Here is a 121,787-nt window from a genome sequence, read left to right as displayed (position 1 = left end):
ATCAGCCACGGTATCAAGCTACAGTCCAATGTAAAGTCCAGGTCCAGGAGTTACTCATGTGTGTCATCACCAAATGAATTGTGAAAGACCGACAGAAAGACAGAAAGGCTTCTGATAAGATTGATAAGACTGATAAGTTATTTATTCTAACAGATGTTGCAGCAGGGTCAATTTGCATTTAGTGGGTCGTAGCTGCGTCACTGCTGCTATGGCAGATTACCAGTCAGGGCACATACTGCTACATAGTCTTTAGTAAGCCCAGACACTTTGCATGCATTCACTATGCTGCTGTTTAGTCTGTCAGAGCCCTCCGGCAGGCTGGCTGAGGTCGAGGGGGAGTTATCCGAGGGCAGATGTAAATCAGTCTTAGTCTTTAACCATGACACCACTCATGAGACTTCAGAATATATGCGTTACCACAATCATCACCTGATCACAAGACACTGCTTTTTTTTTTTACACACACATGCTACATGGCACGCAAGCTTGTCCACACTTCCTAAAACCAACCCAGTGTTATAATCAACCCTTTAAATCTGTGTGTCTGTGTGTGTGTGTAGTGTGGATATAGCCTAGAGACACTAACTCCAATTGCTCTATTGAAGATCAGGAAAGAGCTTCAGCCACATGATGTTTGTCTGGTCACAAGGCAGACCCACTATAGTTTTCATGGATAACGCTGGCATCACTTTATCTTGTCATGACTATCAACAAATCCCATAATAAAATAAAAGAGCAGAATCAACAAGGAAGCAAGAAGCAAGCATGTCATAGACCTGTTAGATATCTGCTACATATCCCTCCATTAAACCACACACGCCCAGTCAAACTCAACTTTGCTTGCTTACTTGGCTTTTATGTGTCCTAAAGGTTTCAGACTGATGAAGTTTGTTGATCTTCAGCTCCCAGACCATTAGCGACCTTGCATCACGGTCTCCGCAATAAGCAAGTCAGTGGATCTTGAGCAGTGGCCTTTTTGTCTAATTATTCCTCTCTGCTCTTTTTTGTATTTTATCTGAATAATCCTATGGTACAGCTGCGTAGGCTCTGTAACTTTCCCAATGAAGTCCAAAGTATGAAATGAGAAGTGGCAAAACAAAATCGGAAAGTAGGGTCAACACAGACTGAGCATGCTCAGATCAAAGGGCCATTTGGAGATTAGATTAGGTGTATGATGCTTGAGTGGGGGGGCTCATGTAAACGGTGAGCTGCTGGGCTTCTTATAACCTGCTCCTCTGCAGAAAAATACAGGGCTTAAGGTTTGGGAATATTGGATACTAAAGCAAAACATCAGCTGAATAGTTGCACAATTTGCATTATAGCGATGAGTTAGATGAGAAGGTTGATTCCACACAAATGCTGTACTGCAGCTGGGGCCATCTAATGTTTATCTTAGCTTCGGATAAAGCCTGGAAACCGGGAGCAGTCAGCTTGGCTCTGTCCAAAGGTAAAAAAAAAGGACCTCTAACGTTCACTAATTAACAAATGTGTAACAGTGATGCTTCAGTGTTGTACAGGGCTTAATGAGATGAACTATTTCTTGGCTGCAACCAGTGACTTCCTGGAATCTCCACTCAACAGGTCGCCCAGTAAAATGGTAAATCTCTACTGTTACACTTTGATGAAGATATGCTGTGTTAATTATTGATCTTTACTTTTGCTTCGATGCAGATTTTCTTAGTTTCCATTTTTTGTGCTAAGCTAAGATGACCAGCTATTGACCATGATGCATTATGTCAATGGAGTGTGCCCACAGCATGGGGGTGGTAATACAAACATGTGTGCATGTGTTTCGTAACCAGCAGGCAAACACACTCTGCAATCGTACCAGCCGGAAAAATGCCCACATCAGCGATTTGTAGGACAGCTAATGGTCAGATGTCATCATCGCTCATCTCATTTCTTTAGAAAATGATGCCAGAATAGAGGCAAACCACGGGACTCTCTTTCTCCATCTCACTCACTACTTCTTCTTTCTAAAAATGTTGAGTTGGAGGAGAAAGGTAAAAACGAAATGACCGCACATGACTTCTTAAACATTTTCTCTTATGACTGTGGTTTTGTTTTTTATAGCGCTTGGATAGGGTTGTTTGTAACGTAGTATATCGCACTGTGTGCTAATGCTGTATAGCTTTGGTCAGCATAGTGTGTTTGTGATGTTTGTTCCTCCTTCACAGACAAATTATACTTTTAATTGAAATAAACAGATTTTTATAAATCTTGATATCAAATGTATATTGAACCAAAGTGAACTGAATGAGTCTGAACTTTGATTGGATTTGGATAAAGATAATTTATTGTCATTCCAGAACATCTTACATATGAATGGGAACACAATGATGTACTCAGGTCCCAGTGATTGAATTTACCTGTTGAAGGAATCGATGTCCATCTGGCCAGAGAGAAAGTTAAACACACACTCAGTTAATGTTTAAGAGCAACACTTTTCAACCCCAGAAAAATACTAACTCTCTGTCAATGAGTCAGTTCATCTTTTGGGTTTCACCTAAACAACAACTGTAAACTCAAACTGGAGTGATATGTATAAAAATGGCTATGAGGCATTCAAAGGTCAGCTGATATGGATGCAAACACGCTCAAATTAAACAACTACAACCAGTTTACTGCAGTTTATCAGCGATCTAGACTTTGAAATGATTTGCCTGAGGAGATCTGTGCAGCACTAAATTCGTTTTTAGGTCAATTTTTCGGACCCAAGCAATTGAAGTCAAGTTGTTTAGCAAATAAGAACTATGTGTTTTATTTTCAAGAGTACAAAGGGAAGTCTATATGAAATACATGGAATTTAGGCAATATTTCACATTTCAACTAGCAGTCTTTGCACATTTCTGCAGCCATACCTGCTGATCAAGTGAACCTGTACAAGATCCAAACACAGCAGAATGTGAAGCTTTACTTTGAAAACTGAGCACAGCGTTTGCTGTGCTTTCACAAGTCGGTTCCTCATGTCACATACTCAGATTAGCAGAATTTTGTTCAACACTGTCACTAAAACAGCTCTCTTTCTGTGAAACTAAACTAAAATAAATTCTGTTGCACAACCTCATGTTTGTTTTTCAGACTTTTCTCCAATTGATTACTTTTTTGGTGACATACTTTACATTTTTACCTCCTCTGGCCTCTAAATAGCTGCTCATGAGCAGGTATTGTTTTAAATGAAGAAGAGCTGGTGCTCTGCCACAGCACACATACCCTTCCTCATGAAATCACTTAAGACTACACCAATGGTGGAATGTAGCTCAGTCCATTTATTTGAGTGCTGTACTTAAATGAACAATTTGAGTTACTGCAATTGAAGCTTTTCTTTTCATGACAATTTATACTCCTACTCCATTACATCTCAGAGGGAAATATTACACTTTTTACTCCACTAAATTCTTCTGACAGTTTTATTTTGTACTTTCCAGATTAACATTCCGATTGAGTACTTTTACTTTTAACAATTTAAGTACATTTTCCCAATTATACTTTTACTTTAGTAACATTTTCAACACAGTACTTTCACTGGTAACTGAGTATTTTTACAACGTGGTATTTTTACGTAACTAAAAGATCTGAATACTTCCTCCATTACTCAACTACACACACATCAGCTGCACTTCCTTTCAAGGCTGGCCCAGCTCTTAATGCATATTGTATAATGGTGACACTTTGCATGATTAAGTGTGATTTAAAGTGTTTGAATAGGACTTGGTTGGATAAAAATCACACAACAGCTCACAGCTATTACTCCTTCTTGCTGTGTCCACTGCAGCAGATGTTAATGCTTTATGAAGCAGTGTCTGCACATCCCTCTGTGGTCATGCTGTGGGCTGCTGAGTGACAGGTACCCACGTTAACGCTCCTGCAATAGGCTGTGAGTAAGAGTCGTGCATGCGATAACACACAAGGGAGCATCTGATCCATTTTCAGTCTGTAGCTGTCTGACGTCTTCACATGGCAGGATGTGCACACTTACTTGGTATAATTCCCTCTTATGGTGATCCCACTGTCCACACCATCCATATACTGCTCGGCCCATTAGATATAAGGACCGTCATGCTGCGGACGCTGCCAGCACGATGGGCGGGGTGCGCTTCTGCTCATCTATGGTCCCTCAAAGCTTCCTCCAGGTCCAAATGCCCCTGATTCACCACTGCTGCTGGAAACTTTCATCACAACTGACCTATCTGTGTATCTGTTTCGGTGATCTGATGAGAGATAAACGCCTGTGAGTCTGTTTTGATTGATTATTGTCGTAAAGAGTGGCTCACAGTATTTGGTCTTTTAAGATAAAAATAAAATCCACTCCATTTAGTGATAAACACATAACACCTCATCATTTTCCAGTTTGATAATCAGTATGGTCGCACAGTTGAAGAGCCATAAATGCAACTAATTTATGGACTGTTCAGTCTGTTGGCGCCACCGTGTGACCAATTAATAAAATTAAAACATGCTTGATAATGAAATGCATCGATCAATAGATCCTAGCAGTGGTGGAAAGGAACATTTACTACAGTTACATTTACTCAAGAATTGTACTTTTTATTGATATTGTACTTTTTATTCCACTGCATTTATTTGACAGAAATAATATCAGCAATATACGGAATATCATGCACCGTATGATTAAATATGATTCATACTGATGCTAATGTCACAGAATATAAAATTGTTCATATAATATAAATGCTGTTTACTTCCATTACTTCACTATTTAGAGTTGATTCGATCTTCTCTATATGGTTATTTAAGATTTCAATTATTTTAGAACTTTTGGCAGACGAAATAATTACGTTGTAATGTGAGGAGGCATTAAAATGAGCACAGTAGAATAATCATTTTGATCAGTTTCACCAGTTTTATTCTTTAAGCCAGTAAAAACAGGCAAATACTCACAAGTGGGTCCATCAGCCATGCCTCCACATGAAGACTTTAAATATTCATGTGGATGAATGATTTTTTGGGGGTGTTGAATGTATTTATTGATTTTCACATTTTACATAATAAATGATAGGGGAAAAAAGTAGAAAAACAGATACACACACACACAAAATCCTGTCATGCATTAACAACATTTCTTCATCAGAAAGTAGAGGGTTGGTTTGAAAACTTGGTTTCAAAGTGATGTATAAAGAATCTGCATATTTCTGAAGGTGGTCTGTAGAACACACATTTTTGAATGGAGTTTGGTAGTTTGAGAGAGTTTTGCCCGAGAGTTTAACCTCACATCATCAGACCATGGACAGCAATATTAAAGAAACAATTTCAGATAAGCTCAGCATTATTTTTACCCAGAACATTTGCATCTCATTGCGGGTCCACATGCAGTCCTCTGAATCACATTTTACAGTCCAGATTGTTTCCTGGATTAAATCCTTGTTAAACAAAAAGTGGGGTTGAAATAGTACAGGCCAAAAGTTTGGACACACCTTATCATTCAATACGTTTTCTTTATTTTCATGACTATTTACATTGTAGATTCTCACTGAAGGCATCAAAACTATGAATGAACACATGTGGAGTCATGTACTGAGGTGAAATAACTGAAAACATGTTTTATATTCTAGTTTCTTCAAAATAGCCACTGTTTGCTCTGATTACTGCTTTGCACACTCTTGGCATTCTCTCGATGAGCTTCAAGAGGTAGTCACCTGAAATGATTTTCCAACAGTCTTGAAGGAGTTCCCAGAGGTGTTTAGCACTTGTTGGCCCCTTTGCCTTCACTCTGCGGTCAAGCTCACCCCAAACCATCTCGATTGAGTTCAGGTCCGGTGACTGTGGAGGCCAGGTCATCTGCAGCAGCACTTCCTCACTTTCGCCAGTTTTGTTGTAGCGCTTGATGGTTTTTGCGACTTCACTTGGGGACACATTTAAAGTTTTTGCACTTTTCCGGACTGACTGACCTTCATTTCTTAAAGTAATGATGGCCACTCGTTTTTCTTTAGTTAGCTGATTGGTTCTTGCCATAATATGAATTTTAACAGTTGTCCAATAGGGCTGTTGGCTGTGTAATAACCTGACTTCTGCACAACACAACTGATGGTCCCAACCCCATTGATAAGGCAAGAAATTCCACTAATTAACCCTGATAAGGCACACCTGTGAAGAGAAAACTATTTCAGGTGACTACCTCTTGAAGCTCATCGAGAAAATGCCAGGAGTGTGCAAAGCAGTAATCAGAGCAAACGGTGGCTATTTTGAAGAAACTAGAATATAAAACAACAACATTCATAGTTCATTCATAGTTTTGATGCCTTCAGTGAGAATCTACAATGTAAATAGTCATGAAAATAAAGAAAACACATTGAATGAGAAGGTGTGTCCAAACTTTTGGCCTCTACTGTATATGTACATGATCCTTGGATAACATATTAAAAGTCTATTATTTTGGAAACACAACATGTAAGCCCTCAACCTGTCTCTGAGACAACATCAACATGAGTGCATCATTCAAATTTGACAGCCAGCAAACACAAATTCGGTAGTGCGGTAATGCAAAGTGTCTTGGTGCAATTTAGCTGTCTGTGTGAAAACATGAAGCTTACATCTACATTTCCCATGATAGAGCATGATTTGTGCTAAATGTTTTTCTCATAATGTTACATAAATTGCCTAACAATAGAAATATGAGAAAAATCAGCGCTGTGGCCCAGCAATCACACTGTTCAGAAGTTCATAAGTGAATCATTTGATTTGTACAAAGTAACAAAAATGTGTCGGAACAACAAGGAACAACACAAATAGACCATGATTCACTCCTCCATTCAGGATCCGCACAAACTTTGGACAGTCAACAACTTGCACCTGTTGTGCGTTGGACTAATTGCTGAGGTTTGATTGGCTCAGAGAGCCGTTCACCTGGTCTCTGGCAACCTTTAAAACCCTTCACACCTGACTGCTTCGTTAGTGTTGGGCTTCATCATGATGACTGCAGGAGTCTTCTCAGGGTGAGAAACTGGCTTGTTTAAATTTGCCTCTTGAGTGTTTGCTGTGGAATGCTTGTTGATAATGTCTCTTTAACTTGTTCCAGGGTGTTCCTCTTTGCTCTGCTGATTGCAGACATATGCTGTGCCTCCATTAAGAAAGGTAAAGCATTTTCCTCTTCAGTAAAACAATGCATGTTTCAGTTGAACTCATCTCTGGCTAATTTATTTTCTAGCTGGGGAATCTAATGGCGGCAGCTATGCCAATACTGCTAACTTTGGCTCAAACCAGGGAGCACCTTCTGCCTTGTTTTCACCTGGAGTTGGTGTGCCTGACAGAGCTCCTACAGGTGTCTCCACACCATCTTATCAACTTGTGCCCCAGGGGCCCAGTTTCTCTCAACCAGCAGCACCTGTTCGCCCTAGTTTTCCTTCTGCAGGCTACAGGGACAGTTCAGCGAGGCAAAACCCTGCTGGCTCTCTACAGCCAGGAACTGCTCCTCAACCTGGCCCCTCAGGTAAGACTCGTATTTAATGTAATTCTACAGTCTTGTTTAATAAGTGGCCTATGGTCATCTCATGGTGCTTGGTGTAATGCCCAATTAGATGAGTTAAAATTTCTTCTGCATTCCTGTTCAGACATGAGCTGGACTGTTTCACCTCTCAGTCTCTTCCCTGGAGGTGAGGAAATGTCGACTGACAGTCATGGTGTTGGCTTCGGTGCACCCGAGAATGTAAGTCCACCCATCCCACCACCTGGACCAGTGTACCAGGCAGGATCTCTCTCCCATTATGAGGCCACCTCTGAGGATGGTGACTACATGACGCAGACAGAGGAGCAAGGCTTCCTGCCTCCTCCCCCACCACTTCCTATGAGCGTGTCTGCTGGACAAGACTTTGCCCCCCACCGGTCTGAGCCTGAACGCTGGGGCCCATATCCTTACTACGACTACATGTTCCTGACCGGCCAGTATCCTCCAGGCACAGTTACTTACGCCAGCCAAAGCAATGAGCAGGGGCATGACAGCTGGCAAGACGTTCACTATGTGAGAGACTATATTTCCTACAACCCTGGTCCTATGGACCAGGTTGAGACCTCCACTGGTGCCTTTGCGGCTCCCATACAACCTGTGCAGGGTCCTGCAGTGGCTGGTTACGGACCAGGTGGTGCACAGCCAGCGCTTCAACCTGCTTCTGGAAACTTCATGCAGCCAGGCCGGTTTGCTGCGCCAACTCGTAGCCAAGCAGGTGGCTATTACCTGGGCAAGGTATGTTAAACTATACACACAGACTGCATAAGTCTTGCAACTTGTACTAATGTTGTGCTTTTCCTGTCTTTCAGGTTTGAGTCTACAACTTTCCAGCATGAACAAAGCTTTCTGAATTCAATAAAGATCAAATACTCTAGATTCAAGGTTTATTTGACTCTTTAATGTAAAGGGCACAAGGTGGCAAACCTAAATTTGTCAGTTGCAGTGGAATTGTGGCATGACCAACCTGTTTCAGTGTTGGACTAACTCCTTAATAGGACTTGCATGAATGCATACAGCTGTCTTACACCAGATCAAGCTTGACTCACCCAGCCTTGTGCATTGAGCTTTTCAGCTGTATAACTTTACCAATGGGTATCTAATTGTTTACTGAACTCTTGTGCATTGCAATTAGTGGCAGAATCCAGCCTACTTGCTGAGTTTCACTTGCCTTGGCATGGCTCAAATGCCTTAAGTCATTACTGCAATTAACAAAATGACAGACTTTGAACTAAAACTTTAGCTTGGCAACTCAATCCAACTGCCAGTCACATTTACACCTAGCTGAAGACCCATATTGATTGGAGAGCTGTAAAGCATTACACTTAAATTGTACCCACTGACCCCAAATCAGTGCCAGAACAAGCATTTGAGGCACAGTGAGAATTAAGGTGCCATTCTCCATTGCAGTGGATCATGTGAAGTGTATTAAAGTTGCATGTTTAAAGCACTACATGCAACTTCTGAAAGTGCTTGGGCCAAGCTTTGCAGCTGGAACCAGTTACCTGCAGTGGACTAAACACCTAGGTCAGGTTTTGGACTGCCATGTCAGATGGTGCTCTCCACTTTAAAATCAAAGGACAGAATATCTTCTGGCAAAAACAAGGTCCAAGACTTTCAGTGCATTAATGATCAGATACCAAATCACACAGGTGGCAGCAGTAAAATGAAGTTCCAAATTGAAGCGTGTATTTAATCAACTACCTTTGAGAGACTAGAGTATCATGAGTTTATAGTCAGTATATTTAACAGCTAATTTCTGTCTTTTTGTTTGAATAGGCTAGAAAAGTTGCCACACAGATGCTTTGGTAATTTACTGTGAAGTAAACTGAGTCCACCCTGTTTTGTGGATTTCAGATGAAAATGCCACCCACATTTGAGCCATTATAGCTGATGAGTATATAGACTCTGTGGCGCAACGGTAGCGTGTCTGACTCCAGATCAGAAGGTAGCATGTTCAAATCACATCAGGGTCAAACAGCTACAACTCTGTGGCTAGCACCTTTATGCTATGCTACCCTCTTCTAGGCCCCAACCTCGTGTTGAGTAAATATTTAAGTAATGTGACTCATACACCAAATGAGGCAATATCTTCTGGATGAACAACATGATTTCAGTTATCAGATGGATGTTTTGGGCCAAGGTCTTTGGTGTGTCAATGCACACAGGTAACAGCATTAAAATAGCCAAATGTTCCAAGGGTAAAATGGGAACAGAAGTTGAACATCAGAGGCAGTAAAAGGTAAATGTGGACTGAGAACAAAAACAAAAAAAATTAAATTAAATCCCATAAATCCAGCACGCTGTTTGCTGGACACCATATGGGACTGCCTCAGTCATGATGGCTTTTTTACTTTTATTTTTTTACTTTCTAAAGTGCCATCATAGTAACTGACATGGGTAAAAAGTTTTTGGGAAGCCCAGTTGATCTTGATCTTGATAATCTAAACCTTGTGGCTCAGTGGTGATGCATCTGACTCCATATCAGACAGTTTGGTTTTCAGTTCATGTCTGAAAAGGGGCAAACACCTGGAGATCTCTATGACCTCATCTTAGTTACCAGGTGGTTGGACTAGATAGATAGATAGATATACTTTATTTATCCCAAAGCAAACAGTAGTGGTTAGAAGTATTGTATTATTATTATTAGATTTTTTTTTTTTAGCTGTTATTGTACAGTGTTATTGTACAGACTAAGTGTACTTAGTGTTTTTTAATGGTGACTTGGGGACCTTGACAACAATTTGCGCAGGTGTTTTGCCTGTGTCATCTTCTTTAAACTGGACAGACACTGAGTTCAGCAGGCCCAGTTGACTTTTTGGACCCAGCTCACTTTTTGGTTCTCTCGCGACTCTCTGCCAGCTGTCTCTTCCAGGCTGTTCATGCCCTGGTACATCATATATTTTGGCCTTTGCAGTCACCAGAACTCAACTGAATTTTGGGGTGACGTATTAGGCAGCGTTCTCCATCATTGTCACATTTTCTGCACAAAGAACACACTGGCTCAGTCCTGCTGCAGTGATAGCCTTTGCACATTGTCATGCATCTACCACAGAGCTTGTGAGTACAGATCTTGTGGTGCAGCAGTAGTGTGTCTGACTCCAGATCAGAAAGTTGGGTGTTCAAATCATGTCAGGTGGGATTAGGGTTAAAGGTCAAACAGCTTCCTTTAGTTTATCAGGTGATTAAACTGGTAACATTGACTAAATTTGAACAGATGTTTTGAAGTTTACTTGCTGTGTGTTTGTGTGTCAGACTTAGTCTTTGGACTAAGGCAGTGATGATCTCCTTCACCACAGCAGAAAAACTCAGCTGCTCTTAGATGCATCTGTAGAAATCCAATAGAAATCACATTTCAAATGTGGCATGGATCTGAAGATGTTGGATCTTCCTGTGCTTTTGTGATCAGCAAATTAGTTAAAGTGAGTTAAATTGAATTAATGGCTCATAAAGTACATTGAAAGCAAATTGAGCTGATGCTTTTTATTTTTATCTTCCTCTTTGTTTGACTTTTTTTCCAACGGTGTGCTTTGCTGTGTGAGACAGTGAAAACAGTTACCTCATGCCAGGATGCTGCTACTTTTACGCATCTAGTCCAAGAAGAAGAAGACAACAGGAAGAGTGGTTAACCAGAACACATTACTGTAAAGCAAAGCATCCAAGGCAGCCTCTGTTGTGGATACACACACACAACAACACACACACACTCAGATAAGTGAGGAGAATAGGACTGGCATGCAGCACTTGACTCAAAGTAAAGACAATAATTTGAGAGGATCCCTGAATGGTGGCAAAACAAAGACAATGATGATCACACGGAAGATTGTTGATGTTGTCATTTGACTCCACCAGGACACACACACACACACACACACACACACACACACACAAACATACAGTAACACAAAAACACACTCACTGTTCTCTCATCCATCACAGTTTTCTTAACAGGAGCAGACATGTAAATCTGTCAACTTGTCCTTTGTTTTTGGCATTTAATGCTATCAAGTCCTGTAGTTTTACAATCACATACAATGCAACAGATGCACAGTTGTGCTTTAGTGATTGCGCCATATGTGCGAGGGAGTGGGACAGATACACAAGAAGGTGTTGACATATTTATAGACCCCAAGACTCAGACAGAAGGGAGGAGGAGGAGAAGGATGTGGGGGGTCGGAGGAGATAATGACAGACAGAGTGGGAATAAACATAGACATTTATTTTTAAAACCATCTGTTTTGTGTTGAATGAGCAGATACATTGTTCATCCAGGATGCCAAGCTGAAGAGCTGGACTCTTGTTTAACCATGTATCTACTGTACATGTACATATATGTACTTTGTATTGTTTGCGAGGCTGTAAAGTGGGACGACAAATCCAGACACAGAAGAAAACCATTGTTTTAGAAGCTAAATGATGGTGGACAGGAAGAGTCAAATGAAAGAACAGGCAAAGGAGAAACTGACAGTGAAAACATGCATGAAGCTATATAAAACTTTTTTTTTCTTTTTAATTGAAGAGAAGCACAAAATAGAACAAAGGAAAAAAAAAAGATTTACAGTTTAGGTGACTGGGTTATATTTCTGTAAAGCGTAGCGATGGTACAAATTTGAGGTACTTGTTGTTGCTGTTCCTTCAGGGGGTTGAGGAAATCCTTTTCGAACTAAATAAAATAAATTTTTTAAAAAGCTCTTGGATTAGCTGGAAACAAACCTGAAAACAGGCTGTTTTTCTGAGTTCATGAAAAGTAGACAACTGTCATATGATGATCTTATAGAATATGATGCATCGCTGCAGATTAAACTACCCAACAGGATGTAAAGTAGTTAGAATTTGCTCAACCTCAAACAGCTACAGCAGTAAAATGCAACTTGGGCATTAATGCAGCAGTTATATCAATTCAAAAGTATCATATATAATAGTAAAACGCTGACAGGGAGCATTACACTGCACAATGAGTACTTTTGATACTTCAAGTACATTTTGATGATAATGCTTAAAGACTTTTATTTAGTCGAATTTTGAATGCAGGACATTTACTTGTAGTGGATAAACTTGAAAGGATGGTATCATTTCTTTTACTTAAAGAAAGGACCTTTGCACTTCTTCCATCACTGGTAATAATAATAATAATAATAATAATAATAATTTAGTGGATGTGCTGCAGACGTTTTTTGTTTGCTGGGGAATAACTTAAAATAGCCTGGTACATTCTGTACATGTAACATCACTGGGAGTTTGGGAGTGGGTGAAGTTACTGTAGATACACTGACTCACTTGATGTTGATTTACAGTATTAACGCTGCGCTGAAAGTAAAGCAGACAGAGGGAGAAAAACACTGACTGGAAATCAGACTTAAGATGGAACAGGAGTGGTTGTCAGGTGATCAATGAGGACTTAAATGTGTTCAGGGCTCAGGGCAGAATTGAAGGTGAGGTCAGTTTTCTTCCCTTTGTGATAGCTGTGTGATGAGTAGCTGACAAGTCATTTGTATGTTCGCCACTCTGATTCACATTTAAAGAAAAAGTTCCTTTACTTCTTGTTTTCTTGCTGAGAGAAAGATGAGAGAAGTGTGAGCACATAGTGTACAATTACATACAAAGCTACAGCTGGGAGACAGTTAGCTTAGCTTAGCATAAATACTGGAAACAGAGAGAAACAGCTAGCCTGGCTCTGCTCAAAGGCAACAAAAATTTGCACCTCTGAATCTCATTAATTAACGCCTTAAATGCGTAGGGAGAGGGAAAAGATAGGGAGTCATGTGCTGGGCCGTAACCTGGCTGAACAAAGAAATAGTTTGGCCCATTTTTGTAATGCGACCTTGTTTTTAGTCTTCATGCTAAGCTAAGCTAATGGAAAGACAAGAGAGTGGTATCAATTTTCTCATCTAACTCTCAGCAATAAAGCAACCTGGACAAAATTTAATGGTCCACATTTTATAGTAAGAGTGAAAAAGAAGAGAGAGCACAACCACATTTAGAGGACTGAATGCATGCACCCAGGTGTGTATTATATGTGTGTGTACGGCCGTGGTTTCCACAGCAGACGCAGTTGTCTGGCCCGTTGGACTGCGCCTATGTCACTGCTGCTCTATTTCAGGACCCCGTGTTGTCCAAAAGGTCAGATAAAGAAGCGCAGGAATCCTCACAAAGCGGAGGGCGGGGGTGTCGGGTGAAAGGGGCTGAAGGCGGATATCCACAAACCAACACACACACATCACAAACACGGGCCAGTGCTGACAGAGAGGGAGACAGGGAAGCAGAGCAGAGCAGTGAGAAGCAGAGAGAGAGACACTAAGAAGGGCTCCCGTGGAGAGGATTCACCTTCGACTGAATGGAAACTTTCTAAGACAGAAGGGATCAGTCCTGGGGCATTAGTTTAACAAAAAGAGAGTCTGATTTGACCTTCGATCCAGTGGATAAACAGACATTTCTGGACATCATGGATGGAGAATCACCCAGTCAGGAGTCCACAGAGACGAGCAGTCAGACCGACACCACCACCAACAACCAGGTTTGTGTTTTCTACCTGTTAAATTAAAAAGTTCTCACATTTGTTAAGCACGTATTGAGTGGCGTTACGACCCCTACCAGGAATAGGCAGCAGGAGTATTGACGGCCGTGGCAGGTGTTGTGTTTGGACAGCATGACAGGAAAGGCTGTGCAACACCTGTTCGCACTCCTGCCTGGAGAAGCATACACACAGACAGACAGAACTTATGCAAAGTAATGCTCATGTGCACACACACACACACACACATACACACACAGCGAGGAGTTTCCTATTCACTCTGATGAGTCACCACTCAAGGCCTGACCTAGCGTAGGTCATAATACTGATATTTTAGTAGCACAGCTTTTCAAATGTGATTCATTTCTAAAATGTGAATGGTGTATGACACATTTTGTCTAGGCGAGATCTGAACTCACTTAAGATTTAAGTAAAGATTATGAAAGTTTGTATATATTGTACCTTTTTCCCCATCAGATGAATCAATAGCACTCACGGCATAAGAAACCGTTTTATGATGATATTTAAATGTAGAGAGTCAAGGGATTTTGTTGTTTGTTAGTTGGGGAGTTAAAGTTTCACTGAGATGGAGTAGACCTATATTTTAGGATCAGGTGTGATTTAAAAAGTACAAAAGGCATATTTTCCAACTGAGGTCGTATTCAGATAAGTGAGATACTCAACAAATCCCAAAGCAGAGCTTCAGGTCTCACATTACATTACGCTCCTCAGTTCGAGGACCATGATATCCCTCGAGTAAAGCGTGGACACTAATTTTAGTGTGCATCTCATGTAAAGTTATAACAGAAGTCATGTCCTTAATAAGTCAAATAAGACCGTTGCCAGATTAATTTCATGTGCTTCTTAAAAAACAGTTAACTTAAATTTAAATTAATCACAGTGAAAATTGAGCAGGACCGAAGCAGGATAACAACAGAATGAACAAAACAACAGCAAACATGTCCGTTATAGATGAAGAGAGGCAGAGGCAGAGGTCTGAGCAAACAGTATTTTACATGTATGCTCCCCCTTTGGGTCAGGCTTATTTTAAATAATTTGATGCCTTGATGATTGAACAGGTGGCGTAGATATTAAAATATTTGAGGGCAAATGTGAGATGCCACACAACACAAAAAAGTTGGGATGCTGTGGAAAACGTAACTAAAACCAGAATGCAGTCATTTGCAAATTAACTGTGTTTACCAACAACAGTTTTACAAAGTGTTCCTGAGTCCATGTAGTAACATCCTTTATCCAATCATGTGTTCACAAAGTGGTGAACCACGCTCCATCCTTGCTTGTGAACGACTGAGCCTTTCCAGGATGCTCCTTTCAAACCCCATCATGATACTATCACCTGTTATCAATGAACCTGTTTACCTGTGGAATGTTCCAAACAGATGTTTTTGGCACATTCCACAACTTTCCCAGTCTTTTGTTGCTCCTGTCCCAACTTGTTTGAAACATGTTGCTGCATCAAATTCAGAATAAGCAGATATTTACAAAAATAATTTTTGGCCAAGGGAGAACGATCATATTGGAAATAAAATTACTGTAGATGAAGTGTAGCGAACACCAAAGTAAAAATGTGGGTCTGGATATATTCGCCCAACATTAAAAAGAATTGAGTATTGAAGAGAAGTATTTACAAGTAGCTTGAAAGAACAGATGAAGTCACTCAGTTATCACTCTGATGGTTTAGCTGTTATCATGTTACCTAAGAACGGAATGTCAGTCACATGATTCAAGGTGAATCTGATTATATTTGAATATGATTTACAAGTAAAAGTCTGAATCAAATTTAGAACTAATAAAATATGCATAAAGCCAAGGCAACAGAGGTACAGGTAAAGATGTGCAAGTGTGAATTTAACATAGCTGCAGATATGACTAGATGCACCAACATGCTTAGTAATGTGTTTATCAGATAGTCTTTGCAGATGGATTTGATACATCACCAAACTCTATGCTGCTTGTCCTCCAGACAGATGAGCCAGAGCTGGAGAAGAGTGAAGACACAGGGAGAGAGCCTCCAGCAGGAGAGACGGCTGGGGGTCAGGGGATAATGGAGGTAGGGGAAAAGGGGGAGGAGGATTCAGTACCAGGCCAGGGAGGGGAAGAGGAGGCGAGCGCTGGAGACACAGATAATCCCCAGACTACTGAAGATGACAATGAAGAGGCTGGACGTGATGAAGATACAGCCTCCATTGACACTGACGTAAAGCCTCCTGAGGCCACGAGTGGAGAAAAAGATGGGGAGGAAGAGAGGGAGGAAAACAAGAAAGGTGGGCAAGTGGAAGAGGTCGAAAGTGGTGAGACTGGGAGAGATGGAGAAAAGATGAAGGACAAAAATAAAGAGAAAGAGGAGAGGAAAACAGAGGAAAAGACAAAAGAAGCAGAAAAAGATGTGAATGAAAACACAGCAAAAGGGCCACAGAAGACAAAACAAGTCAAGGAAGTGGATGTAGAGACTAAAGACAAAGGAAATATTAAGGAGGTAGAAAAGCAAGGGAAGCCCAAAAGAAAGAGTGGCCCTGCCTCCTCTTCCCTCTCTCGACCGAGGCCCTCCGCACGCTCTATTCGAGCAGCCGCTAAAAACGACATCATTGCCAAGTTCCAGCAAGGTGCACCAGAGTAAGGCCCTGTATGATACCCATTATGTCAGATAGATTCAGAAGAGTGAGCAAAATGTGAGTCCGATAAAGGAAACTGTGCTATATTGTGACATTTTAGGACACCTTTGCCCCGCAACTTCAAGATTCAGAGGTCATCTGCGGCTTCGGCTACAGGAGCGTCAATCAAACAGAAGATGCTTCAGTGGTGTCGTAACAAGACTCGCAACTATGAGGTCAGTTCAAGGCAGAATCTTCATCAGGTGCACTAAACTTCCAGATTTGTCATCTAGATTTGGGACAAAAGGGTTACAACATAATACAGATAAGCCTTGATGTGCTTTGCTCTGTCTGTCATCTTCCTGTCCTTTGACCTTTTAGGGGGTCAACATAGAAAACTTCTCATCCTCCTGGTGTGATGGGATGGCGTTCTGTGCTCTGATCCATCGTTTCTTTCCTGACGCTTTTGACTACAGCTCCCTGAATGCAAGTGAGCGGAGGAAAAACTTCACGCTGGCCTTCCAAACTGCAGAGTATGGAGGTTTCAGTTATTTCTCCTTCAGTTCCTCCGTCAGTTCACACCAGACCTTTATCGTCCCACAAAAAAGAAGTTGTTTTGCAGCAAGACAGCATAAAAACACAGAACATTAACAAAACAACAATGAGGCAGTTGAAGACATTCAAGGTTTAGGTACTATATATACAAAACATAATACAATATTTAAAGTGGCAATAATTAATACTTTCATAGGATTATTATCACCTGTATCTGCAGCTCATCTCTGCTTTTCAGAGCTTTATAGTGACTTTCATCTCATTGTATTCGCTGCCTGGCACACATCTTTACTGTTTTGGTTCACTCCCACTGCTCTCATAGTGTCTTTTTCAGTGTAAAAGCCGCTGCACGCTATCTGTCCAGCACCAAACAGCAGACAAACACAGCTAGCGACTAGTTTTTGAACACAGTGGAGCATTTAGAATCTAGAGAGCCAGCGATTTCCCTCAGGAGTTGGTGGAGACCAAAAGCAGAGCTAAAAGGAGAGTGACCATTGGACTAACATTTATCAAGTGGCCAAAAACACAACTAAAAACTAATGATAATATTTCTCCTGTTTGCTAGCATGTTTGACATTTCAACTTAAAATGTGTTGATATGTCAATAATGTGTTTGCAACTTCTTTCTGTTGCCTCCATGTGGCTTAAAAAAAGCTGTTTTGCAGGTTTAAGAGTACTTATTGGGAATGAGATGAACGCAAGCTTTAGCACCTAATTTTTTCAAACCAGCATATTACTAGAGGGATTTAGATTCCCATGTAATTTTGCTGGTTAGACTATATGTCACTACTTTTTCTCACTTCAGTTCTCCCCCTTCCTTTCTCTCCATCACTCTATCCCTGGCAGGTCCCTGGCCGACTGCTGCCCTCTACTGGAAGTGGATGACATGATCATGATGGGTAAAAACCCAGACCCCATGTGTGTCTTCACATATGTCCAGTCCCTCTGCCACAGCCTCTCCAAAATAGAGAAAGAGAGGAAAGACAAAGAGAAGGAGGAGAAAGACAAGGCTGGTGATGAGGGAGAAGAGAAAGAGAAAGGGGAAGATGCAGCAGGGGAGGTGTCACCAGAGAAGGACGAGGGAGAGTCTGCTGAGAACGGGACGATGGGGATCCGAGAGGAGAAACAGGAAGGTGTTACAGAGACAGAGAGAACTGGAGAAGAAGAAAGTGCACCCAACAGCTGTGAGGCGGAGGGAGGTGGAGGAGTGTTAGTGGAGGCTGAGTCCTAGAAAAGTACTGACAACAAACAGAAAGACTGAAAAGACCAAAAAGATCGTCGATGGTTGCAGTATTACAATAAGTAAGTCTTAGTTTGGTGCTGGACTGACTTCTGGAGCAGAAAAGAGGTGCATCACCTGAAATCAAAGGTTGGCAATGTGATGTTGCAGTTACCTGTGTGTTTGAAAACGTACTGTGCTGTGTTTTCTTTTTCATTCACTGCTGTGTTGTTGTTTATGTTTGTTTTGAGCACAAAGAGCAGAAATGTCCAGATCCTCCATTTGCTCTGTGTATACAGAAATAAACGAATTAAATGACGGACTTGTGAAAGTCAATTGTGCAACAGGAAAATATGTGTGTTGAAGGAATATGTGACGCTCAGCCAAGCTGAATGGAATGAACGTTGACAGTATGATGGATGGTACACAATATGACGCTTCATAGGCAAGTACATTACAATGGAAGCATGTGAAAAATCTGACTTTAAAGGTTATGTAAATGTATGTATCTGTAGGAATATTTCCTGAAAATCTTTCTCATATTTATTAAATGATTCAAAATGGATAAACTCTATCAATAAGAAAGCTATTGCTGTCTATGCAGTCTATAAAGAACAGGGTTAAAATTATAGGTTATGGATAAGCAGCTGCACGCTCTATTGACAGGTCCATAAAGACAGACAGGAAGCAACAATTAAAAAAGAACAGAACATTAAACTATATAAAAACCCTTTTAAATTGCTTTGATAAAAAAGTTAGTTACATTTATAAAAACATGATTAAAACAATCCTTTTTTATGTACCCTAGTTTACGCGTTAGATAGGCTCTATAGTTACCTCAACTGATCAAAATATACTTGATTGTGTAACTGATTATTAATAGATAATAGCTGATACCTGAGCAAAATTAGAAGTCGTGCGCCATCAATCATATCAAGCAAAACTGCACCCGCTTTCTAGGAGTTACGGTAATGAGCGTCATGTTACCGGAAAAGCCATTGTGTTGTCCCCGTTGTAAGCTAACCCTCCGGTTGTGTTGCGCGTTTTTCCAACATTTTTCGACTGCAGCTGAGTGAAACATGTCCGCAGACATGCCGCCGAGCAGTCTGAACCTGGAGTCCCAGCTTTTGTCCATAATGGACGTGCTGGTGAAGGCGGCGGTGACGGAAATCAGTCAGCTGTTCTCGGAGAGCTCGGCGTCTCTCCGGCTGCAGTTGTGCCAGAGCCTGAAGGAAAGCGAAACCCTGAGGCTGAGGATGAAGGTAATGAGGAGCGAGCTCTTCTCCCTCAGGCTGCAGACCAGGACGAACCGGCCGGCCAGCCGCTTTTCCCACATCCCCATCCGAGGAAACACCCCCAAACCACGGGCTAAGTCACAAGGTAACGAGTACTTTCACTTTAAAAATACTTACTCGAGTAACAAGTCACGCTCTTCCTGCTGCAGGTGAGTTAACAGTTAAAGACACACCTGTTCAGTTGAAATTCCAAGCAATTGCTGATAACAGTTGCTTAAATGTTGTTGTTGTTTTGTTGATTTTTTTTTTAACAAAATAGCATATTAGTTGATTAGTCAATAAACTGCTAATAAATCGCGGTTGCTCCTTATCAGGTGACACATACGTCACGACTTCCACGGTTTGCCCTCGTGTCCATAAGTTGATGAAAAACGAGTTTAATCTGATTCACTTTGCTTGACGTGTTTGTGATTACTTTAATAAAGTGAATTAAGTAAATTATTAAGCCTAATTCCACACACTGTTGAAGTGAGACGTTTACATGCACTTCAAGGCATTAAAACTCATTTAACCACCCAACTGATTTGATGCTGACAATCTGTAGTTTCGGAAAGTCAGGTAAGAGCCAGAATTATGATGAAGAAGGCGGAAGTGTCAAAAACTGCAGTTCCTCGAACGACCACTTGGGTCTGGCTCCAAAAAGTCCATCTCTATAGATACCCATATTAAAATGGCCAACTTTACAGTAGAAATAAACCCGTTTACAGCTGGAGCCACTGTCACTGATCTTCACAATGCTGCTCAGAAACCTATGGTCCATGTTTTGTGCAGTCTGTGGATAGAACATCAACTTGTGCATAACACAAGTAATTTTCCCAACAATTGTTTACAGTTTACAATTACTGCTTACATGATTTCACTTATAATCCACTATGTCGAAATTCCAGTGGGTCAGAGGTTACCCACACTAATCTGACTGTGCCTTTAAACATCTTGGAAAATTTCAGAAAATGATATGGCTTGAGAAGCTCTAACTGATACCATTTTTGTTAACTGGAGGAGCACCTGTGGACGTTATTTAAGGCCCACCTTCTAACTCAGCGGTCAGAAACAGACACATTCTGTCTCCTAGAGATGAGCATGAGGAGATGCTGGAGGAAACGGGCACAAAAGCATCTACATTCACAGTAAAACAAGTCAAGGCCACTCAGAAAGGAAGAAGACACTGTTCCAAAACATGTTGTGGAGGTGCTTTGCTGCAGGAGGAACCGGCACAAATTAATTCATGTATCTAACTCTAAATTTATATATTACAAGTCACAATGCCAGATAAATGACTAGTCCAAACCTAAGCAGCAAAGTTTAGAATTTAAGTTATCACTGGTCAAAGCTCAGATGCATCTAGTTATAGGTTATTGGTATTTGTGGGGCAGGCTTGTCTTGTTTTGCAGGTATTGTAATTGTCATTATGACTAGTTTGAATCTACTATTTCACTTCATTTCATTGTTTGATCTGTTTTTTGGACAAAGCAGGGGACGCTTTGGGGTGGTGCTACCTTGTGATTGTCAAGTCGCTACCACGGTTTGCCCTCTGGTTCTCAGTCAGATCCAATCAGGATAGAGGCGTTGCAAAGTGTATCCTCCCCAGCTAAACCTTCACATCCAAATATGGTCACTTCTGGCTGCAAAAAACAAGATTGTGACGCACGTAATGCCAAACTCAAGGCTTCATAATGATAGTCAACAAAACAAGGCGTTACATCACAGTGGCTCTGTCCTCTATTTATTATACAGTCTATGGGCTCAGCATATTGAAAAATATCATTAATTGCACCACCATGTGATCAGTTATTGAGAAGTTTAGGTTTTGGCAAGTGGCTGAGAAGTCATGAATCATGGGGTACAGAGGAAAATTCTTTTTTTCTCTTAAGTCCTTTGATCCTGCTGCATTTGCTTGTATGTTCGAATGAAAATGTGAATTCCAGTTATATTGCTTTTGACTGACAACAAGTTATTCTGGACGTTGTTTGGTCTTGTTCACCATAAATTCTTTGATTAACTTTTCTCCAATTTGTTGCATGATCACTGCCATTGCTTCCAACTAAAGCGATCAAGTATGCAATACAGTATCCATGCAGTCCATGTCAGTGCCTCAGATCTGCCTTGTCAAAATTCAGACTGCAAATGGGCCATTAGACAAAATGTAACTTTCCCTATTTGGTTGTTTATGTGCATTTAATTCACAGTTCTGTTGTTGTATATAGTGGTAGTAGACACCTCCTCACCCATCCACCCCTCCCACTCCTCTGTCACCATCAGTGGTCCTGAAGTTATGTCTTTTTCTTGCCTCTAGTTGTCATCAAGCCACCAGCGCCTCTAAAGACTGTTGGAGAAGCTGCTTCTCTGCAATCAGAGAACAATACTTCCTCCTCTGCTACTCAAGTAGAGGTAAACACAGTGCGGGCAGTACATTCATTAACTAAGAGGATTGTTTGAAGTTTTGTTTGCTCATGTATATGTATTCTTACTTGTTAGTGTGCAGATGTGGAAAGCCCAGATGTCATCCTCATCAAAGATGAAGACGACATTGGAGGATGTGGGCCAGTTGCAGGTGAGTAGGGTGTTTTTAGTAATGTAATACCTGATTGTCAGTTGTAAGCCCTCGTGAGCTGATTCTGTGTCTTGCTGAGGAGCAAGCTAACAAAATACATATCAACAAAGTCTGGATCAAAAGCTGCTGACTTCATGCGACTACATCTGGGCTTGTATGACGAGCCATGTTGTTTGTAATGAGGTAATATGTCAACAGATGCAAAAAAATGACTCTTTTATGTGTTTGCACAAAGCCATGTATGATATAAGCAGTGGCCAAACAGACAGTACAGATTCATTGAGGGTTTGGTCTTTTCAGGAGATTTGTTGAATAATGAACAGGCAAACACATTAGCAGAAAATGGACTTGAAAAGACGTTTATCCTGCCTCAGACAGGTCATTGTCATCTGATTTGTAACATCATTTTGTGGTTTGTCTTTATAGGTCAGGGTGACTTTGGGAACCAAAGTACACATAGTGTTGACACAGTGGCTCAGAATTTAGAGCCCTCCTGCCTGACAGGTAATCACGAGGAGCTGAGAATCGTGAGCGTTCATGGTCGAGGGGAAGGGCCACTGCAGGAAGTGGGCGACACCCTCTTCACCGCCTCCGAAGTCCAGGCTTTTAGCTCTCTGTCTCCTGACCACAACGTCACCCATGACGGTCTCCTGAATTTCACCTCTGGTGCCAATGACAGACCCCCAATGAGAGGGATGCAGGATAACAGTGTTGGACCCACAAGAAACAGCCAGCTGGAAAGAAATCATTCCACCCAAATGGCTTTAACAGCAATGAATCCTGCAATACAAACAACAGTAGTAGGAGCTGATGGTCATGTGGCGCACTCCAGTCATGTCAGCCAGTTCTCCCAGCAACAGAACGTCTTCCTTCACACCGTCAACAAACCCCTGGACTGCAGCTTCTGTGGCAAGGGCTTCATCAGCCGTGAGGACCTGATCGTCCACCGGGCAACTCACACCGGGGAGATGCCCATTCCCTGCTCCTTTTGCGGCAAGTCATTCGTCAACAAGACCACACTGACCATCCACAAGCGCATTCACACCGGGGAGAAGCCGTACGCTTGTGCGCAGTGTGGGAAACGCTTTACGCAGAACGGCAGCCTGAAGATCCACTTGAGGACTCACTCTGGAGAGAAGCCGTACACCTGCAATCAGTGCACCGCCAGCTTCAACAACCCCAGCAACCTGCGCAGGCACATGATCACACACAACGCTAACGGAGTGCTTTGACCAGGAAAGATGCAACGGCTTTTCAGCATGTTACGTTTACTGACCTGTGCTGCAGTGTGCATTTGAGGGAAAAGTGTTTCTTATTGAAGTATCTCATGGTCTTGTCCTTCTGTGTTTCTACTTTTGCCACTACACAAGGAACTTCATGGGTCAAATGTACTTAATAACCTACAAGTACAGCAATGTATATTGTATGTATCTTGACAACTTCCTAGTTAAATGAATGGACTGGTTCAAAATAAGGACACAAACAAGCATGATCTCTGTTCAGTGTGATGACAGCAGCAATAGAAAAAGAACCTCCAAAACTAAAATGCCTTTTTTATTTTCTTCCATAGCTCAAGGGACTGCTCGAGTGAGCAATGAGACTGCCTGAGACAGAGCAGACACAGAGCAGGCTCATTGCTCACTGATTTACCCACATTGGCCTAATGCAGATATTAAAAGGATAGAATGTTGCAATTGGTGCGGCAAACTCCAGTTATGGTAAGGTTCTCAAATTTCTATTGTGTCATGGTATATAATGCCATAGTGCGCAATACAAGTCGTTGTAAGAGTGCAGAAGTTAAGTGTTTTAAACTGTTTTAAAGGTTTGCGGAGCTGCGAGCGATTTACAGTTTTCCACGTCATACATATGACAAAAAATCCCAGATACTCTGACTAAACCTCAGATTTGGATCAACCAGAGCATCAGAACTTTTTAGGAATTAAAAATGGTTTGGTTTACTGAATAGTGAGCTGCATACCTGGCATAAGGAGCGGGTCATTAACCTTAAATCTTTCATTTGAGTATGTGTGTTTGTTACATTTAAAAAGCTAACTACCTCTACTGTTGTCTGTGTTGCAGCTCTTATTTCTTCTTTTTGTACTTCCTGGATACTTTGAAACGGGGCAATAATAAATTTAGCGTGGCTTCTGTCTGTGGTTTTGTAATCTGGATATAAAATTGTGAATAAATATGGAGTTTTTATAAACAGCTATCACTGTCTGACAGTCTCTTATCATTTTGCACCTCTAGGGTGCAGCATTGCTTTTGTTCCCAGTGATTACTGTGACTCAGGTTTACTCATACTGTAGCACTGTGGGGGACTCTTGAGGAAACTGGGGGAAATTCCTTGCATTGTTCCTCTTTCCACCCTGCCCACACTTAAGTATTGTTTATCAGGCTTCTATATATTTGCCTTTGATTTTACCCAAAGCTCTTCAAAATCAGAAACATTAAACACCAATAGATAGGAATGTGAATATAAATACAATAATTACTGCAAGAGCTGTGGAATTCAGACACGCAGTTTAACATTGGTGGTGCTTTAGAGTCACAGTCATGCAGTGATCCCTCATAAAAGGTCAGCGGTCAAACATGAGTCATATAACTCAAGTGATTGCAGAAGCTGTTCACCATCAAGCTATTTACTGATCAGGCACATGCGGAGGATGTGATGGTCACTGTTAATGTTTTTATGTGCCAACAGTCCTGTCGTGTTGGTGTGGATTGCAGTTGTTGTACTTCCCCAAGAAATGCTGCTTCCTCTCAGGCTATTGTTCTTGGGCAATCAATGACATCAGTGTGTATGGGAGGGAGAGGGAGCGATAGACGGAAATAAATGGGAGGAGAGAGGAGGCGGTGGGAGGTAGCCTGTTTATTCTACGCCTGTAGCAGAATTTAAATCCCCCTACTCCCCTGTAATGGTCACGGGCTTGCTCATATCAGTCCGTGTTTGTATTATCTTGGCAGTAATACAAGGGCTTTATTCCCTGTAAGGCTACGGGCTTCTGAGCGTCTGGGTCTGTCCAGAAACTTGTGACAAACACCTGTATGAGAAGAGGAAGTCCGTGTGCGCCGTCTTTACGGTAAAGCCGCTGGTTGATCCCGCCCTCTCTTTGATAGAAAACTCGGTGATGTCGCTTCGTCTTTAACGAGCTTGACCCAGAACCCAGGGAAGGAGGGGGAAAGAGAAAACACTAAAAACGGAATAGTCTGGAAGGGGTCGGGGCAGGCTTTCCACGAGCAGGTGAGTCAGTTTATAAATGTTACCAGATGGTTGATATAGCAGGGGGCGCATTTTTCCCCCCGAGATAGTGGGCGCACTGCAGCGTTGGCAAGGAGTGGTCACATCATCGACAGATCAAGCAACACTACTCTCATAGGCTAATGTTAGCCAACTGTGCTAACGTTAAAAGTTCATACCGTGACCCGCTGTCCCGTAGCCTACCGTGCACACCGTTATAACCGATTTAAAAGAGTAATTGATGCCAATTGCGAAAAGAGGGAACACCGTCTAAATTAGCTTAAAATGCCGCTTAGCGGAACACACGCTAACTCCAGCGTCTTGCGGCTAATCTGTTTGCTATGCTAACGCTAGCCTGGTTGTTGGCACCACTCTCCGACGGTTATGTGGGTTATTGTGATGCTAACGTAGCAAGACAGCCAAACCAGGTCATAGGGGTGCTGAGCGAGCATTCTAGCCAACTGGGCTGATTTGATCTCCAACATTGTCATTTATCTGGGCAGTGGCGTTAGCAAAACCACCGAGTAACTCGCTGCTCAAATACGCGAGTCTTTGTTCGTGTGAGTACATTTTATACGTCGTATTGTTACTGCCTCTGTGTTTAGCTAATGTAGCCAGCGCTGCTGGTCGCTCGTGCCCTAGATTGCTGTATAAACGTTAGCAAATCAATTCCTGACAGTCTGTGGGATTTTGCTGGATCAGGGAAATACTAACTGCTAATGGCTCCAGATGGTTGGCGACAAGGTCTGGTAGGAAGGTGAGGTTTTAGTGTTCAACAGGGGATACAAACTGACATGATAACGTGACGGTCAGGCGGGTTTACACTGGAGTGGACTGGGTTTGGTTCCCTAACGTTAGTATTTACTGTGGTTAGACTCAGCTACCGCTGATGTAGTCTTGTCTCGTTTTTAAGCGTCTTTCTGTCGGAAGCACTTTTATCAGTTTAAGCAGATAAGTAGATTTCATCACCTCGACGCTTATTATTGGGAAGAAGCGCAAGAAGCGCAGGAGAGAAGAGTGTAGTTTAAGGAAATTGGAAACATCGCCACTTGTTTGACTATAGGTGTAGCTGTGCGTTGAGCCTGTTTTGTGTATTTGAATCTGTTTTAAGGGTGGTGGTCTTCCAATTGCAGTCTCTCACACGGGCCTGGGATTTTGAAGTTTGTTGGCTGGTGAACCTGTTAGGTGGGTCCTGTGTAAACTTGTTTTGGTAGGAAAACGCCTGGGTGGGGATAACTGTCAGTTTGAGCGTGAACAATTGAACTGGCTTTTTTTCTCATCAACTTTGGTTTTATGCAGGCACACATTGCAGTGTTGGTTAAGTGGCTTTCCTGTGGGCTTTCGGACTGTCCTGCTTCATGTTTATACAATATGTGTGCAGGTGTCACTGGGACAGGGCTCTAGCTGAATTAATATGCTGCAGGTGCCACCACTAATAACACCATGTGTGAACATGAACAGCCATGTAATTGTTTGACTGTTGATGCATGCTCCCAGTGCCGACTGCAATTGTGTCTGCTCTCTTGAGGTGTGCAGGTTAATCCACAGAGGGTCTAACCTGTGTTTGTCTGTGCGTGCACGTTAACATCATGTGTGTATGTGTTAGGAGGTAAGTGGATTAGTGGGCTAAAGCTTCAATCCCATTACAAGCCACGCTCATCTTAAACCAGTGCTGGTGGCATCACACTGACTTATCAGCAAACTGCAGTGTGTGTTACTTCGAGATGCGTGAACAGATGTGCATTTTGCAGTGGATGTGTTGTTTCAGTGGGAGTTTTTGCTGCTGGTGGCAGGTGTAGGCGCTTATTGCATTAACCCAAGTTTCATTAAGTCGACAAAGGCCTTATTGTTGGTTACATGTGTGTATGATAACAGATGTCTTCTGACAGGGTTGAGTGAGTCATGCTGACTGATGGCTGCAGAATCAGATGGACATGTGTGACTCGTGGTGTGTCAGGGCTCGGTCAGATGTTTGAGTAGTGTGTGTATGTTGTTGACCCTAAGGTACTGTGTTTGACATTTTGACCATTGTTGCCGTCAGAACAGAACTCATAACGTTCTCTGTGCACTCTTGTTCCCTCACTCTTTATAGATGCACACTTCTTATTGGGCATACAAAGTCCATGTATTGTAGTGAGTGAAGGCTCAGGATCAGCATGCATGTAAAAATGGTTGTGTCCATTCATAGTTTCCTTACAATTTCTGTTCTTTTGCTCATTCCTTGGAGTGGAGTTACATTCTTGATTAAATGTCATAAAATAGTGACAAATTTCCCAGAGCACAAGGTAACATTGATCTTGTTTCAATAAATACACCCAAACCCAAAGATAATCAATTAACTATCATAGAGGAGTAAGACCAATTGTGTCAGCGCTTTAAAAAGCACAGGTATGTGGGTATCTGTTAGAACAAACCAGAATTGAGTAATTTATTTAAAAAAAAATCTGTGTGTGTGATGCCTCAGCTATGCAGGGTCACAGAGATAGCTTCTGAAAGTTAATGAAAGCAGAACTGAAAACATCATATAGAGAACAATATAATGGGAAGTGGTTTGTGGTCCTATGATCAGCATATTGACCACCGGGGATTTTCACCACTCAAATACCTACTATGGTTGATGTCAACCAACCGTCAGTAGGTGGTTTATTTAAGTGGTGCATCATATAGGCTCTCATGGTTTTGTGCACGAGGCATTCTGTTGAGGAAATTTTTTTAGTGAGCTTAAGTAGCCGCTGCGTCCCTTTACACATCTCTGATGTCGATTCCAAAACATCCTGTTTCTCAGGAAGTGGGTGAGAGGGGAAAGGGGAGGGGATTGCCAATTGGACTGCACTGATTGTTTTCATTGTTCAACAAAACTCACTGCTGACTTTCAGGACCAAAACTAACAGCTGTGAAAGGGGGAAATGAGTGGAGGACAGAAGTGCAAAGAGTGAACAACCCACAGCCACAAAAAAATAGCCATTTTGAATATGTCCAATAATGTCCTCCTTGCTCTCCAGCTCTTTTCACACTTGCGTTCATGCTCCCAGTTGCACAAACTTCTTTTTGTTCCACCAACCTCCCGGACTGACAGCTGCAAATTCCCTCCTGGTTCCTGTTAAAACACACACACACTTACAATCACATTCTCAAGTACACTTGCCAAGATTTATCAACCGCAGTTTATAAATCATCCTGTATGAATGACAGTTGTGCTCATTAGTGAAACATGATAGCCCCAGCATGTACCATATTAATGATGATTATTCCCTCCATCAGGGATGGGATTAGGAGCATGACAGTGTTTACATGTGACATAAGGTTATGGAAAGATGGCAGATGAGAATAGATTTGGTTAGTTGCATTTGGATAATTGGAAATACTACAACAGTACAGTAAACTCAGATCTCTAAAAGATTATTAGCCAGTGTCCTGCTAAGGTTTTACAGTGGATGAGTGGGTGGGCTGCTGTGCTCATTTGGCAGTGAGACAATCTTAGGAATGCAAGATTAGCTTTTATCTTGTATTCAGCACTCCTTTCTGAATCTCTACCCCACTTTTTTTTGCTCCAGTTTACCCTCTCGCTCCCCTATCTGGCTTTCACTTTGTTTTATTTGTTTGTACCCGTCTGTCTGTCTCTCTGTAGCGGATAATATCAGCCCTTGTCCTGGCTATGACCATATATAGGCATGTGTGGTACAGCACAGCAGTGTGTGATTTGCCCAGGTGGGAGGTTATGGCTCTGGGGCGCCACAGCCACTAAGCAAAAGATGGTGTGTGCGAATGTGTGTATGTGACATCATGTCTTCCTGTCAGTCTGCCTTATCCTGAATGCAAATCCTGGTTTTGGTTTTCACAAATTCCTCTCTCTTGTGAAATATACTTCAGCCACTCCTCATTTTCTCATCAGGCCATCCCACTTTCCTCCCTTTTTCCCACACTGGGCACACCCCAAACTGGGATTTTTTAAAATAATCAGTGTCATATATGCGTTTGTGTGTGTTAGTCATTTATTTGACTGACGTGCAGAAGCAGATGGTGCCATTGCATTGGCTTCATTTTATCAGCGAAATGGTGTCGTAATAGTCTGTCCATGAAACGGTGATATCATGTCTCTCCTCCTTTTCTTTTTTCTGTTTGCACAATCTAATGCAGGTGAAACTGTGAGTCATTCATCACGATCTCTCCACTTGAACTCATTATACATATGCTTTTGATTTGTTAACCCCCTAGCTGTCCTGCACACAAACACCTGCTGCCTGAAATGTAAATGCAGGTCCCTGTTTGTTCCCGAAATTACTGTGAACTGAACTTACACTCTCAAGAGTGTGTCTGTGCATGTTGGCTAGACAGAGAGAGACATTGAGAAACTGAAATTTGGTAGCCCCTCCTCTACCTTGTCTGACCGGTCATGCAGGTGTCTGTGTGTGTGTGTGGCAATGCCTGGGTTTATTCACCTTTGAAGCCAGGCCTGATGGGGAGCCGGGCTGCTGCAGCAGAAGCTGTATCAACAGATAAGAGGATCTGAGTCTCCACTTGTTTAGCTCTGATATAACAATGTCCTTCTCTTAGAGTACAGCCAAGATAACAAAGAGACGTTGGGGGAGGGATGAAAGGCAGTTAAGTTGAAAGAACAAGAGTAGCGGACTGACAGAGTTGGGCCAGAGGTAGATGCAGACTGATTAGAGAGAAGAAAGGCTGCATGGAAAAAAAGAAAAAGGCATGGTTAAACTGGTGAATAAAGGGATGAGTTGATAAGAGAACATATGGTTCTCAGAAGATGTTACTATCTTTAAACCCCAGTTTCTTTTTATGCTGACAGTCGATGTTCTCTGGCCCAGAAAGAGCTGCAGGTTGGTCAACTTCCCGCAGCAAGCTGCCATGCACAGGCCAAATGTTGAGTAAATACAGGGTGTGTCTAAAGGCTGGAGCTACTGTATGCCTCTTGCTGTGTTTTTCCGCACACAGAGCAAACACAACCCCGTTGACACTCTTGTACGGTATTCTCACTATGTTGCTGTTTTGGAAAAACGGAGGTGCCTTCATTCTTCACTTACATATCTCTGTCTCCTTCTCCTTGTTATTCTCTTCCCTCCACCTCTTTGACTTTCTCTCTCTCTGCAGTCCATTCCTCCCTGTTTCTGGGCTTGGTGGTTCAGTGACCTTCTACCCATGAGCAACTAGAGCTCAGCCTCTGACCTTGGCGTGATCTCTCACCTCTACTACCAAACCACGCCCACAGGTGAAGGTGTGTATTTCTAATTTTCTGTGCAATGAGCTTTGAGACTTAGTGTGTCTGCTCTGTTGTGTGTTCTTAGTGCTTCAACCATAAAGACAAGTATGCAAATCTCCTTGGATTGAGTGTTGTGTGTTGAGCGTCCTCTAAAAACTATAAGGGTGCTAAAATATTTTGTTTGTGTTTGTTTCTTCTGGTGTGGCATGTGAGACGGTCTCGCAGATGACTCCTCCATGCTTGCGTTAAGTGGTAATAATTATTGATCTGCATGTAGGGGTGATGATGTTGACAAATGTAATACTGCAATAACTTCCTTCACATTATCGTGATCAATATTTTGCAATATTTACGATTGATGCAGTAACCAGGGTTTAAAGGATCTGACTCTCCTCCGTCATCACTACCTACTCCTGCTGTCTTATATTGTGTCTTCTGTCAGACCTGAATTATGCTTCTGGCACTAATTGGATTTATAATTATTCTGCTGTATTTTCTTTTCACACTAGCACCACCCTGGAGTGAATTCACTGTATTTACAGTTGGCATTTAACGTGCTTCTTGTGATATAGGTTTTATTAGGACTGATGTGGTCAGGTATTGCAAAAGGCAGTATGAAATTTGAGCAAGTCAGCTAGCTTTCAAAGTCTCTGCGGGGAAAAACTTCAGTGAATGAGTCAGTACCCCGTGACGGGCTTTCAATGGCATTGATACACACGAGAGTTCAGAGTAAGTCTTGAGTTGTCTTGAGTTTCAACCAGAAACCTGTCTTTACAGGTGACTGCTGTGTATTCATTATTGTGATCTGCTGTTGCGCCATCCGTACAGTGCCAGCAGATTTCCAAGAAGGCATCTCAACCTATGTCACCAAACAGAATCTGTTAGCAGATAAATCAGATAAAATTCTTCTAAGTATCAGCCCAGAAAAATCTGCATCCACCACATCTTGCTGTAGAGGTGTGTCTGTTTTTGTTAGGCAAGTCTCCCTGTGCTGTAGTGGGTTCAAGGCTGTATGGATGTGTGTAACGCCGCCCCCCCTCTTTCCCCTTGGGGCCATGTAGTGTGTATGGAGCAGTGTGAGAGCGCAGCGGCTCTGCTGGAGTCGGTCAGGGAGCAGGAGGTGCAGTTTGAACAGCTGACCCGGGCGCTGGAGGAGGAGAGGAGGAGAGTGGGCCTCCCTGCCACCAGCCCCTCGGCCCTGGGTCGCCCCCTCCCTCACACACAGGTAACAATCCCCAACAAACCCCAACATCTCCATCCAGAGTCTCTCGAAGGCCATTTCTTTCACTTGTCATCCAATCCGTGGATCATCATTTCCTCCATCCAAGTTTTCTCCCTATGACATCCATTCATCCATCATTCGTCCCTTCTCTGCCTCTGCCTCTTCTCCACCAGCGCTCAGCCAGTTTGTGTCTGTGATGTTTTGCGTGCATCATCATTAAATACCTTTCTTAATTTCACCTAAGTCTCAGTTTCAGCCCACATCTGCAAATATATCAGTCCCTTTTTGCACATAGTTCCACTCATTTTAACATGCCTGAGATGCTCGTCATGACACACTTTCAGCATGCCATCACTGTCACTCACCAGATACACACTGACACGCACGGCTACACCTTTCGTTGGCCCCTGATGTGGAATCTCAGTCATTTTCCTCTCTGTTCCAGCATGTCATGTTATGGAATGCGGTCATTTGTCATGCATGTGTTGCATAGTCCTGCATCCGGTGTGGTTTCCTCTTCATCGTGAATAATTGTCGTTTTATTTTCATTCAAGTCACTCACTGTAATTTATTACCCCTGTTTTTTATGCTGTATACTATGTATTCTTTTGCATGCAGTTATCTTTTGTATATTGAACGTCCATGATATTGCAAGCACCTTGATGAAATTAAGTAATGAAATCGCTAGTATTTGTCTCTGCTGCATTATATGTGTTAGGATAGGGCGACATCCACCATCAGTTTATGCAAATGTGTCTACCATCTGATGTTTTGAAAGAGTTGCAGCTAATTCATTTTTGCTCTTGATTAATGTGCTGATTATTTTCTTGATAATTTGCTACACTTTTTAGGTCTATAAAATATCAGAAAATCCTGTTAAAATTTCCCAGAGCGAAAGTTGACATCTTCAGATAGCTTGTTTTGTCTGACAAATAGTCCAAAACCCAAGATATTCAAATCTGTACCACAGAGAACTAAGAAAACCAGAATATATTTACTTTTGAGCAGTCAAACAGGGAATTTTGGGGACTGTGTAGCAAAATGATTAATCGATTATCAAAATAGTTGCTGTTTCTTTTTCTGTTTGATAAATTGACAGATATTTTCAGCTCTAACACCTGTTAATACCACAGTAACTGTCACTTTGCTATCTCTTTGTTGTTTTTGACCAGTGTGGGCAACGTTGCAAGTAATTGATTCGGATTGCTGGTTATTATATCTGGAAATGGTTTCAATTGATTTTCAGGATATTTAATCATGATTGTCATCTACGTCTATTTTTAAGGTGAAGATTAGCTAAGCTGAGAGTTTTAAGACTTTGACTCTGTTGTTTTGTCTACAGTTAATCCGGTTGGACAAGGTCTTAACTGATGCCTTCTTGTCCCATTTTGTTGTATCTACTGAAAGACTTGGCTACAGCATAGTAAACTTTGCCTAGCTTCCTGCAGGCTTGGAAGAACAATCAAAGTAGAGCATCATTTTGCTCTCCGGTAACACCAAAGGTCAGGCGACGCCATACTCAGGTTGCCATTTTAATACATTTGTACACTGACTGATTAGACTTGTTTAAAATGTGTTCTAAATATTTTCCTTTCAAGGGCTTGCTGACATAGATTAGATGTTACGTTCTGTCTCTTTGAATCCTTGGAAGTGACTTGTTATTTGATGTGTGTGGCAGCTGGAGGATGAAGGCTAAGGAATTTGTGTTTTTGGCCTTGCTGGCCCTAACTATATGTTTTATCTCTAAAGCTATTAATGATGATGATACTCATGCTTTGCCAGCCTCGCAGTCTGTATATTTCTACAAAACCATGACAGAGTTGTTGGTAAGGACCAGCTGGAGAGGAAGTGTGCCCTTCTCCATGTACAAGCCGCGTCTGCACGTCTCATTGCTTTTTGATAACAGCCCTGCCTCCTTGTGGACATAATAGAAAGTGCAAAATGACATGTCACTGCAAATTATGTGTTTGATGAGGTTTATAAGATTGTTTTCTCTTGCACCAGTCAGTGGTGTCACAGGATTGCTACAGCCGATAGTAACTGTTGGTGTTGGAGCGGTTGCTGGGAAAGATTTCCAAAGTAGCCTAATTATGCAGTGACTCAGCTCGAGGCCATTGCTTTTAAGTGTGACAGTAAATTGCATAAAAGTGAGTGTTACACAGGATTAGGTTGAAATGTGTAAGTCATACAGTGTGACAGTCATTGATTATGTAATAGAGTAAAGCAGGAGGAAGTAGGGTGTGAGGGTGAGTGGCTGCATTCCAAAATGTCCTCCCTCATGTCTGGCAGTGACTCACAAACCAAAGACACACTGGGACACTTTGGTCAGCACTGAATGTGCTTCAGCGGCAGTAATATCATCTGGGTGGCTGTGAGACAGACGACTGCAGAAAGACGACAGAGAATCATGCCTTGATCCTCATTTTATGTGTTATTGCAGCAAAAGTGTATGATATTTAAAATTTTTACATTACATATTTCACAGTTAGCTTTCTGTTTTATCCCAGAACGGGCGTTTAGGGGATGCAGACATAGAACGACTGAAACTGACCGACTCATACATAAACGGCACACAGGTATGTGCTTTTGTGCAAAGTTTGACATGTAAATATGGTTATTTTTCATGCATTTATACATTTAAGTGCCAGTGATTTAAAAATGTAAATGTGTGCTGTGTCTCTGCTACAGTACAGAATGGTGGACCCTGCACACGGCGCTCTCGATGAGAGCTACACACCAGAGGACGACTCCCAGGAAGTACACTCAGTCTTTTCTGATGAGGGAACCACACGACGGTCAGACAATGGGGTAAGAGATGTGACACATGCACAATATCATCAGGCTTCCTCCAAAATGTAAAAATCAACTGGGTGGTTAAATTTAATGCTACAGCTCCAAGGATCTTGTGCCATTCGTTTGTTATTCCTTTACCATGAACATATTTGAATAAATCACTCCCATCTCGCTCTCCCATAGATGAAGAAACCAATCTCACGCACAGTTCTGCCATCTGACTCGATGTCTATTGACGGAGGTTTGTCGGTGTCCGGTATGGGTGGCTACAGCGCCACACTGGACCGCCCTTACAGGCAGCCTGGAGCAACAGACTACCCCACGGCCACAGTGCCAAGAAACTACCACTACGGTCCCGTTGGGGGTTACGATGACTACCGGGGTGGCCCACCGTCAGAGGCATACACCAGCCTTAGCAGGGGCTCACACATGGACGACCGCTACAGGTAGAACACACCTGCATAGGAGTGCTGTGATGTTTTCTAGAGTGTGATTGTTGTTCAGACATTCTGAGATATGTCTTTACGGACAGTTCATCATTAAAAGCCAAACTGTAGTTTTTGGTTTTTATGAGTGGAGACAGAAGCTAAATCCCTGTTCTGCTCTATCAGCACGTGACACATTTGTACATCTTGCTCACAAACTGTTTTACAAGGTTAATGAATACATGCTCTATCCATGGTTGAACCATTTGAACGAGAAGTTGAGTCCCTGATTATTGCTGTAAAAACAAGACCTGGACTGCAACTGATTTTAACAACGCCGTCTGTCATTCCCTTCTTTCCCCAGGCCAGTCGATGGCTACAGGACCCTGGACTCAGGGTACCGGGCCCCAAGCCGTCAGCAGCTTGACCCGTATGCAGCCCAGCCCCAGGTGAGCCGGGGAATGAGGGCCCTGGGCTCGGCATTGGAGATGCGGTATGGCCAAGGCCACTATGGTCTCGAGGATGACCAGTGTAGTGTGGGATATGATGACTATGGCATGGGGCCTCCACCCATGCACCCTGGAGGCTACGGTACCATGCCACGCCTGGGACCCGGTGCTGGGGGTATGGACAGACGAAGACTCAGGTAAAACACATGCCGTGTTTTGCATCTTTCAGTCTGACCATGTAGGTGTGCAACATAGCTGACTGATGTTCTCCTCCTGCAACGTGCAGAAGCTGTGAGGATACTTTGGATGGTGACATGGTAGGAGTTGACCCTTATGCCTGGGGCGTTCCCATGACGATGGAGAGGGGGAGCATGGCTTCACTGGACAGCACGCTAAGGAAGGGTCCTCCCACTTCATGGAGACAGCCGGAGCTGCCGGAGGTCATTGCCATGTTGAACTATCGCCTGGATCCTGTCAAGACCAACGCTGCCGCCTTCCTCCAGCATCTCACATTCAAAAATGACAAGGTGAAGCAATGGTCATTTTCAAATGCAGAATAACAGTGCTTACCAAATATTTATCTTTTGGTTTTGTTGCGTTTTGGCGAATCATTGATGTGCGTGTGTGTGTGTTTAGGTTAAATCAGAGGTGCGTCGCCTGAAGGGCATCCCAGCATTGGTGTCACTGCTGGACCACCCTAGCAAGGATGTGCACCACTCAGCCTGTGGAGCACTAAAAAACATTTCATATGGGAGAGACCAAGACAACAAGATTGCCATCAAGAACTGCGATGGAGTGCCTGCTCTGGTCAGGTTACTGAGAAAAACCCGCGACCAGGACCTCACTGACACTATCACAGGTATCAACATCATATGATGTTTGTATAGATCTTTTTTTTTTTTTTTTTTTTTAATCTAAGACAGTTCAGGGACAAAACAAATCTGACTTTTGTGGGCTGCTGTATGATTCATTCATTACTTATATCCCATTATTTTAATAATTTCTCTTTTAGATAGTAACAGTATTTATTCTATCGTCCCAGGCACCTTGTGGAACCTCTCATCCCACGACTCCGTAAAGATGGAGATCGTGGACCACGCCCTGCACGCCCTAGCCGACGAGGTGATTGTTCCGCACTCCGGCTGGGAGCGAGGGAGCAACGGAGAGGAGAGCTGCAAACCACGCCATCTGGAGTGGGAGACCGCCTTGACCAACACAGCTGGCTGCCTTAGGTACGCATGGAATCGATGGATGGAAAGCAGAGGAAGTCCAAGGAGGAGAAAAAGAGACTTATTTTGAGAAGAAAACATGCAATTATGTGTTTAACGTCCCTCTCTCACCGACAGGAATGTGAGTTCAGAGCGCAGCGAAGCCAGGCGAAAGCTCAGAGAATGCACGGGAATGGTGGATTCACTCATGTACATTGTCCAATCACAGATCAACCGCAAAGATGTGGATAATAAGGTGATTAAGTCTTTATCTTTATCTTTGTTTCTGTTTAAAATTGCATGAAACCAAAGAACCTTTATTCCTCTGTACTTATCTTTGATCCTGTTGTCTCCTTTTCTTCCCTTCCTGCAGTTGGTGGAGAACTGTGTCTGCCTCCTGAGGAATCTGTCCTATCAGGTTCACCGTGAAGTCCCCGGCAGCGAGCGCTATGCAGAGACCACGCCCCTCAACCAGGGGCCGACTCCTGCTAACAAAGGCGGCTGCTTTGGCTCTCGAAAGGGCAAAGGTCAGTGACAGACAGCTATCGCAGCCAAGAGTCGCACTGTGTCTGAGATTTGCTGTTGAATGATGGACAGCTGCTGGTGGGTTTGAGCTTGTTGGTGGCGGACGCACCTGTCGCTGTTTTTCACACTCTTACCACTGTCTCCACCCTTTTCCTCTTCTCTCTCCCTCCTCCTACCTTTCCCCCATCTTTCTTCCCACCCTCCTTCACTTTCTCCTTTCTCTCTGCTGTGTTTAGATGAGTGGTTTTCCAAAGGTAAGATTCTCCTCTTGGCGTTCAAAGTGAACCTTTGAAACTATTGACCACTCTCGCATCGGTCATTTTACTAACGCAGAATAATACTTCACTGCAGAAAGAGCAGCGTGTTGAGTTCACATCCAGTTCATGAGCATGAGCATGATCACCTGATGTCACGCCCACGGCATTGCATGTCTACAGTGCTTGTTCCACTGGTTGCATGGTCTCATTTCACATGACAGCGTAGAGGCCTGAGGATAACCGATTGCTCATCTCAGCCAACTTCACATAATCCACATTACTTCTTCAGCTCAGTCTTTCATGTTTGCTCTGTTTTTATTTGATTTTTTCGCTGCAGCAAAGAAGGATGGAGATGATGGCAGTGGAGATCAGGTTGACATTCCAAAGAGGACAACACCTGCCAAAGGTATGCACATCTCTTTTCTCTTCAAATCATTTCTCAGTGATTATGCTTGGAGTAGCACGTTTGTATTTATAAGTACAAATCACTCAAAATGTAAACAACATGTGTACTGATAAATTACATTCAGTCACACAGATAAACGGTCAGAATACCAGGTCTAACTGTTACAAGTAATTTTTCGTATTGTTTTTACAGTAACTTTATCCAGCACAATTGTTGAAGTTTGTCAAACTAACGCCTCCTCTCTTTGTGTCGACTTAAGGTTACGAGCTGTTGTTCCAGCCGGAGGTGGTTCGTGTTTACACGTCGCTGCTCAGAGAGAGCAAGAACCCCTCGGTGCTGGAGGCTGCTGCCGGCGCCATCCAGAACCTGTGTGCTGGCCGATGGACTGTTAGTACCATTTCTTCACAAACTGAAACTCTGCTGTTGAAAAAAGAGGAGATGAAATCTTAGTGTTTTCAGTCTCAGTTTTAAGCCAAATCTGTGTATTTTTAAAAGTAGATTTAACCTGATTAATCAGTCTTTGCAAAGTTTGTGTTGTGTTATGAAGTTACAGGAATGAAAGTGCTGTCTATATAATAATCATGAGTCCTCTCTATCTGCTTGTTCTTCAGTATGGTCGGTATATCCGGGCCACGGTGCGCCTGGAGAAGGGCCTCCCTATGATGGCAGAGCTGCTAGCTCATGGCAATGACCGTGTGGTTCGGGCAATGTCCGGAGCCTTGAGGAACCTCGCCATCGACAACCGTAACTGCGAACTGCTCGGTAAGGATGTTGGATTGTATACCCAAATGAGCTAAAAATACTCTATATATTAAATGATATACTTACACTTCTCTTTTGCTGGATATTGTTCGGATGTCCCAAACGCAATATTCAGTGCACTTTGGGTAGCGTGCGTGATACTGGATGTTTGCATTTGTGTCTCCAGAGATTTTCTTACCTCACCGTCCTTGTCCTGCAGGTTTGCATGCAGTGCCTCACCTTGTGGCCAACTTGCCTGGAGGCCAGAGTCAGTCTGGGCGCGCCCTGTCAGAGGAGACAGTGGTGTCTGTACTGAGCACGCTCGCTGAGGTGCTAGGCAACAGTCTGGAGGCAGCAAAGACCCTCCGAGCCTCGCAGGGCATTGAGAGACTGGTGCTTATTAACAAGGACGGGTAAGTGTGTTCTGTAAAGTAGGCTAAGGATATGCAAGTGCAGAAATAGTGCTTTCAGTTGTTTCTAGCTATGAATGCAGCTTGTTGCAAACCATCATAAGCATTACATGTAGAACAGTGTTTTTATGATCCTAAGACAGATAAAATACATGCTCTTGCAGCTTTTGTTATGGCACCACCCTTGCAAACAAGTGCACGAAGAACCCTGAATATAATGATATAACCCTGACTATGTAATATCCAAACACGTTTGTGGTAAATGTGTGTACATGTCTTTGCGTGTCCTACAGCAAGCGCTCTGATCGTGAGGTGCGGGGGGCCGGCCAGGTGCTGCAGCTCATCTGGGCCCACAAAGAGCTGCGCCGGCCGTTGGAGAAAGATGGCTGGAAGAAGACGGACTTCATGGTCAACCTCAACCCCAACAGCACCACCACCAATGGCCCGAGCACCAGAGCCAACGGCACCTACGAGGACAGCACCACGCCACTGCTGGACAGAGGTCAGTGTGCAAGAAATCATTTCCCAATTCTGCATTTCCAAAAAGTTCTGGTGACTCAAGGTGATAGAGGCAAGACTAATTTTACTATATCAAGAAACGTCATGACGCTCAGTGTGTTTTACATCAGCAGCTGATAGTTGTGTTTTTAGCCTTGTGTATATGTGAAGCTTGATGTGTCGATTTTGTTTAACTTGTGACTCTGTTTTGCTTCATCTTAGGAGAAAAGAGGGACATGATTCCACTAAATGACCTCGGCCCTGGTTAGTACATTTATCATCACTGCTTTTTATCGAGACAGTTTTATAGAAAATGTTTATTCTTGTCGTATATTGTTTCTCATTCCTGTCATCTTCTTTCCCTCAGAGGCCTACTCTACACTGGACCAGAGGGAGAGGAGACACACTCTGGATGAAACCACAGACACTTTACCGGTACTTTAAATCATCCTCACATATTCTCACATGCTGGATTGCTCACATAACTAACACTAACCCATAATCTCCTGCACCACTAGGAATATTTCCTGACTTTAACCTTTTGCCTTTGGCAGCCTTTATAACTTCACAATTACTGACATTTTTCTTTTCTCACACTCACTTCCTCTCCCTCTCTTCTCTCTCTCTTTCTCTGGTTGTCTCAGCGAGGGGTGTATGGGGGCAGAAAGGGTTCCTTGCCCCTGCTGGACTCCTACGATGGTTAGCCCCCCCCCCCCTCCCCTCTACCCTCCCTCTGCATGTAACAGCATGGTATGTCCAACTCACCTCTCGTCCTGCATGGACTCTATGAGCTCCTGTGTCTCTTATAACTTCAAACCCGCAGTGAAACCTGGTCTCTGTCTCTGATGGTGTACTGAAACACTGGTTGAGGTCTACTGTGTTGATATTTAACGATATGATACCCTGATGTGATGTGTACATGCTGGTATAGTATGCTGCAAGGTGCTCCTTGTGCGTTGTGGTCCACACAGTCCATCACTGTAGACATGAACCCAAGGTTTATAATTAAGGTTCAGATCCTCAGAATAATAGCTGTAGTTTGTGCAGTAGTGTTGTCACTATACCAGAACTTTGACTTTGATACCAGTGCTTATTTTAGTATAAAAATATTATAACTACTACAACACGATTAAACATACTGCAGCCTAAATACTTGTGTAAACAAACTTTCCTTGAACAGCTTTGTAAGTTTTGTGAAAGGGCTTTTGTGTGTCTTTCAGTCTTAGTGGACTTTCAGATACTTTTGAGAGATTTAATCCAGGATCCAGGCGTAGCTCTCCTGTTGTTGCCTGTTGCCAGTGTTGTAGGCATTTCAGTGCACTCTTGTGGCTTTGCAGGGCATTACAACATGTGTGCCAGAATAGATGCAGGTTTGATGCGTTTGATTGGATTTCTTTGTCGTGTTTGAGAACTGTCATCTTAATCCCTGCTATGGTGTAACTTTATCGGTTTGAGAATCAGGATTAAATAAGAAAATCATCTTAGAAGAATGATTAACTGAGATTTTGGAGAAAGTAATCAGTTCAAGTACTTGTATTTATAAGCAGTGCTGCAGAAGGTATAATAACAATCCATTCTGGGTTTCTGTTATCTGGTAATTACCGTGTTTTTACCAGGAAAATCTGTTGAAGTTGAACATATTAAAATCTCTGCAGTCATAATATCCGGTGCAAAGTAATTACCAGGTTAGCTGTGAAAATATTCTTGCCTTTACATGTTGGTTTCCCCTCCTGCGGCTCTCATATTTTCACATCTGACTTGGTGAATTCAGGGTTTATTTTGATCAAACCAGAGTTGGTGTGAGAGTTGGAACAGTGGAAAGACAAACCAAGAAGATTCTTGGTGTTTTGTTTTGTTTCTGTCGAATTTGAATAAAGTGTGTTTTACGATGATAAAATTACTGTTTCTTTAAATGGAGTCTGGTGGCATTGGTGAGAGCGATTGAGCAGCTGTTTCTAGTAAAACAGAAGGAATTTATTCTTTGACAAAAAGGTCTATCTATAGGAATCCTTCCCATAATGCCTTTCAGCGGCAAAAACAAACACTTTTAGTGGACATAACCCAGAGGGATTACATTGCAGCCTGTTTCACAGTTGAACACAACACTAACACAAAACATTTATCCCATCAGCATCTATAAGCTGATGTCTGGGATATGGATAGATTCATAGATTTAAACTACGTTAATTTTAATTTTATATTGGTATGTAAGTCTTATTGAACAACTGGTTATTGTGACAGCACTACTGTGCAGCGTGCCATACTTACCACAGAATGAGTCCTCGTGTTGCCTCCATGTTTAATGTGAAAACTACCCACATTGACTTTGCACATGTTTTTATGCTTGCATCTTTACTTGTTTTAATCGCTGTGTTTTGATCCGTTCCTCCAGAAAAACTGATAGTGTGCATCACCCAGACTGGGCCATCCCTGCCCTACCACTGCTACTGAGGAGAGAAGATCCAGATGCACAGACTCTCTCCCTCTCTCACCCCCCTCTTCCCCTCCCCTCCCCTCCCCTCCTCTCTTTCTCTCTATCACCACACAGATGGGATTAGAAGATGAGGGTTGGCATCCAAAGAAAGTGGCTGTGTTGCAGGCGAAACGTCTCATGCAACACGCACACGTACAGACATACACACCTACTTTTTACGAAGTCATTCAATTGTAGCAACAGAAATATATATTCCTTTTTTTTTTTATTATAATTCTTCTGTAAAGGCAATCACCTTTGTTGACAATCATTTAATTCTGGTGTTGTCATCCTGCTTGTTTTTGTTTTTTCTTTCTTTTTTTTTCTCGCTATTGTCAACATTTTGGTAAATTTTGTCAGGGTCGACACGTTGCTGCCAACACCCGCATCCTAACAATGAATTTGTACTTCTATGTAGGGTATATACTGTATATAAAAAGAAGAATGGGATGACTGCATTAGTTTTGGCTCATTAATTTAAATCGTCCCTTTACTGGGATCGTTGGGAGGTTGGGACGAGCCGGCGGACCGACGGCCGCCCTGTAGTTTGAGAATGTTGTTTATATCGGAGTTATTTTCCTGTCTAGAGTTATTTTCTCTCTGTTGGGACGAGCACAAGCGTAGACAAGAAAGGGCAGGTGTGTGTATATTTGTCATACAGTTAACCTGTGGCCGTGTGTGTGTGTGGGAAAAAAAGAATATGGACCTTGGAGTGAGTGTGTTTTTGTGTGTGCGTTTGTGTGTGTGTGTGTGTGTGTGCACAGACCAGACCCATGAGACCACATGTTGATTATTTAATCTGCTCATGTTGTTTTTATCTTGTGCTCCTCCACCTGTGACTAAACATCCTTTTCATGTACCAACTGCCTCTTTTTGTTTTTTATACCGTTTTTTTTTTTTTTTTTCTTTCTTCCCATGACAATTTGAGCTGCTGCGTTTTGACTTTTCTGTCTGGATTTAGTCGACCAGACCAGTACAGCACATCAAACTTGGTACTCAAATATGAAGCTGGGAACATAACACTAATAAACAACTAAAACATGACATCCTGCTTCAGAAAACTTTCCCCTACCTACTGTTACAGATTTACACTATACACACAAGCTTATTCTAAGCTAAGCTTCAGCTTATTCTTCTTTTAGAAAGCAACTATCACTTCAGGAGGATCTTCGGAGGAATTATCTCTACTTTAAAAAAAAAAAATCACTACTTGCTGTTTTTTTGTTCATATTAGCATTTTTGATGTGCTTAACTATGGGAGGCTTCTTCCCTCAGAGGAGACTCGAGTTTTAACAGACAGTTTGAGGACAGAAACTGACGCTTTCATTTAAGTTGGGAGTTGGACGAAAAGCACATTTTGTTCTATGATCCATTTGTTTTGACCTTTTTTTCCACTTTTTGTCTGGTTTGTTTGTGTTTTATTTCGGGTTTTGTATGTGTGGGAGCAGTGGGTGAGAGCATTATGCAAGTTGTTCAACTTTTTAGTCCCAGTTTTACCGCCGAGTTGTTTTTAAGGCAAAAGAGACCAATCATCTTTGTTTTTTTACTCTCCACACACAGTATATTTGTCATGTTGCCTATCCATGTAAAATTATGATGTACCATTCATACCTGCCTTGGCTCTGAGAAGTTGCTTTTTTCAGTAAAGTATGTAACTGGTAATACTGTTGTTTTTATAAATAAAGATCTTTTCTTAGACAAGATTTGGCGGCGTGTGATTTATTTGTGGTGAGGTGAGGAAGGACTGCTGTGTCATGTAGATAAACACGTCCAATTTAAGAGAGGCGGTCTGTCCGTCTGGGTAATTTCATCCCCTCGCTCTTATGAAGGCAAATGGCAAAGGCACAAACCTGACACTATGTCAGATATTCACTTTCTAACATCACTGTGCTCCATTGGGCTTGTTTTGTTGATGCTCTGATTATCAAAGCCCTCAAACTGCACTCCGGCCTTATCTCCATGCCTGCATAAAGCCGATCAGCCTTCAGACGTGATGCACCGTTAAAGACTTTTAAGCGATGACATTTTCAGCTTCGCTGTTGTCTCCGGTTTCACATGCTGACAGGGAAGAGCCGTCGTGTGTGCGTATGTTTTTTCAGCTTCCAGACATGTCGAAGGAACACACAAGGGTTGTATGAGGACGTGAAAGTGTCTTGGCATTTCCAGTATGCAGCGCATCTGAAATACATCTCACACAGATTGAGAAGCAGCTGCAGGATCACGAGTGCGTGTCAGTGTGAAAGTTTGATATTAGTCAGGTTATGATGTGTATGTGTCAGCCTGTGACCCGTTCAAAGTCACACAGCTTCACTCAGTATCTATTCAATGTTTCTTCAAATGTAAATGTTGCTAAAGACATTTTCACACTCACACCAATACTTTAATGAGTTTTTGAGCTAATAAAGTGGACCCTGAGGGTTTTAGCAACGTGGAGGGAGTTTATATTCTTACATCATTAGTTATTCTCCTGAGTTTCACTTTCAAAGTGACAAATGATGAGTCCTGTTTTCAGGAAGTCTTACTGATTATGTAAGGCAAGGCATTCAATAAAGAATCAGGGAAGTGAATTGATATTGTTGCCTTTCAAATGCTTTACTTTGAAGGGTATAAACATGGTTTGACCCTGTTTTTTTTAATTTTTGTAAACATTTCAATGGATTTCTGATTTACATCCTGAAATATCTGACCAAATAACACAAATCTGGCTAAACATACAAAACTTGCATAACACATTTTGATCATCGATGTCATGGACACATTTCGTTTCATGTTCAGAATGTATAAATGAAAGTTGCAGTCTTTTTTTTTTTTTAAATCATGTTTAAAATGTTTCCTTGCCGAGCTGCAGTACAGGGATCACAAAACAAAGATTTTAATACTAAACTGTAGTAAGACTGTAAACTTGCGAGGGCTGTGGAGTCTTTCCTCGATCACTTATATTAGAATCACAGTAGGAAGCAATTTCTTCACGTCGAGTTTGGAGAGGAGGAACAACGACACCAGCAGATAGCTCCTGAAATGTGCATGTTAGAGTTGTTTTCAGACAGACTTGAACAAAAGTGAACTGAACCTTTAATGTTTCTCTGCCAGGATTTTATTCCTTGCAGTGTTGAGACGGGTTGGAAGCAGCAAATACTGTATGCCTCAAATTTGACAAATCCTAATAGTAATAACATAATTGAGATGTGGGGGTACGTTGGGGGACCCATGACCTCAGTACATGTAAAACCTTTGCTGCAGCCCTGCAACAAGTGTAAAGTTTATGTCGGTTAATAAACATCCCACAGCTGCACCTGTCAGTTTAAATAAACTGCAGTGAAACACACACGTTTTCCTCCTCTAGCTGGCACAAGCTTGTATCTGACTGACAAGTGTGTGTGCATGTCTGTGTTAGTTGCCGAGTGTGTGTCATGTTTGCAGCTGGTACACACACACCCTTCCTTAAACTTGAGACCACCAAGCGCAGCAGATTCTCCCTCCCTCCCTGTGTCCTCTCACTCGGTGTCATATCTATTTAGGGCTCCCCCGCTGTTCTTCGTTTCCTCTCTGTAACGCTCCCCAGCTCAAATAGAAGCAGCAGCATTTCACTCCGGCACACGAGATCTGGGGGAAAACTGCTGGGAGGATAAGACCGGAGGAATATAATACATGTTCTGAGAGGAATGAGGGACTTAAGAGCGGATTCATCACAGCAAGTCCACACACGGGACGCCACCGGTTGTGTTCAGCATGCACAATAAGGAGGGGAAACCACACCGCTGGGAGATTATGTGTGGCCCCGCTTCCTTATGATCCCTGGAACTGATTTTGTGGAGGAAAGTGAGGACAAACAGTTAAAGTGCAAAGGAACTGATCAGCCTCGCCTTAGAGCTCATGGGTTCGCTCGGTGTCCCCAGTCTGTCCTCTTCACACTCAGACGACGAGTCCCCCGATCACACTCCTGTCCCGGACTCCTCCCGCCACACCTCCCACACCGGGAAGCAAAGCGGCATGGGCTATGGGTTTTTGGTGGCCTGGCACCACTTGAGGCCCTTTATCCCCTTCTTCCTGATCAGCTTCATGGTCGTGGCCCTCGTCTACCTGATGCAGGCCATCATCTACGGAGGCCCCTTCAAAGACCCGCTCTTCTTTGTCAAGTTCAACGAGCGCTGGCCCCGGCCCGCTCCAGGCCGGCAGGACTCTCCAACGCCTACCAAGGTGTTCAGTCCGGTCCCCTCCTTGTCCCTGGAACAAGTCCTCGTTGAACTGCACAGAGACAATGAGACAATGTGAGGTGCTTGATTACAGGGAGTGGAGGAACTTTTCTTCCCTTGTGGATATAAACAACAAGGACTCCCCAGAGATTACACCAGGCCACAGTGCCAGTAAAAGGACACAGACTGATACTTTGACTATGTGTAATCTAGTATGGGTTGTTGTATCTGTCCCCCGTCAGTCATTTTTACCAAACTCTAGGTAGCTAGTTATGTCACAGGTCAAATAATAACATGTCGGACTTGGTCGTCAGTGCAGATCTTCCACTAATGTGCAGCTGAATCAGGTGATTCTCAAATCGAGGACAACGAACTTCACTCAGTTGCTCGTGTCTTCTGAAACATGTAAGACTGAGCTGTGGTGATATAACAACCATCTCAGTTCAACAGCGCTGCAATTTACTCATGTAGTTTGTCTCTGTTGTGGCTTTTTGGGACAAGTTCTTGACAGAAATTTTGTAAATCCTTAAGAAAGAAGGAACTTCAAGTTGTAATACTGCATACAAATCAGTATCAATTTCATGAATAATGTTTTCATGAGAAAATGTGGCTGCCTGATATGTAAAGCAGCAGTGATGCCATGCAGTTTGTTTGGCCTTTCAGTTGGTAACAGCAGATTTTCACACTTCAGTAAACACTCTTTTCGCTTTGTGTTACCATCCCAACATCATGGCTCAGCAAACAGACACTGTCCATGGAAGAATGAATTTTGTACTATAAAGAATGTAAGATATCAACTTGATTTGGCTAACTCTCACTGCTAAAGCCTCATTTTAGTTTTAGTTGAACTTTAGACGTCATTATGCTGTTTAGAGGTAAAATATATATATATATATATATATATATATATATATATATATATATATATATATATATATATATATATATATATATATATGTACCCTTCCTTTGCCTTTCTGTAAACACCACAATGAAAAGAGGCAGACTTTGTTTTTTCCTACCTCCCATGAAGTAACCATGCAAACCAAACACCTGGACCCAACTATAGACAGGATTATTTTGATGTACTATCCTGAACAAACCGTTTTGCCATCTCTCACAAGCAGACAGGCAGTGTCTATATCATCATGGGCTCACAGGCAGACTGGAGGCTGCGTACAAGACAACATATAGACGGATAAAAACAAGACCTTGTTAATGCGTTTATTCATTTTACTCATGGCCAGGGTATCCAACGTCAGTCATTAAAATTGTTTAGCAGTTAACATGGGATTATGTTTTATTCTGTCTTATGTCTCTGTCTCTAATGTGCCACATGCTGTATAGTGTTTCACTGATTGAAATGGGGTTTACCAGCAGCACGAGTAGAGAAATCGCCAGCTAGGAAGCCAGTTAAGATGTCCCAGTTACACAGAAATATGCAGTGTACCGAATGATAAAATAATATTTATGCATTAGCCACCATAAGCGACTGGTCATACCAGACTAAGTAAGGCTGCAGAAGCAAAACCCCTGAATATATTTGATTAAGTGATGTTTTGCTTTATTGCTTTTGAATTAAAGGTTTAATTTTTAAACAGAATGTTTAAAAAGAATGTGTTATTTCTACAATCAAATATTATATAGTCTAATTTTATGTCCTCCCAGCCAGATGCACTGCATTGAAAGAGTTGATCGTTTTTAACTTAATTGCTGGAGGCTGTAGGTGAGGTGCTGTAAAATTGCACTGTGTTTAATTGAGAGGTGTATTTTTTGATATTTCAAGGAACACCTCAAAGGAAATAATGCAATACAATTCACCAGCAATATAAACTGAAGCCTTAAACATTCAAATATTCATAAAGGTGGGATTTATTGCAGGGCTGTTGTACTGACTTCATTAGTTTTAGCCAGGTGCTTCCAAACAGACTGGCAGTGGTGGATGAAATTCAAAATTTCACACCATTAAAAGTACAACAGTACTAACCTTTAAATTAATGTCACAGAGGACAAAGTAGCTAAAATTAGCCTCTGAAACATAGTGGAGAAGTAATTTAACTTACTTGTATATGGCTACCGGTGCACACGTTATATGTAGCCTACATATAAGCACTGACCACCAAAAAAGCACATATACGTGTAGTTTAATGTTTTGAAGCGAAAAGGGAAGCAGCAGGAGGGAACTATCTCGTGTTTAATGCTCCGTCTGTAATCTTGGACTGTTGCTGCGCTCTCACTGTGGCGGCGGCTGCGTGGTGGCTCTCCCGCCCCCTGGCGGCAAAGCGACGCAGCACAGCTAGTGCCTTGCTAACCACCGCTGACCTGATCGCGCCGTCACCTGGGTGACACCAAAACGGACAAAAAACTACGAAAAAACACAACTATATACTGTCTGTTAACCTTACTTAAATACACATTTTTTAAAAACGAGCCAGTTTTATTTGTTTGACGCGGGGACGGATTCATAGGGAGCTTTGAGAAACGCAAACGGTGAGTGAAGCCACCTGCCCGCGTTCGTGACTCACAACGTTTCGGTTAAAGTTGCTCAAACAGCTCAGGTTGTACTCAGAAGTGTTGTTAGAGTCATTAATGTAATGCTCATGACATGTTAAGTAGTTATGACTAGTTAACGCCTCCTGACTCCGGCCCCTCTGGTCTTGTGCACCGTTAGCTCGATGCTAACATTAGTTGTCAGCAGCGATGCTAATCTGCAGGTGTCCTTTGATTGCATCTTGATAGAAGTATTTGGTGAAGGACCCCAGATTAAATAACTTCTATCCCTCTGCTGGGAAAGTTTTTATTGTTGCTTTTATTGAGTAAAAAACACACATGTTCAGTTATTGTAAAAATAAACACATGGAGGGAAACTTGAACAGCTTAGTGTTTGCAGTAAATTGTTAATACTGTAACACGTCGTTCTGGAGTTGGGGTTGTTAACGTCCAATAGTGAATAAATCTGTCATGGAGGGAAGAAAGTTTTTATGTACATGTATATGTAATTTGGAGTCCAAATCTTAATTTTGATTGACCCTCAGTCTCCTCTCTGCTCCTCCTCTGAAGTGGATAGGGAGATGTGGTGCTACCAGAAACCAGGGTTTGAAGCCATCCTCCTCACTGAGCTGCAGAGGCAGCAACAGTGCAGCCAGTTCTGCGACACCCTGCTCAAGACAGGAGGTATAAATACACACAAAAACCAAATTACACACAAGTTACACTTATTATTCTCAGTGTAGGAGGTATGCACATAAACCACGTGTAACTTCCACATATTTCCACATACTAGCCTTTCGTATTCTAGTTTCATGTAGTTGTGGAAGCCATCGTCATTCCTGTCTTTCCTTCAGGTGTATCAGTGCCAGCACACAGTTGTATTCTCTCAGCCATCAGCCCCCACATGTCCTCCGCTCTGTCCTCCACGCCGCCGCCCCCTGCAGGACAGAGCCGCCTCCTGGAGTTTCGCGCTCTCGGCGCCTGCTCCCTGCTCCGCTTGGTCGGACTGCTGTACTCTGGAGAGATGTCAGGGGAAGGGGAGGAGGAGAAGCGAGAGGCTGTCTCTGCTGCAGCCATGCTGGGCATCCACGGGCTGGTGGAGGTCACAAGAAGAGATTGTAAAAGCAGAAATAAGGGCAGAGAAGGCCAGCTTGTAGAGGTAGGAGTGCAGACAGAGCTGCTGACACCTGAAGAGAAGAATGGGAGAGGGGGCAGGTGGACGAGAGAAGCGAGGGATGGGAGCACCTTTGTATGGAAAGAGACACTGTCAGATGGTGAAAGAGACACATGGACTCAGACAGAGGAGCTGCAAGTAAACACAGCTCCTCCTTCTTGCCCAGCAGCCTCCTTTGAGACCATTGATATGGCTGTTCTCCAGAGTTTGGGACAAACAGACCCTGATCTTCTTCCCCCTCAAATTCCCTATGTCCCCCTAACCCTCTTCTGCCCACAAGGTGAAATCCAAACACACCAGCCTTCCTTTGCTTCCATGGAGTCCACAGCAGCTGGAAACACATCTGTTGCTGCTGTGGCACCGGCGTACACCTCCAATCCCCCGCCCCTCCTTCCACTTTACAGCCAACCGACAACGTGTGCTGCTGACCCTCAGAGCTGTTGGGCTGGCCCTGAAAGAATGTCCAGAAATCCCAAAGCTGCTGAAGAGTGGGAGGACGAGCGGTTCGAGCAGTTTCAAGGCAACATCCCAGGATACATCAACCACTTCCTGAACATGGACAGGGAGAAGGGCTCCCGCAGGAGGCGAGCCAGGGGCAGGCAGGGGGCAAGAGGTTCCAGGAGAGCCGGGACAGGTGAGAGAAGAGTCAGGAGACCACGAGGAAGGACAGCAGGGAGGGGGAGAGGAGGGTTAACGCAGACGGTGGATGTGCAGGAGGTGGGGGTGAGCGGGCTGCACAAGTTGTTCCTGCAGAGGTGGGGGATGAGGGCTTCCAGGACGGGTCAGGGTGGAGGAGCTGCAGGCAGGAAGCTTCACCTGAAGACCAGAGAGCTTCTGAATCCAGCCAGGAGCTGTCAGAGGAGAAGAGGGCGTAGGGAGGTGTGGGGTTTCAGCCTGAGTGGAGATGTGCAGCTGTGTGAGGGCGGAGCACATCACAAGCAGCGTGGACGGAGGAATATGACGCAGCAGTTTAACAAGGTGAGAGTGCTGATATACTGCTGACCTGCTGTGACATTATCAAACAGGACACTACGGCAGAGGAGAGGGCTGGTTTTTCAAATTATATACAAACACTAAACGAGCTTCAGTATCAAGAGCATTTTACACCTTGAAATACAGGATTTTATTTTGAAACAGGATATTAGAGGGACCAGAATCCAGGAGTGTGATAATGAGAAAATCTGTATTGGTGTTCCAGATTAAACTCGATTACAGACCCCAATTTCAAAACCGCTGAATTTTAAATAAACCTAAAGAATGCAGTGATTTGCAAATCCTTTTCAACCCATATTCAGTTGCAATACAAAGATAGTACAAAGACAAGATATTTAATGTTCAAACTGATCTATTTTCTGTATCTATCTATATAATCAGCCATTTATCTTATTTTCTCAATCAATTAATTAATCGTTTAGTCCATAAAATGTCAGACAGTTGTGAAATTGAAATGTGTAGTTTGACCAAGTCCAAAACCCAAATATATTCAGTTTACTATCACAGAGGACTAGTCAGCAAATCATCACATTTGAGAAGCTGGAATATTTTGGCCTCTTCACTTAATGAATTACTAATATTACTGCTATTCTGACTACTATTAATAATCAATTATCAAAACCAGTTTCTTTCTATCGGTCAATTGATTAGTTATCATTTCAACTCTGTGCCCAATTACCATGTAAACTGAAAATGGCAAACCAGACCTTCTCTTCCAGATGTATGCTACCAAATTACAGCTAATATTATATATATACTAATTAAATACTAATATAATAATATTAGTATCCATGATAATCATTAGAGAATGTTAACGACTGTTAAACCCACAAAGTAGAACTTTTTAATTCCTTGTACAAATACCCTTTTCTCCCTGGTTACAGGAGGATCTGCCTGTCGTCAGGGCTCAAAGGGCGAAGGCCAAACCAACAGCCTCCTACGTGCATCCTCCAGCATCATCCCTCCTCCACACCACGTCCGCCCCTCCTCCAAACCCTCCAGCTCACGAGGAACAGCCCGAACACTTTGATCGTCTACTGGAGGAAGTGATGATGGGCCTCCACATTTTGCCAAACAACAATGGCTCTCTATGTTCTCAGCCTCCTCCTCCAACCTGCGCCTGCTCTGGTTATACTTTGGCCCAAAACAAACAACAGGGCCAAGCCACTAGCCTCCTGGAAGCAGGTCCAGGTTTTCATGAGTCCACACAGGTTGTTGCAGGAGCAGCAGGATCTGGCAGTTCCAGCTCTGCAAACAATGATGGGGCTGTTGTGCAGCAGCAGGGAGAGCTGAATGACATGCTGGAACACTTCCTCCAGTCCTTCGAGCAGCACGTTCACAGCTGTGTTTTCAGGGAAGAGGTGGAGATGGGTGGTCAGAGCTGCAAAGAGGCTTCAGTCAAAAGCTTTCAAATAACTGAACAGCAGCAGAATGATGAGGCTAAGACACCAGCGAGACCACAACGCAAGTCTTCATCTGCTCGCAGTGCCGTTCCCCCCAAACATACAGAGGAAACACCGGGGAAAGTCAGAGCACGAGCCAGACGACAGACAAGGAGAGCAAAAAATCAATGTCCCTTCCCACCGGAGAGGACGAGAGTGAGGGTGAGGAAGCCGGCGTCATTGAGTGACGCAAAGAACAAAATCGTTCATGACAGAGAAGAGATTCAGGTACGGCAGATGCCTGTGGTAAAGCTGGAGAGGAGTGGTCCACTGCCACCCAGACTCACGCTGCAGGGACACAGCTGTCAGCATGTGGAAGTCAAGGTGACAAACATTTCTGACCCCTCCTCACGAAGGCTTCTTGTTGAGAGAGGTCTCATGTTACTGATATTAGTATGAAAGGGAAGTTTGAGTGTGACAGCCACAGAATGTGAAAGAAAATGTCTCAAATGGTGTTTGTGTTTCTGTTTTTCAGTGTCCTGCAGAAACAAAGTTCAGTTCTTCATCAGTGAAATGCAGGTTGAATCAGCCAGTCACACGCAAGACGTACCCAATCAGGAGCAGGTTGAGGAAATCACATATTGTGAGCATCAACCTTTTTTACACAATCAGGCCTGTTAGCACGATGATAATGATGTACAGAATGCAGAGCCGCCGCTATGATTGTAGACTCTTGTTTTTGTATTTGTCTGTACGTATCTATCTATGTAATAAGGTTGATTTGTTTTACAGGACAGTAAGCCCTGTCTTGAGGAGCCACTTTCATACAAAGACCAACCGAGTGGCAGGTGCAGGCCCAGGAAAAATGGACAACTTCTCAGGTTAACTAATGGTGAGAGTTCAATGCCACCAGTTCAGACACAGCCTGTGAATGAACGACTAGAGAAGAAGCTGACTGTCCAGCCACAGGAAGCGGAGTCAGAGGGACCTACGAGGAGGGGAAAGAAGAGAGGAGCAGAGTCCAAGGAGGAGACAGATGATGACGGCACCGTGGCCAGGAGGGTTTGCTTTGAGATAATGCAACAGCCAAGCTGTCAAACGTACACTGCAGGCTCTGAAAGTGCAGACCTGGAACCAGCAGCCACAGAGATACAGGATGTAAACAGCGTGAAGCCTGTTTCACTGCCCAGTGTGGGAAATAGTTTAGAAAAAGAAGGCAGAGAAGAAAATCAAGTGTGGAGTGAAGTCAAACTGGATGAAGAGATGGACGGTGATAAGATAATCGATGGGGATGGAGATGTGGAAGATGATGCAGAAAAGGACCGGCGCCAGAGCAGAACAGCACCAACTCTGTCACCCGTCGTGGAGGTAAAGCCTTCTGTTTCACCTCCTTCACATTCAGAGGTCAGTCTGGGGTCGACAGAGGTCAAAGACGAGGACATCGATGTGATTGGAGGGTCCAGTCCCATCCCTGATCTGGTGATCATCGACTGGACAGAGTCTGCAGAAGATGAGGAAGAAGACGAGGATGTTGACATTGTCGGAGAGGCGACAGACTGCAGCAGTTTGCTACTATGAGTGAAGTCGAGCTTGTTGACTTATATTAGCATCGTCACACTCAGCCCAGTTGTCATTTTCTTCTCTGCTCGTCTACGTCTTCTTTTCTACTCATCTTTTCCTCCCAGAAAACATTCCTGAATTGACCTCATTTTGGCTTTGGAGGAAGTGATGGTGATAGAGGTGAAGACAAATGTGGGTTCATCATAAACGTCTTCTGTGTTTACTGTATTCACCTCCAAACACACTTACAGTCATGTGACATTTTTGTTGTCCTATTCCACCCATGTTTAGGAAATGAAGAGCAGTGAGCAACATGTTAGGTGTTTGTTTGGACTGACAGACAGATGTGCATCATAATGCGTAAAGACACTTATGTGAGTTTAATGAGCAACAAAACTCAGTTTCAGCTCTTGAGTTGAGTTTACAAACTTAAAAACTGTCTGATCTCTATAAACAGACACAAGCACTCTGGTTTCTGTTGTAGTCTGAATTGTATTGACCAGTCACGTTTGAGCAGGCTTCGGTTGCATGCAGGTCAGCGGTCTGTGCAGAGAGCAAAAGAGGTAGAACCCATCAACGATCGTCTGAGGACGATTTAGCTTTTTATCAGCTTTTTAGAATTTATCTGAATTCTTATGTGGATGTCTGTTAATAGACATTAGCCAAAATGTCGAGTTGTTGTCGGGTTTGAAAGTGAAGTAGCTAATCAGACTAAAAACAATGACCAGCACACAGAAGAGGAATGCCCAGATGTCTTTAATCCAGATGTCGCTGGTTACATCGTGAGCCCCTGAACATTGGCTGTTTTCCCCCAGAGGCTAAGTCATCGTCAGACAAAACAGTGATGGGTTCTGTGATCAACAATTGTCAAACTGCCAAAGGTGACTGAAATTACCCATTTTTTGTACTTTATTTTGCCAGTGATTTTATGCAAAGAGTTAGAAGGTTGTTACTGCGAAGTTCAGTAATTTGTGATTTTTACGCAGACATGTTAAGTAAACTTTGTTTTAACTGTTGAAAATGACACGAACCAAACTGTTGCAGGACTGCAAAAAAAACATCAGGTTTCTGCACTGACAAAGCAATCAAGAGTGTTTTATTAGTTGTAAATACAACTATGACGACGCATTATTTTTAAGTATGATTGATAATGTCAGCTTCTGTTCTACCAGTTTGCAAATGTTCCAGGAAAACCTTGTTTTACTGTTAAGTAATACTGTTCAGGTTATGTTTCACAACGTTCCTCGTTGCACTTTTTCGTCCAGGACTCATCTTGACTTCCACAATAAACGCTTCCTCTCTACTTCCTGCGTAACATCAGCTCTTTGTATGACTCCATGAACACGTCACTGAGAGTGAGGCTCATCATCAGGGTGCAGATTTCATTTTCTCCCTCACCTCAAGTTTTTCGAGTGAAAGGAAAGATCCAGATTAAAGGCCGGATCACACAGCCGCATGGTTGATTGTTATTGACCAGTTATAATGTAGTTAAATTACCATTTTTACCTTTTTTTACTAAATGCTGCCTATAATTTGTCGGTTTTTGTTTTCTGTTTGCAATATTTTTCCTATGTTTCCCTGCGCTCAGCTCTCTGCCACAATACTAAATGGTAAAAATACCTTAAATTACCTTAAATTAGTTTGGCGGGTATACATGAACACAGGTCATCATGTGGATACATTTTCAGGCATGAACAAATGTTAATGTAAGAACTCTGACTTGAATGGCTGCTGTAAGAAGTTTGTAGTTTCATCCTTCAGAGAGATCAGTGGACAGCTTGACTTCATGTCAGTTAATGAAATCTAATTATGCTCAGTAGAAAGTCGTAAAACCACTCCTGCAATATATACTTTAAGTTTGCGAGGTGCCTATAGACATTTTGATACTTTTAGATTAATTAAAACCCACTGCAGCCGACATGAGCTCCAGCCAAATGTTCTCTGTGCAGAGAAGCATGCAGGTGCTGCATTTCATATTTTATTCATGTCTTTCTAAACAAGTCAGCAACAGCGTAATGAATTTACATTCACTCTTTTAGAATAAAACAACAATGCATGAGGTGAAAATGAGTTTATTAGTTATCAACCTGTGGATCAACCTCCTACACACAACAACAGAACACATCTGAGCTGCACCACAGCGCAGTCCGCTGCACTGAGGAGGGTGAGTGCAGCTGGGGAGGCTTTCCTGGTTAACGGCGCCATGTGGAGCTTCATCCCCCCTCTGTTTGACTCCTCGCTCATCTCAGGTAAGAGTGCAGCGCAGGTGCGTGTTTGTGCGGGAGTGTGTAGGGACCTCTAAACCATAAAAAGACACTGTGTGAGTGTCAGTTATGTCAGGTGTGTGTGTGTGTCCGTGTGTGTGTCTGTGTGTGGAGCGTGTGTTTCCCTGTGCTTTAACAGTGCGATATTGTCTCTTATCACACTCTGGCAGCGGCTGTAAATCAGTGGTGTGGAGTTGGGGCGGCTGTTGCGGCTCAAGTAAGAGGAAGGAAAGGATTGAAGAGAGAAAGAGGAAGAGAGGAGGGGGTTGCGGGTAAAAGGGGGGTGGGGGTCGGGGGGAGTCGGGGGCTGTCTCAGTCTCGGCCTGTCCTCCTCTCAGTGCTGGATGCGCCTGATGGACTGGATCTGGGGGGTCTGACAGTGGGAGCCCCAGTTCCTCCAGTGCTGGTAGTCTCCGCTGTGTCTCTCACACTCCATGATGTACTGCTGGCCCCTGTAGCCTGGGTGCTGGTAGCACACAAAGCTGTGGGGTGCACAGAGAAGGCAGCGAGGGTTAGTGGGACTATTTTAGGAGCTGCATGAGCTGCTGTGACAGTGTGGGAATTCAGTGCATGCTCAGAGCTTCCAGCTGGTATGTCTATTACATATAACAGGCTAAGTGATAATCAGCAGTTAGTGACAGTGTGCAGAGTTATTTTTTCCAGTGTGCAGACTAAAATTTGACTATTTGTCGATGCATTTCCTGACAAAATCTTATTAGTGTTGTTCATGCAGATTTGTAATGAACTTACGCGCCGCACTGCACGTGCATGGAGCCAACCTCAGGCATCATCCAGCCCATGGCCTGCAGAGAGGGGTAGTCATCACAGATCTCCACACTGCGGCCCATGAAGTTCTCCCTCTCAAAGATGATCATGCGACTGCTCTGGTGGGACTGCAGGGCAGAAAGAGGGAGAGACAGTTGGGATATTGGTTTCCTGGGGTAATTGCTGAAAGCCACATGAAAGCTAAGGAGACAGGAGGTCACTCACGGCGCAGTAGATGGGGCGCAGAGACATGAGGCGCTCCACATGGTAGGAGAGGGAGCCACTGTAAGCGTCCCAGTGGGGGTACTCTCCTCTCTCCAGGATGAACTGCTGGCCCTGGAAGTCATGGTGCTCGAAACCCACCCAGCTGTTCAGAGAGAGGGAGCGGTCAACATCAGTGCGCGTCCATCTGAAGAAGCTTGACTCGTTTCATGAGAGGTTTTGTACAGTCAGCACACCGGGCCTCATTTTTGTTAAAAGTTTGCAACACTTACGCTCCGCTCTCCACCCTGATGGAGCGGATGTTGTCCAGTCCGCACTCCTGAATGTTGCAGCACTCGGAGGTGAACTCCAGGCACTTGCCCTGGAAATGCTCCTGCTCGAACACAGTCACCTGGGCAGACGGAAAGGTCAGTTGGCAATGAGGTTGCACTTGAGAAATTTGTCTTGGGTGATGCAGACACACAGTGGATGTAGCAGCACACATGTAAAATCAATCTACAGCTAAAATGTAGTATCATACCCAGATCTATTAACACCAGAACATAAACACAAATAGACATCCAGCTTTACATAATCTGTGTACAAGTGAGTGAGTGTGTGTTTACCTTGAAGAAAGGAGCCATGCCCATTCCTGAGTTGACCAGCGGCTGCATCATTGGGGACCTTGTAGTTCTGTACATCTTTACTCCTGAGGGGGCAAATGAGGACAGAGATAGGAGGTGAAGTACAAGGCAAGACGATAAGGGGGAAACAGTGTGGGAGAAAAAGTGTCCTTTAGCATCGGTGATTAAGAAATGTAATATTCTGAACTGTTCTGCATGTTTTGTAAGTGTAAAAAATGATGGCGTTCAGTTTCAGGCTACACAGCTACAACTCACAACACACTGAGCGGAAACATCTGGAGGAGGTCTGGCCCAAAAACTGTTCATTTACGTTTTAAAAAGGTGAAATATGAAACACAGTGCTGGTAACAAGTAGCATGTTGTACAGGTGTTTCAGAGTGCTTTTTGGGTTTCAGTGTGTGTGTGAAGCAGCTGGAGAGCAGCTGTCTGTCTGACCCTGAGCCGTGTTGAGAGCAGAGATGCAGCCTTACCTAGATTGGCACTTTATTGGAAGAGCTTTGGAGTGGTACGCGCCTACCGCCTGCCTCGCGTAGAGCTTTGGGAGAACCTGGCGCTTCAGTTTTATATCGACGGTCGGGGAGCGCGCCTGCCGGTGCGCGTTCGCGGCTCTGACTCGGACCGCGCACTTCGTCCATTGGGCACAGCGGCGGCGCCGGCAGCGCAGCGCGCTCCCGGATTCGCCGCGACGCCGCTGGACGCTGTTGTCTCGCTCCAGCGGCCAGCTCAGCAGATCCCATAGTGCTGCTGCTGCTCTGAAACAAAGGCGCTCCGGTATGTTCGGACCCCGGTCAGCAGTCCAGCGCGTGCCCCGGCACAAAGGGTCGGGATCGGGGTGGAGAATGTGGGGATTAACGGCGGAGCAGAGGCACCACGGGGGGACACAGAAGGAGATAACGGGGTGGGTCCGCATGTATAGAAAAAAGTTAAAGTTTCATTTTGGTCCTGTTCATACAATGTCTCAAAGTCACAAAACGCTCTTGCGCGCGCACCTTCAAGAGCACAGGTACACCTGTGTGCACACAGGTGTATGGTTTAGCAAAATCAATGGTTTCCACATTGGAGCCCTGGGATCAAGAGCACCCATTACAGACTGGATGCAACAGCTCAGTTTCCCTGCAGCTACATCCTAATTTATACACTTATCAAGTCATAAATCACATCCAGTCTGCCAACCCTGTTCTATCAAATCTATCAAATGCGGACTGTGGTCTCTTGCCTTTGTGTGGGGGTGAAAAGTTTGCAAGGTAGCATTTTATACAGATTCATGTATCACACACAAATGTCACTCACTGACATTATATGGAAACATTTGGCCTGGAATATTTCTATTAAATGATGTTTAACTGTGGCCACCTAATGTAAAAGCCAGAAGTTTGAAGCCACACATTCATGTCGCCAATAGGATCAATCAATTATAGTAAAAGTTTGTGTGCTGGTTTATATTTTGATAGACTGGATTGTTATGGTGAGAATACAGAGTGAAATATAAGACTAAATGCTTCAGGGTACATTATTAACCTCTAAAAGTTGATGTGAGGAACATGGACTTGTGTTTCATTATCAGTAACTGGTCTTCAGTGTGTTCCACAGCTCCTGTCGGTCCTCCTCTGCCTGCGCCCGTCCCCTCTGTCCGTCCCTCTCTGATGATGTTGAGTTTCTTTTGTCTCGCGCCTCTGACCTCAGCAGGTTTGTTTCTCTGCCCATAATCCCTCTCCTATGGGCGCCAGCGTATAAAAGGGAGAGGCGCACTCCGAGCCACACACACTCTTGAGTGAGGCTCGGCGCAGGCATCGCACACACAGACAGGTAAGGTACACACACACATGCATACTGTACGCCTGCAGGTGTGTGGAGATACAAAGTAGGAGGAAGAGATGCAAAATATACAAATTATTCCATATACTTATTTATATTTTTGCATGTATAATCATTCCTCTATCACTAACGCATCCTGACACCATCAAAGCAGGCTGGATTTGTCACATGAACATCCTCTCAGTGTTTTTCTCCCCTCTCTTTCTACCCAGTAATCATGTCCAGTGGAGATAAGTCCAAGACTTCTTCCCAGACCGATGGGAAGGCTGCTCAGGGCAAGAAGTCTGAGATGGGAATGATGTCCTACAAGGTGGGTGGCTCTCATGGTACTCCTGAATCAGAATAGTGGCTTTCGTCTAAGCCACACTGAGATAAATTCAGTTTATCATATCACTGACCCTTTTCTGTTGATGCACTGACACTGACTGTGGGCATCTGTCCCCTCCAGATGTACGTGTTCGACCAGGAGAACTTCCAGGGTCGCATGATTGAGATCAGCAACGAGTGCATGAATGTGTGTGAGATGGGCATGGACCGCGTGCGCTCCCTGCGCGTCGAGTGCGGACCGTAAGTCTAAAAAAAAAGGGATGCATTGGGTGCGTTTTCACTCTCAAAGCGCTTGTTGTGGCGCGGATGCTTCATGCTCTTGTCTCGTCTGTAGCTTCGTGGGCTTTGAGCAGATGAACTTCTGTGGTGAGATGTACATCCTGGAGAAGGGAGAGTACCCTCGCTGGGACTCCTGGAGCAACTGCCAGAAGAACGACTACCTGCTGTCTTTCAGGCCTGTCAAAATGGTACGGAAAAAAAACACTCTCAAGTTCTTCTCTTTTGCTCTATGCTCCTCCCTAAACTGGTGTCTTTCTCTCTCCCAGGACCCCGAGAAGCACAAGATCTGCCTGTACGAGGTCGGAGAGTTCAAGGGCCGCAAGATGGAGATCATGGACGATGACGTTCCCAGCCTGTTCTCCTATGGCTTCACCGACAGAGTGGGCAGCATCATCGTCAGCTGTGGAACGTAAGTGTTGGTTGCAGCTCAAACATCGCGAAAGAGCTCAAAGAGAGGCCTCACAAGAGGTAGAGTTGAGCCCATGCTGACACGTTTCCTCTTTTTTGTCCAACAGCTGGGTGGGATACCAGTTCCCTGGATACCGTGGCAGCCAGTACCTGCTGGAGAAGGGCGACTTCAGGCACTTCAACGAGTACGGCGCCCGCCATCCTCAGTTCCAGTCCGTGAGGCGTATCCGTGACATGCAGTGGCACCAACAGGGCTGCTACACCATGGCCAGCAAGTGAGGCTCGGGGAAGGAGAGAAAGAGAAAGAGCGGAGGTGAGGGAGAGGGGCGGAGGAAGAGGGAAAGGGGGAGAGATGTCTGAGGCCTAACCTCAGCACCTTAAACGGTCTGTGATCTAATGTAGTGAGGGGAAGGGTGAGGATTTAGATCTGCCCCTGACTGGAGACAACACCTCAGTGGAAGGACCACCCTCCATTCCTCTCTGTCTCTACTTTTCTCTTTCTCCCCTATGGGCTGAGTTTTGCTTTCCCCCCTTTTCTCCCTTTTTTTTTTAGTCCCTCACTCCACTCCCCTCCACAGTCCTCTGAAACACCGAAGAGGGAACATGACACCTCTGGCTGTTTTACACACTCGATTCTCGGCTCATGATGCGCCATGGGTAACTGAGTCCCTAGAGCCCCCTGCCCCCCAACTTCTTGCCCCTGTGCTTTGCACACCCTCTCTGCTGTACAGAATCCAGGCCAAGTTTTCAATAAAAAGGAAAATCTTGATTTCAAAGATGTTGTTGTTGTTACTTATTACTGAAAAATCATCTGACTGAAAATGTTCATGAGGAAAACAGAGAAATAAAAGAACAAGATGATCAAAAATGTGAAATTAATACATTTTTCTCAATTTCTGCAAAAGTCTGCTGCTGATCATGTGCTGGACTGTGTCAGATCAGCTCTGATATTCAGCCTTACAATGCTCCATAAGCAGGTGGCATGTTACTGTAAAATAGGGCCAAAATCCTGTCTTTATATGTATTTGAAATAAAATGAGTAAAATCAAATGAATTGATTTGGAGACAAGAATGTATAAATCTAATATATCTTTTATGCAAACCATTTAGAATCCAAATGCAATTAAATTTGAAAATAATTATTTGTCTTTTGACTCCTATTTGACATTTAATTCAACTTAGTGGCCCATTTTCTGCGGTTGAACTGACTGTCCTCTTTCATTCAGGCTTAGACGTCGCTGGTAGACGACAGTGAGCTGTGTCCCGCTCTGGGCGTCCATATCATGTTTATGCATGCCTGCCGGCTTGTTTAGAGCAGTCGCTCCTCCTGATATTTTCCTACACACCTTGTTTAGCTCAGCGCAGGCAGCGTGCGATCTTGCTGAATCTCCATGTAAGCCGTGAATCTCCTCTCCTGCCCTCTCACGATTCAACAAACCGTTTGACTCTCAGTGTGTTTCAAGCTGTTTATATGTTTTAAACTCCTTATTTATCCTTCACACGTTCACCTGATAGGAAAAATTTGTCATCTCATTTTTTTGTACATGTCTTTAATTAAAAAAAGATTTTTTACAGTTTTACAAACAAGATTTTACACTCAAAGGACAAACATTGGTTATATAAAAATACATTGGTTACATACAAAAACACAGTCGTGATTGTTGTCTTATGATATGTTTCCAGCTGCTGAAATACTTCTTTGTGCTGCACCTCAGTTCAGATCATAGCCATGTCAGTCGCAGGCTGGATGCTTTTTTGTTTATGTAAAGCTTTTTTTCTTTCTCATTTAATATAAAAAATACAATTTTAGATAAGTGCTCTTAAGAGCAGAAGAATAATGTTCACTACAAATGTAGTGTGTAATCCAGCAGTTGCATAATGTCCGTGTCCATCTGACATGTGGGCAGCTGGAGAGGTCAGCGAGACATCATCCGCACAAACTCTGAAAAGACAAGAGAGAGGAGTGAGGGGGTCCAAGATGGGGATGAGCAAGGGCCGCGAAGAGGACGGCAAAGCGAATTTCTCTCACCCTCAAAGTCCACCAGGCCGTCCCCGTTGAGGTCCACGTCCCGGAGGATCTCGTTGATCTCTCTGTTGGTCACTTGTTCTCCCATCAGCTTCTTCATGGCCTCACGCAGCTCAGTCAAACTGATCTGACCGTCGCCGTTCGAGTCAAACTGAACACACGCAGATACATGATCACATCTACATTTCATCATGTCTTGAACACACTGGCATCAGTGTCTGTTGTTAAAAAAAATGAAAAGTAGAAGTCTGTCTGTCTTGGACTTTTCACGCCGTTTTGCTTTCTGTCTTTGCCGGCACCAGGGAGCCATTTTTTCCATTAAATGTGCGCAAAACATTGGTGATGTGTGAACAGCACCCAGCATCCTCCTCCTGTTGTTCCAACTGAGCTTTTTTCACAGCAGGTGCAGCAAACACAGGTATCAACATTAAACTGTTATTGATACGACATTTAAAAAAAAGTGCCTTTTATCTAATTAGGATAGACCTGAATAACAGCACATAGCTCAGGTATTGCAGGGGTAGAAACTGATGCTTTTTGAATTGTCATGTGTCTCCCAGCAGCCAGCTATAAGCACCAGTGTGTTCATCCTCACCTCTTTGAATGCGTCTCGTAGCTCTTTGACTCCGATCATGTCTGCTGTCTCTGCCAGCATCTTGGGTCCCATCAGCTCCACAAAGTCCTCAAAGTCCACTTTACCTCCACCTACAACACACACGTTATGAGTCAGTCCCTGCTCTCTGAACCAATCCTTTCCTGAATGACTGAATTATTAACTAGCCGCATTAACAGTGAACACAAGCCATTTTGTTTTCATCGCTGTGAGAGAAATCAGTCATGTACTTGAAAGATCTTTCAAGAAGTTTCTGCCGCCAGCTCCTTGATTCTCATTCTGTTCTGCTCTGTTTTGTTCTAGTTGAGATCTGTCTTGTTCCTGTCCCAATCTGGTGATATAGCAGTTATAGTGGTATGTGCCTTAACCATTTGGCTGCCAGGGTGCCCCAATCTATTCTATTCTATTCTATTCAGTTGCTGTTTTCTGCCCTGTTCTGCTCTGTTCTCTCAGATGCTCCACTCACAGATCTGCTGGCTCAGTTCGATGAGCTCCATCTCTGTTGGCATGTATCCCATGGTCCTCATACACTCCCCCAGGTCTTTATGACTGATGTAGCCTTTTTTGTTCCTGTCAAACTCCACGAACGCCTCGCGGAGCTCTGATAGAAAGAGACAGAGAACACGCGTTCATATTCAGGTCGGCTGTGGTGTGAATGTGCCATGAAGAGACTGAGGTCTGCTGTGGAGAGGCCGCCTCACCTTCGATCTCCTCTGGCCTCAGCTCTCTGTCCTGTTGGAGGAAGCAGAGACTCAGGTTAGCTTCTCACTTCACACAGTGAGAGCTTGTTTGAGATGGCACAGACATAAAAACACTGTTGCATTTAAAGCAGCGTTATTACAACCGGACAACCACTGAACAGGCGGAAAAGATGCACAAACACGAACATCAAGTGACCAGAAGAAATGAGAGAAATGATGAATGGAGCTTGGCTTTATGTGTCTCAGCAGTGGGGATGGTATTTCGCTATTTGAAATGTTTTCTGTGACGTTGAACTGAAACTAAGCCCGCATATGTTTTATAGTCAGGATTTTATACTTTAGCATAATTTGTGAGTAAGTGTAGCTGTTCAGTAAGCTGTATCACATAGACAAACCCAGAGCATCTGGAGATGAAAACCTATATATATATGTGTGGATTAAACAGTATAAGGCATTATGACGTACATGACAAGTCATGTACCATAAATCACAAAGGGTAAGGATTATTTGTGGGAGGTTGCCAGGCAACATACATCTGGAGATTATGAGATTTGGGAGGTTTAGTTGGTACAGAGACCTTTTTACACATGTCCACTGTTCAGACACACATAAAAACACGTATGCATACATCTTGTACATACCGCTCAAGATGGTCTATAAAAGAACACACACACACACACACACACACACACACACACACACACACACACACACACGCAGGATGGAAGTTGTGGTTCGGTATCAGGGATCTTTGGCTAAGAGCTTCACAGATTCATTTACTTTGGTCTCATTTTTCCCACAACAAACTAAAGGCGCCAAGTTCAAACCAGTGTATATTTGACAAAGAGGGACCTTACACTGGGACACACTGACAAAATTACTAGAATAAGATTCAGATCAGATGAAAAGCTGGTGTGATTTGCACAATTGGAAAAACCTCATCATGCTCAATGTGTTGCACTTCTCCTTTAATGTGAGATTTCCCATCAGAGCTGTGTTACAGGTCAGACTGGAAACCCACAGACACGGTTTATCAGTTCTGTTCATTTTGGAAGAGTTAATCAAAAGGTATGAGCCCAGAGTTGACCCACTATTTCTAGCGGTGAACCTGGTCCTGGCCTTGTCTGAAGGCCGGCAGCAGCCGCCCACTTTTCCCGCCGGTCAATAATTTCCATGGAACTGAATGATCGACCGCTCTGAGCACGTGCGGTGCCAGCAGGTTTGATCGTCTGACCCGGACCGGTGATGGGGTGAAAATGAATTGATGGATCGGGTGGGAAAAGTTGCACCGAGGTTGTGTGAGGGCACAAAGTGCACGCTCTGTGTTCTGCTACATACGAGTGTCTGTGAAAAGCCCTGTTTAAGGAAGATGCAGGCTGGGCCCACGATGTTGTGCAGCATGTTGCAGTTCTTCACCAGCGCACCGACGGGATCGTGGAACAGCTTATCCTCCACACTCTGATCCTCCTCTCCCTCCGGCTGCAGACCCTGCTGGCCCACTGCCCTCACCTTCCCATCCCCATCCCCCTTTAGGGGCAGACCAGGCTGTTATTCCACCACTGCAACTATCAGCACGGCTGACTTCTTCACACGTAATCACATCTTTCAAGGAACAAGGCTAAGACCCACATGTTTTCTAGTCACGCAAATGTGGTTGTAAGCCTGCATTACATAAGCTGCTTATTATTTCAAGGCAATCCACTCACATCAGCTATTATCTTTGCTGTGAAAAGCTGTCCTGATTCTTCTTCTGTGTCCACCCTGCTGCAGTGTCTACTGATAATTCTGCTAATTGTCTGGTCTAATGACTGAAAGCAGTGCTAAACTATTATTCAGAGATTAAATGATGACACGCTGCAGAGAAAGCTCCAAAAGCCACTAAGTGGGCTTTTGAACTAGTATTTTGTTACATATACTGCTCCCACATGTCAACAAAGAGTCGACAAAGTTGCTGAGATGTTTTATAATCAATTGCAGAACTAATAAATTCCAGCAGATGCATATTTGTAAAAGTGTCAATTAGCAAGCAAAAGCATCAAGCTCCATTTAAACAGTTTAATGGAGATGAGAGAAAAAGCTCTTACCTTCTTCATTTTGTCTTTCATAGATGGTTTGGTGCAGTTACCCATTACCGAACCTCCCCTGGTCCAAAAGTAACTCCCCCCACTGTTCCCCCAGAGCTGCCAAATCTTCCCCTCCTCTCTCTCGCTCAGGCTCTTCTCTCTGATCTTGTCTGTTTTTATCTCTCCTGTTTTCCTCTTCCCTCCTCTCTCTGGACTTCTCAGAGATCCAGCTCAGGCTCCAGCTCTGACTTTGGTGACCTCTCTGAGTGTCCCATGCCGGTCACATCTAAAAACCAGCTCTAATCCATGCACGAGAAATCCTGACTGACTCCATCCATCTCTACATGTTTCAAATTCAGGCGGAGACGCCAAACAAAGCAGCACAAAACTCCAAACTAAGCCAACCAAGTTGAAGTGAAAGCAGCTCTTCACAGCAGCAGCAGCAGCAGCAGCAGCAGCAGCACTGTCTGTCCCTCTTCACACCGCTCAACACTTTTAATCTGCCCCTCTCTCGCCCTCTTTCCCTTTCAGCTGCTGCTCTCTCTCTCTCCTCCCTCTCCCTTGCTCTCTCGTCCACATGTTGCGCCAGCATTCAAATGACTTAATCTACAGTCTGAGGAGTTTTAGAGGGAGAATTAAAAGGCCACAGACAGAGAGGAATTAATCCATTCCATCTGAGATTAAAAGGGGAAGATGGAGTGATAACAAGAGAAAAAGGAAACAGTGAAGTGACTGAAAACAGCAAGCCAAAAACAGGGGGAAAGTGACCTCGACATGAGCACCTTAGAGCAAAATGATTGAGCCAATGTGAAAATGTAGTTCATTAGTCTCTTAGTGAAAATGGACATATTGCCAATGAAAGGATATGAATTCTAAAATAGGTAATGATAAAATATAATAATAGGGATCAAAATATAGAATAGTGACTATATATATATACATATATACACCTTTCACTTTCATTCTATGTCAGAAATATATCCTTCATTATGTATTATATATATGATATATATTATATAGATTGGGAAAGTTAATAAAAACTAAAACCCAACACACTATCAAAACCATGTTTTTTCCTGTTTATCTGCTGCAAGATGTATTCTTAGACATTGAAAACTAGCTAAAACCAAACAAAGCTTGTCTAAAACAAAAATGAATTATGAAATGTCACCTACGGTGAACCAGAACACGATAAAAAAGGTTTATGCTCAGGACAATGAGTCATGTGTCTTCCATTCATTCCATTGTGAAAAATACCTGAGACAGATCACGAGTTATTGATTATGATGATAAACTGGGAGCTCACATTGCTCCACTGAATGAGACATGCAGTTCGAAAATAACTAGTAAGTAGTCTGGGAGAAAGACTGAATTCACTCGGAGCTGCGAGGAGCTGCGAGTGTTTCCATGAAGATTAGAGATGTTTCACAGTTCAAATGGTGCTAAACGTTTAAACTAATGAAAAAGTGCCACAACTGAGCTGTGAGCAAATCACTGCTTATGAAACCCGCAGCGTCTGTCCCTCGGGTCACCTCAGGTCTCACTTGACAGGATGTAACAGTCCGAGGCGGTTGGAGCTCCGGCTGAACTTGACCTCGTTCATCCCAGAACTATTTCGACCAAGTTTTTTTTTTTTTTACAACTGTGACACAATTTAAAATCAAACGGTTGAAGTTATGAGTTCAGTGCTAAGTGGTCTGAGCTTGTACCAAGCATCTGTCAACAAATCTCTCCAAAAGCAGATTTGGCATGATGCTTACTGCAGTGCATCCATATGGAGAGCACAGCTTGTGTGTGTGTGTCTGTGTGTGTGTGTGTGTGTGTGTGTGTGTGTGTGTGTGTGTGTGTGTGTGTGTGTGTGTGTGTGTGGCACACCAGGATGTCATTAAATAGATCTCCTTTTTTAGCTTTGAACATTTTTAACATCTTCTTGTACACACTATAATGTACAATAGTTGGGACTGTGTGTAAAATGTTAACAGAAACAGAATGTGATGATTTGCAAAACATTGAAACCCCACATTTTATTGAAAATAGCAGAAAGACAGCATATCAAATGTTGAAACTGAGACATTTCTTTGTTTTTGAAAATGATATCCTCATTTAGAATTTGATGCCAGCAACATGATTCAGAGAAGTTGGGACAGTGGCAACAGAAGACTGGAAAAGTTGTAAAAATGCTGAAAGAAAACAGTTAACTGGCAACAGGTGAGTGACATGACTGGGTATAAAAGCGCCTCCCAGAGAGGCTGACTGTTTCTGAAGTAAAGATGTGGAGGAGTTCACCCTGCTGTGACAGACTGAGCTGGCAAATAGTGCAACAATTGGTTCAATTAAAATTGCAAAGAATTTGGGGATTTCATTGTCTACAATAGATAATGTCATTAAAAGACTGAAAGCCTGAGGGGAAGTGGAAGGGCAGGGAAAACCACATTCTGCTTTCCAACAGCAGGGCTACGTAGTAACAGAGTCCGGCTGCTGTAACCCCAGGCTTACAGGGTGTTCAAAGAAGAGATGATGCAACAGAGCGGGAAACATGACCTAGTCCCGACTTCTCTGAATCATGTTGCTGGCATCAAATCTTAAATGAGGATATCATGTTCAAAAACAATGAAATTCAGTCTCGACATTTGTTATGTTGTCTTTGTGCTATTTTCAATTAAATATGGGGTTTCAATGTTTTGCAAATCATCACAGTGTGTTTCTAATCAGATTTTATACAGCGTCCCAACTTTTTTGAAACGTAGTTACAGAAACAGAAAAAGCAAAGTTTATAATTGCTGGGTAGCATCATTGTTACTGGTTTGTGTAGTTGTAGTGACCTGGTCTGTGAGGAAAATGTTTGTTAAAGTGCTCATTGGTGAAACGCTCAATGGGAATTGTTACATCACGACACAGCCTGTGTTCAAAAGTTCACTGATTGTAGGCAAAATAAAGATGGAGATCTGTTTTAGTTCAGATTATAATATAGTTTATGATGACTGGCGATTTCGTCTTTTCGTTTAATCAATCTTACAATGAAACATATTTACTCTTTCCGAAAATGCCAAATCACTTTTAGTGAACTAAACAGTTTCCTGTTTACACATCAGGCAGTTATGGGGCAGCATTAGCATTTATTTGCAGTCATGTTTGTCCACCTGATGAATGTAAGTCCAACATTCACTCCTTTTTATCCTTATTTTTGGCCTCCACCAGCTCCTGAGAGAAATATGTCTCTTTAGCTGTCAAATCGTCCACTATGTTCTGTAACTGTGTCTCTTAAATCGTAACTGTGCACACTGGGTTTTTAGAAACTATGAGAGCAGCGAGAGTGAACCGACCCGTTAACAATGAGCTGAAACTCGCTGTAAAACTCCATAAAGACAAAGGGAGCAGCAGATTCAGCTGATGATTCTCTGTTGTTCCAACTAGACGCCCTGCACACTCACATAGGTGTTTTCACTTCTTCTGCCTGATTACAGCTTGCTGCAGGTTGAAAGTGGGCAAAGCAATGTCCCCAAAAAGTCCCCATACTAACAAAAATGGTGAAGATGTGAGTTTCCTGAGAGGACTTCTAAGCAGAAGGGCGATTGGGTGCAGCAGGAGTGCACAGGGCCTTTAAAAAGAATTATGTGATGGTGTAACTTTGCAAAACCTCCTCACATGAGACAGGATGTGTGGTTTGAACTGAGCTGCTCACAAGCTTTTCTGGATTATGATGTTAAAGAACCTTTATGAGATGAACTGTGATGGCAACATCTCTGTTTGGTCAATAGTTGCAATAATCAGTAATCGCCACTAGAGCCCGCTTTCGGACAGGTCTAATAACTGAGTTTTATCTGACAGCTGCTGCAGTGAAGACTTCAGCTCTATTTTTAGCAGGACTTCTGGCCAGATTGAATGATGTGGAGCTTAAGAGCGACCACTGTAAATGAAATCTTTACCCCGAAAAAGTTCTTAAGTAGAAGCACAATGTTTGGACTTAAAAACCCTAACTGTGGCTGATCTGACCAGCATGCAAACAGACATGAGTGCCATCAGTGGGCACGATTAAGACGACAGTATCTCTCAAATCATCTGATCCTCATACGAGAGATCAAAATAATATTTGCTCTTGGAGGGTTTTAACTGTCTGTTAATTTCTGATTTGATGGAAGCAAGTGTTTCTTAAATCATGGAGGTATATGGACACAGCTATGTACCTTCAAACCACCTGTTTTCATACATTACATAGGTGAATATTTTCTTTAGAAAATTCACATTTTCAAGTCTGTGCATGTTCCCCACATCTGAATTTAAAATGTGACTTCTGAAGTATAAAGAAAACACATGAGGCCAGACCAGAGGAGTTGGAAAACATTCACTTGAGGTTTTACAGTGAGGACAAGCTTTAAATGCTAAAACACCTCTGTGAAATAATTAGCTCATTTCCATTTATGATTCTTCTCATAATCAGTATATACCACCTGCACAGTCTTACACCCAAATCTAAACCTCCAGGACCAGAATCTTTTAACTTCTGAACCAGGTTTAGTCCAAACAACAATACTACCTCAATCAATCAATTCAGCCAATTATATACATCACATAATAGCAACCAACCTTTCTATTAGTAGGAATCCAATTAGTGAAGCTGTTAAAAAAACAACTCTAAACAACACAGCTTTATGAATCAAGTGAACATCTTTCTGTGAGTTCCGCCATGATTCACCTTGATGTTTGAGTGAGCAACACAACTGACGCCAGCGGCTACATGAATAACCCACATCCAATACCATTAAGCCTGATTAATTACCAGGCTGATTCTCCCTTACTGATGGTTTCAATTAATCATGCAGATGTGATGCTGTTGGTCTGTGTGTGCGTGTGGTTTGCATGCACACACACTCAGGCTTATTTATGTTACTGGGTTTCTGTTTTGATTACTTCTCAATTTCTTGTCTCCAGGTATCAGCCTTGAATGACACTAGCAGTTATTTTTAGCACCACACACACACTTGAGACACTGTGTGTGTGTGTGTGTGTGCATGTGTGTGATGAGCAGTATAAGTAATCTGACTCTTTTCTTTGTTCTGGACTCAGCATGCCCTTGTGCCTTTGTCACTTTGTGTGTGTGTGTGTGTGTGTGTGTGTGTGTGTGTGTGTGTGTGTGTGTGTGTTGTGTGTTGTGTGCAGGTAAGCCAGCAGACATATCATGTACTGATCTGGTGTCAAATGGAGATCGGTTGGTGTCCAGTGACGAGAGCTGTCAATCAGAGAAAGACTAGAAGAGACAGAGCAGACAGAGCGTGGAAGGATGGAGGGAGACAGGTGTAGAAAAAGAAGTCTTCTATTTAAGTAAAAGTAGAAATACTGCAATGTACAAATTCTCCATTACAACTTAAAGTCCTGCATTCAAAACTGCTACTCAGGTAAAAGTACAGTGGTATAAAGTGGCACTTTAATGTTGTGGCTGGTCATTATTGAATACATTTTAAGTACTTTATATAGAAGTAGCTCAAAGTAAAAAGTTTAGCTGTCAAATAAATTTAGTGGGATAAAAAAAAGTACAATATTTCCCACTAAAATGTTGCAGAGTCGAAGTATAAAGTAGCATAGAAAAGAAAGTACCTCAAAATGGTACTTGAGGAAATGTGCTTTGTTATTTATCACCACTGCAAACATGGCCAAAAGATTCCTAAAACCTTGGATTGTGTGGGTTTGTGATTATGCTTTCTGGAATCATGTGACTTGATGCTAATTAAGGGTAATGCTCTTAATAGCCAGTGAGAAATAAAGGAAGAAAAACAAGTCTTTAGTGGGCGCACAGTTGGTCAGATGATCTTGCAAAAACATGAAATATGTCAGAGCAAGGCAAGCGTGCAATGAAGCACATGTGGAGGATAAAGTTTGCAATAACAAATAAATAACAAATTAATGTATATTCAATTTCACATTGAGAAATTACCTGAAGGAAATTCCTCTGGAAATCGACAGCGACTTATAAACTCAAATAACTGCAGTGAACCCTGATTACAAGTGTGCATTTATTTTCTTAATTAGGACCAAATTACATTATTGTTTCCAGGAAACCTTCTCAGAATTGAATAATTGAGTGGGGCTGAGTTAAGTTAGAAACTTGCCTCAGTGGGCTCATTGAGCAAATCTAAACATACTGAAACATGCAAAATACTATAAATAATTATGGAGACAAATGCATTAAAATGACAGTGGTCAGTCTTTTTGTGACGCCAAAGTTATGCAAGCGCTCCCAGTTCGAATATGATGTAATGTGTGCAGCTGAGCTTGTTTCATGAAATACCACTTTAAGACAATGATGAGCGAGCCTCTTCAAGCCCCGTCTGTTTGATTTCCAGCTCAGTGCGTGGGGGCTGGGGGTCTCTGGGAATACCACATGCCCACTGCCTGTCACACACAAGCTTCCTCCTGAAATGCACCGGATTTCAAAGCGAGGTTCAGGGCCCCCCTGAGGAACCCTGCAGTGAAACAGGGAAAAGATGAATCCTCTCTCCCACTCGCTCAGCCGTTCTCTCTTATTTTGGATCGCTTGCATCACCACTGACAACGCATATTTTCTGCTTTTTATATTGATTTCCTGTTTCTAACCTCGGCCACACTCATCATCAGCCTCCTTCGGATATTGCTGACGTGATCAGGTGGATTTTTCTTCATTTCAGAAAAAACAACAATATCCAGAGTGACTCACACACTATTCTGAGGTGTCATCAGACAGACGCTGAAGAGTCATTTCCTGTATCTGTGTCATGTGGGTGTCACCTCTGACACGCCCCTTTAGGAGACTTATTGCAGCAGGTTGAATATCACTCTAATGGGAGAAGTGAACATGAGCACAGTCTGACACTGAAATGGCATTTTTCAGACAGACAAATCAGGATGAAATAAACTCGAGACCTGTCTGTCTCTGGACCTGGATCTTTAGATAGCAGATAAAAATGAGCTGCAAAATGAAGTGCAAACACTAAATTAGTTCCGTATCCAGCGTTGTGTTGTTTTGATAGTCCATTGGTGGTGCATTAGTGTTAAAAATGCCCAGTGGAGATGGAGCCAGAGGCAACAGTGTCCACCTTGGGGACAGGAAGTGTCATCATCTTCTACAATTGGTGCAGCTTTAAATGGGTAATCTTCTTGTTCTAGAGTATCTGTGGTGTAATCTCTTTTGATTTTATTTTCATACACACACACACACACACACACACACACACACACACACACACACACAAACCCACCACTTTCTCACACGCCATGATCCCACGTGTCTGACTCCGAGGTGACAGATGCTGTAATGGTGTGGCCTACCGTGCGGTGTCCTGTGTCACCGCTTACCATGTGAGCGATGTGATACTGAGCCGATACTGCAGAGATAGGGTGTTCATCAGATCCCTGGCTGACTATGGCCGTATCTGTTACGGATTATAACGTTTCCCGAAGTAAAGGAGTTTAAATCCCCTCAAACACACGCGATCTCCGTCCTTAGCTTTGGCCCTCGTGCTGCGCTGCTCCCGCCATTTCCGGAAGCATTTGGGTTTAAACGAGAAGGCGAAATGGTTAACGCTGAATGCTATAGGCCCCTTTTGCCATGTGAGGTGAAAGAGGTCAGTGCTGTGTGAGAGACGGCTATTTTACAGAAAACTGGAGCGCAGCCGCGCTTTAAATTTGAATTGGAGGCTTAGGGTTTCAATCAATCAAGATGTTGGCGAGACATTCAATCAGCCGGAGAACTTGATGCAGCAGCACATGGACATACACACATGCACACACACACACACACATGCACGAATACTTTAATTTTTCCATCACCTCTGGGGACATTACATAGACTTACATTCATTTCCTGAACACTTACCCTATAACCACAACCACAACCACTACTTGCCTGACTCTAACTTTAAACCAAGTCTTCACCCTAAAATGTTTTGATTCACCTTATGGGGACTTGTGTTTTGTCCCCATAAGGAAGATAAGTCCCCACCGTGTGACAGTGTAAATAGATTTATGTCCCCATGACATGAGTAATACACCTCCATACACACACATAGGTGTCAGACGCTCATACACGCACACACACATTTCATGCAATCATGAGTCTCTAACACACTGCAGCAGACGGCTCCTACCTGTCCAAACACAGAGTCCACTATGGGCAGCAGGTCGACAGGCTCCACCTCCTCCGTCTCCCTCTCTCTCCTCTGTGGTCCCTCCATCATCTCCTCCAGCGTCTCCTCCAGCGTCTCCTGGTCCTCTGCAGCCATCGCCGTCGCCTGCGGGGCCTGACCGGTTTTCTGGTGGCGGGGAGGCTGGGGCGTAGCAGTCTGAACGTCTCCAGCACCCCCTCCCTGCTCATTGGTTCGCTTCTTCTGCTTCTCCAGTTTCTTCTTGATGGCGGCCTGCACCTGAGAGGGGGGAGGCAAAGGGGTTGAGGAGCTCCGACACTTGAAACTGGTGGTCAAACATCAAGGATAAAGCACACACCTGATTTTTGACATATATTTATAAGATTCTTAACCTGAGATAAAGGAATTTTTTTCAACCAATAAAGGTTTTAGTTTATCTGAAAACAAATGTTTTTCATCCGTTACACTTCAATTCCAGTTTAGGATCATCTTTGAGTTACCATATCTTGGAAATGAACACAACCATAATTTCATGCAAAATTAAATTGATGTATCTTTGCATGCATACATGTGCACAGAAGAGGACAGCTTAACAGAGAAAAAAAATTACACACACGATTACACACGATACAAACACAAACACACACACACACATATATGTATACATAGAGAGAGAGAGAGAGAGAAAGAGAGAGACCCATATTCACGCACCTGTTTTGCACTCCTCTCATGTGGCGCGCTCATCGCTCCAGCACCGCCTCCTCCGGCGGACGACTCTCGAATGATCATGAACATCTCAGCGTTACAGGCTCACACACACACTCTCTCTCTCTCTCTCTCTCCCGCTCGTCCTCCCCCTCCCTCACTCGCTCTCTTGCCTCTTCCCTGCTCTCCTCTCTCCTGCAGGACCTTTTGGTTTTTGTTTTATTTTAGGTGATAAAATTCCCCACAAAATCACCTACATACATACATATATGACAATTTCCCTCAAAAAATGCTTAAAAATCCAGCTCTGTTGATACAGCGGAAATCTTTTTCTTTGTTCCAGGAAAAAAAGAGTGAATGAAAGAAGATTTTCAAGGAAAAATAATAGCTCAAATGCCCTCTGTGCAGATGTTTCCTCCAGTTGCTTCCCTCAGCGTTGCACTGTGCTTCTGTCCATATCTCTCTCTTGGTGTGTGCAGGTGAGGAGGTTTTTATCATCAGCTGTTGTCTTGGCTCTGGGATTGAGTTCCTGCACCTCTGCCCCTGCTCGCTATCGCTTGGTCCTTTAAGTGACACCCTATACCTCCTGAACTTTACCTCTCTCACGTTATCTACCTGTAACATATCGACCTATCTCTCTCCTTCTCTTCCTCCCCTTCTTCCACCTTTTCCCCTTCATCACAGGTAAAGGCTCCTCCTGTTGCCCGGCTGCTTTGTCACAGCTACCCTTCCTGTAGTCGGTGTATACACTTGAATTTCTGGCATCGTCTTTTTCCCTCGTTTTTATTCTTCCTCCTCTCATCCTCTCCTCTTTCTTGTCACCAACATCTCCCTCAGACAGTAATCCTCGCTGCTCTCCATGCGTCTCCTCTCTCAATCTATCCGCCCTCAATCCCCTGTCATATCTGGGGCCTTTGTTGTAACACAAATTGGATTCTTTTGGAGGTGCCCAGGTCAGCTATTCATTAGGTGACAGAGAGCGAGCGAGGCAACAAACAGCTATGTGATGATTGAAATATTTTTGTTTAGCTGTAACACATCACCCCCGTGTCGGCCTGCATGCATAATCTCATCCAGCAGGCATGGCTGGGCACACACACACACACACATTCACACACCTGACCTCTTTTTTTAGACATGCATGTTCACACAAGCGTGTAAACATGTTATTGTGCTTTTGAGCTCTCTGAAATGTATTTGTAGATTTTGCCTAAAGCAGCTACTTACACTAAAAGCAGCAGTTTTCTACAAATACAACCTCCCATCAGTTTGTTTTCCTCACTGGCTTTCTCTCTCCACATCTCCTCTAATCTTAATCTGCATTAAAAACTCCTCTTTCAAACTGAAAAAGACCCTGATGGTGTATATTCTCCACTCTGACTTCGGGTATAATGTATAGCTTCTTTCCAGTTCCTAATGAGGTTTCCATTAATCACTTCAACCCCTACTTTTGGTGGCTCAGCCTCTGTCCTCCCTCAGCCCCTCTCTCCTCATTGATTATTGATGGGAGAGGAGAGGCAAATTCTTAAGCGGGAGGCAGAAAAAAGATCCATTACAGGAAAGCTAAGTTAATTTGAGGGTGTGCACAGGGTAGTATTTTTGGAACCGATCAGTCACATGAGAGAGGAGAGAAGAATGCCCGAGATGAAAGGAGAGATGAGGGGTGGAATAAAAGACAGTTTTTTTTTAAAAGGAGAAAGCAAAAAAGAAAAACCTTTTACACTACTCTCCTCTCAGACTTGTCTTTCACCTTGACCCTCGCTAAACCAGTCAAAGACAGGCCTGAATGACAGGGAGTGGGAGCAGGGCAGTAATGTAGAAGTGAAGGCTTGTGTTACTGCATGTTGATCGGCCTGCAATAATATCTAATTACAGATCAGCACAGTTGGAGGAGGGAGAGGTCGAACTGGACATAACCCTGACAGGTATAGTCTTAAAACCAGCAGGCTATGGTTAATGTATAGGCAGATGACGCACAGAGATTAAGCTGACATGGAAAACAGAAACCAACTTTATTTAGTCTTTGGGTCAGACTAAATATCATTATATATTTGATTTGATGATGACGAAAAAGGGGCCAGCATAAAATAACACAGATAATCAAGTAATTAGGTATCTACAGCTTTAACACACAATGTCATGAATCAAATGTTCAGCTGTTCTTGAGACCAACAGGATGTTGTTTCGGCTCTGCTGTGTTGCATTATATTGTAGAATGTGCTGAATCAACAACTCTCTGACACATAATAAGCTCCACAAAGGTGTATTAATAGAAAGGCCATTGAATTACAAGATTGTATTGTTTGTATCTGAGCACAAGTCGGTGTCAATACATCATTTATTGGTAAGTGTACACTGCATCAGTGCCTAATTCTGGATGTTTTAGATCTGAATCTTCGTCCTCTCCTCTGTGTTAATGATGCTCGATTTTTGCCTTTTGGGTATTTGTGTGGTCTGTCCGGTTTCCAGATATCCATGGTGCAGAGGAGGTGTGTAAAATTTTGTGCAAAATGTTAAATTCTGCACACAAGACATCTATTACATGTTTGTCCATCCTGGGAGAGGGATCCGTCTCTGTTGCTCTTTCTTAAGTTTCTTGACTGGAAAACCTGATAATTAATTGGTTTAAAAAACGTCATATTCTGCATCCCTTTTTTAGATGAAGCTAAAAGCTTTGAGCTGGCTGCAGCTGCTGGAGATTGGCTTCCATGATTCATAAACACCACTGAGAAGCAGAGTGATGATGCATTCAAAGTGAGTTTTGGGCGCCCTCTGGTGGAATCAAGTGTACCAACAACAACCTCGGTAGGAAATTTAATCATGTCATTAAAATCTCATGCCACATATAGAGACAGTGTTTTCTCAGAAAGGATTTTAAAATTTGATTTTTACAGAGTTGTGTTGGACAAATGTGGTGGTGGGGGACAATTAGAAGCAAGTGCCCCTTGTAAAGACATGCAGAAGTCCTTAATTGTGTTAAATCCACTGCACACATCATTGCTTCAGATGCACATACATGCCATTAGAACAACCGGATTGGATACATAAAAGCTACAAAACAGTAAAAAATATATGCTGCTATATAAAACACACAGTAAGAAATTCAGCAAAATCTGTTCATACACTTTTTAAAGCTTTCTGCTTCCAGTTAAAGGTGCACTGCGGAGTAAACAAAGAAAAGCTATGTTTACATTCAGTGTCACTCACCAAGACTCGAACAAATGAATCCAATTCACGGCCGATTTTTTAAAGTATTTTAAACCGCCATTGTTGGTGCACTGCAGCAAACCTGCGTGTTACCACCACCTGTAGATCAGTGGGATGGTGTGAAATCACTGGCAAAAGGGGGATGCCGTCATAGAAAAGAACAGCAGCTAGACGTCTCAAACGCCACAAAGAACCTTAACGTTTATGAGTATGTTAGCAAGTAATATGCTTTACCCCTTTTCTAATTAATTCAGACCAAATACAAAATCTAAAAGGACAAGGCCATTTCATGTTTTTCTCAGCCTGTTGGTCCGTCACTCAATGCATGTTTCATTTCTTTTTTTTTAACTTGAGATGTCAATCTTTAAAAAATGGTCACACTATAAGAAAAGGTCTAAATAATTCACTAAAATTTATTTGGGACTATATTAGTCTGCGGATTAATACACATTTGGTGCACTGGTGAAAGTTTATGACAGCAGCACAGTATTTGTGGGATGGAGTCAAATAAACTACACTCGCCATGTTCATCGCAATAAAGGAACATGTAATCCAGTGCAACAATGTGTCTGACTGATGCGTTGGCACAGAGGAATTAGCGGTATAAAGCTTGTGATCCACTGAGCAGTAGGATCGGTTCATTGTTGGTTTTGGTCTTTTCGTGGATTAGCTGACAATAAGGAAGATAAAGAATATCAACAGCCTTGTCCTTTAAAGTGTCACTTCCTTCAGTTGTAAAGTCAGGAGTCATTTTATCTTCTTACTTACAGTCTTACAAGGATGGAGCATCATTAACACAGCACAATATTTATGACAAGGCAGATATGTGAAAGCTCATGAGATGAGTCCATTTAAATTCATCAGCTGCTGGTTGTTCTTCTGCAGTTTTATTCTGAACCTGCTGAAGCATCAGTCCTCCAATAACATACACATCTATCCCCAGTGTGGCGTTACTATGGTGAGCGGCTCCCGGTTGCGCCCGTTGATAATTGGCCAGGGGTTGAAGTACGGGAAAACAGGCTCTTTGAATTTTGCATCATAGAAGGTGAAGAGGTGGCTCATGTCTCCTGCATCATAAAACGCCACTTCACCACGACTGTAGTCCAGATAGACCCCCACCCTTCTGGGGGGTTTGGAGGGATATATCAAACTGTCCTCTGAGTCGGTGCAAGCTTCATAGTCGCTGGTGCCGTTGCAGTTGTCCCTCAGGACCAGGGTCCAGAAACCGTCATCCGGGCACAGGCTGATCTCCTCCTTCCTGTTGACGGAGGCTGTGGCCACGCCCAGACCCCACGCTGTTTTGGAGCCCACCTCCACCTCCCAGTAGTGTCTGCCAGAGGAAAATGCTTCAGAGCCCAGGACGATGTTGTAGAGGGTGAAGCGCTCCGGGTTGTTGGGCAGGTTGGGCTGGATTTTTCCCACCTGGACGCTGGTGCGACACGGGGAAACCCACAGGCAGGGGTAGGCTGTGTCCGGGTCGAGGGACACCGCAGTGACAGCTTAGAGGAGGAAAGGGGAAAAAAAGTTGGAAACGCACCAATGCAACAACTAACATGTGTTTACAGAGAGCAACCCAAGAAAGACTCCTTGACAGTGACCTTCAACAAGATACTGAATTCCTACCTGCTCAATTAGTGTAAGACGAGCTAGATAAGAGCATCAGCTACATGGATACAAGTAAAATATAAATGATACTGCGTCAGGATAGAAAACTGCAATGTAACCCCATAGATTCATTAAATCCAGTATTGCAGTCTAGTGTTGCACAATCATCAAGTATGCATGGCGACATGTCACAGGCAAGTGACCCGAAATACCCAAAGTAAGCCTTTGCACACAAGGTGACAGATGTGGTTAAGCAGATACAGTTTGAAACACGTCGTTCAGCTCCTCCACCCAGAGCAGGCTGATAGACTGAATACAAATGCAAACTGCTACTACCGCCATGTCTGCAATTTCCCAGCTTGGGATAAATAAAGTATATCTATCTATGTAAAGACAGCAGTGTAACGTCTTCTTCTGGTGAAATGTCTTCTGTGGGAACCTGTCTCTCTGTGTGTCTACACACCTGGCTGAAAAATGGAGCTCATTTTCTTCCAGGTCCGGTACTGCAGAGGTCCCAGGAACTCTGCTGACTGCAGATGGACACTCACCTCTGGGGGGCGCTCAAACAAGCTCTCAGCGCTGACAGAGAGAGAGATAGCGACAAGAGAGATGAAATAATTCAAAGGGAAAGATAGCATCTTCACTGAAGATCAACATTCTTTGTGCCTCCAGTGGATACACATTACAAGAAAAGTAGTGTTTATATGAAACTGCATCCTAAAGCAGGAAGTAGCTTATACAAGATCAGCACTGATGCCTTATTATTATGAAATATCAAGTGTTTACGAAAAACAGGAAATTAAAAAAAAAGTGAATACAGTGAAAACAAACTGACAAAACCTCCATAATCCAATTTTTTAACCTTTTAAATGGAGGTAATGTCCGATCTTCAGCAGCACCTGCAGATAGCTTTTAATTATTCTGTTATTAATTGTGAGACCTAGTTGCCACAAGCTGCCATGAGGCGAGGGCAAAACGCTAAACCGCAATCGTGCCCCCGCATCCTGTTTCCATCAGACTTTACAGTTAATTTCAAAACAATACGCCACTGCCTCGTGACTGTAGACACTGAAAGTGGGGCAACAGTGATGTGGAGGCAGAAGGGGAGATGACCTAGAAATGATTGAGTGACTCATTGGGAAATGACTGTTGTTGTATGATCTCCATATGATCAGCACGGTACTCACCCTCCAATGAAATCTTTGATTCCCTGAAAATAGAGAAGAAAACACGAACCTGTGATTAGAAAAATTCAGATGATATCTCGGACACAGTGTAACAGAATGCTTCGTTATTCGCTGTCTCATCCGTCAACATGAGCAGCATCCACTCATCTCCCCCTCTTCTCTCCCACCTTGAGCTGCTCCGGGTTTTCTTCCTCCCTCAGTTTGAGGCGAAGCTGGTCGGCCGTGCTCTCCAGTCGGCTGATTTGCTCCGTGGTCTGAGTGAGCGCCTCCTCCAGCTGGTTGAGCTGCTCCTCTTTCTGCTTCTGCAGCTTCTCCTTTATCCGCTCCTCCTCCTCGAGCAGGAACTCCCTCAGCCGGCCAAACTCTGCAGTGACCAGCTCCTCCAGATCTCCTGCTCGCTCCTGAAACACAGGGAGGACTCCGATCAGTCGGGGCCAAAGTAAACGCATGTTTTCACCTCAGGGTTTTCGGTACTTTCTTTTCTTTAAGAAAGTGAGGCACAGAATTATTGACAATGACCTCAATGATTTGTTTCCAGTCATCTGGCAACCTGATGTTTGTTATTAAAACCAAAACTGAAAGCTTCTAAAAACAGACAATGAATATGGTTTTCATGTGATATGTTTGCTGTTAAAGAAAAACTCCACTTTTCTTATTCTATAACAGGCAAATCTGAATCACAAGGCTACTGCTGCTTTGCTGCTCTGTTTGAATATATGTAGGAACAAGCATTGTTTTTTGACTATGAGGGGCTGAAACCAACCCTACTGGCCCTTTGGTATCTATGCTATGTATTGATATACCCTGTGTTTTCCCTCTGTTTTGCACATTTAAACAGTCTCGTCTACACTGTGTAACACTTTAAACTGAGCAGAAGCATTAAACATAAAACGTTCTGAAAGACTCCACTACATTTATCTGCCAGCTATAGTTACAAGTTACTTTACAAATTACAATAAGATTTAACACAGAAAACACAGAATGAGATTTGACAACAAAAACAGTCGTTGCATTTGTTAAATTAACTCCACCTCAACCAGCTACAACTACCAGTAAAATGCTGCACCACACAAAAATGCAAATGCAATACTTTTGTTTTTGCTCTCATTTTTAAGACTTTTTCAATGCACACAAAATGCTTTTTTTTTTATTTTTACAAATGTGTTTAAATCCATGTTATTGAGCACTTCATACACCTGACAGCTGTGGCATATCTGTCAAAGATGTTGATTATCTTGAAAAAAGACATATGGTATTGACTATGGAGTTCATATGACAAGTGCTACAGCTGCTGCATGCATTTTGTGGTCACAGATACCCAAAAGAACAAGGCAGGGGGTCATGGATCAGAAAACCAATCAGTATCTCGTGTGACCACCACAGCTCCTTTGCATAGAGCTGATCAGGTTTATTGATTGTGGCCTGTGGAACTGGAACAAGCTGCCATACCTGCCAATCCAGAGCACCCCAAACAGTCAGGTGACTCTGCAGGCCATGCAAGAATTTGGATGTTTTCAGCTTCCTGGGATTGTTTACAGATCCTTGCAACATGTGGACATGCATTATCATGCTGCAACATGAGGTGATGGCAGTGGATGAACGGCGCAACAATGGGCACGACCGCTTGCCCACACAAACCAAATACTGTGTACATAAAAAGGGTTAAGAGAAAATAGCCTTTTGTGTGCACAGAAAAGTCTAGATCTTTTACAATAATTTATCAGATTTTACACAACTCCTTTTGGAGCCACGAAAGGCTTTAAAGAACTTTTTTCACATGTGCAGTAGTACTCTACAGAACCTGATATAATGCAGGTCTTTTACTTTACTAAGAAGACTGTTTTTACACTGTGGCATTGGTCCTTTTGCTTCAGTAAAGAATCTGAAAACTTAATCCATTGCTATACAGCATGATCTGAGGATAGACGGAAGTATGCAGATAGACAGACAGCAGCACAAACACACACACAGAAAGAAAGAGTAGAGAAATTTACCGGAAAAGATAAACTTTACAAACTTCCTCTCAACCTTGTTAACCCACATCCTGCATCCTGTCATGCTGACGGAGAAACAGAGAAGTGAAAATCTGTGGATGTGCACATAAACTAGGTCAAACAGACAGACAGTGAGACATACAGGAAAGTATACATGCTGAGACATGCAGACAGACAGACAGGCAGACAGACAGACAGACAGACAGGAGAGAGAACGACGGTCTGTAGTAGCCAAGAGATATATGTAGTTATCTGCTGCAGCACAGACAGCCCAACTCAGCAAACGTGCAACACCCATATCTCTGTCTAACACGTGCGCGTGCGCACACACACACACACACACACACACACACACACACACACAGACCTCTATTTGAGGTGAATGCTGCTCTGGCGGAAAAAGCGACCCAACCTAAATTCTCTCAGCTGTTATCTCTTTCTGTGAGGGTGTGTGTGTGTGTGTGTGTGTGCAAGCTACTGTATACTTCCTGTACTTCCCGTACTTTGTGTGTGTGTGTGCGTGTGTGTGAACCAGCATAGTGTGAGAAAGACAAACATGACATGACGTGTATGAATGTTTATTATTCACCTCTCTGATTTGGGGAAGGACCTCTGCATTAGCAAAACATGAAAATCATCATGTTCAAACAGCGCTGAGTAACAACCTGTTGTGTCACCACCAGCCATAATCAGGGTGAGTCATCCATCACTCATGTCTGTCAGACAGGTAAAGGTGGAGGAATGCAGGTGAATGTTACTTAGCTACCAGAATTTCTGGTTCTGCTCAAAAGGCTCTTACATACATACTCATACATTTTTTTGTGCTGGGATTGTCGTCAGGACACAGAGATAAACAAATACACACACATATCAATACCTTCAGGAGGTGGATCTTTTCATTGGTCTGCCTTTGGAAAAGCGTGGCCTCCTCCGTCTGCAGCTGAACCCTCTCTAGAGCGACAGACAGCTTATCCTGTTGGCAGGCAGGCAGCAGAGACAGACAATCACATGCAAAACACGGTAAAAAAAAATGTGTTGCTAAACAAGATTATACCTCAATCAAGGGTTAATCTGATTGGTGTGTGGCTCTGAACAACATCTTCTTTGATGGGAGTCATATGATGCCCACGATCCCCCAGCTGCACGGCCAAATTTGAAAAACAGAATGGGAATTCAGCGCCAGGAAAACATGTTGAGACACAGCGAGAGGCCTCTCAGAGTGAGCCTTCACACAAACTGATGATGGTCAGCTGCAAGGTTAATAGTGCAGGGTGAGTTCACAGGAGCTCACAGCGGCCTGCTGAATTCCTGTAAAACACACAGTGCCCAAAGGCTGCAGACAGGGAGCCGCTCTTAAAAAGGGCTGTGTAAGGCCAGAGGAGGTTTGTTTATTTAGTAAATGAAGTACTGGTTTAATGGGACATTTTGGAAAGATGTCATCTTGATGTAAGCTTCTTCCCTTAGAGGAATGGAGCTTAAAATGGGCTTAGTGGGGCAAGGCACTCCGTAAAACTTGAGAAATTAGTTACATACGCTTCCACTTGCTTGAAAGCAATCTCAGGAAGTAGTCTGTGGAAACAGATTTTGCCAGACCTTGAGCCTGTAATGACTGAGGTTTACCAGAAAGAAACGTGTGTATTAGCTCATCCAGTGAGAGAGTACCTTGTAGTTTTCAAAAGCCTCGGTTATTGGGATGACATTGTGGGTCTTGTGGTCCCGGGACATGCCGCACACCAGACAGATGGGCAGCTGATCGTCCTCGCAGTACAGCTTCAGCTTCTCCTCATGCTCCTCGCACATATCCATACCGAGGCGCGGCCAGTGCCCGATGGACGAGGCCACGCTGCTCATGCTGGACCCGGGCTCCCGCTCCTCCGGCTCCTCCAGCGCAGCTTCCGGGTCCCATCCGCTCATCCCCGCGGCCGTGCCCACGACCCCGGCTCTCCGCACGCTGTCCACGACGTTGCACAGCAGCGAGTTGGGCCGCAGCTTGCGGCCGCAGGACTTTCTGCACTTCGGGCAACTCGACAACTCGTCCGCCTTGGCCTCCCAGCACTGGATGATGCACACCTGGCAGAAGTGGTGTCCGCACTCGAGGATCACCGGATCACGGAACAGCTCCAAACACACCGGGCAGGTGAGCTCCGAGTGCAGCTCCTCAAGCGCGCTGGCCTCCGCCATTCTCGGCTGCGCACATAGCCCTGAGAAGTCTGAGGACAGCGGTGAAAGGAGCAGGGAGGAGGCTGATCCTGCTTCACACCGACGGAGGGAGTGGTCTGAGCGCACGGAAGAGACGGAGGGCGTGCAGCAACAGGCTCAGCGCCGCCGACAGAGCCGCTCCACGCCAGGGTGTGCGGTCTTTATTATCCCGGAGCCAAACAACTTTTATTAGAAAGAGGGAACCGCAACGAAAAACCTCATTTACACTACAATAGTTTATTTGGGTCAGTAGATCTGTTTTATCCCTGTGGCAGCCAACCGTGCTGAAATGTTGAAATCACCCTTTCTGTTTATTAATGGTTTATAAAACATTAATTAGCATTAACAAGATCAGTAACTTTGCAAAGTCATTAATAAAGTCCATCATGATGAAGCCATTAACAGTCATTGGTAAACAAAATCAAGCCTGCAGCTGTAATACCTAACTTATATGCATGAACAAGACACACAAACTAAGATGCAGGTGCAACTCACTCACCTTGCACCCAATAAACCCATACTTTAAGCAATCACTTTGCATTCAAATTGGTCAATATCAATATTTACTACTTACAAACATATGTTATATTTATTACCATAACTCATGTAAGAGAGGAGCATGTAATGGAGCTTTAAGGGCTTATTCGTTGGGCTCCACTGTGAAGCTGCAGGGTATGAACTTATTGCATCAGGTAAGTGAGCCAGGTGTTCAACATGAGTTTCAAAACACACCCCACAGCTGCTGAGTCAGTAACACAGAACAAGGAAGAAGAAGAGAAACTGGCTGACACAGAGAGTAAGTCAGAAAGGGGATGCACAATTATTTTTTGTTTATATTCTATTTCTTTTTTATTTTATCGTCAAGGTGAGGGTTCATTGAGAGGGCCTTGGTTTTTTATCAAATGAAATACAAGATTCAGCCCCCCTCCCTTCCTTAATAATTGTCGTATTGTTCCTAAGTGAGGCTCAGCAGCTCTCCCCTGTGTAGAAACTGAAATGGTAGTTTCTGGTCATCCACAGGTTATGACTCGTCACCAGTGACTGTAAATGCAGCGTTATTACTCACAGTCGAACCAGTTTCATTGGCCACGTTAAGTATGTGCTGGATATTTAATCTGCTGCTAAGTGTCATGTCTCTGGTGCTCACTAGATGGCCATAATAAACCACCAACCTCTAAGATTGAACATTCATTCCTACAGTATGTGCTCCTTCAAGGCAAATCCTGGAAAATTTCTTCTGGCAACAGACTTAAGATCAATTGTTTGGACACTTGTTTAATCAATACATTATCGAGCAAGTAGTGCCAGGACCATGTTCAATGATATCAATAGCGTTACAATATTTGTTATCAAAGGCAGCTCATGTAATATCATTTTTTCATTAGTTTAATTAATAATTAATAGGCTTCCAAACACATTTTCATAACCACTGAGTGATGGAAGTGAAGCAAATCAGTGGACTCTTTCTACTGGGCTCTGTTAATTATTTAATCACACATGTTTAAAAAAAATAGACAGCTGGATTTGGAGGGAAGCTTCATTTTCCTCACCTTTCCACAATCACAAGATGAGCTCTACCTCAGATGACTGATGAAAAAAGGATATGCAGAGCCGCTGTTTTCCTGAAGGCAGCCTGACTGCTGGTTAACAAGGTTTGATAGTAAACGGGGGTATGGGGTGTGTTCAAACTGCCAACCAAAGGGTTTCTGCTATCTGTACATATAAGAAGGAACTCAGTGACTTCCAACAAATGCCTATACTCCAGACGCTGAATGGACACAAAGGAAATATAGGTGTTTATTAACAGTGCAGAAGTCAATGGACCCAAACACTGTAACTAAGACTCCGACACAGAGGGTATGTAAAAGGGCAAATAGTTTAATGGTTCATTCGGCAACTGTGCAACAGACGAGCCTATGAGATCCACGCGAAGAGTCAACAGTGAACAGGCCAGTACCAAGTCACTCATGACGACAGACTGACTGGACATACGCAGGAGCACAAGGGCAGAAGGAGACAGGCGTCAGGCAGGCAAAAAGCACAAAACGCAAAATAGTCAAAATACCAGGTAGATCTCAGGAATCTCAGCATCACCACAAAGGTGAACACACCATTCAACAAATACTGGGTGAAAGACAGGTGTCTTTATACTGTGGCGGCAGTTCGGTCTTGATTGAATAACTGGTCACAGGTGCGCTGAGGAGAGAAGGAGGCCGGACTGGAGCTGCCAGCCTCGCTACACACACACACACACGACAGGGGAGAGACAGACAGGAGAGAGAGGTGGTGGCACAATAGAGCAAAAAAGGAGGGGAAACTGCAGAACCTGACAGGGTTAAGTAACTAGAGCTGTGTCTGAAAAGCAGTCTGTCATTAAAGTCTTTGTTCGTTAGAATCTCTTTCCAGCAGACGTATACAGCCGGCCTTCTGCTCTGCTGCGCAGGATGTCTCAGAGGAAGATGCTGCAACTCTCAACGGGAGCTCCGTTTCTTCTCCTGCTCGGGTTTGGTGGACTGGTCCTTGGAGAGATCAGCAACGACTTCTCCCAGTGCCTTGATTTCTTCTACAAGAAAACCAGTATCACTTTGCCAGCCTGTATCACCGTCAGCACCGTGCACCATTGTACTCTGCGTACTTACTTAGTATTGCAGATGGCAAACGGCCCAGGACTAGTTGGAAGTATGAACCACAGGTAGGTTGGAAAGCTGTGTGTGGTGTATCCACCTCATTTATATCAATGAGGGGAGGCTGAATAACAGAAACACCTCTCTGTATAACATAATGCTGTTCAAGTACATTCTCAACAAAAGTGAACATTATAACCTTCACAATGAGACGATGCACTGCAGGACTATTTTTTGAGACTATTTTGTGCAACTTTATTAGTTTTAGCCAGGTGTACTTAATAAACTGGAAAATTAAGGTACTGTGACTTTATAGCAAATCTCTTCCTTGGTTGTTTTTGTTCTGCAACATCACATCCTGAATTCACTGGTGTGTGTTTGAACAACTCAATTCCACGTAGACCTAATGGGAAATGTGTTGTACATTTTAAGGCAACAAGAGATGATGTCACAGGGAACTTTCTGTGTAATTGAAGTGTCACTGTGGTCAATGTGTGATTGGTGTAATGAAGTTTTTTCCATTAGTTGTCACACACTTATTACTTTTCTCTGGTGAGGTACTATGGAAAGGAAAGCTACATTTCATAAGTTCCATTTTCATTTTTCTTTTGCAAACTAGATGAAGGAATGGGTCACACCCCATGTCAGACAAAGTAGTAACACAGACTCACATGAATATTCATCTCAAACATACTCATTGTAGCTTCTAAACAGTGACATGTCCTTCTTCCACGCTGCCAGTTGGCGTTTCACTGTGCAAGCTCTGAGATGACGCCCTTCCGTAATCCCATGGACCAGAATGTGATTGAAAGCCAGGCGGTGGTTGAGGACTGCAAGAACTCCAACTACACCAAGGGCCATCTCAGTCCCAGCTTGCACATGAAGACAAAAGAAAACCGCAAGTCCACCTTCACGCTGACAAACATTGTCCCTCAGCGAGCAGGCTCCAACTCCGGCCCCTGGAATGATCTGGAGAACGAGGTTTTAAGAAAATTCAAGGCCTACTGCAACGGGTCGATGTACGTGATCACCGGAGCCATGCCTTATAAGTCTGCACCCCCCTGGATCAAAAACAGGGTGTCTGTTCCTGAGTACATGTGGTCTGCTTACTGCTGCCCATCCAACAGTACCAGCCTTCCTGAGTCTGTGAAGCCCTTTTTTTCCCCACATATGCTGCTGTGGGAAGAAATGATCTTAACAGTGGAGAGGAGATTGTGCCGGTTAATGTCAAGGCGAGGGCCTCAGTGAGGGGATACAATGTGCGGCGGATGTCTTTAGAGTCAATGGAGGGCATCCTGACACAAAGGCTGGCCATGCCTCTCAGTCTATTTCATGAGCAGTGTCAGTAGGAAAAATGAAAAGCTTTCGTTCCTTGTTGAAATCAAATGTTAGCTGCTATGGGTGTGCACCGCATTCGTCACCACATACACCCCAGTGTGTCGCCAAGAATTCAAGAAGTCCCCCTCCCTAACCCTCTAATTACTGAATGAGTATTTGATTAACCAGAACATAATGATTTTCTTGTGATTTCACTAATAATGCAAGCTTGAAATGAGTGAAGAGTGTTCTGACTAAATAAATCAGTAACCTGCCATGGTGTGAATATATTTTCAGAAAAAAAAAACAGGCTATTGGTTGAAAAGTGAGTGCATAGAAATGTTTATTTTTCCACATGCTACTGAGGCTCCTTGTTTGTAAAATGAATAAATGTTTTAATTGCCAATATGTCTTGTTTCTTCAGACTTCAATCATCCAGTCCACCAAACAAGAGTCAAGAACAGATTAAGCCGTTTGGCACTGGAGGAGAGGATTTGTCACATTTTTCATGGGCACAACCCACAGACTCAGCTCTGCTGCTCATCCCACAAATGCATGTTTCTTACAAATGTCACACCATTTAAAAGGGAAATCAACAGGCTTTCCAATGGTATATGATTTATTGCCAAGAAGCATTGTTAAAGCAAAGAAATAATCAAACACAACTTTCCTTATATATAATTGTGGCTTAGTCTTCTTACATTGCACTTGTCTTCCATCGTAATGGTCTTTGGTACAAGTAGCTCAGTGATGTCACACTGGCCTTCCTTAATACTTGTGAGTGATTACAGTAAATTATATTTTTGAATACAGTTAATGTGGTTGTTTCAAAACTTTTTGATTTCTAGACCAAGTTAATGGACGACACCTGAAACAAGTTGACAGCTTCCAGCAATGCAACATCAGCATGCATATTATCTATTCATTTTCTTCACTGACCAAATATAAAAAAATACATACCCACACCCACAATATGTTATCTGTCATGGTAAAAGAAAAAAAAAATACATTTCACCCTTTTTATTTAGTTATTTTTTGCATGGCTGCATTAGTCACGAAAGGGAGGAAAAAGTATTCACATTAAAAAAAAAAAAACAAAAAAACACTTTTTAAATACATGGTTGGACCAAGCAGGAGCTATCATGGTGTGACCCTGTGTCACCATATACTCTGGGAGTGTGTGAGAATATAATGTGAGACGAATGTCCTTAGAGACCACAGGGGACATGTTGAGAAGAAGGCTGACAATGGCTACCTGTTTGTGTGTGCAAGAACAACAACAACATGAGTTTAAATATTCATCAACATATTTAGCAATCAGTAATATTTAGTGTTCAGTGTTACGACTGGTTTGTGAGTTAATGGGATTAGTTGCTCTCAGTCACCATTACACATGTTCCTGGTGCATGTACCATTTGTGTTCATTTGTCTCTTGCATCCTTAATCATACCGTGGCTAATGTTGTAATTCAGTGCCTGGGGTTAGTCTAGATATACTCAATGTTGGTGAGTCAGATTGCCTCAGACCTGACACACCTCAAGATGATTTGGCATACATTACAGTGCAGGGCTGGGATTCATTAATTGGCAGGTGAGTCAGTTGTTCCTGTAACATGTTACCTTATAGTTTGACATTTTTGGAAATATGTAATAGCTGATTTGCTTAATTGCCAGGAGTTAGATCAGAAGGTTGATGGCACTGTCAACAATGCTGGGTGTTGTAAACAGCTTATTAAAAAAAAAAATCAGGGATGCAATTTAAAACTATATACAGTGAAAGAGAGCCTGAAATGACGTGATGTGCCGTGAGGTAACAATGATGGTCAACAGAAAATATATGAGTCCTCCTCAGCTAGAGTGTCTGCCTGCCGCCATACTTATGAACAGGTAAGTAATGTGAACCCATGTACCAATTATCAGAAGGGTCAGTGACCAAAAAAGGTATGAGTAGCTAATACAATTAACAAACAACATAAATACACATTTATGGCTCCTACAATACCAATTATTATTTCAATTAATAATCACACAATAATATTCCAATATATATCCCTATATCATGTAGATCTTCTTTCTTCATAAGGCTTGAGGTTACTAGCACATAGCCTTGAAAGAGTGATCTTTTCCATCTCTCTGACCAGGTTCATCTGTTTTGCTCCCTCTGCTTCAGGTATAGCAGCCATCACATGACAACTGTTGCTTATCTGCTGTTCTCTACTGCATCTTCCTCTAAAGCTGCTAAAGTGAGGCAGTCGTCAACATAGAAGTTGTTAAAGATGTTGTTTAGAGCCTGATGGCTAAACTGTTTCATGTTGTCCTCAGCACAATTCCTCAGGGCAAAGTTTGCACAACTTGGAGATGAAGTGGCTCCTTTAGGACAAAATCAAACAAAAAACCTGCAACTTGTTAAATTGTGAGCATTAGAGGTGATTTTAGGTGGACTTTGTTACCTTTAGCCACAGCTAAGCTAGCTGCTCCCTCCTGTTTCTAGCCTTTATGCTACGCTAATTAGCTGCTGGGTGTACCTTCATATTTAACTCACAGACAGAGCAATATCGGGCGTGTCAATTAACTCTTGGCAAGGAATCAAATAAAATATATTCCAAACTATTCCTCATGCTGCATTGTGTTCTGCAGGTAGTTAGCCTAGCTTTGGCTCTAACAGCTTTGGTAGTTAGCGCGACAGCTTATTGTAGCAATGCCTCTTGTTGTGTGTAGTGAACAATATGTGTTTTAGGACGATTTGGTGGCTTGTAGTGAGCTTTGAACATTTTGTTATGCTGTTTGTGTGTTTCAGCCTTTTTATGGTAATTTCCTTGATTTAGAGTAAACTCTGTTGCTTCTGTTTTGAATATTGCTGCTATGTGTAGCTGCTGGCCACTTTTGTTGGACACTTGTGATGAGCTCTAGGCCTACATAGTAATAATCGGAGCTCTCAACAGACTGATGCATATATGTGGGTCAGGGGTTGAACGCCACTTTACTAACCACAATCCCTCATTCCTTTGTTTTCCCTGCAAAAATCCAATAAACAATTTGACGCTGGCATTCTTCACAGCCATATCAACTAGAAAATGTCCTGATGATTTATTCCCCAAATTTAAGAGTATGTATCTATCCAAGATATAAGGGGCCATTCAGAGCACCATTCAGCACATCATCATTCATGATCTGGGGTCACTCAGAGAGGTTAGGGAGCAAGTAGTACCAGGACCATGTTTAATATGTTACAATGTTTGTTATTAAAAGTGTCTCATGTAATATAATTTTTATTAGTTAGATGAATAATTAAAAGGCTTCCAAACACATTTTCATAACCACTGAGTAATTTGCAAAGCAGAATTTCTTTCTACTATCTTTTGTTAATTATGTAATCTCATATGTACCTGCATGTTAAAAAACGACGACTATAACTGAGGATTTTCCCACCAACAGATCAAGCACATAATGAAATAAAGAAGCCACAGACTTAAAAAAAAAAAAAAAACATACCAGGTGAGAAATATTGAAAGTATTTTACACCTTACAGAAAATATTTCTGTTTCCCACAATGAGGCAAATTTTGATGACAGAAGAAATAACACAGAAACTGGAGAGAGACGGAAAATGAAACAAAGAAGGCCTGTCAGAGGAGTGTGATGCTTCATCTTTTGAGACAGCATGAGAAAGTTCCTGTCACATTTTCCACAGATTTTTGTTGTTTCAACCAGATATAGTCAGAATGTCTTATGCATCAGTGACATGAAAAGCATCTCTACCATTAGATCTGGAGAAGATCTAACTAAGATACAAGTATTCTAGTCAAGAATAAACAAAAGTTCAGGATAGTGTTGATGCTCAGTTTAAGATTTGGAGTGAAGCTTCATTTTCCTCAACTTGCCACAATCACAAGATGAGCTCTACCTCCCCTGACTGATGAAAAAAGGACATGCAGAGCCTCTGTTTCCCTGAAGACAGCCTGACTGCTGGTTAACAAGGGAATTTTGATAGTAAACGGGGGTATGGGGTGTGTTCAAACTGTCAACCAAAGGGTTTCTGCTGTCTATACATATAAGAAGGAACTCAGTGACTTCCAACAAACGCCTATACTCCAGACGCTGAATGGACACAAAGGAAATATTGGTTTTTTGTAACTCGAGAGCTGTGTCTGAGAGGAAGTCTGTCATTAAAGTCTTTGTTCGTTAGAATCTCTTTCCAGCAGACATATACAGCCGGCCTGCTGCTCAGCTGCACAGGATGTCTCAGAGGAAGATGCTGCAACTCTCAACGGGAGCTCCGTTTCTTCTCTTGCTCGGGTTTGGTGGACTGGTCCTTGGAGAGATCAGCAACGACTTCTCCCAGTGCCTTGATTTCTTCTACAAGAAAACTCCACCAAAGGGCATCAGTGCAGCAGGATACCAGCCAATATGCCAGCGCTACGAAAACCAGTACCACTTTGCCAGCCTGTATCACCGTCAGCATCGTGCACCATTGTACTCTGCGTACTTACTCAGAATTGCAGATGGCAAACGGCCCAGGACTAGTTGGAAGTATGAACCACAGGTATGTTGGAAAACTCATTTATATCAATGAGTGGAGGCTGAATAACAGAAACACCTCTCTGTATAACGTAATGCTGTTCAATAAGTAAGAGATAAGATAAGATAAAATGTTTTAATCTCCTGCTGGGGAATTAGGGTGCTACAGGCAGCAAGCAATAGAAATAGCAATAGCAAAGGCAATAGAAATAGAAGTAAAAAATACCAAACACAAAATAAGAAGTTGACTATATATGTGTACATTTTATACAAAAGACTATAAAAAATATATATATTGGATAAGGATATGGATAAGTTAAGTACAGTGTATGCTCTATTGCAGAGTAGCACAGTAGATAAATATATGTGTGTCACAGTAGAATTACAGTAGTCTCAAAAAAAAAAGAACATTTCAACCTTCATGATCAGAAGATCTATTGCAGGACTCATTGTAGCTTCTAAACAGTGACATGTCCTTCTTCCTCGCTGTCAGTTGGTGTTTTCCCGTGCAAGCTCTGAGATGACACCCTTCCCTACTACTGTGGACCAGAATGTGATCGAGAGCCAGGCGGTGGTTGAGGACTACAAGAACTCCAACTACACCAAAGGCCATCTCAGTCCCAGCTTGCACATGAAGACAAAAGAAGACCGCAAGTCCACCTTCACGCTGACAAACATTGTCCCTCAGCGAGCAGGCTCCAACTCTGGCCCCTGGAATGATCTGGAGAACGAGGTTTTAAGAAAATTCAAGGCCTACTGCAACGGGAAGATGTACGTGATCACCGGAGCCATGCCTTATAAGTCTGCACCACGCTGGATCAAAAACAGGGTGTCTGTTCCTGAGTACATGTGGTCTGCTTACTGCTGCCCGTCCTACAGTACCAGCCTTCCTGAGTCTGTGAAGCCCTTTTTCCCCACATATGCTGCTGTGGGAAGAAATGATCTTAACAGTGGAGAGGAGATTGTGCCGGTTAATGTCAATGCGAGCGCCTCAGTGAGGGGCTACGATGTGGGGCGGATGTCTTTAGAGACTCTGGAGGGCATCCTGGTAGAAAGGCTGGCCATGCCTATCAATCTATTTCATGAGCAGTGTCAGTAGAAAAGATGAAAAGCTTTCGTTCCTTGTTGAAATCAAATGTTAGCTGCTATGGGTGTGCACCGCATTAGTCACCACTTACACCCCACTGTCTCACCAAGAAGTCCCCCTTCCTAACCCTCTGATTACTGAATGAGTGTTTGATTAACCAGAAGATAATGATTATCTCATGACTTCACTAATAAAGCAAGCTTGAAATGAGTGAAGAGTCTTCTGATGAAATAAATCAAATAAAATGGTGTCGAATATATTTTCAGAAAGAAAAGAACATGCCATTGGTTGAAACGTGAGTGCATAACTTCGTTCACAGAGATGCAAACACTTACAAAGTGAGCTAATGGACACCTGTTCACGCCCTAAATCCTTCCCACTCTCTGTGCAAATGTGCACAGTTGTCATGTGCAGGAAAGCTATGTGCCTGACTGTGTGATAATTTCAGTTATATATATGTAAGATTATGCAACGTTTCAGCATTGAACTGAAAAAATAAGGTCTAAACTAGTCCCCAAATCAGCTTTGGTGCTTTTGTGGCCCCTGCAAGAGCAAGTAGGAGTATTATCCACACATGTATCTCACTTCTCTATCTTAAAGAGCAGTGTTTTACTGCCCTCTCTGGTTGAAGCTATCAAGTCTGTTTCATGGTCAGAAGTTGTAGATTACATGTAACCACCATCAATGGTCTTATCACTGTGGGCTCACACAGCCTTCAATACGCAATAGCTTTTCTTTGGCAATGTGTGAAATTAAACCACTGGAGGACAGCAAAACCAAGACCTTTAGCTTCTGTTCAGTTTCCTTTTCGAAGTCAGCTCATCCTCATCCTGTTTGAGTGTGCAAAAAAACCCACTTTGTTGGGCACTTGTGATGAGCTCTCGGCCTACATGGTAATAATCCGAGCTCTCAACAGACTGATGCATATATGTGGGTCAGGGGTTTAACGCTGCCGTGCTAACCACAATCCCTCATTCCTTTGTTTTCCCTGCAAAAATCAAATAAGCACTTTGTGACAGGTACTTCTTTTCAAAGCCATATCAACTAGAAAATGTCCTGATGATTTATCCCGCAAATGTAAGAATATGTGCTTGCCTTTTCAGTCACTGTTTGGTAAGGTGGATGGCAGGGATCTATCTATCTGTCTATCTATCTATCTATCTATCTATCTATCTATCTATCTATCTATCTATCTATCTATCTATCTATCTATCTTAGCTATGAGGGGCCATTCAGCAGCACAGCACATACAGTATCACTCAAATCAGTGCATTGGTTTCATTGTTGATGTTATTGATTTAAACACCACTTCGTTTGTCTTGGTTTATTTAATATGGATGACATCTGTTTCAGTGTATCTCTTGTGTAGACTCTTGGCTTTCTTGTCACCCTCATTGAGCCACTTCATGATAAAATACAGATGTTCGTGGAGTTCGGATGTGTCACTTGGTCATTTGGTGGTTTGTGGGCTGATACTGACACCATCCCGCTGACCTCAGAGGCTGAATGGAAAGTTTTTAACGGGGGAGCTGCAGGGAGGTTTACAGTCAGTGCTTGGGTACACAGCTCATAAACCAATTTTTTGACTCATCTTGGAGGAAGAGACCTTGGTAGGACTATTCTGGTTTGAGTCTGGAGCAAAGTGCGCGTGTTCACTGTCTGCTAACAATCATGTGTTGCTCCAGCACAGATCAGCACGGGTCTCTGATCATTACCACAGGATGTCAGAAAGGAAGATGCTGCAATTTTCAACAGCAGCTCTGTTTCTTCTCCTACCCTGGTTTGGCAGCCTGGTCATTGGAGAGATGGACAACAACTTCCCTAAGTGTCTTAAATTCTTCTATGAAAAAACTCCACCACAGGGCATTAGTTTATCAGGATACCAGCCAATATGCCAGCGCTACAAAAATAAGTTCTGCTTTGCCTTCTTCAAACTGTTAGCATTGTGTACCATTGTACTCCACATACACACAGCCCATCACTCCTTGGATGTATGAACCACAGGTGAGCAGAAAACACTGTGATGTGTAACTGCAGCCACTTTCTGTGTCAGACACAACGTTTAGGCATACTGTAATGATGGGAAATGGGACGTGTTGTTGACATTTCAGTGCGTCTATTTTACAGACACATGAATTCCTGCCTTTGCATGTCGATCTAATGGAAATTTGTTGTCACATTGATGGTAAATAGGTGAGACAACTAGCAATTCCTGCGAATGACTCGTGGTCAATGTATGACTTGTTGAAATGCAGTTTTTTCCCACGCCCTCAGCTGTACCTCTCAAACTGTATGTAGCCAAATACTGTCACACACTTCATCTGTTCTCAGAGGAAATAAAGTAGCATTTCATTTTTTTTTTATCTTAATCCCATCATGCATCACAAGACAATGGATGACTGTAAGGCTACCTTCACCCTGACAAACACTGTCCCCCTGAGTTCCTGAGTACATGTGGTCTGCTTACTGCTGCCCATCCTACAGTACCAGTCTTCCGGAGTCTGAGAGGCCATTTTTCACCACATATGCTGCTGTGTGAAGAAATGACACGAAAAGTGAAGAGGACATCGTGTCGGTGGATCCCAGGGCAGATGACCACATGAGAGGCTATGATGTGCAGCGGATGTCTTTAGAGACCCCCGAGGGCACCTTAAGAACGAGGCTGAGAAAGCCTATCAGCCTGTTTGAAAGGCAGTGTCAGGGTGACAAGCTCTCCGACAGTTAACTTACCTGCACACAGTTTATCTATTATAGCCAGAGTTCTTACAGGTGTGCAGTTGTCCCCCGGCAGACTCAAAGGCTTAAAGAATCTCCCTCATTACTTAATTACTGAATAATTAAAATAGTCTTGTCCCTAGATGGTTGGAAATGAATATTTCTGAAGGAAGTGATGTTGCAAAATTGCTATTTCCCCCCGTATCAATTTCATCTTGTGACATGTTTTCCAATAAAACATGACTTGGATGGTTGAGGGACCTTCAAATGAATTGAAATATTTATTTCTTGATGATATGACTGAAACACAAACATACAAAATACCAAACTGTCAATTATAGTGTCAGAAACAAACAAGGGCATTGACTTTAACTTTGAATAATTGATAAAAAGACAAAAATGTACAATTCATTGATCATCATAAATAAGTATAAGTTTTGTACATACAAACGAGAAGACCGCAAATTAAAAAGGCTGAACCTCTGAGACAGATTTGATTTCTTCTTCCTGTCAACTTTGGACATTTGTCTTCTTTATTTACTTATTTAGTATTGTGTAAGAAAGGCAACTCCATATCACTGAGAGTAAAATTAGCATCTACCAGTCACATTCATCACCTAAATTCTACCACATTCAATGAAAAACCTGCTTTTTCTTTCCAATTCTTTCAGAGATTTGAAGGGGAGGCTCTAAAAACACTGGTGGTTTTTGAGTTGCTCCACGTCACTAAAGCCATTTCCACAGTTGGAGCACTGGAGTGTCGCCTTTTCACTGTTGTGTATGAGCTGGTGTCTCTTTAAGTACTCCACCCGGCTGAAGCGTTTTCCGCACGCTTCGCACCCGTACGGACGTTCCCCTGTGTGAATCCGCTGGTGCCGTTCCAAATTGCCTAGACGACTGAAGGTGCGTCCGCACTGAGGGCACCGGTGCGGCCTCTCGCCTGTGTGCACCAGATGATGGCGTTCCAGCGAGCGTGAGTGCGTGAAGCGCTTCCCGCAGATCTCGCAGCAGTGCGGCCGCTCGGCAGCACAGGCACACTCATGGTTCTTAAGTGCCCAGGCGTGGCTGAACGTGTTGCCACAGTGGGCACAAGGGAAAAGACTGTCCTCTGCTCCACTGCTCTGTAACTGAGAGCCTCCTAGTGGGCAGGGGTGCTCCTCCAGCTCAGCCTCTGAGGTGAAGCCTCCTCCACACTGTGGGCAGAAGTGGAGCAGGTCCCTGCCGCACTCCTCTTCCCCTCCGCTCTCCCCGACACTCCCTGGAGCAGACAGGTGGGGCAGGTGCTCCGACTCTCCCAGCTCCACCCCATCCTCTCCGGTCACGACCGCTGCCGAGTCACCTTCTCTCAACTTCTTCGACCAGCCTAACCTCAGCTCTGCTCCGGCCCTCACGGCGTCCTTCGACCTGCCTTGCACTATCTGCTCCTCTCTCTGCAGGGTGGGTGGCTGTGGCTCCAGCTCTCCGTCCTGCTCCATTCCATCGAGGCCAATGTACTTGGGGGCTAGGCTGATCTCGCTGCCTCGCACTACCTTGCAGTCGGGGCTGACAGGCTGGGGAGCCGTCATGGCAGCCTGCTCGCGGCCTCTCTCAGCCCTCAGTGCGGACTCAAGGCCCCTCAGCTCATCCATGGTCATGCCCCCCTCCGATGCCCCTGCTGAGCCCACCTCCCAGTCCTCCTCCTCCTCTCTCTTTCCTGAATGAAAAGTCGGGGGACGATCTGACAAATCTCCTGAGTAGAGACAGCAGGAGGAAGAAAGATGTGGAAGATTGAGAGAGAGAGGGAAAGGCAGAGAGAGAGAAATCATTTCCACTCCTTTTCAAACTATTGGCATCTGAACATTTCACTATTCTCCCCTTCCTCAACCAGTGAGACCTGGGCTCATTACCTTTGCTTTGGGCTCTGGAGCCCGTGTGGAGGTTCTTGTTGGGGGGATCCATCTTCAAAGCCTCCTTGATTAGCCGGAGAGAGGCGGGTTGATAGCCCTCTGTTTGATCAAACTGCATTGAGAACCAAAATGGCTTGTTAACTTACACATAACACTCACCATATCCATACATTATGACCCTACCAATTCATAAGTTTACAACGTGCCTGAGAATAAAGCTGCATATTTCTTTAAAGCCATTCTATTATCCATCAAAAAGGCCTTCACATTATTTGAGGGCGAGGCTAATAACACAATCTGCGTGCTTTGAATATTCAAATACAGAAGAGAAGTCAAGAGCGGATCCCTGCCACTTGGTCATGTGGTGGAATAGCAAACAGCTTTTCACCTCTGCCAGTAGTATTTCCACCTAAAAGCTTGCAGCGCTTGAGATATGGAGAGCCCCTCTCACCAGGCTCCTCTGGAAGCTAAATATCAAATCAATAGCCTTCCCTGTATCCACCACATCTCTGCAGTGGTTTGATGCCTGAACACAAGCAAAACTCTCTGTCTCTCTGTATTAGCTCTCTTTTTCTGTCTACGTTCGTTTTCATTCTATATGAAGCCGCTGAGCAGTGCAGAGATGCTGTGCCACTTTCTCCTCCTACTCCTCCTCCTTTGAGAAAGCCTGTCTCCCTCACCTCCTCTTTGATGTTGGCCGTCTCCTCCCCCTCAACGCTGAGGCTGCCCTCCCCTTCCTCGTCCTCCACCATCCCTCCCTCATCCTCTTCATCCCCGGGGAACTGGATGAGGTACATCTCCCTGGCCTCCTTCCCCCCTCTTCCTCCTGCTCCTGCTGCCATCCCCACAGCTCCTCCACTTCCTCCTCCTCCTCCTCCCCCAACACCACCACCACCACCGCCTCCTCCTTCCTCCCACACACCTCCAGGCCAGCCCTTGCCATAGGCTGCTGCCGGGCCCTTCTTTGACTTGCCTCCTGTAGAGAAGAGAGGAAGACGGAGGAACGGCGGGAGGGAGGAGAGAGAGGAAGGAGAAAATGAAGAGGGGGTAGGAGGGAGGGCATGGGGAGACAGGAAGGAGAGAGAATGAAATATGAGGGGGTGAGAGATAAGTGGGAGGAGATGATTGGGAGGTCAGGAAAGAAAGATGAAGGAGAGGAGGGTGGAGAAGTGGGAGATGAGGAGGAGGGGGTAGGAGAGGCAGAGGGAACAGGAGCAGAGGGGAGGTTGTGGGGGGAAGGGAGACAGGAAAGGAGAAGTGGGAGGAGGAGTGAGCATGATAAACGAGTGAGGAGAGAGGGGGCGTAGAAGGACAGACAAGAGAGCAGGAAGGAGAGAAAAACACATGAAAGGGAGGAGTAAAGCGAGAGAGGCAGAGAGGGAGAAGTGGAGTTGGTGGGGGCCACAGGGAAGAGGAGGAGAGGGAGGACATGTTGAAGGAGAAAGAGGAGGATGGAAATGTGAAAAGAGGAGACAGAGAAGTGGAAGTGGAGAGGAAGTGCGTGATTACGGTGGTGGTGGAGAGGAGCCGGAGAGGAGCGGAGTGGAGGAGGTGGGGGAGGGAAGGGGACGGGGGGGGGGGAGTGTGTGTGCAACGTGATGAAGGAGAGAGCAGAGCAGGAGGAGGTGGGGGCAGGGAGAGAGGAAGGAGGCGAGGGCGTGAAGGAGAGAGGAGTGGGAAGGGGAGGAGGTAGAGTTGGAGAGAGACAGAGAGAAGTGAAGGAGGTGGGGGGAGGGAGAGGAGCAAGGCAGGAAGGGAGGGAGGGAGGGAGGGAGGGAGAGTGTGCAAAAGCACAGAGGAGTGGGAGGGACAGAATGCAGCCGGGAGAGAGAGAGAGAGGAGAGAGGGGGAGGTGAAGGACAGAGGGAGAGAACATGAAGAGGAGGCGGAGGAGGAAGGGAGGGAGGGAGGGAGGAAGAAGGGAGGGAGAGATCAGCTCTTGCCAGATGGTTTCCAACAAAACAAGTGCGTCTTCACATAAGCCCTGACTGCAAAGCAAGAACCCAGTTTCTCACATTAAAAACACAATCACAATGAAATATGGAAGATGTTTTAGCAAGGTGCCGTTTAATTGTAAAGGCAGCTTTGTGCATGATACAAAGTAAACGTAAAGTAAGCCTCCCTGTCTGGGAGGAAAGGCCATCCTCAAGCGGTAAGAAATACTCACGGGCCACCTCAACTTTTCGTTTCTGCCGCCCTCCACCTGCCTCCTCCGCCGCCAGTCCGGCGTTCCGGCGGGTGGCGGCCCAGCCCATCCCGTACTTGCGCTCGGTTCTCAGCTTGTTCTCGGTGAGCCTCAGCCGCAGTTTGAGAGCCTCGTTCTCCCTCCGGTTGACGGACAGCTCCACCAGGTAGTCGTTCACCGTCTCCTGGAAGAGTTTGGTGATCTCACAGACCGAGGCTCGGATCAGGCTGTCCATGACAGCCGTCAGATGCGTCTCAAACGTGGACACTGACTCCTCCATCATCGTGGCGACAGGTTCGGACCTGATGATGGTACAACACATTTATCTTCTCCAGCCAACATGTCATGATCATGAGTGGTATACAACACACCTCCCCCGCCGATATCGCCAAAGTTCACACTAACACAATTCATAGCTACAGCCACATTATGTATGTTATCAATGTCGCCAATGTCAGTTACAAAAATCAACTTTATTTGTCGCTACTAGCAAGCGACTACACACTCTTAGTAAAATCTACAGTAAAGTCTAACAGGGCTCAGTAATGTTAACATTATTGTTTTTCCATCTGTTACCCTATATTTAAGACTGACGTTATACTGCCAGTTTATTCAAAGTATACAACGGCGATGTTGCAGTTTAATACCAAATACACAATCTGCGTCAGGTTAGCTTGTTGTAATAACTTATCATACTAATCGACATACAATAACGTTAAAGTGGAAGAGGAGCAGCAATCCCTCCGCAACGGTAGAAAGTGATCGTGCTAGCAGCCTGGCTAATTTAGCCCCGTATACGCACCGTTTGCTGGATGAAATCCGGGGGAGTAACTTAGACGTGAAACGGCGACACACGGCGTGATTTCACGGATGGCGGATGAGCTTGCTCGGTGTTCATAGGCACAGAGACACGGCGACAAAGGGAAGCGCCATCCAACTTCTGCCCTCTCTCTCCCTGCTTCTGTTTTCCTTCTCGCCTCCTTCTTCAGTGCTTAATGATGCTTGTCCACACTGCGCATGCCCAGTACCGTAATTACCCTACACTCAAGAGCAGCCGCACCCTGGAAATACACTCAGGATGATAACAATCACTCTCTTCTTAATGTGATCTCAGCAGTGGTGCTGATAATTGTGTTTTTTAATAAGTAAACAACAACTCAAAAATACTTGTGCTTCCACTTGGTTTAGGTGTTGTTCAGCGTGTGTCAACATGAGTGTCTCCCAGGATGGATGGCGGCGCTGTGGTCATTTTGCCACATGGTGGCCCAGTCTCCAGAGAGGAAGATACGTCTTTCGTGTACTTTCTTCCGCCTGTCGGCAGAGTCGCAGCACTTGTAGCCTGTGAAGCGGAGACAGAAAGCACCGAAAAACTGCAATCATGCCGATGTTCGTGGTGAACACCAATGTGGCCAAAAGCGACGTGCCGGCGGCTCTGCTGTCAGAGGCCACCGAGGAGCTGGCCAAAGCTATGGGCAAACCTGTGCAGGTAGGCCGGGGGCAAGCTTATTCCTGCGCGATCAATGCTCGCCTGATTTTCACCATGAAATGACGAGCTCGCATTCTTTCCTTTATGGATTATCACGATAGATTTTACTCATCTGCCAAGTGCAATCGGACCAGCAGCTCAGGCCTGGTCTACATTTAACTGCAGCTTAAAGTAGAGACTATACGTCTCGCTTAGTAAGACGAGACTGTTGTGCAATTCTGCAAACATGGAATTGCTGGCTGTAATTTGTAGGGTCAGCATGAGTAAGACAAATGATTGATCAGCGGTCAGGTCAGTATACCCACAGGTTTAATGAACAGGTACCTTCTGACATGTTATACAGACTGATACTGGATTTTTCCCCCCACATGTTTCATGAGAATTATGGGATTTTAAATGTGTTTATGCAATTTCATGATAAATATCTTTACATTTGAACCTTTTTAGACTAAAGTTGTCAGGATAAAATATTATATGGGAAAATATATTAAAGAGAAATTGTGCTCTAAGTTGAATAATCAATGATAATTAAGGATGAGAGAACAATGTTAAAGTAATTGGAAAGTTTCACAGGTTCTGATGAAAAATTGTGATTGTAGTTGGAGGATTTGGATTAATGATTTCACAGTTTCTAAAATCTTCATGACAGCCTTTACTGCCTTTATAATGCTGCATCTACAATGTCACACTTAAGCTCACTTGGGCTAATGCCAGTCACAATTGATCTACCCAGTCTGGTCTTACATCAGCTTTCTGTCTCTGTCTGTCATACACCAGTACATTGCTGTGCAAATCAACGCTGACCAAATGATGACGTTTGGAGGAAAGGGAGATCCCTGCGCACTCTGCTCTCTCCACAGCATTGGCAAGATCGACAGTTCTCACAACCGGCAATACTCTAAACTCCTGTGTGGACTGCTCAACAAACACCTGGGCATCTCTCCTGACAGGTAGCAAACACACACAGCAACCAGTACTGCACATAATTTGACAAGTAAAGGTAACATGGTGACAGTAACAGGCAGGCTCACATACCCGTGTACCTTCCGCACTGTTAATATCCAATCTCATTAACCTAGTTCTTTGTATCTATTTCAGGATTTATATTAACTTTACAGACATGGAAGCAGGCAATGTGGCCTGGAACAACACTACCTTTGGCTGAGATGGAGCTCAACACACTGAAATACCAGATCATTCCAGTAGTTCCCTACATGCACGAACAAAAAATCATCGAAATGAAGACACAAAGTCGTGGTAATTCACTGGCCAATATGCTGTATGGCTTAAAAGCACTTAGATAGACCTTTAAGCTTTGCACTGATCCTTTCAATTTCAAATGCAATAAAGCAGTCCCTGTCGACCACAAAAGAATCTCTGGTTTCCTTGTTCGTCTAGCCTGTAAGACATTCAGTTCAACCCTGGAAAACACCCAGTGAAAAATAGCAGGCCCTTTTTCAGTGTTGACATTTTGACTTGTCATAGTAGGTGTTATTAATAACATTAATGGTTCCATTGCATTCAAGTGTCCAGGTAAGCCATGTGAGTGAGCCAGCATGCACACTACCCGAACTGAAACTGAGGCAGCCATCGTTCATTTTATTATTTATACCAGCGCTTTTCCTATCACATGTGAAAATGTCTTCCATTCAGCCTGGCAGATGTGTGTTGCACCAGTCATAACCTGCCACCTCTCAGAGCTTCTGAAGCCTGTCAACTTTTTTGAAATAAGCTAAAGGAATTAAATAAAGAAATGTCTTTAGAGGGGAAAACCCTGCTTTTGGCTCCACAATTCAAAACTATACATTTTTTGTGGCTAGCAATTTGAAATTGAAATCAATGACAAATGACAGCCCAGTAAGTGGTGCACTAAACCACTCATTCGAAGGAAAAATTCACAGCAATGGCTGAGTGAAATTGAGCAGTCAGTTATCTACCGTACAGCCTACTTGAAACTGTTTGTCCCAACTGAGTGCCAATCGACCGTTGTTTGACCACAATGGGCGCAGTGTGTGCTGATGTGAAGCTATTGTGTGGTATTTGTTGACATAGTGGGAGTCTATTTTGACACGCGAATGTATTTGCATTACTGATTTGTTGTGGTCTTAGAGTAAGGCCAGAACTAATACATGCAAATACAGCAAAAATATACAGACTTAAGTATGCTGATCATAAGACATTTTATCCTCATATCTTTATCATGTATTTCACTTAGCATTCTTATATTCTACAGCTTGTTTTAACAAATTATATATGTGTTTAGATACAGTACAAAATTCTCACTTACTGTAGGTATGGCTAATAAGCAATTTGACAATATATCCTGATTAAAAACAATTTTATTTTAGTTTTCACTGAACAATGGGCATAATGTTGTGCACCACAGACTTTTGGCAAAAGAAGGAATGCCCTGCATTATATCACTTTAGCCTAAAAAGCGTGACAGAAGACACCATTTCCCTTTCTGTTCCATGGTGTCAAGGGGTGATGGAGTCTTAATAGGGTGCTAACCAAAGCAAAAGAAAGAATGCAACCTTTCAATCTAATTGCTGTAGTTGGAGAACTCAGAATGAATCCCTGACTTGTCAAATTTAATACGTGACGTAAATTAGTTCAGTTCTGTCAACTGAGCATGACATCTGTTACGAGCCACAAGCTGTTGGTCACGGTTACACAAACAGTGTCTTCCTGGTCTAAACAACACACAAGGAACCATGGAATTGTAATATTGTGTCCACCTTTACACATTTAGTGCCCAGGTTGTAATATCTGGACAAAAATAGAGCCCATCAATTCACTGACACCATCAAAGAGTAATATCACTTGCTCTGAGGAAAAAAATAAATGATTCAAATCCACTTATCCTCCTTTAGTAGAGATTATGTACCATATGAGTAAATTTGGTGCAAAATATTGTTTCAGTGGTCTCAGCGGGACACATAAATTGTTGCTGCTTTCAGGTGCTCCTCTTCAATCCTGAAGTTTTAAAGTCACAAACAGTGAATTACTCTTCATTAAAGAAATATGCATTGTCTATTAAAAATTCTGCTCTGCTGTTTTTTTTACAGCTGTATAAATTCATAGAATGGCAGGTCTGTAATCCGAATTTACTGACCTTTTTTTTAATAAGAAAAGTGAATCGCTGACCCCTCAAGTTTTATTTATGTATTTAATTTTTGAAAATTATCACTTTGTTAGAATTGTCATTCTAACAGTTACGGACACTTAGCAACACGATTCTGTGTACAGATGACATCACTTATAAGCAGTTTCATAGCTGATTAAGGACCCTGACGTTCAGTGATTGGATGACCTCTTCATCTGGGCGGAACTCAGAGATCCCCAGCTTATCAGAGGGCACAGAGTTCGATGCCATTCTTCTCGTTGTCCCGCTGAAACTGATGTAAGCACCCGCATAATCACACATACATCTCCCCCCCTCCCATACTGTACCCTGATTTCCAGGCATCGGGAAAGTGAAAGCTCTGTGTCCCCATTATTCTTGACTGCTCTACACTCTCATGTTTTACGCCACTACAACATATAAGCAAAAACAATTGACCTCACACACAGTTACACACCCGAGTTTGCTCAAATCCATGTTTTTGTTGAGTGTAGCAAAGAGTCAACAACCGGTGTGTGTGGTCTTCGTTTTGCAATAGACTGGTTGCTATGGTAGCCGTCCGAGTAAGAGCAGAGCAAGCAGAGAGCGCATGCGCGAAAGATATCGCGACCCTACAATTTGGACAACTACGTTTAACCTTTAATTTTTAATTGTTTTTAAATATTGCGGGATGCAACAGACCTGCGGTATGGCATCAGCACTCCCGCAAATTCATCATAATCATCATCAGAAGAAGAGGAAGAAGAAGATGGTACGCATCGAAAAATGACGTCATGGCGTAACCGTTCCCTCCTTCTAGGTAAGTTGAGTAAAAATGGTGGACAGGCACTTAATGGTGTTCTCGTTGGCTAACTAGTAAACAAATGCAGCAGGTTTATACTTTTATATATTATATTTAGATATCAGAGATATGAGGGAATGAGCCAGTTTACTGTTCGTTTAGTTGCGTTTTTCTATTGAAGAAATTGCGAAGCTCTTTGTGTGTCGACTGCTTAGTATATGTAAAGGCTGGTTAGTTGCCCGCCATGTGCACTTAAATGTTCGCCTCGTAACGTACGAGTGTAGTTTTTGTTACTACGACTCCTTCCGATGCTTTAAAACAGTGCCACGTTTTTGTGACAAGAACCGCATCTCTGCCGCTGTTCTTTAGCAAAAATACCGAGCTGGTTATTAATATAGGCCTAGCTATCGTTAGCTAACCGTAATGTGGTTCAGAACAACAAGCGACGAAGGGAAAATAATTCCTGACCAGTGAGCCAGCATCGCCGGGTAGGTCATCCTCGGTTTTGGTAAATGTGGACAATTTTGAAAGTCGCATCTCAACGTTGAAAGAGTAGAGGTCTTTATTGAAAATTCGCCTATGTCTTCACAGACATGTACACACTCAGAGTTCACATACATACAGACACAGAGTTCACATTAGAAACTTAAGTTACACACACACACACACTTGAAAACTCCCTCTGCCATGTGTTGGAACACGTGATAAAGTGGGCCTGTAATAATAATGGTTCGGAAGAATGTGCCAAAATAATAACATATACAGTACATATACTAAATGAACGGCAACAACAGTCACTATAATAGAAATCAATTTGTTTATTAAGATGACAGAGGACGGGATAGAATATCTCTTAAAGATGTTACTGGTTGCTATGGGTACCCTATATTGTCACCTGAAGGTAGTTTTGCAAATTCATTTAACAGAGAATGTGAAGAGTCCTGAACTATTAATGTTGCTTCATGGGATGTACAGCTTCACCACCTGTCTCAGCAAAGTCCTGTGTAATCTTGCTGGCTGTGTTGCATTTGTAAACTAGCTCGTAGATTTCCATACCAGTGTCTGATGTCGGAAATTATACTTTCCACTAGACTGGTGGAAACCATCCACAGGACTTCTTTGCTCACGTCAGGGCTATGTAAGGATACCCATCAGCCCTTGATGGTGCTGTGTTGTAGCTGGCCCTTACCTGACCCCTTTTTCTCTCTACAGGGGCACATGGTGATTGTTCTAATGAAAGGACCAGCGCAGCATCACACAAGTCTTTCATATCAAGACCTGTAAGCTGCTGCCAGCCACCTTTAAAGATGTCTGACAGTCTGACAAAAGAATTCAGGGACCAGCTGACGACAACCATGGACTCAGTCCTGAAGAAGGCTGTGTTTGAAATAATGAAGATCTTTCAGGACAGCCTACATGACCATCAAATGGAGCTGGCACAGAAAGAAGAAGAAATTGCTCAACTTCAAATAAAGTTACTGAAAACAGACATCGAGCTGATGGACAGTGAGTGTGGAGGTGACGGAGGAGTGGAGATGAGTAAAACTCAGATGACTGAATCAGCAAGAGAACCTGAAGATATTCTGAATGTCTCTACTGGTGTTGCTGAGATTGAGTGTGAAGGTATGGTGTTTAAGTGAGGTGAACAACTTGACAAAATATGCCCCCTTACTGTGAAAGACATTATATGATTAAATATAGTCATTAATGTTGGAGAGCTACCAGTATAGAGAAATTCAGTGACTTGACAAAGTCTTCAATCCTATTTTATTTTCCATTTTCATGTTTCATTGTTTTACAGTACTGAGTCATTATCGATCAAACAGAAAAATACATCAGAGTGAAAAACATGTCTCTGTGTGTGGGTTTTCAGTACCTGATGACTGGTGTGCTCCCCTGGGCTGCGAGGTTGTGACCAAACAAGACGAAGGCGTGTGTCCCAGCGTAAGGCTGCGCTCGCTGTACATTCCTTTGTTGCAGATACCAGTCAAGCAGGAGGTGTGTAACAGAAGGATGGATGAGTTGGCATTACGGTATAGCATCATAAACTAGCAGAGAAAACCTGCAATGACAGCCTGATGGTTGAGGTAGGCTCAAAAAGTTGTCGACACACTGGTGTGATGTTCAGCGTTGTGACAACAACACTGCATCCTGATCAGGTATTTGTTAGTGTGCATTTGAATTGAAGGCCAGTCATTGAGGCATCCAGAGATTCCATCTCATTAATTGCTGCTTATGCACACACTGCTCTGCACGTACCTGTTTTCTTTGTACTTTGCATTTTTCATTGGAGATACAACCAATACATTTGTGGTTTAGGTGGTTAACCGTCACATTGAGTCTCACCAGCAGACAGAGGGCATCAGTAGATCCAGGAGAGGTGAGTTCCATTCTTCATTAATTTTTTCATGAATGATTTTATCCTGGAAATTATATTTAGTATTGTCGGAATAAGGATTTCTCATATGCGTGTTAACAACATCCACAGAAAGCTATTTTATGACTTGCAAGGCTCCCTTTGTAAATAAGAACTGTAGTGTAATCCATAATTAAACTCACATACTATAGATTTTAAATGGTAGTACTGTAAGTAACTGTCAGCATTTAGGAAGAGACTGAAAGACTCTGCCATTCATGCAAACTTAACAGCAAATGAATGAAATCTGTACTGTTATATCATTACTATTGCTAAAATTCGTGAACTGAAGCTTAAAGTAGCCAACCACTCTAAGTTATAGCTGGTTCCCAGGGCATTAGAAAGGATAGGCTGACATTATTCATTGAAGGAAGCCAGTACTGTCTAGCCAGTGGCAGCGGCAGAGGGTGGGGCTAATCAATACAGTGGGTGGTCTCAAATCAATGTCAGTATTTCAGAGAGTTAGTGCTAGTTAACAGAGCACAACAGGTGGATATCAGTGACAATACAGCAGGTATGTTATGACCAGTGTGGGCCAACAGCAAAATAACAGCAACAGCTTAGTTGCTTGTGTTCTTGCAAGGTGTGCTCACTTGAGTGGTATGATGTGACAAAGTAAAGCCTCCCCAGCTAATGTTTTCTTAGTAACATTAAGTTAACCTCTGCGTAGGGTTATCACAATGTTAATATCGAAACTCAAATGAACAGATGGCTTGTTCAAAGCTGTAGATCTGGAACTGCTGCATGTAGAAACGCAAGGGCTCTCTGGCTCTGCAGGACGATGTTTGTGCCACGTTGGGCCACTCATACAAAAGTGACCACGTAAAATTTAACTCACACACCCGCAGTCAATAACACTGCATGCTTTTTTAATTGCATGATAAACTACAGCTACAAAGTAGAATAAGCACACAAGCCCTCACATCTCACAAACAAGTGCATCTAGCTACATCCACACAAATATGTTTTCATTTTAAAACAAAAAAAATTCTCTCCACATGGGTGTTTTAGCACTGTTTCAGACTGTCTCACACATGTATCACAAAGCTGTATCGCATGGGTACTACCGCGGTAATGTCCAGCCCTGCGTTGTAGAAGGTAAAATAGCAGTGGCCTCAAGCTCAACAACCTTCAACATCCCACTATTGTTGGCCTTATATTAGTTCCTAAGTTAATGTTGTTCATGTGCTTAATAACATCTTGCGGCAGCACAGCACTTAATTATAAAGATAAGTACAACCAGTGGTCAGAGGTGAATGCAGGATATGTGGGATAGCCATAATGTTGTAATTTAAAGTGCATCTGCACTTTAGCTGGGTGACGTGACCGTTTAAATGAAACATTCTACCAGTAACAGAAGTAACATCAGAAATCATATGTGTCTGTGCTCTGTTCATCTAATTAAATCAGTTTGTTACCTAATGGACAGTTTGGTTACTTTTTCCCTGGGTCACAGTTTCATTTTTGAAAATGTTTGTCTTACACAGGTTCCTCCTTCAAGGAGAGGGACAAACACACTAAGGATGGAAGTTCACCAATGTGTGACCAAAGAACTCGACGCCCACCGGTGAGAAACAACATGAAAAAATTGGTCCGAAACATCGAACATGAATATCTAACAGGCAGAGCTGCAAGTCTGATAGCAGCAGAAGAAGAAAATACACCAAAGACAAAAATAGAGAAAAGAAAAATCACAGCAAAATCCACAGAACAAGAGAGAAAGGAAAAAAACTGTGAAAAAAGGTACTCCTGCAAGTTTTGTAAGAAGGTATTTGACACACAGTTTGGCCGAAGCGTGCATGTACGATCACACAAGAAGTGCCGAGGTTGCAAAAAAGAGTTCCCTTTTCCAAGTGTTCTTAGGCGCCATAAACCATATTGTGGAAAACTCCAGAAATTGCTGTCAAAAGAAGCAGAGTCCACTGACCCCCCAAAATCTCAGTCCTGTGTCGAAGAAAAACCAGCTACATTAAGAAAGAAACAGGTGATCATTAAGAAGGAAAGCGCACCTTCCTCTAGCACCCACAATGAATCATCTTGCCAAAAAGATGAAACCACCAAAAAGCACTGCTGTGTACATTGCAACAAGAAGTTTAATTCACGTCGCAGGATGAAAGAGCACATGGGTGTTCATAGTGGTGAAAAGCCTTTTCCTTGCAGCATGTGCCCAAAGAAATTCCGCATTAACCGGTTGCTCAAATCGCACATAATGAGAATGCACCAAGACCAAATGAATTCCAGTGAGACAAATGGAGGCCTTGCATGGACCATGCCTTCAGAGGTGATCGAATCCAGCAAAGACACAAGTCAAGCAGTCCACCAAGACAAAGTTCAGAGGGAACCCAATCCAGACGGAAAGGCGGGTCCAAGATGGCAAACAATGGGCACACGGTGCTCTAAAGGTTTCTTGTGCATATTGTGTCAGAAGCTCATGAGGAGCAAGTACATGTTGGTCAAACACTTTCGCACCCACACAGCAGAGAGGCTTGTCAAATGTGAGCATTGTCCTGCAAAGCTTCGCTCTCGTGAACAGCATGAAAGAAAGTGCCCTAATTCTATGATCCAGTGTCAGGTGTGTGAGAAGAAATTCGCCTCGCAAGCCAAGTGTGATAGGCACATGTCCAATTATCACAGGGACTGGACTCATTTCTGCAAGGTTTGTGGAAAAGGCTTCTTCACCAAAGGACGCCTTAGGAACCATATGGAGCGCCACAAGTAAGCCAGTATACAGTTAGCATCACCCGTCAATGGACATTGACATGCCAGATGTTGTCATTTATGCAGGTACTTACTGATAGTGGTTTATTAACATTTTTTGGTTGGTAAAGATGAGCTGTGTTTTTTTTTTGTTTTTTTTTGTAATTTGTATTGTATAAATAACATTTGTACTCCCCATCTCTCTCAAATATTACAGTGCTGCTGTAAAACCAGCAATAAGAAAATCTGGTGACATGAAAGGTTTCTGCAAATACTAAGTCAGCAAGACATCATTTTGATACATGCATGCAACATGTATACTTTATTGAAAATATTTGTCAAAATGCATGTATCACTTTGGAAAGGGAGAACCACACCGTAAACCCTTTTAACACTGACTTTGCTAGTTTAACATCACATTTATTGTGTACTTTCAGTTTAAAAGAATCTAAGAGCCCAAGGACAAAACATCTTTCTTTGTCTGTGTACCGAGGGGTCCAGTCCACCACAAAGTGCTCTTCTTCTATAGTTATCATTATTTGTTTTAACATTTGAGACAAACATTCTTTAATATTGTGAATATGTTCACTACTAATGTGGAAAACAATTTGTAAAGGGTTGGGCAATAGATCAAACCTATCACAGTACATGTAGTTTATACCATGATTGTAACACATATTGTGATATTGGAAATTCTGTCAGGAAATCCAAGAAACCTCTTCCTGAAAAACATGATAGAAATGTGTGTTTTTGGCTAATTCAAGACATTCATTACATTAATGCAAAAGTTTTGTATTCCAGTATTGCCTTAAAGCAGACCTGCTGTTTTACTATAATATTGGCTGCAGTGGTCTAATATATAGCTACCTCTGTAGAAGCTGTATAACACAGTGTCTATGTGTGAAAAATCTGTCATCTTGTAGTATATGTTATCTCATCAAAGCCCACAACTCTATGTTGTGAAAGTAAATGTTGAGTTATCTGTACATATTTATCTTCTGTTTGCCTCAATTGCAGCTTGTGTTGTTTGATATTAAGTCTGCGAGTTTTAGCAGAATTTGAGAAACTGTTCCACTTGATCTGTCAGATTACCCCCAGAGTGTCTGCTGATGTGCTTGGCTGTGGAGTCAGACTTTTGGACCCAGCTTTGCGAAGTTGACTGTATTTGCTGGTTATCCTGTAAAATCATTTTCATCTGCTGCTTGAGTTCTGAAACAAGCCAGAACAGAAATGAACTGTTTATTTCGTATTTGTCTTTGGTGTTGCAGCAGCATTGCTAGATTGAGACATTGTCAATAGTGTCGCAATAAAATCCATTTTTTATGGCTAGGCCTGTATGAGGGAACTTCTATGCATGTTTTTTTTAATATAAATCTGCGGTACCCGAATCACTCCGTTGTCTTATCGCGAGACTTGCAACAGCAGCGTCAATGTTTAACCAAAGGGGAAACCAAATAATTGGTAAATGAGAATATAATCGTGCATAGTGAAGCTAGTTGGTGGCATGCTCTCCGGGAGAAAACCTTTTTAAAGAAATCAGAGAAATAGTCAATTCTTGTCGATTTTCTAATATTCTGACAAAAAAATACAAGGACACCCACGTTTTAAATTGACCGAGATGTTTTACTCAAAAATATGGCTGCTCAGGGGGCTGCAGCACACATATAACCATGCATAATAAAAACCGATTGATCAAGTGTGATGCAGACTGGCAGCAGAAAGAGGGAAAGAGCGTGAGAATATGGACAGAAATATCGATGTGACATAAAAACTTTGATCATGAAGCCTGTGTTACGCTACAGTTCTGTAGTTTATCACTACCCCCTGGTGCCCCCTCGTGGAGCAGACGCGACATCACAGACACCACCAAGCTGCTAGCTGGAGGGCGAGTCACCACATCTTTGAATGTGACCGACGTATTTTCATGGATTTAATGTTAGCCCGTGAAGACATTTGGCCAGCGACTGTTAAGAGACATTGTCGACCAGTCTCTCTGGTTGTGTCCATTACGCAGCTGGCTTCAGTGCTAGCAAGGACGGGCTATGCTTCACTGGCTCAACTGTTTACACGTTAGCTGCAGGTAATGCTAGCTAACATTTCGTTGTATTAACGCTAGCTAGCGCAGACTGCATCGCCTTTTTACAGTCCGTGGTCTCACCTTAACTAGCTGGAAGTTGATCTGTGTTGGTGAACTCGTACTGTGCACGCTGGCTGTCTGCAGATCACCGCATTGCGAGTCACCACTATATATAACGGTAGCGTTAGCTTACAAGGTAAGCAAAGCAAGTTGTCTCGGCACCATAGCCTCTCTATTGAGCCTGGTTAAAAACGACACACAGGTTGACTGCCAAGTGATGTTTAAGCACAAAGAGATTGGGGTTTAAGGGGAAATTGCACCGGTAGACTAATTTGGACATGGCGTAACGTTAGCTACTTAGCATGGCAACATCTCATGGCAGTTCATGGATGCCACGGCAGAGGACTGTACAGTGGTAGCCGCATCGTCCCGCAACTGCCCGTGGAGGCCAACCATAGAAGAAAGCAACGGTGTCAGTCAGTTGTTAACATTGAAACAAAATCACTGAAACAAAGGAAAATGGAGTCTGTTCGGAGTGCTTTCCACGCTCAGCTGGCCACCGTCATGGACTCGCTGCTGGCAGCCGCTGTGTGCGAGATTGCCAAGATCTTCGAGGGCAGCTTGTGTGAACAGCAGGCGGAGCTAGCGCAGAAAACAGAGGAGATCTCCGTCCTCCGAGGCAAGCTGGAGAAGGTCGAGAGGAGGCAGAGGGCGAAGGGTGGAGGGAGCGAGGAAGGGGAGATGTCATCAGTCGACAGAGAGGGCAACTTGAGGCAGCAGACCCTGTCAGGATCAGGTAAGACTCATGTGGGGAGTTAAGGAGTTCGTTTACAACACACGCCCATGTCCATGTAGGACTATAGAGAGAAAAAAACATTTTTTTTCTTTTAAGTGGTGCAAAAACATAATAATAAGAATATGATATAATAAAGTACTTAGTATATACAACACCACATGCCATCCCCACCAACAATTTTCACAACTGTAATAATAGTAAGAACAATGATTATTGAGCATAACAAAATATTTAATTATCTATAAGTAGGTACGTAGAAGAGGAAAAAAAATGTAAAGAAAGGGGGCTCTGAATATGTATGTTTATGGGGTTTATGTGTGTGATGCCTGTGCATCATTGTGTATGCGTAATGGCAGATATGTGTGTGTGAGTGATGTGAGTCCATATTTATTGTGGATGGTGAACAGGCAAAATGAGGCAATGAGTTGAAGAAATTCAGGATGCCAACTCAGAGCATATAATTAGTCTTCATGCAGATGGTTTATTATTACACTTACAGAGTCCTCCCCTATTAACAACTTGTCCACAATCTTACACTATGCAATAAACCATAGCAAATCAACCATACTACCACTGTCTGAAGATACTTGGGACTCTGCAACCCAAGATTTCTCCCTCCTGCTTCACATTGGCAATATGGTATATTTCAGAATTAATACCTCTCCTAGGCTGTCAGAGATCCTCAACTTCAATGACAATTTGCTAAAAAAAAAAAAACTAAAACAAACAAAAGATGAAAACAACAAGCCAGAATCTCACTTTCTGTATTACAAAATGAAAAACTAGACAATTCCGGCACCACCGAAATTTTGACAGTGGCACGAGGGGGCTGCTGGTGTTATCTATACCACTGTTTCTCAAGCCTGGTCCTGGAGTACCACTGCCCTGCATGTTTTAGATGTATCCCTGCTCCAGCACACCTGATTCAAATGAATGGCTCGTTATCAGGCTCAGCAGAGCCCATTACCGAGCAGCAGAGCAGGGCAGCTGGTGCAAAATCCCTCTTTATTTAAATTTGGTGGGGGCTAACCCTTTAAAATTGAAATCAGAGGCGAGAAGAGATGTTTGTCTACAAAAGGATCCAAAAATTATGTGTCTCCTATTCACCGTTTGGAGTTTATGGCAATTAAAAAAAAAAAAAAAAAAAAATCAGGCGATTTCTCACTGCCTCTTGCACTCTAGCTGATGACATCACCCACTCTAGGGGCAGAAATTCTTAGCATTTTTTGAGAAACTTTATGGTCTTCAGATGGTCAGGGGTTAGGTTCCTTTGAGCCGACAAACTTATCTACGTTTTAAAGTTTGAATGAAGTCTCTAGGAGAAAGTATGGCGAAGCAGCGGACAATTGAAAAAGGCTGAAATTTGAGGAAATTTACCATTAATTTCTTATGGGAAATTCTTCACATTTTTTTCCCACTAACTTTGCGAATTATTGACGAAAGAGCTATAAAAGACATAGCACACCATTCTCGATCTTGCCGCACGTTTTGATAGATAGTTTGCGAGGGTTTTCCCAAAGCTGCGGGACTAGTTACGCGCTGAAATTCTGGCAGAAGATGAAAAATAAGAAGAAAAAACGCGAGAGATTACAATAGTGGCTCGAGCTATGCAAAGTCACTCGGCTGTATAGCTCTTTGAGCTATAGAGGCGAGTGGCTCGTGCATTGCCTCGTGCCACTCGCTACTACTACTTATGCCTGCTTATCCCTTGCATGGATGCATATGGATCAATCCATATGTTTCATTAAGATGAACTTTATGTCCATGAACACTTACACTTCTGAACTAGCGTCAAGGGCTTCACTGATAAACTGACCACCTACCCTTCTCTTGCACAGGACTGAGTGTGGGAAAGGATGGGTCTTCTCATTCGGACTCAGTCGAAGGAGTCAGTCAGAGCCTCAGCGGGCTGAAAGAGGAGGTCACAGGCCAGGATGGGACTTCAGTAAAACATGAGGTCAGACCCTGTCCTGCCTCTCCATGATTCAAAAGTTGGCTGTAACTGAAGTAATTAAACCTCTGATTTCTGAACAGCCAGCACAAAAGAGACATTTGCACGATGACTTGCTGTTGGATTTTCTGCAGATTATGGATCTTTTTTACTTACTTCCCACAGCGTGTTGCATCACGTTCTGCTCTGGGGTCTGTCACAGTCCAAGCCCCAGAGGGAAGCCTTGCTGCTGTGGACCAGAGGCAGATCGATACCCTGTCTGCCACACATGCCAAGGCCAAATGTAAGAAGTCACTACATTCTCCTGCTATTCACTACTTAGTCTTTTCAGTGTTAGATCAAGATGCCCTTGAAATGACTTTCTTTTAGGTGTAAGGGTGTTTTATTATAGGTAAAATAAAAAGTGCATCAGTTGTCCTTTCTCTTAATTTCCCCGCAGTGTCTCAGTGGGATCAGGGCAGCCGCAGCACTGACATCAGACCCCACCAGGATCAAGCCTCCACCCCTTTTCTCTCCATTTCCCAGAGTGGGCGTTGCTCACCCAGGCCTGACCCAAGCCTAGCACAACCAGGGGAGTGGTTACCGGGGTTGGACACCACACGAGGTGGGGTGTCCGGTTTGGAGAACCTGCAGGCAGATGGCACCAGCTGCTCCGGTCCAGCGAGCAGCAGCACTGGCACAGACGCATCCTGCTTCCGACCAGGTTTTGGCTCTGACGAGACCAGCAACGAAGATGATGATAACACTTTCCCTTTCCTGGACCAGGAGCCTGAGAACCACAATTCCAATCAGAACTCAGGGCCGAGCCAGGGCGTGGGGCAGAGGGGGGCTCGGCAGGTTCAACCCCAAGCCCCCTCTGGCGAATCATCTTGGAGACCCAGAGATGACAGGGGCGGTCGAGGCTCCATCAATCACGCTCGGCGGGTCACGACTTTTGGCAACAGAGACCCTCTTCGACCACAGTCCAACTCACAGTCGCTCACGCTACGACACACGAACACTCTCAGCCACCCTGCAGCTCCTGGTGGAGGGAACGGACGACCTTACACCTGCCCATACTGTACCAAGTGTTTTACCTACCCCTCCCACCAGCGCAGACACCTGTTACGCCACACCGGAGTCAGACTCCATCCCTGTCAGTTTTGTGACAAGAGCTTCCTCACTCCCTCTGAGCTGACTGTGCACACTCGCACACATACAGGGGAGCGGCCTTTTGGCTGCGCTCAGTGTGGCAAACGTTTTGCCCGCAGCGGGAACTTGAGAGCCCACCAACGGGACGTTCACATGGGGAAGAGGCCCTTTGCTTGCACAGAGTGTGGGAAGAGGTTTGCCCACAGGGGGAACCTGAGAGTGCACAATCACAGAGTCCATCAAGGAGATCCCTACTACATGGATGATCAGCAGGAGCCTGACATGGGCCCTAATCCTGTCTGATAAGATTTAAAATATGATGAATCTGCACTTTAATTTTGTTTTGCAAAATAAATCCCCGGATTTATTGTTTCAAGATTTCCTGTTGTGTCCCACAGAAAGTTATTGCTGAACACTCAAGTATTTAATATTTGGGGGGGGTGTTTTGTTTTGTTTTGTTTTTTTCAAATTTAGCGTGGGCAACCATAGAATTAACCATTATAAAATTGAATTATATGTAATTAATAATGTACAGGGTCAAAGTAAATTTTATTTGAGTGTCTTATTTTTATTTTGAAATATTCAATGTCAGAGTTGTGGGTCACACTGAAAGGGAGAGCTTTGTGTTTAACTGTATTGTAAACGACCAGATATAATCATCTTTGGATTAGAAATATTGGCTGTTGCTGTAAAGAAAATAATTTTACTTCAGGGTGACACTATCTTCCAATGACGTTTCCCTGTCAGTGAAAAGTCATTGATCAGATCTTAGTACATTTTCATTACTTAAAAGTGAAAGTACTTCAAAGTAATGTTTTTCATAAAGCCAATGAAGAAAGTCTAGTTGGTATTAGATTTAGACATGTGGCATGCAGAGGTAGGATAGCATGTCTCTTCCTTCATAATTGTGCTTACGTACTGCTCATCTCCTCAAACCGTGTTTTTAAAGAAGAACTGTGATTTCATTTTCATCCTGTTTTTGCAAACTGAAATTAAATAATATACTCGTGCAAACTATTTGTTCTCATCCTGAAACGTTAGTGCATTGTGCAGTGCAGTCTTATGTTCTTGCGCCATGCGTTGCAAGACACCAGGGGGCAGTGTCACCATAGAAAAGATGTGGCGGAATGGCTTTGGGCAGCATTGCAAATAGATTGTTGATAGAAGTGTTGCTCTCAGCATGTTTTTCCATGTGTCCTATATTTTCAGATCTTTTTCCCTGATGTATGCACTTGTGTCATCATGCCATCTCTCTAATGGTCATGGTCTGTAAGCACGTGCTGACAAGGCAAATTAAAAATGGGAGTTTTCCTGCACAACACCGAGCACATATCCTGCAGCTCGGCTTGTGTGTTAGTCCATGTAAAAGCATGAGCAGTTTCGTCCCTTTATAGCAATCGCCTTTAGCAGTACCAAAACCTTTTTTCCTCAGTCCCTCATCTTTAAAGGATAGGTTTAAATTCAAGATAACATTCAAATGCCCTCATGTGTGTTGAGTCACTAATCCCTGCAATTGTTCTTCCTCTCCGCATTGTCCCGGGAAAAAAAAAGTTATGGGGTTTGGGAGACAGAATGGACTGTCAAGCCAGACTGATGTAGTCACATCATGTGGGTATCTACCAAAGTTATAGTAATTTTAGTGCAAAGTTGAATATTTGTGTTACAAGCTCTCTACTTCAGCTCAGCAAGGGAACACTGTCTGTATGGTGGAAACACAAAGAGCAAATTTTGCACTAATAATGCAGAAGACACCCACTCAGATTGATTGTCTCATATGAGCTTTAAAATGTATTTTTACACAGAACGAAGACTGTGGTTTTTGTGCCCGATCACTTCCACAAAAGCCTACACAAAAATGCCTCGAGTGTGTGGGATGTGTGGAGGTTGATGAGACATTTGTCTCTCACTCACTCTCCCTTTCACACACAACCTCGACTGCTGAGCGAGGCTCAGCCAAGCTGTGCCCATGTATTCCCTAGGCTGCTGAGTCCTTGGTTTGCTCATTGAAAGATTTCATTCAGTGACCCCTCCCCCCAGTGACCCCCCCTCCCCCGAGGGTCACCTGTGTCTGTCTCTCCCTCTGGGTTTTATACTCACACTTACAAAACTGTTTTAAGAGTGCACAAAGAGAGGCCAGCTCTATATTGGCTCTAATACAGGACAAATGTAAAGACAAACATCAGTAGGAATGGGTGCATGTCTTGCTTATAGAGGTCTATATGTATGGATTTATGAGTCATATCTGGGTAATGTGTGTGTGAGTGAACTACTGTTAATATGAGAGGATTGAATCTCTACTAAGTAACAGACCATCAAGGGGAGTGTACTGTGTAAGTACTGTATTTATGAGCGGATGAAAGCGTCGGGTCAGAAAAAGACCCAAATCTATATGCAGATTTGGATGTCAAAATTGTGTGTGTGTGTGTGTGCGTGTGTGTGTATACACCCAGTCAGCGGTCACGTAGACTCTGCAGTGTTTTCTGTTTGTATGTTTGGTTATGTGTAATCTCCTTTCTGCTCTAAGCAGCTTTGCCCCAGGGAGCGAGAGGCAACAAATGAACAGTTGACCGGGCTGGAAGGACTGTGTGCTTGAATTTATGATTTGAATTTATGTGTTAAGTATTGCATAAAAGTGCGTTGTATGTGTCAAAACAATATTTTCTTTGACCCAGGCTAATAGCGCCACAGTCCATCCCCCCACCGATTTGTTCTGGTATAAATTCAACCTTCCTGTTTGTAATAGTATCGCTGTCAGGTAACTATGTCCTTGTCAGTTTTTTATCACCAGGCCGCAGCGTTATCATTGTGTTTTCCAGCAGGGATCAGGCTGTAATGTGCTCTTTACCTTTTATGTCACCGTGTTGTTCAGTTTATTCCTCTTGCCCCTGAGGCTGCTGCTTTAATTTGCCAGAAAAAAAAAAAAAAAAAACACTCTCAACCTCCTGCCATCTCCTTGCCCTCGGCCCAAAGAGTCATTCCATCACCATCCCATAATCCTCCAGGACTAAAATTATCCCCCTGACACCCAGTTACTGCACCCACCTCCCCAAACATGTCGTACAGATATGAAAAGAGAGGAAATATTTACCTCCACGCAGCTGGAGATGTATGTGTGGTCAGTCAGATTATACTCTTGGATATTGTGTGTGTTTTTGTATGAGTGTACACATCTGTCTTTATATTTTTTGGTCGTGTGTGTTTTCATCCATGTTATGGTTATATTACACGTGTACAATTTCCTTTTTTTTTGTGTGTGTGTGAGTGTGTGTGTCGGGGCTATCAGGGGTTTAGCGTGGCCCCAAGGCTGCTCATAATCTACCCAGTCCCACCACTCCCCAGGGGTTGTGGTTTCATGCGGGTTGCCATTACTGTAGTGAAACCCCCCTTTAGGGGATTACAGTGCTGTCTCCCGCTCAAGGCAATGAGTTGATCCATCGTCTGCTGACTGTATTTAAGCACTCACTTAATGTGCTAATAGTGTTAGACTGGGGAGACGCCGCAGAGCTTTTAACTTTCATCTTCTAAAGCTCTTTGTCTGTTGGAAATGCCGATTTCATGGCTGCCGGCTTAAACCCATCGCTAATCAGTCACAATCACAAAATATTAAGCGAGGTTCTGGATGCAGTGGACTTTATGTGTGCATGTTTTCGTGTGTGTGCGTGTGTCTGTTAGTGAGGAGCAGTCAGTGGGCCACGGTTACTGGGTTGAATCTCTTCCTGGCAGAGGGGTTGACTGTTTCTCTTCACATTTTTGGGGGTCACAGAGCATGATGGAGGGGTGGAGTGGGAGTACATTATCTTCCTCCTTCAGAGTTCCTGGGTTTTCCAAATGAGTTTGAGTGTCTGCACGATTGAGTGTGCGTCCTCCATAGGCTGCTCTTGGGTTGCTAAGCAACGCTGTGTCTGCACACTGGAGTGGGGGTGGGAAGGGAGAGAAGCACCAGGTCAACAGAGACAGACACTCACAGGCATCGCTGCATCTGATTGGATACATCGGTGCTCCTGATGAATGATGCTGATCATTA

The 121,787-nt window shown here is 43.3% G+C and overlaps 12 protein-coding genes, 1 non-coding gene and 1 pseudogene across 20 annotated transcripts; 10 read left to right on the top strand and 4 right to left on the bottom strand.

Moving 5' to 3' along the window:
* Positions 1-9,363: 9,363 nt before the first annotated feature.
* trnaw-cca lies at positions 9,364-9,435 on the top strand. Its single transcript has one exon. It is a non-coding gene; the product is annotated as a tRNA-Trp (tRNA).
* Positions 9,436-13,705: 4,270 nt separating this feature from the next.
* On the top strand, positions 13,706-18,639 carry smtnl1 (smoothelin-like 1). The gene is made up of 5 exons (XM_041944559.1): positions 13,706-13,973; positions 15,955-16,604; positions 16,704-16,818; positions 16,964-17,115; positions 17,984-18,639. Exons 1-5 carry the CDS (start codon positions 13,902-13,904, stop codon positions 18,366-18,368), a joined length of 1,374 nt encoding a protein of 457 aa, XP_041800493.1. The 5' UTR covers positions 13,706-13,901; the 3' UTR covers positions 18,369-18,639.
* A 725-nt stretch (positions 18,640-19,364) lies between these two features.
* Positions 19,365-24,412, top strand: LOC121611169 (zinc finger and SCAN domain-containing protein 2-like). The gene is made up of 4 exons (XM_041943562.1): positions 19,365-19,736; positions 21,945-22,039; positions 22,127-22,202; positions 22,629-24,412. Exons 1-4 carry the CDS (start codon positions 19,436-19,438, stop codon positions 23,432-23,434), a joined length of 1,278 nt encoding a protein of 425 aa, XP_041799496.1. The 5' UTR covers positions 19,365-19,435; the 3' UTR covers positions 23,435-24,412.
* Positions 24,413-25,126: 714 nt separating this feature from the next.
* On the top strand, positions 25,127-43,768 carry LOC121611164 (catenin delta-1-like). 8 transcript variants are annotated; one of them, XM_041943551.1, is made up of 22 exons: positions 25,127-25,446; positions 30,550-30,673; positions 31,720-31,883; positions 34,388-34,456; positions 34,569-34,688; positions 34,857-35,119; positions 35,463-35,744; positions 35,834-36,074; positions 36,184-36,406; positions 36,590-36,779; positions 36,894-37,011; positions 37,129-37,282; positions 37,517-37,534; positions 37,875-37,943; positions 38,203-38,330; positions 38,555-38,705; positions 38,905-39,097; positions 39,388-39,596; positions 39,815-39,856; positions 39,960-40,027; positions 40,237-40,342; positions 41,985-43,768. In XM_041943551.1, exons 3-21 carry the CDS (start codon positions 31,725-31,727, stop codon positions 40,294-40,296), a joined length of 2,757 nt encoding a protein of 918 aa, XP_041799485.1. In that variant the 5' UTR covers positions 25,127-25,446; positions 30,550-30,673; positions 31,720-31,724; the 3' UTR covers positions 40,297-40,342; positions 41,985-43,768. The 8 variants fall into 8 exon arrangements, with proteins under 8 accessions (XP_041799485.1, XP_041799490.1, XP_041799487.1 ...); XM_041943552.1 differs by lacking the exon at positions 25,127-25,446 and adding an exon at positions 25,883-26,003; XM_041943556.1 differs by lacking the exon at positions 31,720-31,883 and having other exon boundaries at positions 25,129-25,446.
* A 12,687-nt stretch (positions 43,769-56,455) lies between these two features.
* On the bottom strand, positions 56,456-57,788 carry cryba1l1 (crystallin, beta A1, like 1). Its single transcript, XM_041943564.1, has 5 exons — positions 57,714-57,788; positions 57,381-57,499; positions 57,112-57,253; positions 56,872-57,014; positions 56,456-56,603 (listed from the first exon to the last, which is right to left on the bottom strand). The coding sequence occupies exons 1-5, from the start codon at positions 57,786-57,788 to the stop codon at positions 56,456-56,458; spliced, it is 627 nt and encodes a 208-aa protein (XP_041799498.1).
* Positions 57,789-59,763: 1,975 nt separating this feature from the next.
* LOC121611172 (beta-crystallin B1-like) lies at positions 59,764-60,839 on the top strand. Its single transcript, XM_041943563.1, has 5 exons — positions 59,764-59,856; positions 59,995-60,113; positions 60,208-60,340; positions 60,419-60,561; positions 60,668-60,839. Exons 1-5 carry the CDS (start codon positions 59,764-59,766, stop codon positions 60,837-60,839), a joined length of 660 nt encoding a protein of 219 aa, XP_041799497.1.
* A 1,637-nt stretch (positions 60,840-62,476) lies between these two features.
* Positions 62,477-66,029, bottom strand: cabp2b (calcium binding protein 2b). Its single transcript, XM_041943565.1, has 6 exons — positions 65,985-66,029; positions 63,901-63,931; positions 63,666-63,800; positions 63,182-63,291; positions 62,590-62,737; positions 62,477-62,502 (listed from the first exon to the last, which is right to left on the bottom strand). Exons 1-6 carry the CDS (start codon positions 66,027-66,029, stop codon positions 62,477-62,479), a joined length of 495 nt encoding a protein of 164 aa, XP_041799499.1.
* A 10,746-nt stretch (positions 66,030-76,775) lies between these two features.
* LOC121611168 (zinc-binding protein A33-like) lies at positions 76,776-85,024 on the bottom strand. Its single transcript, XM_041943561.1, has 6 exons — positions 84,438-85,024; positions 83,653-83,748; positions 80,949-81,182; positions 80,782-80,804; positions 80,058-80,173; positions 76,776-79,488 (listed from the first exon to the last, which is right to left on the bottom strand). Exons 1-6 carry the CDS (start codon positions 84,954-84,956, stop codon positions 78,923-78,925), a joined length of 1,554 nt encoding a protein of 517 aa, XP_041799495.1. The 5' UTR covers positions 84,957-85,024; the 3' UTR covers positions 76,776-78,922.
* A 2,394-nt stretch (positions 85,025-87,418) lies between these two features.
* On the top strand, positions 87,419-88,964 carry LOC121611170 (annotated as a pseudogene).
* A 4,186-nt stretch (positions 88,965-93,150) lies between these two features.
* On the top strand, positions 93,151-94,530 carry LOC121612069 (endonuclease domain-containing 1 protein-like). Its single transcript, XM_041944813.1, has 2 exons — positions 93,151-93,456; positions 93,925-94,530. Exons 1-2 carry the CDS (start codon positions 93,151-93,153, stop codon positions 94,528-94,530), a joined length of 912 nt encoding a protein of 303 aa, XP_041800747.1.
* A 2,965-nt stretch (positions 94,531-97,495) lies between these two features.
* si:dkeyp-121d2.7 (zinc finger protein 629) lies at positions 97,496-102,284 on the bottom strand. The gene is made up of 5 exons (XM_041943558.1): positions 102,107-102,284; positions 101,287-101,606; positions 99,800-100,095; positions 99,120-99,231; positions 97,496-98,962 (listed from the first exon to the last, which is right to left on the bottom strand). Exons 2-5 carry the CDS (start codon positions 101,585-101,587, stop codon positions 97,923-97,925), a joined length of 1,749 nt encoding a protein of 582 aa, XP_041799492.1. The 5' UTR covers positions 101,588-101,606; positions 102,107-102,284; the 3' UTR covers positions 97,496-97,922.
* A 302-nt stretch (positions 102,285-102,586) lies between these two features.
* On the top strand, positions 102,587-104,153 carry mif (macrophage migration inhibitory factor). The gene is made up of 3 exons (XM_041943567.1): positions 102,587-102,790; positions 103,568-103,740; positions 103,889-104,153. Exons 1-3 carry the CDS (start codon positions 102,683-102,685, stop codon positions 103,953-103,955), a joined length of 348 nt encoding a protein of 115 aa, XP_041799501.1. The 5' UTR covers positions 102,587-102,682; the 3' UTR covers positions 103,956-104,153.
* Positions 104,154-106,738: 2,585 nt separating this feature from the next.
* On the top strand, positions 106,739-113,134 carry LOC121611166 (zinc finger protein 26-like). The gene is made up of 5 exons (XM_041943559.1): positions 106,739-107,183; positions 107,908-108,318; positions 108,569-108,693; positions 109,015-109,075; positions 110,599-113,134. Exons 2-5 carry the CDS (start codon positions 108,003-108,005, stop codon positions 111,828-111,830), a joined length of 1,734 nt encoding a protein of 577 aa, XP_041799493.1. The 5' UTR covers positions 106,739-107,183; positions 107,908-108,002; the 3' UTR covers positions 111,831-113,134.
* A 537-nt stretch (positions 113,135-113,671) lies between these two features.
* Positions 113,672-118,774, top strand: LOC121611167 (zinc finger protein 13-like). The gene is made up of 4 exons (XM_041943560.1): positions 113,672-114,681; positions 116,520-116,638; positions 116,798-116,915; positions 117,072-118,774. Exons 1-4 carry the CDS (start codon positions 114,261-114,263, stop codon positions 118,064-118,066), a joined length of 1,653 nt encoding a protein of 550 aa, XP_041799494.1. The 5' UTR covers positions 113,672-114,260; the 3' UTR covers positions 118,067-118,774.
* Positions 118,775-121,787: the final 3,013 nt, after the last annotated feature.

This window comes from Chelmon rostratus, chromosome 9, assembly GCF_017976325.1.
Source record: "Chelmon rostratus isolate fCheRos1 chromosome 9, fCheRos1.pri, whole genome shotgun sequence".
In the NCBI taxonomy this organism is placed as follows: domain Eukaryota; kingdom Metazoa; phylum Chordata; class Actinopteri; order Chaetodontiformes; family Chaetodontidae; genus Chelmon; species Chelmon rostratus.
Note: the sequence above shows the minus strand (reverse complement) of the source record. Positions and strands in the feature narration are given on the sequence as shown.

Excerpts from the sequence above, each read along its gene's own strand:
- smtnl1 (XM_041944559.1), top strand. The coding sequence starts at position 13,902 with ATGGATGGAGAATCACCCAGTCAGGAGTCCACAGAGACGAGCAGTCAG. Across the intron at positions 16,605-16,703 it reads TTCCAGCAAGGTGCACCAGA|GACACCTTTGCCCCGCAACT; the intron begins GTAAGGCCCTGT and ends GTGACATTTTAG. Across the intron at positions 17,116-17,983 it reads CTGGCCTTCCAAACTGCAGA|GTCCCTGGCCGACTGCTGCC; the intron begins GTATGGAGGTTT and ends TATCCCTGGCAG.
- LOC121611169 (XM_041943562.1), top strand. The coding sequence starts at position 19,436 with ATGTCCGCAGACATGCCGCCGAGCAGTCTGAACCTGGAGTCCCAGCTT. Across the intron at positions 19,737-21,944 it reads ACCACGGGCTAAGTCACAAG|TTGTCATCAAGCCACCAGCG; the intron begins GTAACGAGTACT and ends TCTTGCCTCTAG. Across the intron at positions 22,040-22,126 it reads CCTCTGCTACTCAAGTAGAG|TGTGCAGATGTGGAAAGCCC; the intron begins GTAAACACAGTG and ends CTTACTTGTTAG.
- LOC121611164 (XM_041943550.1), top strand. The coding sequence starts at position 31,671 with ATGGATGTGTGTAACGCCGCCCCCCCTCTTTCCCCTTGGGGCCATGTA. Across the intron at positions 34,457-34,568 it reads CATACATAAACGGCACACAG|TACAGAATGGTGGACCCTGC; the intron begins GTATGTGCTTTT and ends TCTCTGCTACAG. Across the intron at positions 35,120-35,462 it reads CACATGGACGACCGCTACAG|GCCAGTCGATGGCTACAGGA; the intron begins GTAGAACACACC and ends TTCTTTCCCCAG.
- cryba1l1 (XM_041943564.1), bottom strand. The coding sequence starts at position 57,788 with ATGTACAGAACTACAAGGTCCCCAATGATGCAGCCGCTGGTCAACTCA. Across the intron at positions 57,500-57,713 it reads GCATGGCTCCTTTCTTCAAG|GTGACTGTGTTCGAGCAGGA; the intron begins GTAAACACACAC and ends CCGTCTGCCCAG. Across the intron at positions 56,604-56,871 it reads ATGCACGTGCAGTGCGGCGC|CTTTGTGTGCTACCAGCACC; the intron begins GTAAGTTCATTA and ends TGCACCCCACAG.
- LOC121611172 (XM_041943563.1), top strand. The coding sequence starts at position 59,764 with ATGTCCAGTGGAGATAAGTCCAAGACTTCTTCCCAGACCGATGGGAAG. Across the intron at positions 60,114-60,207 it reads CTGCGCGTCGAGTGCGGACC|CTTCGTGGGCTTTGAGCAGA; the intron begins GTAAGTCTAAAA and ends TCTCGTCTGTAG. Across the intron at positions 60,562-60,667 it reads ATCATCGTCAGCTGTGGAAC|CTGGGTGGGATACCAGTTCC; the intron begins GTAAGTGTTGGT and ends TTTGTCCAACAG.
- cabp2b (XM_041943565.1), bottom strand. The coding sequence starts at position 66,029 with ATGGGTAACTGCACCAAACCATCTATGAAAGACAAAATGAAGAAG. Across the intron at positions 63,932-65,984 it reads TGAAAGACAAAATGAAGAAG|GACAGAGAGCTGAGGCCAGA; the intron begins GTAAGAGCTTTT and ends TTCCTCCAACAG. Across the intron at positions 62,503-62,589 it reads CGGCCTGGTGGACTTTGAGG|AGTTTGTGCGGATGATGTCT; the intron begins GTGAGAGAAATT and ends TTGTCTTTTCAG.
- LOC121611168 (XM_041943561.1), bottom strand. The coding sequence starts at position 84,956 with ATGGCGGAGGCCAGCGCGCTTGAGGAGCTGCACTCGGAGCTCACCTGC. Across the intron at positions 80,174-80,781 it reads ATCAAAGATTTCATTGGAGG|CGCTGAGAGCTTGTTTGAGC; the intron begins GTGAGTACCGTG and ends TCTCTCTGTCAG. Across the intron at positions 79,489-80,057 it reads GAGCTCCATTTTTCAGCCAG|CTGTCACTGCGGTGTCCCTC; the intron begins GTGTGTAGACAC and ends TCCTCCTCTAAG.
- LOC121612069 (XM_041944813.1), top strand. The coding sequence starts at position 93,151 with ATGTCTCAGAGGAAGATGCTGCAACTCTCAACGGGAGCTCCGTTTCTT. Across the intron at positions 93,457-93,924 it reads GTTGGAAGTATGAACCACAG|TTGGTGTTTTCCCGTGCAAG; the intron begins GTATGTTGGAAA and ends CCTCGCTGTCAG.
- si:dkeyp-121d2.7 (XM_041943558.1), bottom strand. The coding sequence starts at position 101,587 with ATGATGGAGGAGTCAGTGTCCACGTTTGAGACGCATCTGACGGCTGTC. Across the intron at positions 100,096-101,286 it reads ACGAAAAGTTGAGGTGGCCC|GAGGCAAGTCAAAGAAGGGC; the intron begins GTGAGTATTTCT and ends TCTTCTCTACAG. Across the intron at positions 99,232-99,799 it reads CGGCCAACATCAAAGAGGAG|TTTGATCAAACAGAGGGCTA; the intron begins GTGAGGGAGACA and ends TTCTCAATGCAG.
- mif (XM_041943567.1), top strand. The coding sequence starts at position 102,683 with ATGCCGATGTTCGTGGTGAACACCAATGTGGCCAAAAGCGACGTGCCG. Across the intron at positions 102,791-103,567 it reads CTATGGGCAAACCTGTGCAG|TACATTGCTGTGCAAATCAA; the intron begins GTAGGCCGGGGG and ends GTCATACACCAG. Across the intron at positions 103,741-103,888 it reads CTGGGCATCTCTCCTGACAG|GATTTATATTAACTTTACAG; the intron begins GTAGCAAACACA and ends TATCTATTTCAG.
- LOC121611166 (XM_041943559.1), top strand. The coding sequence starts at position 108,003 with ATGTCTGACAGTCTGACAAAAGAATTCAGGGACCAGCTGACGACAACC. Across the intron at positions 108,319-108,568 it reads TGCTGAGATTGAGTGTGAAG|TACCTGATGACTGGTGTGCT; the intron begins GTATGGTGTTTA and ends GTGGGTTTTCAG. Across the intron at positions 109,076-110,598 it reads CATCAGTAGATCCAGGAGAG|GTTCCTCCTTCAAGGAGAGG; the intron begins GTGAGTTCCATT and ends TGTCTTACACAG.
- LOC121611167 (XM_041943560.1), top strand. The coding sequence starts at position 114,261 with ATGGCAGTTCATGGATGCCACGGCAGAGGACTGTACAGTGGTAGCCGC. Across the intron at positions 116,639-116,797 it reads GGACTTCAGTAAAACATGAG|CGTGTTGCATCACGTTCTGC; the intron begins GTCAGACCCTGT and ends TACTTCCCACAG. Across the intron at positions 116,916-117,071 it reads CACACATGCCAAGGCCAAAT|TGTCTCAGTGGGATCAGGGC; the intron begins GTAAGAAGTCAC and ends ATTTCCCCGCAG.